The sequence below is a fragment of the Acomys minous genome (assembly GCF_964271855.1).
Source record: "Acomys minous genome assembly, chromosome: 5".
NCBI lineage: Eukaryota > Metazoa > Chordata > Mammalia > Rodentia > Muridae > Acomys > Acomys minous.
This window is the reverse complement of record NC_140494.1, coordinates 121,655,779-121,777,674: the sequence shown is the minus strand read 5'-3', so window position 1 is coordinate 121,777,674 and position 121,896 is coordinate 121,655,779. Positions and strand designations below refer to the sequence as shown.

Below are 121,896 nucleotides of genomic sequence, written 5' to 3'. Positions count from 1 at the left end.
GCCAAGGACCAACTGGGCTCTCTGCCTTGTCCAAGTCACTTTCCACTCCTGTCCTGTCGCTTCCTAAGTAACACGGACCACGTTGGCCTTGGGCGAGCACATCTCTGAGTACTTAGACGCAAAGGAATGCATCCAGGGGCCCTCCTGACCACACTGAACTGGTGTGGCAGCTGCAGGGTGGACTTTGAGAACCTCCAGGGGGCGACCGGACCTGGGAAGGCATCTCCGGCCGCGCGCCGCGCCCGTCCAGCGTGTGACTTCACCCAGCGCCCGGAGCCAACGCGGCACCGAAGGCCGGGTCCCCGCCCACGTCCCCGGCCGCAGGTGCCAGGAGCCCGAGGGGGCCGCGCCTGGACCCGCGGGGCTGGGGACCGCCAGGCGCCCGGACTACGCTCCCGCCTCTGCCTCCGCCTCTTCTTTGTAGCGAGTCCCCGGTCGGTCCTCCCCGCCCCCCGCGCGGCCCGCCGCCCGCCTTTCTTCCTGCCTCGCCTTCCTGCGGCGCGGCGGCCTCATCTATTATAGATGCTCGGCCGCGGCTGACATCAGCCAGCGGCCTCCCGAGCGTGCGGTCCCCAGCCCGGCCCAGCCTCCCGCTGCCGCCTGCGCCCGGCCCCGCCGCCCGCTTTCTGCATGACTGTCACAAAGGTAAGCAGAGCAGATCGTCGCTGTTCTGGGGACCCGCGGGTGCTGCAGCCCCCCGGGTCGGGGGCCGAGGGACGCAGGAAGGGATCTGGCATGCGCGCGCGCGCTCCAGCACCCAGGAGTCGCTCGGCCCCCGGGGGACTGCGGGATGCCGGGAGGGAATGCGCTTCGCAGCTGTTCTGGACAGTGTGGACCACATCCCCACGCGCCCCGGGACTGCATTTTTAACCCTTATGGAAGATGCTGCAGTTTTAACTCCCAGAGAGCTTTAGGATGGCGGGCGCACTGGGTGTCTGTCCCTCAGTGTCACGCGCTGTGAGGACTGAGGGCCCGCATGCTGATGATTCAGGGACGGGGCTGGCCATACTGGCCGGGCTCACGAGGGAAGCTGCACCCCACCTGCCTGCTTCTGCTGTGTACCCCAGAAGCCCCGGCCCCACTCCAAAGCTATCCCGTGGAGGCGCTGCCGGGATCCATGAGCAGCTGCCAATGACTTCGGCTCTACTGAATTGGGGTGGGGTGGGCAGGAGTGTGGCAGGGAAGAGAAGGGGGGCATCCTGGCAGGCCCCAGATTGGAGGAGGTTCTTGGGCTTGTCACAGCAGCTCGGGCTTGTTGAAGAACTTTTTTTGGGTATCTTCCCTGCCTTCGGAAGGAAGGATAGAGTTAAGAGGAGAGCCCGACGGGTCCGGAGGGGGGGATGAGCTCGGTGCTAAGGCAGACCTGAGCCATTCAGCTGTGGAGGGCTAGGCCTGCTTTGGGCTCCGGTTTCCTTTTGTGCCATGGAAGAGTGATAAGATGGGCCTTGGTGGTGGTGGGAAAACTAGAGAAGACTGTGAACTGTACTCTTCCCAGGTTATGTCGGTCCTAGACCTTGGCATTAGGCTTGGCTTTGGCATTGACCATGGAGTTAGCCATCCATACACCTCGGCCGGACTCCACCTTGCCCAGCTGCTCAGCTGGCTCTCAACAGCTGGCTCAGTGGAAGCCTGCTGTGGTCAGAGCCAGATGGGAAAGGCCAGGGTGTCCATTCTAGATCCTTCTAATAAGCTCCATACCCCAGTGACACGCTCACACCGCCTTCAACTCCACTTCCGACACTTTGTCATCGCCATCAGCTCTGGGACTTAGGATCCTGAGTTCTGAGAGTATACACTAGTATAAACTGGAGGCCTGAGCATGTGTGTACCTGGGCTTGGGTACTCTGTCAAGCTTGCTATGTCAAATGGCAGGGTGCTTAGTGTTTTCAAATGAGCACAAATACCATTAGGCCGAGGGATGGTTGTTATTGAGGTTGTAAATGCCAAAGCTTCTGAGCAGGAGGGGGCAGAAAAGTAATTCACAGGCCCAGTGGGTGAGGGTGTGTGTGTGGGGGGAGGGAATAAGCGCTAAGGCCGGTGATTATGACGCCAGAGAATTGACTCAGAAACCTCTCCTGTCTATGTACACAGGTTCAGACAACTTTTCTCCCTTGAATGTAAAGCTATTTAACCGAGGAAGAAGCGGAGGCTTAGAGAGGTGCAGTGACTCGCCTAAGGTCACATATATGGCAAGATGAGGATTTACCCTCTAGTCTGCCTCAGACTCCAGCTGGAGACTGTGCCCCATTGCTCTGTACTATTGACTGTGAGACTTCCATGGCAGAGGTACACTGTCTGGAGGCCTGGGAAGGCACAGGACAGGGAGACCATCCAAGTGGGGCCCACTTAGCCCACTTGCCCTTAAGGTACACAAGGACTCTTGCCTAACACCCTTTGACGCCTCCCTGCCCAGCCCCCCAACAAACCCTCCTTCCGTGTGTCTCTTGGTTCCTGCTCAAACCAACGGCTTAAGCCAGATCAGAGGATTAAGTAAAATCCCCACTTTAACCCTGTCTTCTCTCTCTGCACCAGCCCTGCATGGCACAACCCCATTCCTGTAAGACACAGGGAGGCCCGCTGAACAAGGCTTTTCCATTGCCCTGAGAGTTAGAATGCATGGCCTCTAGTTCAAGGTTGGCCACTAACTGGCCATATGACCTTGGACCAGTTGTTTTTCTCCCCACCCCCACCCCCACCCCCATCCTCGGGCAGGAGCTGGTTTTAGTGAGCCGTTCTGTCTTCCGCTCTGATAAGGTAGACTTGGGACTGTTTGGTGTCTGGGGTTGGTCCAGTTCCTCACTGACTAAAAAGGAGAACCCAGCAAGGAATGCGGGAGATGGAATCACTATGGGGAAGAGGGACCTGTGATGATCATCATCCTGCTCCAGGTGAAGAGTCACGGTGTCGTGCTCCGTCCTCTGACAGAGTCCTCTGGGGCCAGTGCTTGGTGGAAGCCACAGACATTGAGCTCTCAGAAGGACTTGGCAAGGTAGAGAGGACAAAAGGAGGAAGGAAGTTGCTGGAATGTGAATGGCACTTCCTTACGGAGCTAAGCCTTGCTCTCCCACTTCCTACTCTGTCTCTCAATGTTTCCCAAGCCCTTCCTCATGCGGGGCCTCCGTATCAAAAGCCTCAGTATCTGTGGAGGGACTTTGGTATTTGCTTAGTGGCAGAGCCATGCTGTGGCCTTCTAGCCTAGTAGCATGTTAGGGCATCTTTCTTATGATGTTCAACTCTATTGAACGGGCTTTGGCACGTTTCCCTAATTTCTTTATGGAATTGGTTAGGGGAGGGGGACAAAGAAGAAATACAGACAAGGGAAGGGCCAGGTGCCCCTTCCCACCCTGTAGACACCTGGTCATGGCCACACCTTGTGACTCTACAAAGCTAGCCCTCTAGGAGAGCCCAGAGACTGCTTCCTGGTGGCAGGCCCTCCAGGCCACAGCTGTGCTCAGATCTCATGCTTTCCCTTCCTAGTGTCCTGTCTAGATCCATTCCCTGACACGTGCTGTGCTGGCATTGCTATCCGCAACCTCGCAACATCTGACCCGCTGTTGGAAGATCAGAGCATAAAAAAACATCAGAACTGTGTGCAAAGTACAAGTTCATGGGCCGGAAGAAAAGCCTGTGGGCTGTATGTAGGCATCTTGACTGAGATCTTACTGGAGGTAGAGGTCCCTTACGCTGACTGGGCTTGTCTATCCTTCTACGTGCTGCGTTGAGTTAAAGCAGTAGTTCTCAACCTGTGGGTGGAGACCCCTTTGGGGTTGTATATCAGATGTTTCCACTGTGATACCTAACAGTGGTAAAAACTACGGTTATGAAGTAGCAAGGAAGATAATTGTATGCTTGCGGGGGGGCGGGGTCATCGCAACGCAAGGAACTGTGTTGAAGTGTCACAGCATTAGGAAGGTTGAGAACCACTGAGTGAGCTGGTAAAGCTGCTCAGGCTCTGAGGCTAATGTGGAGATCACAATGCACCCCGAGTGGCAGGAACCAGCTGTACATGATCAGGACCTAAGGCAGCCACCTCCTATCTGAACAGTGTCTCCAGGAAAGGGGCTACATTGTCACCACATCTATGCTCTTCTTTGTAGACCAGCCTTCTTCCTCCTGCCTTAATCACAGTAATCTGCCTGCTTACAGGAGGCTCTGGCTTCCACTGAAAGTGAAGGGGCCAAGGAAGGCATTACTCTGCCCAGGAAACAATGTTTAGCAAAGACCAGATGCCTCCTGCGGAGCCACCAGCGGAGAGCAAAATGTTAGCAACGTCAAACATCCTACGCTTTTCCTTGGAAAAGGAGCCCCGCCCCCCTCCGCCCGAGATCCTAGGAGCACAGGTCATGACCCGCCCTAGCCATTGGTCAGCCTGGGGCTAGAGGGCTGAAAGCTGGTCTTTCAGACTCTGAATGTCCTCTTTGCTGGTGCGGTTACTCTTCAAAGGGACCGCGGGCAGCCTGGATAGTAGTGGTCAGCTGGGAGTCTAGTAACCGTCCACCCTCACCTTTCCCTGTCTGCGATGCTGGGATCTGGATCCTGCTCTGCTGGACCATCTCCTTATTCAAAATGTGTGTGTGTGTGTGTGTGTGTGTGTGTGTGTGTGTGTGTGTGTCCGTGTCCAAGTGTGCATGTACAAAGGCCAAAATAATGATGGAGTCTCACTGTCAGGATGGCAGAGGAGTCCAAACCCACAGTCCAGCCTGGGTCCCAACAGCCCACCCCTAGCTCCTCTCTCTCCTCCACCTCTGACTGGTCAGCCTACAGGTCACAAGCCTGGTCCAATGACCCTAAAGTGCCAGGGAGGACCCAGCTCTCCATCCATCCCACAGCCCCTCCTGCCGCCTCCTGCCTCTTGTCCCGCTTCCAGGGGTCTGGTACTCTCGGGCAGGGAGGTGTGTGGCTCAGCCATTCAGCCTTCCCCAAGCTCTCATCTTCAGAATACCTACCTGGACCAGGCAATGGCTAGTTGCCAGGGACACAGAACACACAAGCCACGCAGACCCTGCCCTCCAGGACTTCAGAGGAGCAGCGGATGGATGGGATGAGACAGGGTTCCAGGTTAGGTCCCAGGGTGGCCTGGGTGGCAGTCAGGAGCAGTCCGTCCTGCCTGCGGGCTGCAAGCACTCAATAGATGCAGGTTCCTCCATCCCTCCATCCCTCCATCCCTCCATCCCTCCATCCCTCCACTTCTTCCTTCCATCTTCTCTGCCACCGGGTAGTAAAACCCATCCTCTAGAAAAGACAGTAAGTCCTTTTGTCCTTGCTAGGCTCAGAGGCCCTGTGTTCTCTAGTGGGAGACCTCACCCCTTGGCACGTGTGGTCACTCTTAGGAGTCGTCTGGGAAGGACCGTGAAGCCCGTGCAGACCTGCGCTTGCCAGTTAGAAGCACAGCTGCTGGCAGGGCCCCTGGCCTGGCGGCATCAGGCCTGGAGACTCATGGATGGAGTGAGTTTTTCCACTGCTCTTGGGCAGGCCAGGCAAACTGGAGCAGACACAGCCCTAGCCAGCACCACTGCGGCCCCCAATGCCAGTAGAGTTTTGGCTCCTGGCACCAGAGCAGCCAGCAGCTGATTTGCATCAGCCTGGGCCCACAGAGCTGGTAGGCTGTCCAGAAGATGAGAGAATGTGTGGAGTCCCTGTGTGCACATCCCTGCCCCTTCCCACCTCTCTAGAGTAGCTACATGGACCTACTCTGAACTTACTAGATGGCCTCTGGGGCCCAAGTCCCCAGCTCCAGAGCAGCCTGCAGCCAAGGCAGCTGGGAGCAGCTGGCACAGGGCAGGCAGGCCCTGCCAGGGCAGGGCAGATGCAAAGCCAGTGGCTGCCATGTGAGAAGGAGCTGTTTAGAAAGAGCCTCCCTTTGTGGGCCTGGAGTGGCACCAGCTGCTTGGGGGCGTGAAAGAGTGGGGGAGGGGGCTGCCACTAACCCTTCCTTCTTTCCCCCACCCCTGCAGAGGCCCCTGGAGGGACTTTGTAATCAGTCTCTGGCCGGGTCCTTCCTTCTAATTAATTAAAGGAGCACTGGGGGGCTGTGTGGTCTACTGGGGACTCCGGTTTACAGAGTTTCTTCATGAACCATAGCTCTGAATCCTTAGGCCAGCTGCACGGGGGAGAGTCCCCTCAGTTTAAGGATGAGTAAACAGAGCCTTGAGGGTGGAGAGGTCACCACACCCACATCACAGAGCTTATGTGGGTCAGAGGTGGATGCAAGCCCAAGTTCTGACTCGGGAAGCACAGCCTTTCCACTCTCCTCTTCCCAGTCCTCATCCTTCATGACCGTGGCAGTAAGTATGTGTCCTGGGCACATGTGAACAGATGCACCTGGCAGAACTGGGAAGTGTCTGGTCTGGTCTAAGGACAACAGAGGACACCTTGTCCAGCACACTGAGGATGGAAGACTTTGGTCCAGACCTGCAGCCCCATCCAGAAGCAGCCTTCCCTTCCAGACAGTTTCTGGTGAGGAGGGGGAGTCAACGGCATTGGGGAAGGCAGGTTTTGAGGTCAGATAGGTAACCCTCTCTCATTTACTTGCTCCGTGTTCTCTGGCAAACTGTCTAACCTTTCGGAATGTGCTTCCCCATCTAGTAGCTAGGATGGATGACGGGAACACTTTGAGGGATTATTACTAACTCTGGGGGTGGGGGGTGGGGGGAGCCTGTCCCTGTGAAGCACTCACCACACCCCTGGCAGTGAGTTCTAATACATCAGGAAGGAAGAAAACGGACTAGCATCCCGGGGCTGCGAAATCAGCAGTCCTGGAGGCCTGGACCAGCCTTGATTCTGCCTGATGCTTCTAGTAGGAGCTGATCCACGAAGGTTTGGGGAGTGACTTGAGCTGTGTTAAGAAGGATGAGGAGGAGGGGGTGGCAGATGAAACAGGGGTCGCCTAGGTGTGGGTGTGAGGCACAGTGAGAGGGTAAGATGAGCAAATGTCTGGAGCCGAGCTCTGATGCCCACAGTGCCTTTGCCTGGGCACCACAGGGAGGAGAGTGGAGTACGGGCATCTTCTCACTGGAGGCAAAGGATGCCCTGCTGCAGGATGCTTTTCTTATCACCGCTTTATGGATGACGAATCCATCACTCAAAAGCCAAGTGACCTGCAGAAGGTTAGAGCAGTCAGGCAGAGAGGAGGCGGACCCAAATGTGGACCTTCCTTTCCTCCCCTTGGCCCAAGAGTCGACAACAGGAGAGTTTAACCTGGCTAAGGGAGGTAGACACGGCATGGTCAGTCACCCTGGCTCTGTCTCCAGAGCTTTCAAGGAGGGTAGTGGTCACCCTGGCCCCAGGCTACAGAGTGAGGTCATTTGTTTCCAGATGAGCTCTGGAAAAAAAAGGACAAGTTGGCTCTGGCAAAGAGCTCCCTGCCTTCCGTCTCCAGGGAGCCTGGTCATAACAATTTGTGTTCTTTCGGCTTCTCTTAGTCTCTAGATTGGGCCTTGGCCTTTAAAGCGGTCCTGTAGGGAACTATATGGAGGTGTTGGAAGGCTCTGAACTGGGCATTGGCACAGCTGAAGCGTCAAGAAGGTACGAGCCAAACAAAGGCGGCACACATGCCACAGGCTTGAGCTGAACACGCCACTTATGTCACATTTAAATGCACTGGGGCCTGTGAGGATGAGGGCTCCCATCCCAGGCACTCCAGCTACACAGAGACAAAAACAAAAAGACATTCCCACTGAGGAGGTTGCCAGGGACCCCATGCTCAGGGTTAACTGCCCGAAAAACCTACGGTCGTAGGGTCAAGCTCCCTGAGCCTGTGGGCCCCAAAGCAATGTTTGAGGGTTAGGAATGGCCCTGTTGGTCTCTTCCATTTGCTTGTAAGTAGAAGCAGCCCTCAGCCTTTCACTGGGTGTAGATTCCTGTTTTCAAGGGATTCACAGAGAGGGCAGCCACAGAAGAAGAGGTAGCTACTATCCCCAAAGTGCTTAGGGTATGTCGTGTGTGTGTGTGTGTGTGTGTGTGTGTGTGTGTGTGTGTGTGTGTGTGTGAGAGAGAGAGAGAGAGAGAGAGAGAGAGAGAGAGACTAATTCGGTGACTTGGCTGACCAGCAGGGCCCAGTGACCCTCTCAGACTTCCTCCCAAGCCCTGGGATTGCAGTGTTGCCCCCACCACACTGAGATTCAATCTAAGTTGTCATGCTTACAAAACAATCATCCTACAGGCTGAATTATCACCCCCACCCCACTATAAGTATTGTAAGAGGGCCCGAGGATGTGGCTCACTGATAGAGCACTTGCCCATCATTGACCAGGCCTGGCTTCTACCCCTAGCACTGCAAAAAAAAAATAAAAATAAAAAAAATTAGTTTACATCATTAGCCTATTAATCTTTATGGAGACCTACGTGGTCTGTGCTGTTACCAATCCTCTTCCTGTAGCCGCAGAAAATGAGGCCAGTGAAGAGGAAAGATGGATAAAGACGCACAGCAAATCCTTGGCTCAGCCTGACTCCAGGGCCGTTTGTCTCACTGCCGTCAGACAAGGCAACAAGCCCAGAACGTGGCCAGAGCAAGAGAGCTTGGGGCAGAAGACGCAGGCCCTGTCTTTGCTTTTTGTTCTTCACTGTGCGGTGTTGGGCTGGGCCCCAGCGTTCTGAGTACCTGTTTCCTTACAGTGTCCACTCCCGCTTAGCATGTAAGTCACATACATGTTGGGTGCTCTGCAGATGCCATAGGAGAAGTCGATCTATGGCGCCGTTTCCTTTGTGTGTCCCCCACCTCCCCCTCACCCCCGTGCCAGCATCTCACCGTCTGCAGAGCTAGACAGTGTCTCTCAGTGGTTAGCTCACTGCTCCCTTACTGCAAACTGATTCATAATCTGTGGGTGGAGAGGAAGCTTCTTCCAAGCAGGCCGTGTTCCTGTCCCGGATAGATGAGAAGTTGATGTTCTTTCTCCTGGTTTGGTCGATTCGTGCTGTTGCAATATGCTCGGGACACACAATATGCCCGCAAAACCCCTGCATTCTGGGCCTGTGGAGAGATGGCTCCGTCGGTAAAGTGGTTGCATAAGCGGGAGAACCTGAGTTGGAACACCCCCCGCCCCCTGGCACGCAGATAAAAGCCAGGTGTGGCTGCCCGTGCTGTGATCCCAGGGCTGGACAGACGGGCCAGGGGCACCTGGAGCTTGCCAGCTAGCCAGTCCAGCCTAATTGGTGAGTTTCAGGTTTGGGGAGAGGCTATCTCAAAACCGAACGTAGAGAGTGACTGAGGAAGACACCACACACACACACACACACACACACACACACACACACACTCATTCATTTTTTAATTTTTAATTTTTAAGAATTAACCAGATAAAACTCCGAACCTCTGCTGTGGCATCTTACTTCCAGACAGCTGAGTACCCCACAGAAGGTTCCAGAAGATCCCAGAGCCTGTTTCTGCCCATCACTGCAGGTCAGCATCAGATGAGCAGGACCCTGGCTGTGGCTACACCCTGACACTGCCTGCCCCCCCCCCCCCCCCGTGAGGGGCATTGGCCTGCCTTGTCTTGGGGTTCCTTGTTAACTTGAAGCTTCAGCAACGAGCCATTTAAATGCCTTGACTTTCTGAACTCACAGCTTTGGGATCTGGAAGCCGGTGAAATTTCCAGGACATGGAAAGCTTTTGGGAAAGAAAGGGACAGAAGGACACACACACACACACACACACACTCACACACACACACACACCACACATACACATTCACACTCATACATAACACACACACACACACACACACACACACACATTGACACTCCTGAGTGCTCTGTTCATGTTGCTCTGCTGACCACCCTTTGCAGAGAGCCCACCTGAGGGGTCATCTGATAATTTCGTTGTCATCCATCTGTCTTCTAAAGATCCTGTGTCTACCTTCCTGCCATAATGGTCTCTGGGAACAGGTTATTATGGGTTGAGGTTACTTTGAGGCCTGAGCTAGCCCTTTCTTTCAGGACCTTGGGGCACATTAGTTTCTCAGTCCTTGGAGCTCTGAGATGCCCAGGTGCCAGCATCCCATCCAGCAGGTAGAGCCCAACACAGGTGTTGTGTGTGCTACTGATTGTTTTTTTTTTTTTTTTAAGACATGGTTTCAAGGTTATCCTCAAACCCACTATGTAGCTAGGGATGACTTTGGACTCTTGCCTCTTCTGCCTCTACCTTCTGAGTGTCAGGACTACAGGCATCCCCTCCCACTCCTGGTTTACACAGTGCTGAGAACTGAACCCAAATCTTCGTGGTTGCTAGGCAGGTACTCTACCCACTGGCCTGCATCCCCAGCCGCATGCTGATGGTTTCTGAGGATGCTCTCTGGCTCCTTGACTTAACAGTGAGCCTGCTGGGGCTCTAGGCTTTTTCCTCCCACATCTGTTCAAGGGCCCATGCACTTTAGCAAGGGTGTATGTAGATCTCTCGAGCCCAAGATACCCAAGCTGCTGCTGCTGCTGGGGCTCAGGTCCCAGGGCCCTGTAGGAGGCAGAGAGATGTCTAGGGAGGTGCTCCACCCCCACAGCCCCTGTTTGCCAGACTGGGGCTGAGCGGGCCTGGGGAGGGTCCCTGTCCCCCAAGTTAGTGAGTTGCCGTTGAAAGGGGGGTTCTCAACTTCTTGTACCTGCCTGATACTAACAGTTCAAGGGTTGACCTAATGGTTGAGGGTGGAAAGTTTCAGAATCTTGAGGAAACTTAGAGAACTCAGCCTGAATCAGGCGGAGGGGCCCTTGAATGGAGAGGGTTGGTTCCCCAGGGGGACCAGCCAAGAGTGCAAGAGTGCCCTATCTTGAGGCCTCTTTCTTCTGGTGGTGGCAGAGAGAGGGAGAGCAGCCCCTGAGCTCTTCTCCCACCAGCAGCCTGGGATTACAGAGGTCTGCCAGGCTGTCACTGTGGCCTCTGCAGACCCTGCTGGACGCCTCTTCCTGGCACGCTGGGCTTTGGCCAGCCCTCTCTCCTTTTATCATTGAGGCCCTGGGTTGGGAGGCTGGGTTGCTAAGAGCTTTCCTCTGGCCAGCCCCTGTCACCAGGCTGAGGTTCTCAACCAAGTTATAGCTGAGGCTCTGGCTTGAGGGAGAGAAAGAGCCGATGGGGGGGTGGGGGAGGAACCAGTACTCAAGAGCAGTAAACAAAGCTACCCCTGTGGGGCCAGGGAGGAGCATCATCCTGGAGCAGCCTGGACCTGGGACTGTGTGGGCCTTGGCTTTAGGAGAAAGAGTGGGAAGGAAGGTTCTCAAAGGCCTGTCCCTCTGCTGTGCACGACATGGCCCCTATCTCATGCACCTCAAAACTCTTTTGTGACCCACATTTTTCAGTTGGGGAAACTGAGTCTTTAGGGAAGTTCCTGGCTCTCAAAGCAGAGAAAGCTAAGAACAAATTGGCTCTGGGATGTGTTGTACGGTCTCAGGCATCTATGGAAGCTTTGAGGACCATGGCCTAGCTGGGGATGGTAGACAGTGAATGGTACCCTGGCCTTTTTTGTTTTTTTTCTTGATATGTCTCTTCAAGCCTCTAGCTTAGACCCACTTTAGAGTGCAGCCTCTTTCAGACATTTGGTTTTTGTTCTTGTTTTAAGGCAGAGTTTCATGTAGCCCAGGCTAGCCTTGAATCTACTATATATCCCTAGGGTAAACTTAAACTCCTAATCCTCCTGAATTCCCATCCCCTGCACTGGGACTGTAGGTTTGCACCACCATGCTGTTTTTATGTTATCAGTATTGTTTAAATGCAGTGCCAGGCTCAACCCCAGAGCCTTGGTCACCCTGGGCAGGCACTCTATCAACTGAGCTACAGCCCCAGGCCCCTTTGAGACATTAGATGTTGTAAGTCCCTTGGAGGGGTGGGTAACCTTTCAGCAGTTGTCATTTTCTGGGCCTGGCCTTCAGAACGAAGGCCCCAGAGTACTGAAAAGTCAGGAGAGGGTCTTGAAGGGAAAGTTAGGCAGGATGAGCTCTAGTGTCCATGTTTAAGCAGTTCTGAAGAGAAGGGACGCAGCCAGCTCTACACTAAGCACCTTCCTACCCCTGCCCCTGGGCAAACACAGGGAGGCCTCGGAGTCACTCAGAACACAATTGCAGAGATTTGTGAGCTAGCTCCCCACCCCTACCCCCACCCCCCGACCCCTACCCCCTACCGGCTGCCCTGGAGATACATACAGGCTTGCGTCTCTCCAGAGAGACCAGGCCACTCAGAAGAACATGGATGCAGGGGGACTGGGGAAGAGGGTGGTGCCAGGCAGGACTCAGAGGACAGTGACAGAAGGACCTGTTCAGAATTATGGTGCTCGTAGGAGTGGGCTGAGGAGGTGGGATGGAATCCGGAGCAGGAAACCTGGCTCTGTCTTCAAGGATGCTCAGGTGAGGACAGGTGAGGGGCGAGAAAGCCGTTCCAGATGGAGAGATGTGAGCTACAGTGTGGGAAGGGTACAGATTTAGTCCACTCTGGGCCAGACAAGAGCTGGGAGCTACTGGACTGGGGGGGGGGATGCGCAGGGGGGTTGAGCCATGGCAGAGAGGCAGGGAGGGGCCATGGGACTCTGCATACTGAGCCGTACAGAGAGTTTCAGTGTAGTAAGCCATGACCCTGTTTGCACTTTTGGAGGGCCTACTTCCACCTGTGTTGCCCTGGAGACAGAAAATAAGCAGACACTCCCAGCGCCTGCCACTCCATGACACTACCCTGCCCTTTGTCCTGGACTTTAGGATGCTGGATGCAGGGAAGCTGGGTGAAATGCGTCTCCTTCCAGGAAGACATCACCAGAGCATAGAGACCAGGCCACGTGGGACCCCAGAGGCTCCTGCCTGAATGCTGCCCTCACTCCCTTCCTGTGTGACCTTGGTCCTTCCTGCCAAGACTCAGTTTCCTCAAAGTCTCAGGATAATATCCCCTGGTGCGGCTGGGTTCTGGAGTGACTTGAGCCCTGCTGCTGTCCCACTGTGGCCTTTGCTTACCCTCCTCCCCTCCTGGAGTCCCTAGCCCGTGAGCATGTCCTCCAACGTGCATACACCTCATCCTTCCTCATTTGGGAGGACGTCAGGAGACTTCAGGCAGAGGGGCAGGGTTCAAGTCCTGTCACCCACCTGCTTGTCATGGGCACCGGGCTTATTGCTGCATTTTAGGTGGCCTGGTGCAACATGACACAGGGGGAGGGGAATCTTTCCAGACAAGGACTTGCCTGGCTGCCTTCTTCTGCCTCTTTCCTTCAGCAACAGAGCTTTTCTCTGGTGGGAGTCTATCCCGTTTTCAGTGGTACCCCGGAGTGGGAGGTTGTTTTTTGTTTTTGTTTTTTTTGAGACAGGGTTTCTCTGTGTAGCCTTGGCTGTCCTGGACTCACTTTGTAGACCAGGCTGGCCTCAAACTCACAGCGATCCACCTGCCTCTGTCTCCCAAGTTGGAGTCGGAGGTCGTAATAAGAGCCCTCTGGAGTGACAGTGGTTACATGAGTGAACATGTGCAAAAACACCCACCATTTCACCACTCTGCACACCCTTGCTTCGGGCACTAGGGCATGCTACATATATTTTACATATATGTAAAGGCATAGACAGAAGAAAAGATGCTCTCTGGCTTTCATAAACCCACCCACTCTAGGATGTTGCGTTGTGTTCCAGGCAGCCCAGATATGGGAGTCGGGGACAGACCTGGGACCTTGGAAGTGCAACCCCAACTGGGGCTCCCCTGGCAGGGTCTGACCTCTGGTGCCAGCTTGTGGACCTGCACTCTGCGTTCTCCTTCACTCTCTGTTCTTCCATGACGTGACAGTCTCGAAGTTGTTCCGAGCTTTGCAAACTGTTCAGTAGTTGGTCCCTCCCTGTCTCTTGTCATTAATAGGGAGGGCTGAGGATCTCAGGGAGCTGGGGTGGGGGGTGGGGTGGCAGTGTGTTTCTTAGAGATCCTTTCCGGAACAGCTAGGTCTAGAGCTGGCACTTAGACAGCTGGTAACACAGGCGCTGCAGTTGGCTCTCTAGGGACTATGAGATGAAGGGGAAGGTCATAGGAGTGGTTCCCGGAGGGGAGTGGCCAAGAGAAGGGGAGAGGGGCAAGGCACTACAGGAAGGAGATCAAGGAAGGCTTGCTGGGAGCGACAGTGGCACTTCTGAACTAGTGGGCAAGGAGAAAAGGGGGCATCTAAGGCTTCCTGGGAGTGTGGAGAGGAGAGCCAGCCCTGTGGTTGGGATGCAGGGTGGGGCTGGACATCAGCACCGGAAGTAACCATCTGAAAATCGGAATCCTATTGGCAACAGGAGCCGGCCGACTACTCCAGGTCCAAGAATAATGCACCCTACAAACATTGGAATAAACAAACAAAGGGGGCTGGTGGGGGGTGCATTCTTGGGGAGTTTGGCTTTCCACGTAGCTCAGGGTTCCAGGTTGGGACTGCTCCTGCAGGCTCTGAAACTCTCCTATGGGTGGTACTTTTCTGTGGGGGAGCCTGGCACCCCTGCAGGGTGGTCTTGGGCAGCAGTGACTGAAATGTTCCCAAGAACAGCAGACACAGACTACGTCCTCCTGGGTGGGCGCGATGGGGAGGAATGCTTCTGACAGGGACAGAACTCTGGACTCTGGCTCACTAGGTTACACCCCTTTGAGCATCCTTGGCAGGAAGGGCGGTTTCCTGCCGTCCCCTGTCCCCCCCCCCCCACTGCTCTGGGGTCTCTGCAGTGCTGGGGGTGGGGAGTTCTGCGTGGGAGAGACACCCTGTTTCTGAGTTAGCAGTGGCAGATCAAAAGCAGGTCTGTTTGTTTGTGTTGCCTGAAATGTTTGCCTGCCGGAAGATGAGAAAGTAACTGTGTTTACTGAACATATCCTCCAGGGCAGAAGCCACAGGCAACGGCGGCAGCTTCCGGTGGGTGTCTCAGTGAGCAATAGTGGGATTGGTCTGGGTTTTAAGCCAGGCAAAGCCAGAGCATTTGGAAGGAGGAGTGAGAATTCTGAAGAGACCAGCGTGTCCTCTCCTCCTTTATGACTCCATTCAGGCTCCAGAAAGCCTTTTCTGGTAACGTCAAACAGTAACTGGACTCTCAGCCTGCCTTCTATTCTGAGCTCGGCCTCTATTATGCTGTGTGACCATGGGCAACTTACTTAACCTCTCTGAGCCTTTATTTCCAATTTCTAAAAAGGGAGGAGTTATGAGTCTAGTCCTGCCTGCTCCTTAAGAGTGTTCAGAGGGTCAGAGGATTCTGGTGTGGCCAGGCACATGGAAGAATTGTTGCCCTGTGCCAAGGTACCACGTGTAAGGTTTGAAGCCAGAGAAATTGCCGAACGGGAAGTCCACAGCCCAGGTGAGCCTGTGGCTTCAGGGCAGAGGGTGTGCCCACTTGATCCAGGCGCTTCTGTTCCTCAGTGGCTGGGACAAAGGGCCCCTTCCTTCTTTAGCTGGGCCTCAGTGTCTCTTGTCTCTGAGAACGCTGGCAGGATTTCCTCCCAGGAAGGAGATTCGGTGTCCGGTTTACATCTCCCGGGAGGGAATTGCAGGCACCAAGGAGGAAGGTAGCAATGCCTTCCAACAGAGAGGGGTGGGCAGAGAGAGTCTTCAGAGGTGGAAGCCTGGGGCTCCGTGCCACCTTGTACAGCAGAGCCAGCTCACAAGAGGGGCCCAGCACTGCCTCTGTCTGCCCTGGGGCTGCAGGAGGCGTCTCTGGGACCCTCATGGGCTGAGGTTCTATTCTCATTTCAATGACTGGCCTATGTCCCCTGGTCCCAGGGTGGATTTTGTACCTGGTACAGTGAACCTGGGCATCGCTCTGGCTCAGACGACAGGGAGGGAACAGAGTTGTCCGGCATTTAAGGAAGCAGAACGCTGGGCAGTGGGCAGGCAGACGGACTCGGGGAGGTGAATGAGGATCAGATGGAGAATCCTGATCACCAAGCGGCCCCCCAAGCCCTCTCAGGCCCTGGGGGAGGGGCAGGCACGTTCCTGAGCAAGAATACAAGTGGGGAACCCTGTGGCTGGGAAGATGGAGAGCGGGAAGTGACCTGGTCGGAGCTAGTGGCCCATCCAGCTGTGTGCTGTTCCACAGTAGGAAAGGAAAAAAAAAAAAGATGCAATCAAGCAGTCCAGTGGAGTCTCACAGTGCATTTCTCACCAAGGGTGTGTTGGACCAGCAAATACTCTAGAAAAAATGGGACCCATCTACCCTGTGATCAAAACAGAAAAGGTTCCTGCCCTTAGGACAGGCCCGGGAGGGTGGGGAGGCTGTACAGAGCACAAATAAACATCCCATCGGTTGGAAGGAAATGACATTAAGAAATACACAGGCGGGCAATGGCCAGAGTGATGGAGCAGCTCTCTTGGTAGGAGTGGAATGAGAAGAAGGGTGGGGCCATGGGAATTCTGAAGAGTTGGGCTGAATGTGGCCAGCTGGAAAGGCTGGGAAGAGCCTGCTTGCCATAGACACAACACTGTCCCTCGGGGGGGGGGGGCAGTCCCAGAAGCATGGGCCAGAAAGGGAAGCCTAGGAGGACAAGCTCCCTGCCTCTAGTTTCTGACTGACTAAGAGCTGTGGGGAAGAAGATAAGGCTGGAGGCCTGAGCTCAGCACCCATGGCGAGCTTCGAGCGTCCAAGCCTGGCCAGAGAGCTGTGGAAAGGGATGCTATCAAGAGATGCACGGACGTTGGGGGCTGAGTGGGACTACGAATGCTACCAAGTGACATGCAGGGTATCCCCCAAACATTTGAGCCCAGACTTGCTGACCTGTAGCCCAAGGGAGCCAGCTAGTAGCTTCTCCTGTGACTTCTCTCCTGAGGATTCTTCAGCCTGGGCCATGAGTTCCTGCTCAGCCACTTGCGCTCAGGTTGGCTCAGGAAAGACACCTCAGGGTAACCTTTACTCACTTGTATTTTTAAGCTGAAGTTCTCTCTTCCTCTCTTCCTCTCCCTCTCTCTCTCCCTCCCTCTCCCTTCCCTCTCTCTCCCTATGGGGAATTAGAGCTCTGGTTGGTTCAAATGGAGTAATAGCAAAGAGCAATTAAGTCACAGACTTCTCGGTCAAGGAGGAGTGAAAGGAGGAAATGGGTTGCTGCTTGCCTGGCTTTTGGGCACAGCTTTTCTGGGCTGACCTGGTTTGGGGACCCAGATGATGGAGATTCTGTGAGATTTAAATCTGTCTGGAGAGCCAGGGGTGGAGTGAGAGCCCTGGGGTTTCATTGTCTAACCCGGCCTACATGGAGCCCTCTACCCGGGTCTCCCAGCATCCTGTCCACACAGCCTGTGAACACTGTACCTCTCTTAGAGAGGGGGCACACTGAGGCTCATGGAGGGTAGGTTCCACAGCCAAGGTCACAGAGCTGACTGAGGTAGCTCGGGATTCTGTCACATGCTGTCCTCCCATCACAAAAGGAAACAAAGGAGAAACCCCTAGGAAACCCTTCTGATGCCACAGAGCTCAGAGGTGTCACCAGAGTGACTGTGGTAAACCAGGGACAGAAAGAAGAGGGCTCAGGCAAAAGTCCAGCTGTGGGTCTGTCCCCATCCCTCTGCCCAGTCTCCACAGGTGACCAGAGCTGACATTTCTCCCTCTCTCTTCTCTCTCTGCTGGGCTCATTGCCGGGTGCTCCAAGGGGGAAGCAAACAGGTCTGTGTGGAGATGAGGGAAACCCAAGAGGAGCATTTACAGAGGGAATCATCTTCCTGTGGGGGTTCGCTGGGACCTGAGATTGTGATTCCCTTCCAGAGACGCTGGAGTGGGCTGAAGTCAGTCAGGGTAGCCATGTTGTAGGTTCACCAGGAAGGGCCTGGCTGGAAGAGAGAAGGAAGTAGAGAAGGGACTTGCCTGCCAGCATCTTTCTGCCCAAACTGCTCACGGGGACACTGGATACTTTCCACGTCTGGCCATTGCACACCTCCTTAACTTCTGTTTAGATCAATCGCTGTTCTGCTTGCCAGCCCCAAGCTTAGCCTGACCATCTCTGCTCTCTTTCTGCAATCTTGTCTCCCCCCGCCCCGCGCTGAGACAGGGTCTCTTTGTGTAGCCTTAGCTGTCCCGGACTCACTCTGTAGACCAAGCTGGCCTCGAACTCACATTGAGCCTCCTGCCTCTGCCTCCCGGAAGAGCCCTCTGATTGCTTCTTCTCTGAGCTCTGGCCTCACGCCCCTGGCAGGATGAGGTGATTGTATCATAAGGCGTCTCACCTTGGCTGCCACAGAGTAAGCCCTGAGGCCAGAGGCCTGAGGCAGGGAGTGAGGGATGCCACAGGCGTGTGCCCGCTAGCCCTGGCACTGTACACAGTCAACTGGTGCAGTGGTTCTCGGGCTTAGGAATGCTGTGACCCTTTGGTACAGTTCCTCATGCCGTGGTGACTGCACCCAACCATGAAATTATTTTCCTTGCTTCTTCTTCATAACTAATTCTGCTACTGTTGTGAACCGTAATGTAAATATCTGTGTTTTCTGATGGTCTCAGGCAACCCTGTGAAAAAGACTCCTAAAGTGATCTTCTTGACCCATCAGTTGAGAACCATTAAATTTGAGACTATTGCCTGATGCACTTGTATTTCCTCATAAAAGTAAGATCATGTGCTCTGTGTGCAACAGAGCTTCAGTCACTCAGGGCACTCTGACTGGCACATTTTCTAGAGGATACAGACTCCAGCCTCTACCCTATCCCAGGAAGAGAAGCATCTAGAATAAAAGGGGTCTTATTCTTCACTCCTTTCTTGCCCAGACTGAGGCATGGCTACCCTGGAGCAATTCTAAAGGCGAAGTGCTTCCCAGGACAAGTCAGTTCTCCCATCCTAGAGAGGCGGACCCTGGTGACCCTGTGTGACTGGTGACAACAGTGTGCCCTCTTAGGCTCAGCCCTCCCCTGGGAGACTGCCATATGCCTTCCGGACATCCGGGTCTCATTATGCCACAATTCAAAAATCCATCTTGTCTAATTGTGCTCCGGGCCTGAGTGAATTCGGAGACTATTAGCCAGGCTCTGGGGGGGGGGGGGGAGCAGGTCTCCATGGCAACAGAGGATGCATCCCACTGAACTATGTCCTTGGAGACTGCTTGGGGAGGGTGGGGGTCCCTTGCCTGTTTCTTTGTGTGAATTGCTTTTACCATCCCTGCTTCTGAGATAGGTCTCCTCGAGAAGAAACACAGGGCTGGGTATAGGACACAAAGAGAAACTGCAAGTGGCCCATGGTACGTCTTTGTGCTGCCAAGAAGGAAGAATCTGATAGCTACTCCAAAGGATTTCTTCAATCTACAAACAAGCAAACAAACAAATACCTCTTCATCTAAAATGCACAAACACGCATGCCTATAAATCCCCCTTGGGGTGGCTGCCTCTCCTACTTCCAGGATAGTACTTAGCTCATTCATGCCCCAGGGCCCTTCTTGCAGCCCAGTCCCAGGACTGCACCTCAAGACACACATGCATACATGTGTGCATGCATACACATACATATTTGCACTCATATATAATACAGGTGTTCACACCCATGTGCAGGCATGCACACACATATGCATGTGTCCGCACACACAGGCACACACACAACACTCTAAATGCTAAGGGCTTAAGTACTATTTTTTTTTTCAGCAGCTTTTTTCCTAACACAAGTGTAGTTCTTTGGCTCTTGGGCACCTCCCCAGGAAGGCCCCTTGGGGTGGCTGCCTCTCCTACTTCTAGGATAATACTTGGCTAATTCGTGCCCCAGGGTCTTCTTCCAGCCCAGTCCCAGGCCTGCACCTCACAAAAGACACATTACTTCTTTGCCATAGGGTGACAGGTCGTTCCATGAGGGTCTTTCTCCCTCTGAGGGTTCGTTCAGCTGGGGAAAGGCCTTGTCAGGAATTCCTTTCCCTAAGCCTGCAGGCATGTCTGTTGATGTGGTTCCTGGGGACGCCACAGACCCTGCTGCCTCTCATGGCAGTCATGACAGTCCCCAGAGGAAAAAGTGGCCTAAAACTAGGACTCTGGAGAAGGAAGGAAGACTAAAGGAAGCCCCAGTGACCTCTATCCTGCGGGGCTCCCAGACCCATAGCCCTTGAGCTCCTCAGTCCGGTGGCAGCATAATGTAAGCTGTGAGGGAGGAGGGACAGATGCAGAGCCAGCAATTTCTCAGCTGCCACCACTCCCCCCCCCCTCACTGCCCTGCTGAGTGTGGGTTTCTAGAAAGAGAGGGAGAGTAACAAATAGGGAGGAAGCTAGCTGGCTAGGTTTTTAATTAAAAGAGACTGGACACCTCCCAGCCACCATTTGGGGCAGTGACATTCCTGGGGGTTGTGCCTCCATGAGGAGGAGCAAGGTGGCATGCAGGTGGGGGGCGGCTAGGCAGCAGAGCAGTCAGAAAGTCTTTGGGGAGAGCCGAGGTAGGGCTCTACCACTCCTCAGCATCCACTCAGCCCCTTCGCCAAGCCTGCATCAGCCCTGGCTGCATCGAAAGCGAGGCTGCTGCCCTGGCCTCGGGGCTGTTGGCAAGTGGGTTGGCATGTGGTGGGAACTCAACAGACTGGGGACCTGCCCTGGACCCCATCCATCAGCATCACCTAAGGGTTGCTTTTTGTAAATAGCTGGAGGTAAAGCATAAATGCAGGGTTGGGGGAGCAGCAAGGTTACAGTCAAGGGCCGTGTGGGAGTGAGGCTGCTGGGACAACCAGGCAACCACCACATGCTGCAGTGAGGAATGCTGGGAAGAAAGGGGAAGGTGGATAGGGTGGGGTGGGGCAGCAGAGGAAAGGAAGTTTGCTTCATGTAGTGACACTGATGGAAAGCTTTCCAAAGAGAAGAAAGAAGGCAGTGACCAGTTGACAGAGGCCGAGGAAACAGCCTCATGTGCAAAGGTCCTGAGGAGAAGAGAAGGGCTCTGAAGCAGAAAAACTGAGCGCCACCAGCACTGTGCTGTTTTGTCAGGGCTCAGCCTGTGAGAACCCTTACGGTCCCACTTGTAGGAGCCTTGGGGAACTGCTTAGTGGCCCTCCACAGGGAGTCACACCAGACTTTGGGGTTTGGTTTGGTTTGGTTTTTCTAAGACAGAGTCTCACTAATGTAGCGCAACTGACTCGGAACGTGTAATCCTCCTGCCTCAGCCTGCCCTGCCAGGTGATACAAAGACAGGTATGTGTGCAGTGGCTGACTCCAGGTTTATGTTTCAAAAGATCCTGCCTAAAGTATAAATGTGTTAATGATGAAAACACAGAACCAACCTGACATGGTGCCACAGGCCTGTAATCCCAGCATTGAGCGTCTGTGGCAGGAAGGGCTTGAGTTCTAGGCCAGCCCCCTAGGCTGTGTAACAAGATTCTGGAAAAACAAAACAAACAACAAACAAAAGCCATAGCTAAGTTTTCTTGTCTGGTCAGTGCTGTGGAAGAAAAGGAGACTTATGACGAGGTGTTCCCAGAGCTCTCGGCTTGGCTGGTGGGAGCCCCGGTTGGCTTTGTCTGCTGTGAGGATCTCCCCCTCTTTCCTGGCTCCCCTGAGGTAGGCATGGCAGGTACAGGCATGACAGGCAGGGTAAGACTAACCATGAGCAGAACAAAGCTCATACCATAGGTCCCCCGTGAGAGATCACCAAGAGCCACCGCGTTTGTCAGTGTCCTAGTGGCCACATTTCACAGAAGCGTGCCTGTCTCTCAGGCCCTGCGGACTATCTGTACTGAGTGTCACCAGCACACACTAAGCCTGTATCTTTGCAGCACCTGTGTCCTTTTATCTTCTGGGTGATTTGCCATCCTTTGTCTAGAAATGGGGAGCCACCTTGAGTCAACAGGCCTGCCCCACTTGAAGCAAGAAAGTGTCTGAGAGCCCTCTGTGCACCGAGGAGGCCCCTGGGAGGTCCGAGAGTGACTGCGGTGGGCGGGGCTTCATTAGAATGCTATGTCTTGTTCACCTGCCGGGTGAGCACATGCGAGGCTGGGACAGAAGATGCTCAGGAAACAGTTGCTAGGCTGAAAGTCTGAGTAAATGAATGAGCGAGTGAAGCAAATGAGTAAAGAGGAAGCATAGCGTAAGCAGGTGAGTGAAAGTGGCTTGCAACCTCCAAATAACCACCATCTAGTGAGAACCAAAGAGGCATGCTGTGGACAGCACTGATGTGAGGCACCGTGGTAGGACAGACAGCCTTTAAAAAAAAAAAAGTGGTGTCTTTGTTCGTATGTGAATGGGTGTGCATGTGGGGTGCCATACATGCACCTGTGTGTGCGCGTGTGCATGTGGAGGCCAGAGGCCGATCTCAGGGGAGCACAGTCACCCTCCCTTGAGACAGATTCTCTCACTGGTGTGGAGCTCCTCAGTTAGGCTAGGGTGCTGTCCAGCAAGCTCTAGAAGTATATGCCGTCTCTGGCTCCCTACTGCTGGCCTTACAAGCTCGTGTAATCGTGTAGTCATGCCTGGCAGTTTTAATGGTGCGTTCTGGAGATGGAAATCCGGTCGAGCACTCTGCTGACCGAGCCATTCTCACAGCCTTTGCCTCAGCACAAGGTCACGTGCAGATGTCGGGGAGTGTAGGGTTGCCGGGGACAGAGTTAAGGTACCATTGGCTGAACTGGACAGAATGAGCTGGTTGGCTCATATATTGAGGGTCTAACCCCCACTGCACTTGGAGATGGTGCATTTGATGAGGTAATTAGGGCTGAGTGATGTGACAAGCTGGAGACCTAACCCAGGGGGACTGGTGTCCTCCCATCCAAGCACTAACCAGGCCTGACACTGCTTAGCTTCTGAGAGCAGATAAAGTTGAGAACATCCAGGGAGCTAAGGCCTTAGGCAGGACTGGTGTCATCAGAGAGGAGGCACAGAGGAGAGGAAAGGTCACTTGAGGATGTAACACAAAGGTGGCAGTCTGCAAGCCAGGAAGGGAGGTTTCACCAGACACCAGCCTTCACGGGGCCTTGATCTTGGACTTCCGTGGTGTGAGGATGCTAGCCTAGAATGGGCAGAATAAGGAGGCAGCGGACACACTGTCCCAGAATTCGGGATAGCTGGTCTCATCCTAGCTTCAGAGGGAGAGCCAGGCTGCAGGGTGAGAGGTCCAGATTCCAATTGTGTCCCTCTCTACCCTTCTGCTCTGAGGTCCTGGACAAGCTTTTAAACCCCTGGTTCCCTTCAGCAAGTGGGAAGAGCAATAGTGGCCTTCATAGGCAGAAGTGCTATGAGTGTGCATTTTACGTGTTCAAAGCACCTGACCCGGAGCCCGGTCCTTGGCGAGCACTCTGCACACATGAGCTATCTCTTCTTACCCTTACTATGTCTGCTCAAGGTCACCATTCCCGAGCCCCCGTGACAGGGGCCCCAGCATCGCTCGGAATGTCTTGTGTTCTCTGTTCAACATTAGCCTCTAAGATTAGGAACTAGGCGTGGCTCTTTGTGGCCTGCCCAGCCTCAAAGCATCTCTCTACTATGAATGGACCAAGCTTGTGTCTGAGTGAGTCTGCATCATACCCAAGAAGAGACACCAGGCTGGGGAAGGCAAAGAAGCCTGCTCAGATGACATCCCCCGAGGGAGCCTTGCCTGTTCTCCGTGAGATTTCACACTGTTAAAGAAAGGCGATGAGATCTCTACGTGGCTAGACTGTGCACGTCTAGCTGGGAACTCTGGCAGGACCAGGCCCTTCCTATTCATAAACCGTGATTAACAACGACCTCCTCACTTCCTGGTGAATTCAGCCCAAATTTTCAGCCTAGTATTCCAACACCGGAAATTCCCACCTTCTGAGAATCCAAGGAGAGAAAGGAGGGCCCGTGGTGCTTTTGTTCTGACTGCATTCTGTACCATGCATTTATTATCTTGATAGTCAGGAGAGTGTTGCACAACTTTAAAGATGGTCTCAAAAGAGAGAAAAAGTCCATACTCCCAGCTGCCCAGCTTCATCCTGGATCCTGGGGCGATGTGGTCCAAAACTGTATAAACCATTACTAAAGGCACACAAAGTAAGGAGGTGTCTGCCTTTTGGAGAGCAATTTGGCAACATGTCCCACAAGCCATAAAAATGTCCACATCCTGTGACCCAGTAATCCCACTCCTGGGACTGTGTCCAGAGGAAGTAATCCAACACAGAGAAAGGCTCGGAGCATCAAGATGCTCATCACAGGACTGTTTATACTTCTCTAAAGTGGAAAAAAAGGGCCTGACAACAGGAGACTGGCTAAGTGCATTCAGTAGCATACATCTGATGGAACAGTCTGCAGCTGTTAAAAGTTATAATACCAGGAGCTGAAGACGTGGCTTAGTTGGTAAAGTGTGTGCTGCACAAGCATCAGGGGTGAGGTCCAAACCTCAGACCTCACTAACACACACACACACCCCAGGCTTGATGGTGCTTTGTACTCTAAGGCCTGCAAAGGAAGAAACAGGAGGATCTCTGGGGTTCCGTGGCCAGCACAGCCTACTTGTCATGTTCCAGATCAGTGAGAAGCCCTATCTCAAAAAACAAGGTAGGCGGTGTCTGAGAAATGACAGCTCTGGCCTCCACATACACATGACATGGCACACACACACACACACACACACACACACGTATGTACTTGCACACACACACAATGATAACACTGAAATACCATTATGACAGTGTGGGAAATGTTCGTGCCAAGGGGAAGCAATGGTAGGGACCAGTGAGGTGGTTCCGTGGGTAAAGGCACCTGAGTGCAACCTCTGCAACCCATGTGAAGGTGAAAAGAGGGGACCGCCTCTGTTGGCCTCTGATCTCCATATGTGCGCTGTGGCCGGCGTGCCCACACCTATGCCATAGATACACACGATCATAAACAATTTTCAAATCTAAATCTTAAGTGGAAATGCTGGGATATGAGGTTTGATGTGGGTCATGATGACAGCTGTGCAGAAGTCCATCAGGGGTTAGAGACGCTCTGAGACTGGGATGCAGAAGGAAAGTGGACTGCATCTCCTGATAGGTGGGGTGGGGTGGGGGGTGGGGGTAGGGAGTGGGGGTGGGGGGTAGGGTGGTGACTCTCCCAGGGTGTGGGGGTGGTGACTCTCCCATGTACCTGCAGTCTCAACAACAGGCCGAGTAGATTGAGGGGTCCACAGTTCAGGTTCAGGACGTTAGGTCCAAAATATCTGCAAGAAGCCGGGCGCGGTGTTGCACACCTTTGATTCCAGCACCCACAGGGCAGAGGCAGGTGGGTCTCTGTGATATTGAGGCCCGCCTGGTCTATTGATCTTTGTTATGATTCATCCTAGGCAAGGCTCTGTAGTGAGGCTGGTCCCTCAAGGAGTTAACTTGTTTATCAAACTGGCTTGTCACCTTGCAGAATAAAATTCTCTGAGGTCCCGCTGAAGAAATTCAGATTCCGTAAAGTGTAGGTTTTGGGGAAGAGGACAGTACAGCATCAGGGCCATGTCAGAGCAGAAATGGACCTGCTACTCCACCCTGCTCTTGACTCTAAAGACACATTAGCTAACAGCCAACAAGCACAGGTGGCACCTTCCCTTTCACCCCACAGAAGCAGCCGAGGAGAGTGGAAGAGAAGAAGGGCTTTGGACAATGCTGTATTTGTCTTCACAAGCGACTGGGAAGTGGTCCACGCTCTGGATGACTCGGCTGCACAGGCACTGGGTCCCGACGCTGAGCACGGCTCGTGGGAACAGCTCTCGACATAGACACACCCCTGATGTTATGCCGAGATTACCCAGATTGCGAGACACCCCCCCCCCAAAAAAAAGACCACCAGGACTCGATACCGATGCAGCAAACACAGGGTCCTGTATTACGGGCTCAGAGCTTCAGATCACAATCCTTCCTGACGCAGCAGGATAGGAGAGTGAAACCGGAGCTTCAAGGGTAATGGGTTTATAAGGAAAAACTGTAATTACAGGTGGGGGTCACAGGGAAGCAAGGACAAAAACCATAAGCGGGGGTTGTGAGTCTCAGGAATGCAGTCCTTTAGGCAGATTGGGTGGGGACTCGATCTCCAGGGAATGTTGTGAGTCTCAGGAATGCAGACCTTCCAGCAGGCTGAATCTCCAGGGAATCATTGGGTGTTAATTGTATCTTCTGGAGAGTGCTGGCAGGCTTAGTTTATGGCAGTGCGTGGTCTTTCTCAGAATGTAGGAAGTAGTGGAATCACCTGGAGGACAACTTTCTCACAGACCACGGCATGATGCTTGGGGCAAAGACATAATTCCGGATGCTCAAATAGACTCAAAGTAGCATGACCAAAACACAAGTCAGTTTCTCTGACTTATCACAATTTAGGAGTGTGCGGGCCATGCAGGTGACTCTCCTTTTCAAAGTTGTAGGAGCCCAGGTTCCCTCTCTCTCTCATTGCGCTGTCATCTAAAATGGTTCCTAGCATGACCACACTTTGTGGATAGGCAATAGAAACAACTGACTCTCCCTCCTCCTCAGATTAACAGGGGCTGCCAGTGGTAAGTATCTGATTGGCCAGAGCTTTATCATGTGACCACGTGCTAATTACAAAGGTTCTTGGGAAATGTAGTCCTTTCATCCCCAGCTAAAACCTAAGACTATAATTAGGAGAGACCAGGACAGATATTGGAGGGAAATGAGCCATCTCAGCAAAAACCAAATCTGCAAGCTCAGTGCTTTGGGACTTCAAACATCTGTGTGGTGATTGCAGCCGTTCATTAACATGGCTTAGCCAACCGACGTGTGTGTCGGAATAGATCCTCCCCCATTCTAGACCGCTCAACCTCTTTTCATGTCAGTGCGGTGAGCCTTGAAGGACCAATCTGGCCGGTAGCAAGGCCTTTTGTTTATTTGTTTTTCTTGTTAAGGTAGGTTCAACTGTCGAGCAGTATGGTCTCAAACTCTCTGGGTGGCTGAAGATGACCTTGGCCTTCTGCCCCTCCTCCCTCTACCTCCCTGGAGAGATTTGACTGCAGGCATATGATGATGTCCTGCCTGGTTTGTGTGGTGCTGGGAACCTAAGAGCTTGTGCATGCCGAACAAGAGCTCTACAAACCGAGCCGCGTCCCACCCTTCCTTCATTAGTTCCTTCAAGACCGACACACACGATTCCATACGTTTCTGTTCTTTTTATACGACTAAAGCACCCTCCTCACTTAACAGGGGTTCTCAGACCATGGCATTTATACCTTTGATTAGAACAACCCTAGAGGTTCTGGGGTCTGGGACCTGGAATCTACTAAGATATCTGCCTCTGTCCTGGCCCCTGGGCAAAGCTTCTCTGTATGTACCCGTGTTGATGACTACAGCTGCCGAGGTTTCCAGTGAGGACCCTTTGCCCCCATGCCATCTTGAGGTGGCTCGAGAGTCCAGTCGCCCCCATTTCTCCTGTTCGATCACAGGGTGCTGTGTGTTCAGCTTCAAGTTTACTGATTTAGATCCTGTAGTTTGTTTAGTTACTCTCCAGAGTATGGCCTGTTTGGAGCTCATATCACTTCCTCGCTAACCTCCGTGTGCTAAATGTGTGGTCAGTGCCTGCCTACATTGGGTTCTTTGGGCTGCTGATTAAAGTGTGGACTCTTAAGCTCCCATCCTGACCTCCTGAGTCACAAACTCAGGCCGGTTGGCCCAGGAATGAGTGTCTTTGTGCCTGGGAGAACCCATGAAATCATTCTTAATGTCCTGACAGAATGGTTCAGATGCAAGTGCGGCAGACCCCCTCCTGCTACAGCAACTGAGTGTGCGACACCCACTCCGCTCACAGAGCGACAGGCCGCCTGTGATTTCATTCTACTTAAATATCCACCGACAGAGAGGCTGTCATCATGCAAAAATGTGCACGGCTTCTTAAAAAAAAAATTTTTTTTTTTTAAGGAAGCACGTAGTGGCTGATGCGTGACATCGCTCTTGTTCTTTGTCCCTGTGTGGTTTTCCCACATATGTGTGGGCGCGGGTGGAGGAGAGAAGCCTGAAGAAACTGTGCTCCAAACAAGATGAGAAACTGCACTGTAAGACTGTAAGGAGCACCCCAGTTCCTGATGAGGCAGTAACACCTGCTTTTTTAAAAAAACACCCCAAAGAAGGAGCATATGTGGGGGGGGGGCAGAAGGAGTGCCTATCACTCCCCTCTTCACGCCCCCCCCCAGCTACAGGGAAGAGCAGTTGGTCCTTGAGGTCAGTGATGTGACTGGTGGGTCGCTGGAAGAATTTCAGGACTCTGCAGGGTCCTTGGGAGACTGGCTGTTTTCTCCATCTCCCCTCTGTGCTCTGGGGGAGGGGCCCTTTGTCCGGTTTTCAGCTGTGACTAGAAATCATTGTGTCCTGACTATGCCCCTCGCAGCCTCTTAGTGACAGGCCCGTTGTCCAAGATGCGCCCGAGGCTGGTCCAGGCCTGTGCCCATGTATTATGCAGTAATGGCTGGAACAAAGTTGCAGTGTGTGGGAGCTGGCTGTGGTGAAGGCAGCCTCCCCACTCCCCCACACCCCCCTCCCTGCCCCACAGTCCTGTTTACCAGGCACTGGGAGGAGAGAGGGCAGCATGGAGTACTGAGTGTTAAAAACAGGCTTCTCAGTGGGGTCCCTGAGAGGAGAGAGGCAAGCAGAGTCTCGGGCATGGCTGTAGACCTTGCTGGTTGACAAAAGAGTTGTCAGAGGTGTCCCTCTGCTTCCTAGGACACCCAGGCTTTTTTGATCATTAACCTCTGTCATATGTCGATTCCCCAGAATGCCTACAGTGTGTCCCGAGGGCCTTGGGCACCCAAGAGAGAAGACCCAGGGAGGTCCCTCCATCAGAGCAAGCCTCACCATTCCCTGGTCAAGGAGCCTCTTGAGTGGTTAGCCAGGGCTTGCTGCTCTCTCAGCACCTAATCAGAGCCTGCCATAGGGTGCCCACAGGGTGAGTGTGGCCTGTGTAGAAGTTTCTGTCCAGCTGCTGTGTGTCCATGGCTTCAAAAGGCAAGTGTGCTGTGTTGTGGGCATTTGCATTCTCCCTGAACATTACTGTCACTGTTGTTGTTGTCGCTGTGTGGTACCAGGAACTGAACTTGAGGCCTTGTGCATGCTAAGAAAATGTTCTATCAGGCTGGAGAGATGGCTCAAAGGTTAAGAGCACTGTCTGCTCTTTCAAAGGTCATGAGTTCAATTCCCAGCAACCACATGATGGCTCACAACCATCTATAATGAGATCTAGTACCCTCTTCTGGCTTGCAGGTATTACATGCAGGCAGAACACTGTATAAATAAATAAATAAATAAATAAATATTTAAAAAGAAAATGCTCTATCAACTGAACTATTTCTCAAGTTGCCCAGGCTGCCCCTAAATATAATAGATAGCCCAGGTTGGACTCAGAACTTGCAATCCTCCTCTCTCAGTTGCTTAAGTATCTATGATAACAGGCTTATCCTGCCATGCCTGCCTCTCCTTAATGTCTTATGTTGAAGTTTTCTTTCCCCAAGTCATGATATTAGGAAGCGGGGCCTTTAGGTGGTAGTTTTTACATCACAGGAGCAGAGCCCTTGTATGAATGGTTCATTAGTAGAGTGCCTGCCTAGCATGTGTGAAGAAGCCCTGGGTTCCATACCCAGCCTGGCATAAATGGGGCATGATGGCGCACACATGCAATCTCAGCACTTAGGAAGTGGAGGCAGGAAGATCAGAAGTTCAAAGTCATTATCCTTGGCCATGCACAGAGTTTAAGGACAGCTGGGGACATATGAGAGCCTGTCTCAAAAATGTAATTAAATAAATAAGCCCTGTCAGGCCCTTACCCTTTCCACCATGTGAGAATACAGCTAGAAGTTTCCATCCACGCACCAGAGAGTGGGCCCTCCCCAGATACCAAGACTGTTGACACCTTGACCTCAGACCCGCCCCCCCCCCTTATATATAAGCTACCCTATCTAGAACAACCAGCATTGGCTCTGAGAGACTCTGGAGCCCCACTGCTACATGGATGGACTGCTGCATGGAAGATGCACGCTTCCCCAAAGAGAGTGGAGGAAGTTGTCATGAGGGAACCAACCGGCCTGGGCCATGCGATGCAGGGCAGTTTACGTGTGAGGTTCGTGCCCTCTTCAAGTGGCCATGTCCACTTGACATCTCCTGTCCTTGGGGAAAGCCTGTCCTGACTGACCATCCTTGCTGAGGTTGGCTACATGAATTCCCGTGGCCTGATCTATAGCTGTGCTATGGGCAGCATAATGAGAGGCATAAGTTGGTCACTGATGGGGCCTCTAATCACAATGACCTCAGGTTCCTGTGTAATCCATGACCTTTGCCCCTTCTCTGCCTCCAGGGTTACCGTGTGTAGTAATGGGGGCAGAGAGAAATAAGTATCTCAGGGGCTGGGTTTCACTGCAGTATAGCAGATACCTAGCATGTGGTGGGTCCCTGGGTTCAATTGTTAGCACAAAAAAAAAAAGAAAAGAAAAGAAAAAGAAAAAAGAGAGAGAGAGAGAGAGAGAAAGAAAAAAGGAAGAAAAATCTCAAGCAGGATGCATATTGCTTGAAAAAGCTCCTCTTGTCCTAGTTTTCTTTTCAGACAGATAGTTAGCTTTTTTAAAGTCATATTTATAGACTTCAGATTTTTACCGTGCCTCCCACTGAAGAGAAAGGCCTCACTCAAGGTCATCCAGCCCCTGGTCCCTCGATGCCTGGCCTAGCTGTCTTTGTCTTGTAGCACTCCTCCAACCGGGAAGCTGTCTAAGGGACCCAGATTTAAAGATCTTCCTGGATGCTGTGAGCCATCGTCAGAGTCTTGTGGGTAAGGTCCACTCATGTGACAGGCCACGAGTGTGCTGGGCTCAGCCTGTGGAGCAGAGCATGCTTTGCCAATTCTGACCATAGCTGTCCCCAGCATGTGTGCACCTAAGGCCCGGTCCACCGAGAGCAGGGAGCTGGCTCTTGTCTGTGGAGCACTCATTTCATCATCATATGTGGGAGGCAGACAGCCCCACAGGGAGACAGACAAGAATTGGTACACTCTGTGCATAACGCACACAGCCAGACCCTCCCAACTGTGCAAAGCCGAGAAGGGATTTGGAGCGAGAATGATGTGTGGGAGCCATGGCTGAAGAGAGGGCATGAGTGTCCGTGTGTGTCCACGTGCATGTGTTCTCAGCCCGCCCCAATCTGAAGTGACAAGGGACTTGGCTGGACAAGAAGCTTGCTGAAATGAAATTATGACATCCACCTTACAAAAGACTGGGGGGAGTTGGGACATTGCAGATGTCCGCGAGCAGTCAGAGCAGTCAGAGGGGTTATATATATATTTATCTCTGAGAAATATCTGAAGTGGAAGGAAAGGATTTTTGAAGGACGATGCAGGGCAAGGGGGTGGGGGAGGCCGTAAGGGCTCACATTCTGAGTGCTCCCTAGGTGTTTAACTTGCCTCATTCAATCCTCCTAGTCAAAGCCAAGAGGAGGCAAGTCGTAATCTAGCTGCCAGAAGGGCCACCAGGCTCTGAGAGCTACAAAACGGCTGAGGGATTGTCAGGGCACAGTTGCATCCTGAGGTCCATCTGCCTCGCAGCCCTCACCTTTCATTGCATGGCTCTGCAGTCCCATGGGGAGCCAATTTGGTATGGCGGCACTGGAGCGTTGCCGCTAGGGGACCCTGGAGCCCAGAGACAAATGGAGGGGGATGGGTATGCCAGCCACTGTCCTTCCCTTCATGCGGGCAGACCCTGGAGCTAGCCGCTGACTCCTGTCTGCTTCTCAGAGGGACCTGACCTGCTTTCCTGGCCCTGCTCCATTTACGATCTAATTTGCTCTCTAGTCCCTCGAGAGACTTACAGCTGCCTCAGCTCACTGCTCAGTCTGTCCTGGGCCTCAGTTCCACGTCGGGCCTCTGTATTCCCACCTATAACGTGACGTGAGCACAAGTGTCCACCAGGAGAGCGTGTGAGTGCGGATTTACATTAGCAGCTCAGCAAGGAGAGCTGTGCCAGGCAGGCCTTTTTCTCGCTGTGTTCCCCCACTGTGCTGTCCTGGTGACTCCCACTTTCTAAGCGATGAAAGTGGGTTCCTCACGTTCTGTCTTAGGCAAGCAGGGACTAAGGCACATTGTCTTACTCACGTCCAGTAGCCTCAATCTCAAGTCCCCATGGAAGGCTTGCCACCCCAACTGTGTCTGGAGGGGCCTTAGCAGCTGTGACAGAACGCAGGGTTGATCCCGGAGCAGGCATGCCTGCAACGCGCTCTCAAATGGCTTCCTCAGGATTACCAAAGTCTCCAGCTCACTTGGAGAAGTATTGACTGAACAGCCGACATGTGTCTCTGCGAGTCCTCACCTTCTAGGAGCCCAGGATGAGTGTTGTACCGTTCAGACTTGTAAACTGTCCCAGTAAGAGAATTACTTTGTGGACCGGGAGTGGAGTTCAGTTGGTACAGCCGTTACTAACAGGGTCCTGGCTGTGGGCTCAACCACAGCACCACCTACACACAGAATAAAATACAATAAAGTAAAAGGAAGGAAGAAGGGAAGACGTAATGTATGTTATATATACAAAAAATAAGCCAAAAGCTGTGTTGTGCGCACTAGTATTTGCTATGCTTCTACTCTGCATCACTAAAACAAAAACACAAAAATTAAAACAAAAAACAAAATAACCCTACTGGCCTGTCAGGATGGCTCATCAGATAAAGACACTGGCTGCTAAGCCTGACTATCTGGGTTTGGTATGTGTGTTCACATAAAATAAATAAAATTGTAATTAAAAAAATTTTAATGCGCTTTAAAAAAAACTGGCCAAAAGGCATGTTTCTGATTGGATAAGCTGCTAGCAGGGAGCTGGCCTCCAGTATGAGAGAACAGCCAGTATTTCCTGCATTGGTGGACTGCCTTGTGTTTAATTCTATACTCTGGGAAAAGGGAGCAAGGAATGGCCTGTTTTGATTGAGAAATCAGAGGCGATCCCAGTTCAAGTGGCACTTGAACCTGGTCCAGAAGTGTGCTGGGAATTCAGTAAGCAGAGAGGGAGGCTGCGGCCAGACAGGAACAGGAACACAGGCTGCAGAAGCCAACGAGGAGGAGCTGGACGTGCAGGGAGAGGCGGAGGTGCACATGGACGCTCCTAACGCACGCGCGCGCACACACACACACACACACACACACACACACACACACACACACACACGGACTGAGGCTCGGTCGGCCATGAGGCCTCTTTGCATCTTCGTGATATGGAATAAAGATGTGAAGACTCAGAAGACTTGTGTGTCCTGCCCAGGGGTGGTAGAGCAGAATTTGAATCCAGCCATTTTGGGGTTAGTTCAAAGAAAAGTTGGAATACATGCTGTGGATTTTCAATGTCACTCTCTTGATAAGAGGAGGACATTGTTTGGTTTTTCTGATTTTTTTTTTTTTTTTGGTTTTTGTTTTTGTTTTGTTTTGTTTTTTGAGAAAGAGAAATAGCTTGATTAAAGTTTTCTTTGAGGGGACATGAGATATATACAGAAGATGGGGTCAGCGAAGGGAGGGTCCCTGTCTGGAGATCAGGGCCTTTATCATCTTCCTACCAGGGCAACAGCCTCAGAGACCGTCAGCCATCTTTACTTTGCAGTGGTTCTCAACTTTCCCCGTGCCGTGACCCATTAATACAGCTCCTCATGTTGTGGTGACCCCAACCATAAATTATTTCATTACTATTTCGTAACTGTAATTTTACTACTGTTATAAATCATAATGTAAGTATCTGAAATGCAGGGTATCTTATATGTTACCCCCCAGAAGGGGGTCACAACCTACCAGTTGAGAACCATTGTTTTAGGGCATAAGTGGGGTCATTGTTCCTATGTCACGTGCTAATGGGAGTAAAAGGAAAGCAATTCAGGTTTCCCTTTTCACTTTGACTGCTGGGAAGCTCAGAGCCCGATCTGTGATGCTGTTCCAGGGAGCAACTGAGAGCTATAATCCCTTTATGGGCTCATTCTGCTTTGCCTCAGTTCTCTACCCTCACCATCCTGTGGCCTTGATTTAATCTGTAATATGTCATTTCAGTACAGTGTCTTACAAGCTGACTTTATATAAGTCCGGCACCTGGGAGGCGGAGGCAGGTGGGTCTCTGAGTTCAAGGCCTACAGAGTGAGTTCCAGAACAGCCAGGACTACACAGAGAAACCCTGTCTCAACTACAACCCTGCAACAACAACAACAACAAAAGGGAGTAGGCTTTTTCTAAACCACATGGAAGTAATAGGCACCCCACACCCACACCCCCAGAGAAATGCCTGGAAGGATGGTGGACTTCTGGTGATTACACAGATGTGGTCCTTCTTCTACTTCTTCTTCTTCTTCTTCTTCTTCTTCTTCTTCTTCTTCTTCTTCTTCTTCTTCTTCTTCTTCTTCTTCTTCTTCTTCTTCTTCTTTTTTAAAGACAGGGTTTCTCTGTGTAGCCTTGGCTGTCCTGGACTAACTTTGTAGACCAGGCTGGCCTTGAACTCACAGCTATCCACTTGCCTCCCAAGTGCTGGGATTAAAGGCGTGCGCCACCACCACCCGTCTGTGGTCCTTCTCTTGAAGGGTCTTCCATTTCCTTGCTTCTTGAGGAATGACCAGAGACCACCGATGCCCAGTGAGATGGATTCAGAGGCCCATGAATATGCTTTGATTTAATTACCCCATATTTATTTAATCTCTATCAGTGATATCAAGTCTAAACTTGCGTAGAAGGAGGCTCAGGCAGATGCTTGAGTTTCAGAGCAAGACAATTTAAAGAAAGATCTAAGAGCTGGGGCTACAGTGCAGAGCACTTTCCCAGCACATCCGATCATTTGCATAAAAACAAACAAAGATGCTGAAATAAACATGACTTGGGCATGTGGGGGCTGGGAAGATAGCTCAGAGAGCAGAGTGTTTACCATGCAAGCGAGATTCAAGACCCAGATCCCAAGGGGAAAATCTGGATGTGGTGGCATTCCTTTGTGAACCCAGCACTGGGGAGATGGAGACGAGGGAATCTCTAGGGATCAATGGCCAGGCAGCCCAGGTACACAGTGAGCTCCGGTGAGAGACCTTATCTCAAGGTGAATAGCGACTGAGAAAGATATTGGAAGTTGGCCTCTGGCCTATATACACAAAGACAGACAGACAGACACACAGACACACAGACAGACTGACAGACAGACACACAGACAGACAGACACACAGACACACACACACATACACAGACACACAGACACACACACACACACACACACCAGTGTCCAAACAAAACGTTATTTGAATGGTTGATAGTAATGTCGAGTGTTGATAGCTATTCCATTTACACAATGGCATTTGAGAAATTCTAACTCCATTCTATCCCTCATTGGATGGATGACCAACTGTCCTGTAGGGGTAAAGGACAAATCACACGTTTGTGAGTCTTGCCGGTTGCTTTAAGCCATGGGGGTGAAGCAGGGCTTCCCCTCAACCTCACTCTACAGCCTGAGTTTAGAGATCTCCCTGCTTGTGTGTCTTACATTTGAATCTTTACATGGGGACACTGGTCCTATCCTCTTACAAGCAAGAATGACATGAGATGACAGAGGACAGAAGCCAAAGCCTGGCTGACCTCAAGTACTCAGGAGATTAATGATGACAGTGATGGCCACTGGGTGGCTGTAGGGACAGTGTGGAGTGTGTATGGAGATGCACTCAGATGCCGTTCTTTCTGGATAGAGGACGGGACACAGGATGCGTAAAGGTGACCTTCACTTGAGTGTGAACTGCTGGGCCAGGTGTGCCAGTGGCTGGGACGTAAAGTGGGTTGAGCCTGTCATTCACTGTGCGTCAAAAAGGTCTCTTGCTATCCTGCCACTTCAACAAGAACCTGTTGTTAAAAGTCCTCAGCTCTGGGTCTGGAGAGATGGCTCAGCAGTTAAGAGCACTGACTGCTCTTCCAGAGGACCCAGGTTCAATTCTCTAGCACCCACATGGCAGTTACAACTGTCTTAGAGTTACAACACTGAGTGCTGCCACTCTCACACAGACAAACATGCAGGCAAAACACCAATGCACATAAAATAAAGATAAATAAATTAATTTTAAAAAAGAGTTCCAGCCCTAACAACTTCACCAAAGGTGTCTCAATGTCTCTTTTTTCTTTTTTCTTTTTCTTATGTGTGTTATACATCACGTGTGCATGTTTATACATCTTTTTTGTTTGTTTTTTGTTTTTTGAGACAGAATTTCTCTGTGTAGTGTAACTGCTCTGGCTGTCCTGGAACTTGCTCTGTAGCCCAGGCTGGCCTCAAATTCATGGATATCCGCCTGTCTCTGTCTCACAAGTGCTGAGATTAAAGAGGTGCGCCACCACGGCCACACACCTTCGTGTGTGTGTGTGTGTGTGTGTGTGTGTGTGTGTGTGTGTGTGTGTGTGTGTGTGTATTTTATACATCTTCATGTTGGGTGCCTTCCTCAGTGACCCTCCACTCATTTTTTGAAGCAAGGTTTCCTGTGGAACCTGAAACTTACCAGGTCTGGGCTGGCTGACCAGTGGGCTGACAGACACATCCCCCTGTCTCCACTCCCCAGCACAGGGATTACAGCATGTACCACCACACCTAGATTTTTACTCGGGTGCTGGGAATCAGTTCCTCGTGCTTGCACACTTTCCTCCCTGAGCCTTCTCCTTAGCTCCGCCCCCCCCCCATTTCCTTAATGTCCTCAATGATGAGGCATTCACCTTTTCCCAACTCAGCCCTTCCTACCACTGGACACCATCAACTCCATCGGAGACTAACGGAGCTCAGCCCAGGGAGTGTCAGGAGAGACAGCCTACACTCACTCATGGACATGTTGGAAGCATCTCCGTGGGCAGCGCCTGTCCAAATTCCAGGGTACCGCAGAGGGAAAGGCAGGCCTACGCTCTGCCTAGAGGAGTTTCATCGGCATGCTGCCAGACCTGGTTTGCACACAGGCTCTGGGCATCCCAACTCACATATTTGAACACAGCAAGTACCTTACCAGCTGCGTCACCAACACCTCCTCGGCTCCCCTACTTTACTTTAAGTTATTAATCTAGTTTGTGGAGTCTTACTGGGTAGGTAGGCTGACCTCACACTCACGTTTCTCCTTCCTTATGTTCCCCACATCTGGGACTGTAGGAATGTGTCGCCACATCTGGCTTTCACACTCTGATTTTCAGATAGAGAAGCAATCTCAGAAGGGTGCTTGCTTAGGACACCACCGTGAAGCAGCAGCCTGCTCTTTTATGCCCCTCCCTGTGTTCAGGACACCTAGACTTGCTAGGTCAGCTAAGCAGAAGCCAGGCCTGCTACCAGCCCTGGGTTTTGTGTATTTCTCGCCACCCCTCCCCCACCCAGAGGCCATACAGGAATCCTGGCAGTGGGCACATGTGAGAAAACTTGACATGTGTGACCTCTATCTACTCCTCACCCCACCCAACCCATCCTAGGGGACAGCAACGGATGAGATCACCTCTCCCACCCACCCACCCATCCACCATGTGAACTGAGGCCAGTCAAGAGGACCAGGAGGCAGCTCGGGCCAGTGGGGTAGGTTCTAAGAAAAAGCCCAGGGAAGCCTTCCAGTCTGTCCAGAAACCCTGCTGGGAGCTTCATCGCAGTGTCCAGCCTGGTCTCCTGGGAATGGCAGTGGGCAGGCTGACTAGAGGGCACTGCATGCTGAATCCCAGGTCCCAGAAGGCCCCGTGCCATAGTTACTATTGTCAACTTAAGAGGGTCTAGAAACACCCAGGAGAAAAGCCTCTGGGCACACCTGTGAGGGGGTGGTTCTAGGCTAACTGAGTGTTTGAGTGTTCCACCCTAACTGTGTGTGCCACACGGATGCAGTAGGATCCTGGACCACATAAGAAGGAGAAATGAAGCTGAGCACCAGCACTTATGTCTCTCTGCGTCCTGACTGTGGCTGCAGCATGCCTCACCAGCTGCCTCAGGCTTCTGCTGCCTTGTGGCACTGGTCAAGATGAGTGCCACATGGGAAGTGGGCATGTGTGAGCCCATGCAGTTCCGAGCCTTAAACCCAGGGCTTTGCACGAACTAGGCCAGTCCTTTTCCACTATCTACATGCAGAACCAGATAGTTTTTTTAATTTCTTGTTTCATTTCATTTCTTTTCTTTTTTTTTTTTTTTTAAGACAGGGTTTCTCTGCATAGCCTTGGCTCTCCAGGAACTCACTCTGTAGAGCAGGCTGGCCTTAAACTCAGAGATCCGCCAACCTTTGTCTCCCAAGTACTGGGACTAAAGGCGTGCACCACTACTGGCCAGCCTCCAGGTAGTTTTTTTGTTTGTTTGTTGGTTTGGTTTGGTTTGGTTTTTAGTTTGGTTTTTTCGAGACAGGGTTTCTCTGTGTAGTATTGACTGTCCTGGACTCACTTGGTAGACCAGGCTGGCTTCGAACTCACAGGGATCCTCCTGCCTCTGCCTCTCCAAGTGCTGGGATTATATAGGTGTGTGCCACCACCGGCTGGCCCCCAGGTAGTTTTTTTAAAGTCAGGTTTATTAAGATGTGACTTACATGAAGTCAGAGCCATTCCATTAAGGGTTCCCCATCCACTCAGGACCCCATGCTACACTTGTCTCAAGTGCACAAAGCTATGAAACCCATCATTCTTAGGATAGAAAATGTCCCGTCCCCCCCCCCCCCCGCCCTCGGGGATGCCCTCCGGCCCTGTGGTCAGCTCTCCTCCCTCCCACACCTGCCAAGGCTCACCTGTGCTGTCGTCACAGTTCAGGCTTCACCAGGGTAACCCAGTAATGAAATTGTTCGGCTTGTGGTTCGTGGCTCTGCTCACCTAGCTCAGTGGAGTGTGCCTGGGGCTCATCCCGGAGCTGGTGGGGATCGGCAACTCAGGTCTGCACTGCTCAGCCATGTTAAAACATGGATAAGCCGTAGCTTATTTTCCCAAAACCAGCTTTCACCCGAACAACACCATCTAGCCAGAAATGTGGTTTGTCTGACTCCCACATAGATTACATTGTTCCATGTTGGCTAGGTCAAACGCCAAAAGGCTCAATCTCCCAACAATCTTAAGAAACAAAGTAAATAAATAAAAAATGAGACAATACAATACAAAAACCCCAAACCAGAGGTTGAACTTGGGTCATCATGCTTGGCGGCAGGCTCTTGCCTGTTGAGTCATCTCACCTGCCCTGGAAGAAGCTTCTGAGGAGGGCGAAGGCTTTGTCACTCCCACAGACCACCTGTATGGTCAAAGCTAGAGGAGGGAGAAATAGAGACGTAGGTTTCATTTTCTGTGAAACGTTGTAGTGTTCTATAAGCGTTTGTAATAACACCTACTAGCGTGAGAATCACACACCCAGGGCCCTCCCTGCCAAGCACCCACCAAGAACAGCAAAGCTAGTGCTTCTATGCCAACAGCTGGCGAGTGGCACACAAGGGTGTCTCTCCTGCCCTCTGTGTCCACTGCCAAGGGTTGCACTTCTCCACTCTTGGGACCCCCATCTCTCCATCCTTCCCCAGTCTTGCCTGGAGGTTGTTGCATCCAGGGAGACCCTGTTTTCCTATGGAATGTGGAGACAGAACTGCAGAGAGGGCACAGCAGAAGTGGCACTGAGGAAAGACGTTGGAGGCACACATCTGTGGTGGCCTTGCGTCTCGAGGGTGTGCCTAACCTGCAGCTCACGGATCTCCTGAGGCCCAGAGCAGCTATGAATGCAAGCCAACACAAACCCCAGAGTTACCTAAAATGTCACGAGATGTTTTATGATTTTATTTTTCTTTCTGGAACTTTGTTAAGTGGCAGCCTCTCATAGCAATGTCAGAAGGTCAGACACATCCGTAAGGAAAAGGGCCAGAACCCAGAGAGCCTGGAGGAGCCACTGCCAGAGCCACAGCCCCATGAGGGTTAGAGGTGCCCGTGGGCAGGCATGTCAGTCACCAGCCTGTGTTCAACCTTGGCCTTTCCTCCTCCAGGCTTCCGTAGTTAGAGAGCACCGGCAGGGCGAAGAGGAGAGAGGAATGGCCTCCTAAGGCTTGGCGTGGACAGGGTTCCCTGGGGAGGCCCTGTGGGGAAAGGAGTAGCAAGGGGAAGGTGACCTATTGTTTTTCCTCAGCCACCATGCTTCTGACCTCTGTGCTATGTAATGTGTGTGCCAGGCACAAGCTGTTGCGTCACCACTCCAAGGGCCTCTTCTGGGGTGGGAGGAACGTGATCCTGGAGAGGCCCTGGGTTTCCTGTGCCACCAGCAGGGGAAACACCTGCTTGGCTTTTCTTTTCTTTTCTTTTCTTTTCTTTTTGTTTTAAATTCCTTTGGTCTGCCTTATCCTTGTGCTTGCTTTTTGGTCCATATTTGTTACATCTTGGCCTCACCACAGCTGCCCCAGCTCCAGTCAAATGCAAACAAAGACAGGAAGCAGTGCCTTAGATAGTGTACTCAGAAAAGACTTTTCTTGTCTGCCTCCTTTCTTTTGCTAATAAAAGAAGATCTTTCCCAGAAGCACTCCTACCCCAACAGACTTCCTCTGTGTGTGTGTTCATGTGTATGCAGGTGTGTACACATGTGTGCACAAATATGTGTGTATGCAGGTATGTGCTCATGTGCATGTCTATACAGGTGTTTGTGTGTATGTGTGCATGTGTGTGTTCGGGTGTGTGTATATAGGTATATGTGCAGGTGTGTATAACTGTAGGTATGCAGATGTGTGTGTGCAGGTGTGGGTATGTAGGTGTGTGTGCAGGTGTATATGTGTATACCTGCATGTGTGCATAAGTGTATGCTTGCATGTGTATGCAGGTGCACTCAGGAATTACTCCTCAGGAGCTGTCTGCCTTGTTATTTGAGACAAGCTTTCTCACTAGAACTTGGGGTTCACCAACTAGGCTGGCCTCTATACCCCATAAATCCACCTGTCTCCACCTCCATAGCACTGGAATTAGAAGCACATACCACCATACCCAGATGTTTTTTTACATTGGTTCTAAAGATTGAGCATAGATCCTCATGCTTGTCTGGCAAGCACTGTACTGACTGAATCATCTTCTTGGGCCCCATGTACCCCATTTTCACAGATGAGACCATAGCCCCAAAAGTTAATGAAAGAGTACAAGGTCTGTAAGGCAGTTCTGGGGTTGGAGCTGCTATGCCTGACTTTAACATCTCTGCACAGCCTGGATGCTGACAGGCCAATGGACAGTTCTATAAAGGAGTTAAGTTCTATCAACCCCAGAGCTTAGCCAGACCTCATGGCGCATACGGTATGCCAGACAGGTTGCAGGCCAGATGCATTGCAGGGGTGAGGCCAATTTACAAACCATCAACCAGACAAGGTTCCAGCACCCTTGGGAGGCAGAGGCCTCACTGGAGTTTCCAGGAATAAGCTGCCTCTGCTAGTCCAATGTGGGCAGGCTGCTGGAGTGGCTGGGAACGGCTGGCATTGCAGTGGTCATCCCTCAGTGCCTCTGAAGTTTGCTAGAAACACACTGTGCCCACCTCCAGTCAAGAGTAGTTGAAGTGGCTGCTGGCCAGCCCTCCTGTCCCTGAGAGCAGGGCCTCTGCTGCAGAGCCAGCAAGTACTCAGAACTTCCTGGTAGTCTTGTTGGCTCAGCTGAACCTCTGAGGTAACAATGATGGCCCTGTCCTGCCCTCCTGGATCTGAGGCCCCTTCTTTATGACTCCAGGGACACCATTCACACTGTCCCTTTAAGCAGTGCGCAGTCTTCATGTCCCATATGATCAATCCATCCCAACTCCTTTATACAGATACAGATGAGCTCCTCCTGCAGGTGACCAGGATCAATACACATGTCGTTAGTGGAGCCAGCCTGAGTCCACATTTCCATGTGAAGGGTCCAGCCTTTTTGGGGTGATGTGGCTTCTGCTTGGATGTCTGCAAAGGGCAGGGCAGAGACAGTCTCAGGCTCTGTACCACCCTTAACATGTCCTGGCAGAAGACCACTGACGTAACCAGTTTGTCCTATCTTGAGCGTTCTTTTGGCATCTGCAGTTGACTAACTCCGGTTTCATTTTCCTCCTGGTTCTGTTAGCAAGATCTCTTTCTCAACAGGGGCTTTGCTAGCCTCAATGGGTCCTAATCTCAATGACCACCTTGCCCAGATCCAGGTTAGTTCCTCATAGCCTCTAATGTCACTGCCCTGTCCCCTCACACAACATCTTCCTAGTGGCCTGTGGCTCTTAGACCTCCACATTCATCCGAGGTATATGCCAAAGGGTGTGTGCTAGGCTTCCCTGGTTGTACCCCCTAGACATCTTGGTTCATCTAAGCCAAGTAATTCTCAACCAGTGGGTCTTGATCCCTTTGGGACCACCAGAAAACACAAATATTTACATTACAATTCATAAGCATAGAAAAAATACAATTATGAAGTAACAATGAAAATAATCTTATGGTTGGGGGGGGTCGCCATGAGAATTTGTATTAAAGGGTCACAGCATTGGGAATGTTGGGAACCACTGACGTAAGCCTCCGCCAGCTGTTCCAAAGTGTCCTCTTTCCCTCCAGACCCCCACCAGGAAGTCCCAGAGTCTCCTGTGCCCTCACACCTCCTCCAACTCACACAGCATTCTAAACTGTGAGACGCTGGTCCAAAGTGCTAGAAATCAAGGCACATGCTTTCAGCCTCTTTTTCTTCTTGCTTGGCAATGGCAGTCAGCCAGAGGTGGCTTTTCACTCATCTTGGTGTGATCAGAATGTCTCTGGACTAGGATGGCTTCTCTGTTGCCCCCCTTGCAGAGGCTAAAGTAGCCACGCCTTCCTGCAGTAAACCCTGCTCTGGGAGCAGTTGCATTGCTGCAGGCTCCCAGCTGCCTGTCCAAGCTGGGAGTGAACTGCTCTAACAGTCCCACCCTGCCATGCATAAGTGAACACCAGTTCTTGGGAAAGCAGTGCTCTCCTTTCATTCTGTTGCTGGGACAAGCACTGTGACCAAAAGCAGCTTAGAAGAGAAAAGGGCTTGCTTCAGCGAATGGGTTACATACAGTCCATCTCTGAGGAAGAAAGGGCAGGAGCCTACTTGCTATTCCACCCAGCATTACCTCCGAAAGAGGAATTCACTTCCCACCAGAGCACAGCAGAAGGAAGATGTGCCTCTCTGGCTCACTCAGGCTCTCGCTTAGCTAGTTTTCTTACACAGCTCGGGACCACCTGCTTAGGGGATGGTGTCGCCATCAATGGGGATGTGTGAGGACCAGAGTTTAGGTTCCCAGTACCCATATTAATACCAGGTGGATTTAGGGCTTGCCTCCTGTAATTCTAGACTTGAAAGGCAGAAACAGGGAATCCTCAGAGCAACTGGCTAGGCAAATTGGTGACCTCTCTGTTTGATTTAGAGACCCTGCTTCGTCGAATAAGGTGAAAGACTGTGGAGGATGATTTTTACTTTGGGTCTCCATGGTAAAATCACACACAGACACACACACATATACACATGCACACACTGAGACACTCATGCATGCATATACACACACATATACACAAAAAATGGAATATATATACACACACACACATTAAAAGGCAACGTTGGGTGGCTCCTGAGGAATGATTCCAGAGGTTTACCTCCGGCCTCCACACATCCATAAAGCACTCATACAAAGATGCAAGCACAAAGACACAAAGTCAGTTCCCGTTTGCGTTCCCCTCCCCTCTATCCTCCACCCTCTTCCCTTAGCTGCATCTTCTCTCTCTGCTGCCAGCCCCAGGCTCAATGTGCTTTCACTTCTGTCCTTCAAAAGGAGCAGCAGGCTAGCCCGCCATACCTAGAGTCACTCTCTCTGAGTAGCACTGTGAGCTGAAAGACCATGTGGAACACAACACAGTCACCTTGGACAAGTTTGCGTCCCTTGTGAGTTGAGAGAGCCGTGGCTCTGGTCCAGGAACTGTTGGCCAAGGATCGTGAGGATGCCCCCCTTCCTTACCCACTCAGATGCTTTCCGCAAGGCAGTGAGTGCCCAAGCAGAGGGCACCAAGCGTTACCACAGCGTTACCACACAAAGCCCCTTTTATTTTCTCAGCAACACGAAATTCAATCAGAAAGTTGCTGCTCCAATTTCAAAGCCTTCAGCTGGTGAGGCCCCTTGAAGGGTTTCTAAGGCTTAGGAGGAGATGTGACTCAACACACACACACACACACACACACACACACACACACACACCACCTACTTCCCTACCTGTGATTGACAGTGCTAAGGAGTTGGAATTATTTGGGGTGCTGAGGTATGCTTCCTCTCTCCAACAGAGACGTCACAGCTCCCATCAGCAAGTCTTCTTCCCCCACTTAGTGGTAACCCAGAAAGGTCATCTCCTGAGGAGGAGAAGGAGCAGCCAAGTCCTGTCACCAAGTTCCCCAGAGACACCTTATAAGGCCCCCTTTTTTCCACTGCCAAGTGACAAGGAGCCAAGCTCTTGGTCTTTGAGGCAGCAGTTTGAAGGCCAATTGGCTACAGGGACCAAAGTGTAGGGTCCAATGAAGCACCGTAGGGCCACAGAGAGATGACATCATCCCCTCTATCCCCTGGGCAGCACAGATGTCCCCTGCCTAGCATGCACATACCGCACGTCCTTCATTTGGAAGGTTCCCCTACCTAAGTCTGCATGACCAAAACCATGAAGCCTTGCTGTATCTTGGCCTGGAGACTCTGAGAGATTCTGATCCTTCAAGAGGAAGGACCACTTACCCTGGAGGCTCTCCCAGCGCTCGGGAGTCATAGGCAAGAGGATAAAGAGTTCCAGGTTATCCTGAGCTACATATCAAATTTGAGACCAACCTGGGCTACATGTTCTAGAATGCAATCAAGAGTCATCAGGCACATGGGCTTCTTTATCTATCACTGTACCTGAGAGCTGGGAGCTGGGGCAACAGAGAGAGGGAAAGGAGAGTGGGAGAGAGTAGAGGAAAAAAGAAAGAGGAAGTGGGGAGGCGTAAACGGTGGTGGTGATGTCAGCTGAGAGTGTATCTGAGGGCTCCCCAGGAGTATCTGGGGTAAATGTAGGTATGGGAGGCTCAGGAGAGCCTGAGGTCAGCATGCCTTGTGCTGGGCATGAGCTGGGCAGCTTGTGGCTCACTCTGCCTATGTCCTTGGAGGTGAGGGGAGACTAGCCTCCCTTCCATAAGAGCAGATTGAGGGGCCAAAGAGACATCCAGATGTTTGCCCCAAGTCACACAGCCACTCCCCGGAAGGATAGGACTTGAATGCAGGTCTGTGTAGATTCCAGTCCAGGCTTGCCACCCTTCCCCTGATGCCCCCAAGAGGCCTCCCAGTGTGGTCCCAGGACCCAGCCACTGGAGGCACTGGTGCTGGGAGGTTGTCTAAGCTATTTGCCTTCCACTGGGTTGGGCTCCCTTGAGGATGTGGGAGGGCAGGCCAGGGACTTGAAGAGGCTTCCTGGCTGCAGGGGAGGCCAGGAACTGGCTGGAGCTCAGCCCTAATGGGCTAAAGGATACACCAGGAACAGGAAGAGGTCTGAGGTCGGCTCTGAGGCTGGCCCTAAGGTTGAGCTGTGGCTGGGCAGGGGGAAAAAGAAAAGGGGGCATGGCCAACCAGAATGGCATCAACAGAAGCTGGAATGAGCAAGCACAGCACCTTCGCCATGGAACTGTGGGATCTAGAATGTTCTGCCCGGCAGGGACACATGATCCCTATAATTGCCCGCTCAGATGCCTCTCTAAGCAGGTGACAGACCCGTGCTATATTTTTCACATCATATATTTTTAATTGATATTCCTCTTCCTCTTCCTCCTCTTCCTCCTCCCCCTCCCTTTTTTTTTTTTTTCCTCATTACTACTCATTCGCAATTGTATCTTAGGCATCAAGGGTCTGGAATATGTGTTATTTTTCTAATGTAAATTAAATAAACATACCAGTGCTGAAATTAAAATTTTCATCTTCTAGTCAGGCGCCATGGCACACACTTTTAAGCCCAGCACACAGGAGGCAGAGGCTGGCAGATATCTGTAAATTCAAGGCTAGCCTATTCTACATAGTGACTTCCAGGCCAGCCAAAACTACACATTGAGACCCTGTCTCAAAAAAAAAAAAAAAAGAAAAAAGAAAAGAAAGAAAGAAAGAAAGAAAAGAAAAGAAAAAGATTTCTCTTGACATTTTGGCTAAGCTTAAGTGCAGACGCTATGAGCCAGGCATGTGGTCCTTGCACCGAGCCATTGCAGAGTACCTGCTATGCATGGCCCTGCCTAGGCTCTCTACTGCAGTGGTAAGGCTTCCCTGAAAGAGACATCATCCCACAGAAGGATGCCATGGGTCCCCCACTCATCCTCCATAAGCATCGAATGTAGAACCTGCTGATGGGTCGGAGCCTAGACTGTGGACAGAGGGCAGGTCGGCTGAGGAGAGCCTACCCTACTCTCTAGAATGGGGACTCTAAAACTTCAGGGTGCTTCTGTGTCGTTTGGGGGCAGGTAAGGAAACTGGGTTAGCTTGCTGAGTGTTGGAGCACACTCCTAAAATACTGCACTGGACTCCCTAAGGCCGGACTGGGGCCCAGGAACCGCATCTTCGAGAGATGACACAGGAACTCAGAGACCTCCTCACCATCAGTGATTCTGATATAGATGATCTTTGGGTCACACACCTTGAGGACTTCATCCCAGACTCAAAAGGACCAACACTCAGTGCCTTCCCCTAGAGCATCTTCAGTCGTGTGGCCTTGTACCAGTCGTTTAACCTCTCTTTGCCCGAGGAGGACAGTGATGGTGGTGATGGTAGCAATGATGAACTGTAGAACCAAGGGGGTCGTTGAGGGCTTGCTCATGGGGGAGAAAGTCTAGAAAGAATCAGAGGAAGAGATGATGAAATGTGCTGGCTTACTTCCTCGAGCATGAGGCATAGCCCCGGCCCGTGCCGCTGGCATTGGTCTCAGTCATTGTAGACACCCAGCGTCCTTAACCTCCAGGGCTGAGTGAAGTGAGTTTGGACAGTCAGGACACCACCACGTGCGTGGTTGGCTTGCTGTATCACGTGTCATTATCACCGGCGGTGAGGGGACCCTAGGCTCTTTCTAGAAGATTGTGGGGCACATGGGCCATACACAGGAATTGATGTGAACTTCTTTATGCCAGGCTCTGTGTCAGAGAGCCCCCCTATCTAGGCAGGCAGCGAGCGCATTATAGGCTCCATGTTCTTGGTGGCTCCATCACCTCTCATCCCTGCATGAAGGTGGGTGGGCCCGAGGGATCGCTTGCTTCCTGCATCGCTGACTCCCCAGTGTGTCCTGGTCAGCTCCTTCATGAAGCAGTGATCAGCCTAACCCTGCTCTCTTCTGCTGGTCCCTTACAGATGTCCTGGCGACCGCAGTACCGCAGTTCCAAGTTTCGGAACGTGTACGGGAAGGTGGCCAACCGGGAGCACTGCTTTGACGGGATCCCCATCACCAAGAATGTGCATGACAACCACTTCTGCGCAGTCAACGCCCGCTTCCTGGCCATAGTCACTGAGAGCGCAGGAGGTGGCTCCTTCCTCGTCATCCCCCTGGAGCAGGTAAGTGGCCCTGGTTTCCCTGAGACTCTGATGGAGAACAAGGCTGGAACCTGGGAGGCTGGGGATCTCTTTTCTGTCCATCTAGGTAGGTCCCTGCCTGGAGGACCGGATCACACCTGCCTCAGGGTCAGCTCGGGCCTCTGCCATTCTGAGAGTCCATAAACAACTGTAGTATAGAGCTGGCAGAAAGCAGAGAGAGACGGCTATGAGTAGTGCTTTGGGACCTGTGCACTTAGGGATCCGCCCTCTGCTGGGACGTTGCCCACCATCTGCCAGGCCCTGGTGCCCACTTCCTGACTGCAGGCTTTGCCGCAGGTTAAACCCACAAAGCTTACTGCTGCGATTTTGTCGATTTGGTCGCTGTGGCCATTCAGGCACAGTCCCTGGAGGCCCGTGGGAGGTCACGCGCCTCGGGCAAAGTGCTTGCTGTCGGTTTCACTTGTTTATGCCTGGGTTAATCCTGGCCTGACTCATCCCAGCTCCAGGGAGGAGGTGCTCAAAAAAAGAAACCGTAGTTTTAGAAATGCAATCAGCTGGTGGTGGGGGCAATCTCCAGGCTTTCGTCCCACCGAGGGAGCACAGCTTTAGGGACTGCATAAGGCAGATCCTCTTTCTCACCATAGGGCCAACCACAGTGGCCCTGAGGACAGAGCTAGGTCTCAGAAAGGTCTAAAGAGGGAGTGGGGACTTAAAGGCTGCTGGGGCGGACTTCCCTTCTTGCCAGCCAGATGGCCTTACGTGTGTGTGTGTGTGTGTGTGTGTGTGTGTCTGTGTGTGTGTGTGTGTGTGTGTGTGTGTGTGTGTGTGTTTGTATGTGTGTGTGTCTACAGTTCTGCATTAGCCACCTGGGCCTCACATATGAACAGACATGAGCACGGCCCAGGAGCAGCCCTGCAGAGGTGCCGCTCCCGAGCCACACAGTGGAGATGGATTGCTATTTCCTTGGCTAAGCTGTCAGCTTTGTTTATGGGCCTCTGAAATGCAGCTGACTTCCCTTTCCAAACCAAATCGCCTCAGGTCTCTGCCTCGGGGGCTAGCTGAGCCCCAAGCAGCTGTGCAGGTCTGTGGACTCCTGGGGTGGGTGAGATAAGCCCATTGCCGGCATCGTGCCATGTTCTAGTTGGTAACTCACAAGAGTCAACCCTTGGTGCCTTCCTGCGCAGCCTGAGTTCTAGATGGAATCAAGATATAAATGTGTAAATCAGGGCGGGGCTGGGGAAATGGGGAGGAGAGAGACTGGCAGGCGAGAGATTTCTATAATCCCAGAACTTGGGAGTTGAAGCAGGTGCATATGTGAGATTTTTATCAAAGAAAGGATGGGAGGGACCAGAAAAAGAATCGTCTCGAGTATGTCAGGCAGGGAAAGGAAAACATTTTAAAAGGTTTTTTAATATTAATTTTAAATTTATATTTACTACTTTGTGTGTATGTATGTGTATGTGTGGTGTGTGTGTGTGTGTGGTGTGTGGTGTGTATGTATATGTGTGGTGTGTGCAGTGTATATATGTGTGTTTGTGTGGGGTATGTATGTGTGTGTGGTGTGTATGTGTGTATGCATGTGTGGCGTGTATGTGTGTGTGCATGTGTGGTGTTTATATGTGTATATATGTATGATGTGTTATTGGTATGTGTGTGTGGCAGAGTTTGTGCCGTGGTGCATGTGTGGGTCAAAAGATGGCTTTGAGAATCCAGTTCCTTCCCTCTACCATATGGGTCCCAGGAACTGAATCATGTCACCAAAAGTTAACAGCAAGCACCTTTATCCGCTGAGCCATTTCACCGGCACCAGGAGAACTTTTTAAAAGCCTGCCGTGTGGAAAGGCTTGATATGTCAAAGCATCTCCCCAAACCATCAGGGAAACGACTGCTACAATAGAATGTATTTTTAAACAGCTAAGTTCCCGCACCACAATGAGGCGCCTAAACAAAGTTAAAAGAAAAACCGCATGCTGGAGCAGAATATTTTCAGTACAGAACAAATGGAAGGTTGTGTTTTGGAACATAGAAAGTTACAGAAAAGAAAATCAATACAAAAGGAAAGTGGACAAAAGGCCTGCATAAGGAATTTACAGAGGGCACAATATTTAACAGAGAGCGCAGAGGCTTGTGGAATACGTGAGAGCAGGCGTGCAGGCCCTTTGGTGAGATAACGTGAGTGAGGCAACCAGGAGACGCCTGTTCACACAGTCTATAGCCAGCTTCCCATCTCGGGATCTGTTGAACTGGGCTAGCCCGGGTGTATTTACAGATTAGCATGGGTGTGGGGGCCACAAGCCCGTGATCCCCAACTGAGAAAGCAGAGTTGTCCCCAGTAGCCTTTGGGCTACGTACCAAGTTCCAGGCCAGCAGGACCATAGCAAGGCCCTGTCTTCAATCAGTCAATCAATCAATCAATCGATCGATCAATCAATCAATCAGATGTCAGACATGGTAACACACATGTAGAATCCCAGTGCTCAGGAGGCTGAGGCAGGAAGATCACATCTGAGGCCTGCCTGAGCTACACTGAGGGACCCCGTCCCTAAAAGATGCATACACTCAAATGGTCGCAGCTTTTAAAATTTTTTTTTTTTTTTTTTTTGCTTGCAACAGGGTTTCATTATATATAGCTCTGGCTGGACTAGAACTCTTTATGTGGACCAGGCAGACCTTGAATTCACATTGATCTGCCTCCTGAGTACTGGGATTAAAGGTGTGTGCCACCATGCCCAGCTTGTTTACATAATTTTTAACCTCCAGGTTTATTATTATTGTTGTTGTTATTGTTGTTGTTGTTATTTTCATAAGTTTTAAAAACAAATCTTCTCTGTCAAGTTGTGTCTTAGTCACTGTTCTATTGCTAGGAAGAGACGTGAGGATCAAGGCAGCTCTTATAAAAGAAAGCATTTCATTGGGGCTGGCTTACAGTTTCAGAGATTTAGTCCATTACCATGAGGACAGGGAGCATGGCAGCTGGGAGCATGGTTAGCAGGCAGGCATGGTGCTGGAGAAGTGGCTGAGAGAGAGAAGTGGACCTGGCTTGGGCTTTTGAACCCTCAAAACCCATCCTCATTCTTCCTCCAACAAGGCCACGCCTGCTTTAATGAGGCCACACCTACTTTAACGAGGCCACGCTTTCTAATCCTCCTAATCCTATCAAAGAGTTCCAGTCCCTGAGGATTAAGCATTCAAATATATGAGCCTTTGGGCGCCATTCTTATTCAGATCACACAAGTTGCTTAAAAGCTTCTAAATTCTGTACTCTGCCCTCCCTGGAAACAGTGATACGTATGCACAGACACATACACATGCATGCACGTACACACACACACACACACACACACACACACACACACACACACATTCAACTTCCTCTGTTCACATTCCTGGAGTCCCACTCACATGGGGTGGGTATCCTGGTACAGAGGCATGATATAATAGTGAAAATTCGCATGTACCCTGCTGGCCTATTATGGAGGGAGCACCGCTCCCTTCTCCTGGGGTCTGTGCTCTTCCAGACATGGCCCTGTTCAGCATTGTCTCCAGGTTACTTTCCGCACTTCTGGACAATGAAGAATTCTAAAGGGCTTTCCTTTGCATGGACTATATCTATCATCACTTAGTGTGTTCATCACAGACATGAAATCATCTTGGACTGGGGCTGTAGCTCAGTAAGTAGGGTGCTTGCCTAGTGTGCATGAGGCCTTGGTCTCCCTCAGTACCCAGTGCTGCGTAGACCAAGTGTGGTGGCTCATGGCACAGGCTTGCAATCCCAGTTCTCAGGAGGCTGGGGAATCAGAAGTTCACGGTTATTCCCTGCTACGTTGTGAGTTTGAGGCTATCCTGGGCTAGATGAGACCCTGACTTTAAAAATAAAATCTTTGGGCTGGAGAGTTGGCTCAGTGGTTAAGAGCACTGTCTGCTCTTCCAAAGGTCTGGGGTTCAATTCCCAGCACTCACATGGCAACTCACAACTGTCTGTAACTCCAAGATCTGACACCCTCACACCAACGCACATAAATTAAAATTAATTTTAAAATATTTTTAAAATAAAATAAAATAAATAAAAATAAAATCTTTAAGATATGTGCCAATGGACTAAAATAATACTCCTAAAATCATATTTTTTATGAAAAATACTATTTTAATGAGATCTAGTATTTTCTAAAGCCAAAAAAGTTAATGAGGGCTTGGCATGCCTAGCATGTAGAAGGCTCCTGGTAGGTTCCCAGCATTGGGGGGAAAAAGTGAATGGGAAGAATGGCGTTGTTTTCTACTTTTCAAAGTCCCTCTTACTATTCCTCTGGCTTGACAGAAGACAGCTGGGCCCTCGCATCTGCTGCTGCATTCAGCCTGTGGCAGTATCGCGTGAGAAGTTGCAAAAACAGAACCATATACTCGTGAGAGATCGGACAAACAGGGATGTGGAGTTTGAGTGGTTTTGCTCTCATAAACTCCTTGAGAAGTTCTTGGTTTTTATTTACACTTTGTTTATGTGTGGGAGGGGCCTGCCAGTGCCATGGCATCCATGTGAGGGTCAAGGGACAACCTACCACACTTGGTTCTCTCCTGACACATGTGGGCCCAGAAATCAAACTCAGGTTTGGTAGCAAATGCACTGACCACTAAGATATCCAGTTGGTCCCTGGAAAGGTCTTGAAGACCCCAAAGGACCCCCAATCTCATTTTGGAAATCACCCGTGCAGAAGGGCACTAGTGAAAAAAAACTATCTGTGCTATTTTGAAAGGAAAAAAAATGCATGCTTAGTCCTATTAAAAACACCAAGGCCACTGGGTGGTGGTGGCCAACGCCTTTAATCCCAACTTCGGGAGGCAGAGGCAGGCAGATTGCTGTGAGTTTGAGGCCAACCTGGCCTACAAAAGTAGTCCAGGACAGCCAGGGCTATACAGAGAAACTCTGTCTCGAAAAACCAAAACAAAACAAAAAAAAAACAAAACAAAACAAACACCAAGGCCAGGCATGGTGGCGTATGCCTTTAATCCCATCACTCAGGAAGCAGAGGTAGGCGGATCTCTGTGAGTTCTAGGCTGGTCTAAAAATGAGTCCAGGACAGCCAGGGCTGTGTTACACAGAGAAAGCCTGTCTTAAAAAAAAATCAACCAAACAGCCAGGCATGGTGGTGCATGCCTTTAATCCCAGCACCTGGGAGGCAGAGGCTGGTGGATCGCTGAGAGTTCGAGGCCAGCCTGGTCTACAGAGTGAGTTCCAGGACAGCTAGGGCTATACAGAGGAAACTGTTTCAGAAAAACAAAAATAAAAACAAACAATACATACCACTTATGTATCTAGAAAAAAAACAAACAAACAAAAGGACATTAGTAGTGATTGGCTCTACCTTTTGAAATTTCTTTACTCCATTGTTGTTTTATAATGAACATTCAAAGCATTCTGGGTAGAAAAAAAGCATTGTGTAGGGGGAAAAATGAAAAGCAAAGAATACAACTTAGCTGGGAGAGTGTTTGCCTAGCATGCAAGAAGCCCTGGCCCATCCCCCTGGTAGTGTCGGTCTCTAAATTGTTTTTGTTTTTGTTTTTTGAGACAGGGTTTCTCTGTGTAGCCTTGGCTGTTGTGGACTTGCTTTGTAGACCAGGCTGGCCTTGAACTCACAGAGATCTGCGTACCTCTGCCTTTTGAGTGCTGGGATTAAAGGCATGTGCCACCATGCCTGGCTGCGTGTCTCTAATTCTAGCACTTGGGAGATGGAGAAGTTCAAGGTCATCTTTTGCTGTATGGCAACTTTGAGACCAGCCTGGGCTACAGGAGACCCTCTCACAGTACTGTTCTCCAGGGAAGGTAGGCCCTGTCCACAGAAACTGCAGAGAGCTGCAAAGACAGGCACGAACCCAGTCTTAGTTCATCCTCTCAGAACTCAGGGAGGTCACTCCCGTCTTCCATGTGGGAGAACTGAGGCTGCAGAGACAACAGGAGCTGGATCTGAGGTCAGCTTCCGGGCCAGGGCAGGCGCTGACCAAAGCCAGCCCTGCACCCATGCCTGGAAGGACTGTCATGCTGATGGGCGGGTCATTTGGCTCTGGATGGGCCTGGGGGAAGAGCCCAGTCTTCCTGGGCTCTCTCTCAGCCTCTGCTGTGGTGGCCAGTGCCTGATGCTTTCCTAGTTAACATGCAGCTCCCAGCTCCCACCTCTCAGGAGCAGGAATGTGAAGCTGCAGATGGGCAAGCTGTCAGCACCCTGATTGCCTGGCACAGCTGGTGGGGCCTTATGAATAGTGCAGAACCCAGGCACTGTGCCCAGCTCCTCATTAACCAGGCACCCAGTGCCCCACCCATCTTTTGCTGCACTCCCCAGGACTGAAACAAACCCCCAAGAGGACCAGGAATGGAAGCACAGGTCCCTTCCAGCCACCAAGTGGCAGCTGGCAGGAAGGAAGAATTGTACAGTAGTCACCTGCACTTTTTGAGGTCGTGATAGGCTGTGAAAATGCAGTTGTTTCCCCATTTTACAGAGGAAGAGAGAGACAGAGGCACAAAAGAAATCGACCCCTCCAGGCTGCACAGCACACAAATAGCACAGCCCAAATTCAAACCCCCAGCTCTCCCGGTCACCTCGCAGAGGGTGAGAAAGGAGCACTTTTGCAGGCCCATGCTGCCTGGCTCTACAGAGCCGCTGAGCAGGAACAAGAATTGAGTCTTTAAACTGCCCCATCTATCCCGAGAGCCAGCAGCTGGGAAAGCCAGAGGACCCTGGCCCCCACATCTGGATGCACTTTTTCATTACATCTCCGGTTTGCATAGTCTATACCAGAACAGAGGCGGTCAGTCACCCATTCCAAAATTTACTTCTGTCCCTCTAGGCAGGTCCTCACCTTTGTCTCTGAGTCTTTCTCCTTACCTCTTTTCTTCAGGTGTTTGTCTTGCTTCTAAGTCTCTGTCCTGCCTGGTGAATCCCAGCACTCTGGGAGGCAGAGGCAGCCAGATCTCTGTGAGTTCAAGGTCAGCCTAGTCAACAGAGTGAATTCTAAGACACCCAAGGCTACACAGAGAAACCCTGTCTGGGGGATTCTCTCCTTCAGTTTCCTCATTATTGTCTCTCTGTAAATCGGAGATTTCCAAATATGCAAAGCCACTGAGTCTCGTATTCCTCCTGAGCTGTTTATAGTGCATGTGTGCAGGTTCCTCCCTGCACTATGAGGTTCAGATGTTGCCTTATTGAATATAAATGTCACTGTTACTCTAGGCAGCACCCACCAGAGGCCAGGGGACCAGGTCAGGGAATGAAGCATCAGTGCCGATTGACAAGGAGAGACAGATAAGGGGTCCTGGAAAGGAAGCCAGACACATTGACTTCATTCCTTCAGCCACAGAGCAAGGACTAGGTCCTCAGCACCATGCTTGGACTCTTGGATCAACGTGCCACCAAGTCTGGTCTTCCAAAGGCCCTGTGGGTATCCCATAGGTGTATCTGGTCGGTGGGCATTAGCACGGGCCATGCATCTGACCCCAGGCATCACTCTCTATCCCGTGGGATGAGCAACCTCCATACACTGAAGCTTCTGGCTGACATATTCTCAGCTCTTATTTGTCTCTGGGTGGGGCCAGCCCCACAGCCTCACTGCCTCCTATCCATCATGCCACAGATCCACCCTGCTGAGAAGCTGGGTATCATGGAAATGCACCCCACGACCTATGGCCTGGGTCTCACTAGCCTAAGACAGCTTAGACTATGTAAACTGATGCTCCTGCCTCTATCTCCCAAGTGCTGAGATTACAGACACAGCACACTGAGCCTGGCTCCATGGCCGCCTCTTGCCTTTTCTTTGATTTCCGGAGGAAGCACAGTCCATCAGGCAGGCTGAGAAGAGCAGAGCTCTGGAGCTGGGGAGCAGTTCATGCCACTCAGGTGCTATGTGACCTCCAGCATCACTTAACCTCCCTGTGCCCTGGTTTTCCTATCCACAAATGATAACGTTGGACACGTGAGCTATAGAATGCATTGCAGCCCTTACACTGGTACTCGCTAACCCCATCTTACTCAAACATGTCCTCACCAGTGTTGCAAGTAGGTGCTATACAGTAGACGACGGTGGCTTCTCCCTCTTAAGACTCATCTCAAATGCCAGCCCTGTGAGACCTTTGTCAGCCCAATGCCCAGTACGGGCAATCTATGTCTCCCCAGCTAGAGCATTCACCATATGGTTATACCATCCACCTATGCACTCATCCACCTAAGCACCCACCCACCATCCACTTATTCACCTATCCACCCACCCATCCACCCATCCATCCACCCATCCATCCACCCATCCATCCACCCACTCATCCACCCATCCATCCACCCATCCATCCACCCATCCATCCATCCATCCATCCATCCATCCACCCATCCATCTACCCACCCATCCATCCATCCACCCACTCATCCATCCATCCATCCACCCATCCATCCACCTATCCATCCGTCCATCCACCCACCCATCCATCCATCCACCCATCCATCCGTCCATCCACCCACCCATCCATCCATCCACCCATCCATCCGTCCATCCACCCACCCATCCATCCATCCACCCATCCATCCATCCATCCATCCATCCATCCATCCACCCGTCCACCCATCCATCCATCCATCATCCATCCACCCACCCACCCATCCACCCCTCCATCTAAGATCCATTCAAACAGATGCTTACTTAGCACCCACTGTATTTCAGTCACAGCTTCTGCCCAAGCATGGTGTCACCTGCCTTTAATTCCAGCATTCAGAAGGAAGGCAGGCAGATTTCTGTGAGTCTGACGCCAGCCTGGTCTACAAAGTGAGCTCCGGCCAGCCAACTCTATATTAGTAAGACCTTGACAAAGACAAACAAAAGACCAGCTCCTACACCAGGGATGAGAGTAAAGAAGGCCAAGTCCTTATCCACCTGGAGTTCACAGTCTAGCTGCCTTGGTGGTGAAGACCTGCCTAGTTTGTGCAGTGGCAAAAGACCAGCTGCGAATGGGTTCCCACCTGGCACCTTGGACTGACCTGAGGCACAGGCCCCACCTTCCCTTACAGACTGCCTGCTGACCTAGGGAGACAAGTCTAAATAGCATTGAGCTGGGTGGCTCCAAGGCTCATAGCATGCTGAGATGCCCAGCCTGCTGCCGCGGACCGCAGTGAGATCAGCCTTCATGCTGCCCCAAACCTTCTCTCTATTCTAGGTCTTGGTTGCCTCCCCCACTATCCCCTAAAATCAGCTCCGAACTACGTCCCATTTAGACAGCCCACCCACCCACCCCATCCTCCCCGCTTCTCCCAGGGAATTCAGAGAGCCTTTCCAAATCCATTTTTTTTCCCCCATCTTTCCTCAGTCGTCCTTTGTTCTTCAAGCTGCCTTCCTTCCGCTCGGTGCAATTTGCATCTCAAAGCTTGTGACAGGCTGAGTACAGTTGAGTACAGTAGGTGACTTTGGGAGGGGGGGGACTAGGGCTGAGAGAGAGAGAGAGAGAGAGAGAGAGAGAGAGAGAGAGAGAGAGAGAGAGTCAGTCCCAACTTCACTCCATTTGTCTGAGGCCTGAGATTGACAGCCTTGCTTTGTGTTTTTTCCTTTTTTGGAAGTATAGCTGCTTATTTGGGGGGATGTGTGTGGAGGACTGAAGGCAAGCCTTTCCTCAGAGATGGAAGTGTCTCACATTCATTTTATTTCAAAATCATGCAGTGAGGTGCTCTCTGGATCTAGGGGCCCCTAAGCCAGGGATGCCGCATGGCTGGTGGGTATTGGGGTAGTCTGAGAATCCATCTGCTGAGCCAGCCTCTGCACTAAAAGGGCCTTTCCATTCCCCCACTAAGTCTAGAAGGAATAGCACCTAGTCCCAGGAACTGTGAACCCGCAGAGCTGAATCTGGACTGCGCATGCCCGCTCTGCCCAGAGCTCAGGCCTGGACCGCGAAGCCCTTTGCTTAATTGAGCTGCTTCTCATTTTCTGAGCCATTTGTGAATCGTAGCCCCCAACCCCTAGCTGTACAACCCTAGCCACTCTGCCTCAGTTTCCCTATGTGTAAAACCCTGATGGTCCTTGTTTCTCGGGGTGCTGTGATGATGAAGTAAGGTGTTGCATAAGATGCCTGACACATAGTTTGCCACTCAGGGTGTGCTCAGTAACCAGGAGCTACAGGGATGCATAGGGCTGCTCATCCCGTCTCCCGGCAATGCCATTAAGCTTTGAAGCATGCAGCCAGCAAAGGGGGAGGCCTGCCTGGAACAGTCCCCTAGGACCTCTGCCCACGAGCATGACCACGTGTTTGTCTCAAGGGGAGTTGTAGGGAGAGTGTTGAGTGCTCCAGGGTCCAGCTGCGGTGGTGGCTGGGTACTGGAAACCGAAGGTGTGAGGAACCTTGATACTGTTCCTGCAAGGTCAGCCTGCCAGCCTCTCTGAGGAGGGGCTGCCTGGCTGCCTGGCTTACATGGGGTAAGGTACAGCAGGGCTTTGTCACGGCCTCTGGAAGTGCAGTCCTCAGGCCAGAGGCTCCATTGCACTGTAAAATAAACTCCAGGTTGTTGCAAGAAAAAAGGGGTGCGGGGAGGGCCTTTCTGAACCTGGCTAGTGCCAGATGGAGGCCAACCGTCCCCGAATCTGACCTGAGTTGGAGATTCTGTCTTCTGAGCTGCTGGCCTGACACCACAGGGTCCTCCTCGTGCACCTCACAAAGCCCCGGTCCTAGGTGGAGACAGATACAGAAGTCAGAGAGGACCTTATGGTCACCTACCTAAGGACACCACAGCTGGGACCAGTTCTGACCCCCAAGAGATGTGTTGTGTCCAAGCGTGCACGGCACACCTGGGTACCCCGTGGCCCCTTTCCAGGAATTCTTCCCCTGGTCACTTCTTAGAGTCCCAAGTCCCTCCACAAAGGTGATAGAGATGACAGCAGCTTCTTCCCTCAGGGAATGTGCTGGGTTAAGGTAAGGAGCCCCGAAAGAGTTGCTGATGAAATTCCAGATGGGTGAAATGTGCCATGTGAGGCAGCCATCCCCAAGCCCCTGGGAGACGCACGCGCACGCACTCACCACCCACTCCACCTAGCGTCACCATATTCACTTCCACCTCACAGAGCTTCAGGGAACAAAAGTGACATGGGCTGTGCAAGAGTCGGGAGGGGGCTGACTGAGCATCATCCCAGGGCCTCAGCTAGACTTTTCTGTCAGCAAACAATGGCTGCCTGTGTGCCTCTCCTGAGAACCCCCAGGCCTGGGCTAGCCCGTGGGCACTTTCCATTTCTGGATGTCCCTCTGGAGGCCCCTGCCCCCACTTCCTTCTCAGGCTTTTAAAGTCATCTTGTTGGGGAGAGGAGTCGGGTCGAGGCATCCATAGCCTCTCAAAATAAACTCCTGTCTCTGCAGCATCCGATCTGTGAGCTCCTGCTTCTCCTCAGCCCCCCTCCCAGTTGTGCTCATCAAAGACCTTGATTTTAGTTGCTAAGCAACATGTGCCTAAATTTCCAAGTGAGTCTTCAGGTGAACACAGGAGGAGGAAGACAGGGGGAAGCAGTGTTTAAAACGCTGGGATTTATGTATGTGTGGAGACACCAAGGCCCTGAGAAGGCACGAGATTTGGTCAAGGTTGCACAGCTAGTTAATGTGTATGTGGGGGCAGGGGTGTATTTATGTGTGTATGTGAAGGCCAGAGGTTGATACCAGATATCTTCTTCAATTCTCTCTCTCTCTCTCTCTCTCTCTCTCTCTCTCTCTCTCTCTCTCTCTCTCTCTCTCTCTCTTTTGAGACAAAGTCTCTGACTGAACCTGCAGCTCAGGCTAGACAGGCTATCTAGCAAGCCACAGAACTCTCCTGTTTCTGCTCTCCAGCTCCAGGGTTACAGGTGCACACCACCACTTCTAGTGCTCACGTGGGCAATGGGTGTCGCACTCCAGTCCTTATGTTTTATGAACTCAGCCCCTGGCCTTTACTAAAAGAGGTACCCAGGTGTTACCAGCATTCCAGGGACCTTTCTCGTAAAGTGCCATCTGCCTCAACAGGAAGGAGGCATGTCCACTGGGAATCAGACATATAGACCCTTTGGCGTTCTGAAGGAGTTACAGATCTCCCCATAGAACAAAGCTGATAAGAGCATCAACCAAACTAACAGAAGGAAAGAAACGGGCCGTATTAAAGCAGCCCCTATATGTGTGCATGCAGGGTAGTGCTGTGACTATATAGTACATTAAAGAATTTCAGACTATCGGTGAGAGGCAGGGGCATAGCTCGGTGGTGAAGTGCTTGCCTGACGTTTGTGAGGTATCGGGTCCAGTCTCTAACACTGCCAATGAGAGAGGGGGGAGGGAGAGAGAGAGAGAGAGAGGGACAGAGAGAGACAGAGAGACAGAGACAGAGAGACAGACTAGCAGGTAGCATAAACAGTATTTTGAGGCCATAGCAGAATATGACCTAAATATCTTATGCTGCCTACTAATGAAAATGTTACAGATTAATCCCCAAAGATTTGTTCCTTATATGTATAAACAAAGACTGCATGAGACTTTAGGACCATACTTAAGAAAACATAACTTCGGTTTTCCTCAGAAAACTCACGGGACTCAATGAGGCGTGTATTGACCCACCTGAGTTAAAGGCCCCGAAACAGAATCTCAGATAGGACATCACTCGATAACACAAAGACGGACAGAGCTGCCCTAGATAAGATTGTGGGAGGGAGGGCAGCATGAATGGTCTGAGTGCCCCCATACCCTAGGGACAAGTGTCCCAAGATGCAGAACTTGACTAGGAGTCAGAAAGCCTGATGTTTCCGGCAGGTTCTTTGAAGGCGTCCCTCCTCGGTAGCGTGAGCTGTGGTGTCCTCCAGGTCTTGTCATCTCTCACATTCTGGAATCTGCATTTCTCCTTCTGAGAGACAAAGCCCAGAAGCACGGATGTGCGGGCACCCTTAACCGCTGGGTAAGAACAGCTGGGGCCAGGCTGGCTGCCTCCCAATTGTTCACGGGAGTGGAGGAGGGCTAGAGAGAGGCCTCTCCAAAGCGACAGCTGGGTGAGCCTGGCTGGGGGCCTAGGCCACGCCTGCCATCTGGGCCTCCTTCCTGGCTTCCCTGCAGGGCGGTGGGGGTGTGGACCAGGCCATGGGCCAGGCTGACTGCAGCCTGGAGGATGGGAGTGCCAGTCTGCTGGCTCTTGGATGCTAACTCTGTCCCCCTCCCCTTTCTCATCCAGGTCGCATACAATTCTGGAGAGGAAAGGACCCACAGTCCCAGGTCCAGTTAGGCCACTTGGTCAGAGGGCAGTTTGTGGCAGTTGTGGCACTCTGTGGGTGCAGGGATCTAACTAACGGCATCAGGCTCGGCTGCGAGTGCCTTTACCCTTTCTGGATCTTGCGGGCCTTTGCACTGCCCTTTCCCACTGGGATCTACACTATAGCAGCTGCACCTGGGACCCACCCGGCTACTCACCACAAGCCCTGGTTTCCAGACATCAGAACCTTCATGCAGCTTAAGTCTCAAAAGCTGAGCTATTCAGAGCTTCCATGGGGAGGCAGCTGGCACGACCAGTATCTTCCCCAAGATTTACACACACTCACACACACACATTCACACACACACATATGCACACACTCATACACACATACATATACATACACACAAACATACATACACTCACACACACATATACACAGCCACAGAGAGAGAGGAGGAGCTGGCAAGATGGCTCAGCAGGTAAAGGAGTTTGCACACACCCCCCAAGCTGAGTTCAGTCCCTGAGACCCATGAAGGTGAGAGGAGAGAGAGCTGATTCCTGAAAGCTGTCCTCTGATCTCACACTGTGGCATGGATGCCCACATCACACAAAGTAAACAAACAAATAAATTGGGGGGGGGAAGTAAAATTCTTTTTTTACTTCATACCCTCAGTAGAATCTCTCCTCGCGTTTGGAATTTTGAACGTGTGCCCTTTTTACACTGACACCTTGCTATCTCTGCGTCTCTCCGTTCTAAACTATATATCTTGGACATCATTAAATATCAATACAGTTTCCCCCTTCTGTTTTACGTGAGTTTGAGACGCCCTCTTCTACAGTGTACCCTGTGCCAGCCACATTTGCATACCGATGGGTGGTTATATTATTTCTGAGCCTCTGCCATCATGGTGTGGCAGAGAATAATGCAGACATGCCCCTTTTACTAGGCATACAGATGTTCAGATGTTCTGCCCGCATATATGTCTGTGCACCACAGTCATGCCTGGTGTTTGCTGAGGGCAGAAGAAGGTGTTGGGTACTCTGGAACTTGAGTTATAAACAGTTGTGAGCTGCCTTGTGGGTGCTGGGAATTGAACCCAGGTCCTCTGGAAGTGCCGAGCCGTCTCTCCAACCTGAGACCAAATCTTCAAGGTTGTATTGATATTGCCAGGAATATGTGCTTTCTCCTGGGAAACACACACAGAGCACATGTATTTTTAGCACTCCCATAAACAAAGAAAGATTTCTTTTTCTTTTTTCAAGACAGGGTTTCTCTGTGTAGTCCTGGCTGTCCTGGAGCTCACTATGTAGACCAGGTTGGCCTGGAACTCACAGCAATCCTCCTGCCTCTGCCTCTGCCCTGGCCACCACGCCTGGCCAAAGAAAGATTTCATAATAAGCCACAGAAAGCGGTAACCATGAAAGCAAGTGGCATGTTGAAACTTTATCAAAATGTAAACCGTTCGCATCTCAGAAGAGCTACTGAGCCGGTGAGTTGTGACGTGGCTCAGTTTGTGCAGCATGCAGGAAGCCCTGGCTTCTATCCTAGCCCTGGGAGTGGTGCCGTTGACTGTAATCGAAGCAGTTGGAAGGTGGAGGCAGGAGGATCAGAATTTCAAGATCTTCTAGGGGTGCAAGGCCAGGAGGCGAGCTGCACGCAGGGCTGATACCGTGTGAGATGGACAGCTCTTCCCGTGCGTTTCAACTCCCCTCGTTTCTCCCATGTGTGACCCATCTACGCGCTGTGACAATCCTTGTTCACCAGGAAAATGCAAATCAAGGTCCCAAGTTCCTGCTGCACACCAGCATTCTGAAAAAAAAGATTTTTTTTCTCTTTATCTGTTTATTTGGAGGTTTTATCTTGTTTTATTCTAAGACAGGATCTCAGGCAGCCCAGGCTGCCCTCAAACTCTCTATGTAGCTGAGGCTACCCTTGAACACCGTGATCCTCCTGCCTCTTTCTTCTGCTGGGATCTCAGATGTGTCCCACCATGCTTGGTTCTCTGGGTAATGGTACCGTGAGGTTATGGGAGCTCCAGAGTTTAAGTGGAGGAGAAAGATTACCATACGATGACATCTCTAGAAACAACTTGGCGTGCTGATTTCTTTTCCTTTTAGAGTATACCTCCATATATCTCTTTTGAAAATTAGTTTTTATTTAGTATGTGTGTATGTGCATGGGGGACAGGTGCACACCCCATACAAGTATAGAAGCCAGAAGAGGATGTGGGTGCCCTGCTTTTCCAGTCTTCCTGCTAGTCTCTTGAGACAGGATCTCTCCCTGAATTTGGGACTAGACTGGTAGCCAGCAATTTCCCATCATCCTCTTGTTTCCATGTACACCCACACCACTGGAGTTACAGGCCTGTGCGTGGCCACATCTGACTTTTTATATCTGGCAAATTTTATTGCCCACTGAGCCATCTCCCCTACCCTCTATACGTTGTATCCATTCCTTGTTATATGCATTGGCTACTTTGTTGTCTTTCCCTACTATATCTGCTCACTTAAGATTTCATCTTTGAAAGCCATGGGTAGAAATATGTTAATGTTATTATGTTGCTGGATTTACTAATTGTTTACAGTACTTTTCTGTGGTTTCTTTGAGTTTTCTAGGGACATTGGCACCTGCAAGAAGGGACAATTCTGCCTCTTCTTCAACTTTTCCTTTTTCCTCTTCTCTAACTTTTGTCATCTTCTTCTTTTCTGATTGCACTTCCAGCAAAGTCTTGCAGTACGGTGACAGGCAGTTCTGAACTTTCATCACAGTACACTATTTACCCTTCGGTAATAATTTACCCATTGGTCAACAATGGGATGCAGGCATGGAGTAAGGCAGTTTGGGTGAGAAAGATAGATTTGCACCCAACATTTTATCATCGACGTTTCAAGCGTACTGCAATGTCTGAGTGATTTTATAGCGAGCACCATCTAAACTCTGACTTAAACAACTTTCTATACATGACACCATTAGATGTTGATGAGTTCAGAGTGAGGTAGAATATTTTCAGTTTTTATTATTATTACATTTATGTATTTACTTGCATGGGTTTATGGGTGTGTTTCTGTACCCATGAGGAGGTCAGAGGACAGCCTGTGGGAACCAGCTCTCTCCTTCCACTACATGGATGAAGGTCGTCTCAGCTTCCCAGAGGTTAGGGTCTTAAAGACAGAAAGTTCTCTTGGGAATATTTCCTGTGGTGGACACAAGACCTGGCACACAGTAAGTCATCAGGCTACACTCAGATGTGTGGGTATCAAGTGAGGCTGTGGGGAGCTCAGTGCTTTGCTTCAAAGATGGAGGGCATGTCGTGTCAGAAGTAGAGAGGTGCCTGGATTTAGGACAAGATGAAATGAATTAATATTTAATGGGCGGGAGAAAAAGGAACCTTCCCCCTCCCTGAAGTGTCCTGAGCATCTACACAGCTGGTGGGGTGGGGGTGGGGGGTCCTGGCAGCTGGTGGGAACTTCCTTCCTTCACTTGCTTCCCTTCCCCCGCTCCTCCCCAGCTGATTCTCTTGGCAGAATCCCAAAGACAGGGAAGTGCCCTGAGAAGGTCCTTCCAGCCTCCCTGAGTGACCTCCTGGACGGCTTGTGTGAGGGGGTGCAGGCTTGTGAAGGGTGTGGGTGTTGGCGGACAAGGAAGACGGACAAGCTTTGTGCCTCTCCCAGCTCCTGTGATGGGCAAGGGGCCTCACAGTTGTCCTAACCTCTTGACACTGAGACACCCATGTTGTCATATAAAAAGCACACACTCAACAGCTGCCCAGCTGAGTTACATTAAAAAAAATAATAAAATCACACCGGGTGGTGGTGATGCATGCCTTTAATGCCAGCACTCGGGAGGCAGAGGCAGCAGGCAGATACCTGAATTTGAGACCAACCTGGTCTACAGAGGGAGTTCCAGGACAGACAAGGCTACACAGTTAAACCTTGTCTCAAAAAACAAAACAAAACAAAAAACAAAACAAAAAACCAAAGTAAATAAATAAATAATCACAAAAGATACTTTCAAAAAATTTTAAGTAAGTCTATGGTTTATGTCTGCATTCAGAGTCATTCCTGGCTGCATGGGAGTTCAGTTTGGGCACACTTCATACACTACTGCAATTACCCTAAGCAAAATTACTCAGAAAAGTTATTTTAAAAAGTATAATGTTGGGGAGATGACTCTGGGTAAAAAGCTTGTTGTGCAAGCATTGGGGCCTGAGTTCGAATGCCCGGCAGCCACGTAAACCACCAAGCATGGCCATGGCTACATATTTCCCTAGCACGTTGAGGGTGGGAGATGGGATTGCTAAGGTTTGATGACTGCCAACCTAGATACAAGTTCAGTGTGAGGCAGGAGGATCAGAAGTTCAAGGTCACCTGGGAGTGCAAGGCCAGGGTTTATTAAGTAAACAAGAAGGCAAACTGCATACAGGGCTGATATCGTATCCCCCAAATCCAAAAGTGACTAGAATCCATGATATACGATGGAGGTTTTAAATGGGCCAAAATGTTGGGGTTGGGGGAGGCTTGAACGGTCCTTGCATAAACATGGGCATCTTTCTGTCTCGTGTGTCCCCTTATTTACTGAATGTAAGGCTCCCCAGTTCAGGGAGGCTGGCTGGCTGTTACGTCCCAGGGATCCCTGTCTCTACCTCCTCAGAGCTGGGGTTTACAGGTCAGTACTGCTTGGCTTGTATGTTGGTTCTAGGGGGATCAAACTCAGATCATAATGCTTGGCTAGCAAGCATTTCACTGATGAGCCCTGCCCCCCCCCCATCTCCCCTCTCCCATCTGTCTGAGACTGAGTCTCCCTTTGTAGCCCTGCTTGCTCTGACTCTCCTGCGCCTGCCTCCGCAGTGCCAGGGTTACAGACACAAGCCACCATGTGCGACTAGTTTGTCTTTGTGTCTGCAAACCAGAAGAAAAAAAAACCTGCTACCTCGAAGGGTTTGGGGGTGGGGTGATCACTGTGACCTGTTAAGGATGCTCACGGGCCCCAGACTGTAGGAATCCAGACAGCTCTCACAAGACAGTCTCAACAACCCTAACAAGAGCCACCCTATGTCACAGGTAAGAAAACTGAGGCACAGCCAACGTGGGCCACTTAACCAGAGTCACCCAGCCGGAAAGTGACAAGGCCAGAATAGAACAGGTGGACACGAGCCAACTAGCTAGCATAGTACCTGGCACTCAGTGAGGGCCCATCTGAGAAAAGGTCTAGGCCATCTGCCACTTCAAGTGTCCATCTGCAGACACAGGCCTGACAGGGAGGAGAGGCCAGAGAACTCCAAGAGAGCAAGAGGACCTTCTGGATCTCAGCAAGCCAGTCAAAAAACAAACAAGAAAGAAAACATCTGCTATGACCATAATGGTATAGTAGAAACTGGGGGGAAGTGTGAGGTGAGTGGGTGAGGGGGGCCTCCAGAAACTTCTGACACAGAGGTGCCGGGCAGGCAACAGTATGAGCAAGAGCGTCTTAGGAAGAGAGCTATGAACCGAGGCAGGAGCCTGAGAGTTTGTCTTTCCAGCCCCTGTCTTGGGAAGGGCTGGCCTGCCTCCTGTCTGCAGCCTAGAGCAGTGCAGCCATTGCCCTCTGCTGGTGAAATCGCAGTAGTACAGCGCAGCTGTAGCCCTTCCTGGTAATTGACCCCTGGGCTTGTAAAGGAGGAATGACATCACTACTCACTTGTCTCTAGGTATTGAATGTGCACCCTCTGTCAAATCAGCCTGGGAGAGAAGGGCCAGGGAGATGGCCCAGGGGGTACAGTGCTTGCTGTGCAACTATGAGGACCCCAAGTTTGGTTTCTCAGCATCCATGTAAAGCTAGAGGGGTAAGCATGTGTCTGTAACCCCAGTGCCACTACTACAGCAGACAGGAGAATCCTGGAAGTTTGCAGGTGGGCTAGCCTGGCTTTCACACTAAAGGGGCCGGAGAGATGCCTCAATGGCTAAAATAGATAGCTCAATGGTTAAGAGTACTTGCTGCTGGCACATGTCTGTAATCTTAGCACTTGGGAGGCAGAGGCAGGTGGATCTCTATGAGTTCAAGGTAGCTTGGTCTACAATGGGAGTCCAGGACGGCCAAGGCTACACAGAGTAACCCTGTCTCAACAAAACAAAACAAAACAGAATGTTTTCTGCTTTTGCAAAGGATCTGATTTTGATTCCTAACACCATGTCAGGCAACTCAAAACCAATATATCTCCAACTCCAGGGCATCTGACAGGTACATGCAGACACACAAGTAAAAATAAATCTTAAAAACAAACAAAAAAGCACAGGTATTGTAGCACATGCTCTTAAAGAAAGTGCACCTCTGTGAGTTCCAGGCTAGCCAGAGGTATGTGGTGTGCTGGTTTGAATGAGATGACACAAATAAGTTAAAAAAAAAATCCACTTAAAATAAGCACTTAAATTATTTGGTCTCCAGTTGGTGGCTGTTTGAGGAAGATTGCTAGAGGGAGTATGTCACTGGGGGCAGGCGTGGAGGTTTCTTTTTTTGGTTTTTCAGGACAAGATTTCTCTGTATTATAGCCCTGGCTATCCAGAGCTGTTTCTTTATAGACCAGATGTCTACCTTCCTCCGCCTCCCTAGTGCTGGGATTAAAGGCTTGTGCCACCATGCCCGGCTGGCCGCCTTGGAGGTTTCAAAAGACTCTCGGCTTCTGCCATTTTGAGTGAGCTCTCTTTGCCTCTCAGAAGATGTGAGCTCTCAGCTGCGGCTGGCACCATGCCTTTGCCCCACCTTCATGGACCCCAACCTTCTAAAGCTGCAAGCCCTATTAAATGCTTTCTTTTATAAGTTGCATGGTCAGGGTGTTTTATCACAGCAATAGAAACATACACATCGTAAGACCTTGTCTCAAAACAACAACAAGCAAAACAACAAAAAGAAGAGCCCCTGTCCCAAACAACCTGGAAGGTGAAAACCGCTGACCTCCACACGCCCACTGTGACATGTGTCCACTGTGACATGTGTCCACTGTGACATGTGTCCACTGTGACATGTATACTCGGTCACTCAAGCTCTAGTCTCCTGCTGTGCCCTCCTTAGCAGCAAGGCAAAGCGCTTAAGGAATGGATCTCAGTGGTTGTGCCAGCTGACTAGAGTCCTTTTTTACAAGGCACAAGGTTACAAGAGGAGGCGATCCTGCCACCCCCCCATCCCCTCCCCCACTCCCCCCCAGCCCCCACCCCACCCCACAACCCCGGTTCATTCTGGTCTGCCCCAGGCTGAAGTGCTGGGTCGCTCTCAGCTCCCTGAGCCGTGCTGTAATTGGGAAATAGAGCAGAAGGTGATGTGGAGAAGGCAGGCATTCAGGCTAGTCTGCTGGGGCCTGGGGAGTGTGTTTCCCTCCCCCTGCAGCAAGCACTGACTTCTTCTCTAGGCATTGTTTCTAGATTCTGCCAGCCAGTCTTGGACCTCGGTGACTTAAACAAGCCCGTGCCCCCTCGCCTTTCCTTGGGGAGGTCACCAGATCTCCTTCACTTTCTCAAGCTTCTTCCTGACCAAGCAAGATTTCCCAGGATCTGGAAAGGACCTAGGGGACTTGGAGGAAGTGAAGCCACCAGATCTAGTTTTAGCTCCATCATTTACTTACGGTGTGACCTTGAGCAGGTCTCCTCACCCTTTGGAACCTTCATTCTTCTATCTCTAAAGTTAGGGAAATGACACCTTCCTGGAGGGAATGGTGAGACCCAAATAAAATGGGTATAACCTTGTTTGCACACCTTAAGTGCAAGATGGCTAGTGGGGTAATGCATAGGCCTGCTCCCCAAACACCTTGGCTTTGAATTCTGCCTCTCTCCTGTGACCTTGGGCAAGTCGTGTATAAAACAGAGAAGAGGCTAGAAAGAAAGTTCAGCACTTCACAGCGTGTGAGGCTCTTGCAAAGGATAGAGTTTGCTTTTCAGCACTCACATCAGCTCACACATGCCTGTGACTCCAGCTTCAGGGAATCTGATGCTGTCTTCTGGCCTCTGTAGGCACCTTCACTCACATACGTGCACACACACACACACACCACACACACACACTTTATATATATATATATATATATATGTATATTACATATATACATATATTTACAATTTATATGGTGTGTAGATATGTATGTATATGTGTATATATATATGTTAAAGAAATAAAATATAGATGGTAATGGATCAGGAGTTTGAAGCCCTCAGAAAATCCTAACACACATTACATGCTCTGTGAATACCAGAAGAGGGGAAATTCTCCACTATGCTTCATGAGCAACTACTATGTCCAAGACACCACTGAAGCCTGCAGTAATGAAAATACTGAGGGAAAAAAAAAAGGCCCAGCTTTCCTGGGTTCCACATTTGTACAGGAGAAGCAGATAATGAAGTAATGCACTCACAGAGCCTGAGAGAAGGGAAATAAGGCTAAGGAGAGAAATAAATTAGGGACAAGTACAGGGTGGGGTGGGGGAGGGGATTAGAACTTTGAATAGGGTGACGGGAACCTGATTGGCTCAGTTTGAGTTAAATATTCATCCTCAGCCAGTCAGCTGTGGGTACGTGTGAGAGGGTGGAAGGTGAGAGCTCAAGAAATAGGATTGGCGCAGTTTTAATTAGACGCGCTTGTTCTGACCCAGTCTCTGTGTGTGTGTGTGTGTGTGTGTGTGTGTGTGTGTGTGTGTGTGTGTCCCCGCGCGCGTGCTGACAGTGGCCCAGACTTACAAGTGGAGCACAGCTGCTATGTTCCTATAGTCTCAGCATCTAAAGTGAGGAACCAAGCTAGAACTGAGCCAGTCCTCCACTTAGCTCCCACCTCCTTCCTCTTCCTCCTTCCTTTCCTCAACTCCCTTTCCACCTTCATCTTGAGTCCGGGGACACTGGATGAAAGCAGTTCTGAAGAAGGAGGCTAAGGGTTAGCTCCAGTAGCGGGGATAGGCACCATGCATGAGCCCTGCAGGCTGGACGCCCCCAGTCGGCACCCAGCTTCTGGCTGAGTCTTCTGTTACTGCCTGTACCACACCCATCAGAGGCAGGACTGGGATCCCACACCCCGATGCCTGTGGCTGCCTCTGAGCAGGTCAGTCCACAGGAACCCTGGAGATGGCCTCAAATGCTCCTGCCCTGAGACCCACAGGCAGTAGGCATGGAGGTGGCCCCAGATGTTAAACATCTGTACCCGCAGAACCATGACATCTTTACCATAGCATCCTCTCTCCCTGGATGGATGTTGTTCACCTTATGTCCCTTACCTTTCCAGAAGGCACAGCACCCCTCACCCCCAGGAGCCCTTCAGAGGTGCCCTGCACCCCATGAGCCTGAACAGAGATCCCAGCTGAGAATGTCAAACCTCAGAAGTTACCCGGCACACGCCATTCATTCTACAGGGAGTGTAGAGGCAGTTAGGCCTCAGCAGGAGCAAAAGCCCTGGGGCTTCCCAGAAAGATGCCGAAGCCGGATCCCAAGGGCTCCAGGGATTTGCCTCAAGAGACGAAGCTTATTTGGGAACGGAAACATCTCAGTTGGTAGAAGACTTGCTTCATGGGCACAAAGCCCTGGGACCTTACCTAGCATCACATAGCCTGATGTGTGGTGCACACCTGTAATAGAACCCCCAGATGGCCACAGGGCCATGGGGCATGGGTTAAGGCAGCTAAAGAGTGAAAGTATCCTCTTAATCTGGAAGTAGGGGATTCCCGACTTCCCACATATCATAAAGATGGGTGTTTATTCCACAAAAGATGCTGGGTGTAGTGTGTGGTGAAAGCCACAATTACAGAAAGTCTGTCCCACAAGGGGTCCATGCCGACAGCTTAGAAGCCAGTTAGAGTGCTGAAGAGGCAGGCTCAGTGTTGTGCTTGCCACCAAGTCTGGAGACCTGAGTTCAATCCCCGGAACCAGCTTGGTGGAAGGAGAAAACTGACTCCTTAAAGTTGTTCCCTTATGTCTACGTGTACACCCTATGCTCACTAACTATAATGTTTATATGCATATTTATATGCATATATGTGTGTGTAATTTATATACACACACCAGCTGGAGTTCGCTTGAGCGTGTTCAGCCTTGGTGGGGATAAACTCAGCAAGGCACTGGTGGGATTGTGGTTAGGCCTCTGTGGGGCTTAGTGAGGGGCTCAGAAGCTAACAGCTCTCAGCGCTGTCTGGACCCCATGTCACCAGATTGACACTGAGACTCCGTCTCATTCACCCATGTAGATCCTGCGCCCACAGCTCTCTGGACATTAGGCTTGGTCCAGAGCCCATGAACAAATAGGAACACCTGCCGGGGAGGCAGAAGGCCCAGGCCGGTAATTTCACCCAGGCTGCCTGCCTTTTCTTTAATCCACCTTTACTCTTCACTCTGAGACCAAAAGGCAAAAATTCAGGCAGGGATACACAGCCATGGAGGCACAGGAGTGAGGTAAAAGCCGAGATCCTTGTGGGCTGCTGCTATTGTCTGAGCTGTGATAGTGGCTTTGGTGGTGCTCCTGAGCGTCAAGTGGGCTAGCCATTGACCACGCCTCAGGGGCTGAGTCTAGAGCATGGACAGGAGCGGCTTCTGGCCACCAGCCCCTCTCCTCTCCTTTTCCTGGCTCCCATGAGTTGTGGAAGATGGGGCCTATAGACTGACGTTGGCACAGAAGGCCTGGCAGGCCCCCTGAGATGCCTCTGTCCCACAGATGCCAGGCCTCACTCATGACTGACCTAGGGGGTGGCTCTCTGGTTCTCCTGCCTGGGGTCATCACACTGCATCTCTGTCTAGCTCTCTCTTACTGGAAGATTTCCTCCAGAGCAGGCACAGTGTCCAGAGGGGAAAAAAGCCAGAATGACTGAGGTCTGTACTTTATGTAGGGTTTCTATTGATGTGATTAAAAGCAAGCAAACAAACAAACAAACAAAACCCAAAAACATGGCCTAGAGAGACGGCTCAGCGGTTAAGAGCACTGTCTGCTCTTCCAGAGGTCCTGAGTTCAATTCCCAGCAACCACATCGTGGCTCACAACCACCCACAATGTGATATGATGCCCTCTTCTGGCCTGCAGGGGTAATGCAGGCAGAGCACATACATAACATAAATAAATCTTTAAAACAAACAAGCAAACAAACAAAAAACCCATGACCAAGAACAACTTGGAAAGGAAAGGATTTATTTTATCTTACAATTTTCAGGTCACACTCTGTCACTGAGGGAAGACAAGGCAGGAACTGAAGAAGAAGCCATGGAGGTGTGATTACTTCTCCTAGCTTGCTCAGCCTGCATTCTTTTTGTTGTTGTTGTTGTTGTTGTTGTTGTTGTTGTTGTTGTTTGTTTTTTATGTAGACCAGGCTGGCCTCAAACTCACATCGATCCGCCAGCCTCTGCCTGCATTCTTATGCACCCCAGGACCACCTGCCCAAGGGTGGCGCTCTCCCACAGGACAGGGCCCTCCCACATCAATCTCTAATTAAGCAAATATTCCACAGGCCAGACTGGTGGAGGCATTTTCTCAGCTGAAGTTCCCTCTTGCCAGATGACAGATGTTCAGAGCAAGAAACAAAAAGGCCCTGAGGTCTCTGGGGCTCGCTCCATGGTGGTCTGGGCCACGTCTCCAGCACTCCGTGTCTTCCTGTCAAGCCCAGCTCTGTGGCTGGTGATGACAGCCTGGAGCTGGGGCCCCATATTCCTTCTCTTTCTCTTGCCTGAGCCAGGAAGCTCCTTTCTCCTCACTGAAAACCACATAATACAAAGACTTCACCACCAGGCCTGTAGCATCGAGATGTTTGCGGCCACTTCTCAAACACTCCCAGCGCTGCAGTGTGCCGTGTACCACAGTCTGCTCTGTGTAGGGTCGGTGCCAGGGTAGAACATTGGAAACTTACCTTCCTCCTCTGTCTCCCCACCCCCATCACACTTAAGGCCTTGGATGCCAGAAAAGAAAGGTTGTGTCAGCTCAGAGCATGGGTTCTTCATGTGTAGCTTATTCTCCCGAGACCAAGTCCAAGGCGGGGCCTAGTAGCCAAGCCACCTGCTCTGTGGTGTTGTATGACCTCGAACAAGGTGGTTAGTTGTTGGCCCTGAGTCTCGGGTTTCTCTCATCTGTCACACGGGGGGGGGGGGGGGTAGGCATTAACCTCAGCTGCCTACCTGGCCTGCTGGAGAACAGGTGACAGAGGGCCCTTCCTGAAGGCTAGCTCAGTTCTGCCCAGATGGGCAGCAAGAGAAAAAGATCAGGAGATGGTCTTTCAGGTGAGCTGGCTTGGCGACATCAAATGTACCTCAGAGTTTTTCTGGGACTTCATTTCTCCATGGAGAAAGGGGGACTTGGGAAGATATGTACAGAAGTTGTCCGTGGCCTGTTGAAGAGCTCACCTACCTACCTGCCCACTCCTGCAGAAGAAACAGTGGAAATGACTACCTAAAGGGATGGGGGAGGGAGCCCCAACAGTGCTGGATAGCACAGGATGTGAAGGTGTTGGTGTTACACAAGGCCTGCTCCTGGGGTCATTTCCCCCTGCCCTCCCTTAGACCCCTGGGCTCCCCAAGAACCCATTCCCATTTTCACAGTGGTGCTTACTGCTCTCAACCTGCGCAACTCATCCCGGCTCTGTCACTGCCAGGTAGGCTAGGGACCAGTTTCCTCACTGCACAGGGCACCTGACCTCCCCTACAGGCCTTAGAGAGATGAAAGACAGGCCCCAGATGATAATGACCTCATTAATACTAGCCTCTACACACACACACACACACACACACACACACACACACACACACACAAAGTGGAGAGTACACATAGTCCATCCAATGCCTTGAGACTAAGGGACAGCCCACAGAAGAAAAGGTAGCACCTTCAGTTGTCACTCAAATCGAGGCTTAGAGCTCACAGGGGACGACCTACATGTGGCCCATCACTGGCATGGGTTTGGTCTTCCCATGTGTGGTATTGAGTTTCAGACAGGCTCATGTTCCACCATGCTTTGGGGTTGCGTTACCCCCACCTCTTAGCCCATCCCCACCCCGCCCCACATACATGGATAAGGCTGACTGCGGCATTAGCCCTGTCTCTCTGTAGGGAAGTCTCAGATGCCTTCCTGTGCGGGGAATCCGGGCCCCAAGAGGACACAGGGTATCTCAGTGGTGCTTTCCAAACATGGCGGCCCATGGGAATTTTCAAGCACACAGAAGTCCAGCCTCCCTCTTAGACATGGTGATAGCATCATTATGTTCTGTAGCTAAGTATGGGGGTTCTGGAAACTTCCCAGGGGATCCCAAAGTGTGGCAAAGGCTCAGAAGCACAAGCAAGAGGGGACACAAGGTGAGGGAGGAAGAGATGGGAGTTGTACTGTTTTTTGTTTTTTGTTTTTTGTTTTTTGTTTTTGTTTGTTTTTCTTTTGTTTTTTTGAGACAGGGTTTCTCTGTGTATCCTTGGCTGTCCTGGACTCACTTTGTAGACCAGGCTGGCCTCAAACTCACAGCAATCCACCTGCCTCTGCCTACCATCCCCATTACCCCCACCCCCATGCCCACCCCAGTGCCCGGTGTTGGGAATTCTACTAGTGCTTCACACACACACACACACACACACACACACACACACACACACACACACACACACACACCGCCATGCCTCCTCGCTACCAACAAGAACAGCAGTCAGTGCAGCAGAGGCCTGGGAGGTGACAGAGCCTCCCATTTGCCTCACCTGGGGCAAGTGTCTCTCTCGTGTTCAGTTTCTCATCCATAAAGCAGACTGTGGGGCTGGGGAGATGGCTCAGCACTTAAAACACTTTCTGTGCAAGCCTGATTAACTTCGACCTGAGTTCAATCCCTGGGCCCCCGCAGAGAGGTGGAAGGAGAGAGCCAGCTTTTGTCCTCTGACGCCACACATGCGCGTGACATACAACTACTACTAACAAAAACAATAATATATTAAACCATTAAACCAGGGTTCTGGCGAAATGATTCAACAAGTAAAGGCACTTGCCACCAAGCCTAGTGACCTAAGTTCCATCCCCAGGACCCACATGGTGGGAAGAGACAACTGACTTCTCCCACAAGTTGTCCTCTGACCTCTACACGTCCACCATGAGATGCAAGTATCCATATATATATATATATATATATATATATATATATATATATATATATATATATATATGCAGGTCCTTACAGGAGGGCTAGAAGGCCCTCATAGGGTTATTACAAGGACCACATAAAATAACGTCTGTAAATCACTTTGCCCTGATCCCTGTCCTCTTTTGCCTGCACACCACTGCTCTACCATCGTCTTTTCGACATCAGACTTGGAGATGCCCCAAACACTGGAAGCGGGCACGTGGGCTGTCAGTGCACCCTGTTCCCTGGTGGTAGAAAGGCTAGCCACAAGGAAGAAGAGAAAGGGCCGGAGGCTAGGGCTAAGCAGTCTGGCAAGCCCAGAGGGAGGGCTGTGTTCTAGGCCACCTGGCCAATAAAGGCTGCAGCCTGCGGGGAAGCCCCACCTCCGCCTGCTCAGCGCAGGACTTTTGCCTGGATGAACTGATTCTCTGGGTAGGAAGGCATTTTTGGCTCTTTGGACAAACTTCAGCTCTGCAGTATGGAGGGTTCCAGGAAGCCAGGGCTGAGGTGCAGGGTGTTTTGAAAGAACCTCACCCCACACCCCCTTCAACCCCACCCCAAGTTTGTTCATTCATTCACTTCCGTGGAATTCCGGACACAGCCCAGGGCGCTCACCTTACCTCCTGCAGCTTGTCAGATGACTGCACCCCAGAGCCACTGCGTTTCAGACCTCTCCAGAGCCTGGCTGTGACAGCCAGTGCATGCTGCACACACATTCACACTCATACTCGGCCACACACATGGACATATACATAGACGCACACAAGCACACATGGACACACACACCATTTTCAGTCAATTACACAATTTTATTCAATTCACAGGCTCTTCCTTTCTTCCAATGAATTCATAGGAAGTGAGCAAATACACCAGTGCTCCAAAAACATGGAAATCAGGTGATACCAAACTTTACCCAATTTCCATAGGACTTGTTTGTATGAAACCAGTCAATCTTTGGGCCTTTCTTTCTTTCCTTTCTGCTTTTTCTCTTTTCCCCCTTTCTTTAGTTCGTTCTTTCTTTTTCTTTCTTTTCTTTTCTTTCCTTTTTTTTTTTTTAAGCAGGGTGTCATGTAGCCCAGGTTAGCCTCAAACTCATTATATACCAAGGATGACTTTGAACTTGTGATTCCTCCTGTCTCCACCTCCTGAGTGCTAGGATTACAGGTATATGTACCCATGCCCAGTTTATGTGGTGCTGTGGAGGAACACAGGACCTGTGCCTGCTAGGCTTTCTCGCAGGCTGTTCTCGCCCAAAAGGAGGAGATCAGGAAGGAGCTCTTTATGAATTTGAAGCTTTTATTGAGCCACATAGACCTGGCCAGGGCACATACTCCTGTGACTACAAGCCTAGAGGTGGCCCTGAGCTGAGTGAGCAGGGGGTTTACAAAGGCAAAGCCCACAACATCCTGTTGACATAGCTGTGATGGCTGTTAGCATTCAAGACATAATATGAACTTTCAATAAGAGCAGGGCACAGTGTGGAACCATAGTACTTCTGTTTGATGGGGGAGCAGAAAGCCTTGCAGTTGCAGAAGCAGAACAAAGCAGATTAGCAAATTCTGTAAGTAGGTCACATGCCCAAGGGTCAGGCTGACCCCAGTTTTAGCCCAAGGTCAGGTCAGGATTGAACAAATGTTGTTCTCTCTTCACTACGTGCCAGCCCTTAGGTGGTGTTTGCTTGTTCGTTTGTTACCGCCTCCCCCTTCTTTTTAAATGTGTGTGGGTGTTTTGCCTGCATTTATGTCTGGGCACCGTGTGTGTTTGGTGCCCCAAGAGGCCAGAAGAGGGCATCTGATCGAAAGTTACAGACTTTTGTGTGTTGCCACGTGGGTGCTGGGAATCAAACCCGGGTTTTCTGAAATAACTACTGAGCCGTCTTCTCTTCAGCCCTTGGTGTTTTGTTTTCTTTTGTTTTGTTTTGTTTTGTTTTGTTTTGTTTTTTTGGTTTTTCGAGACAAGGTCTCTCTGTGTAGCCTTGGCTGTCCTGGACTCACTTTGTAGACCAGGCTGGCCTCGAACTCACAGCGATCCGCCTGCCTCTGCCTCCCGAGTGCTGGGATTAAAGGCGTGCGCCACCACGCCCGGCTTTTGTTTTGTTTTTTTAATAACAATATCCATGGAGTTAGAGCTCAGCTTGCTTGACATACACCAGGTCCTGGGTTCAATCCCCAGCACCATACCAAAATACATTTTAAAACTGAAAAAAAAAAAAAACCCAACAGGTGTATCTTTTACATTAAAATGTTAAATATTGTGGTCAAGAGTATAGCTTATCTCAACAGGATAGTACTTGCCTAGCATAGCCACATCCTTGAGTCTATCACTAAAACTAAAAACATTTTTTTAACTTTTAGTATTTTTTTTTTTAATTTTAAAGTAAGGGATAGAAAGATGGCTCAGTGGCTACCAGAGCTTACTGCTCTTACTAGTCCCTCCAGTTTGATTTCCAGAGCTCAGCTGGAGGTTTCACAATCTATTACTCCCATTCTCAGGGATCTGAGACCTTCTCCTGACACATGTGTCAGACACTCACACAGACACACAAATAAAAATACACCTTTTAAAAAAGATTTATTTATTCATTATGTATACAGTATTCTGCTTGTATGTACACCTGCAGGCCAGAAGAAGGCACCAGATCTCATTATAGATGGTTGTGAGCCACCATGTGGTTGCTGGGAATTGAACTCAGGACCTCTGGAAGAGCAGGCGGCGCTCTTAACTACTGAGCCATCTCTCCAGCCCCCGTCCCTCCTTTTTAAAAAGATTTTAAATTTAATGTTTATTATTGTCTTAGTTAGGGTTACTTGCTGTGGTGAAGCATCTGACCAAAACAACTTGGGGCAGGAAGGGCTTGTTTCACTCAGGGTTCCATATAACAGTTCATCATAAAAAGCAGTGAGGGCAGGAACCTGGAGGCAGGAGCTGATGCAGAGGCCATGGAGGGATGCTGCTTACTGGCTGCTCCCATGACTTTGCTCAGCTTTCTTATAGAACCCAGGACCACCAGCCCAGGAGTGGCCCCAGCCACGTCAATCACTAATTAAGAAAATGCCTTACTGGGTTGCTTACAGCCCCATCTTGTAGAGGCATTTTCTCTGTTGAGATTCCTTCTTCTCTGATGACTCTGGCTTGTGTCAAGTTGACAAAGACAAAAAAAACCTAGCCAACACAATTTAAAAAAGAACTAGAAGTCACTGCTAATACTCAACTGGCTAGGAATATTCATGACAAACATTACAGTGTGTTTCCTTACAGATTGCATGGTGTCTAGTAATGATCACTGTGTGGTAGAACACAGCTCTGATTTGCTAAAGGTTAAGTCTTTTGCAACCTTCATGCCGATAAGCGTTCCTGGAGTATGCTGCTGTTAAACTGACAAGCTGTGATCCCTCTATGTAGGGCTTTTGCAGGGAAGAAATAACTCAGCGGTAATGGCTTGGTGTGCCTCGCGTGGGTTACCCTGGAGTAAATTCTCAGAGTGGGACTGTTAACCGACGACCGTGAACCTGTTAAAAGTGTGGTGAGAGAGACTGGGTAGAGCGGTGGGTGCACACGCTGTCTCCACAAGCACAAAGCTCCCAGGCTCCAAGCCCAGGACCATAGGAGCCAGGCACGGTGGCACATGCCTGCTAACCCAGAACTCTGGAGGCGCAGGCAGGAAGATGAAATCAACGTTAGCTACTTAATGAGTTCAGGGCTGATCTGGTAGACTACGTGAGCCCCTGTCTGGAAAATAAAATACAGGGCCAGTAAGATGGCTCAGAGGGTAAAGGCACTTGCTGCCAAGCCTGATGACCTGAGTTTGACCCCAGGACCCAGGTGATAGAAGGCGAGAACTGACTCCTGCAAGTTTCCCCCTGACCTTCCCATGGACACCACAGCATGCTTACTCTCTCATACATGCACATGTGTGCATACGAATGCCCTTCCTCACAGGAAACAAACAAACAAACAAACTTAGATTTTTTTTTTTTAAGAATATCAAGTATTGGAATGATCTTGCCCAGGGGAGCTCCAGGAAAGACACTCCCCAACTGGAAATATCGACAGGTAGAATGGATTGCCTCGCAAACTAATCCTGGTCTATCGCCTTCCCTCCCCACAATCCCTTCCCATCCATTCTACACTAAGTCCCTGCCTGGCTCTGCGGAGACTAAAGCCCTCAGAGGCTCGGGGACCAGGTGACGTCTTACATTCCATCCCCCAAGGGAACCTACCATAGGGACAGTTCTGTGCACTGACCGTCTATCATGGCTGTCCAACCTTTTGACACTACAATATAATATCATATCTACAGATACATTGAGATGCGTTCATGGCTCTCCTGGGATGCTCACAGGCCACAGGAAATACAAGCCTGCAAGTCACTCTGATGTGTCACACTGGAAAACCCTGACCACACTGAGGAGCAATCCAAACTTGTTTCCTCGGCTGTAAATTAGAACTGTTGTGAGGTTTAAACCTGATCATATTTGTGTAAGATATATGAATAGCAGCAGTCTGGGTGAGAGTCAGCAGCAATATTGGTGAGGGACTTGTATTAAGTATGAGAAGGTGGCATTGAAGACAGTCAGCTGAGGAGATGCTCTGTTCATAGCCCCTACAGAGAGTAGCTTGGCCACTTTTTCCTTTCAGTGTATGTGTGTGTGTGTGTGTGTGTGTGTGTGTACGCGCGCGCGCACGCGCGCGCCCTCACATGCACACTTACAAGTGTACAGATAGAAGCCAGAAGTTGGCATTGTCTTCCTTAGCCACGCTACACCTTGAGGGTTTTGTTGTTGTTGTTGTTTTTCTTTTCTTTTTTTTTTTGGTTTTTCGAGATACAGGGTTTCTCTGTGTCGCCTCGGCTGTCCTGGACTCACTTTGTAGGCCTTGAGGTTTTGAGAGAAGATCTCTCACTGAACCTGGAGACTTCCAACCTCAGCCAGACTAGCTGGCCATCAACCCCCAGGAATCCAAGGTTACGGATGAATGTCACAGTACCCGGCTTTTACTGGGGGGGGGGGGGATCACAGATCCAAGCTCAGGCCCTCCAGTCTGAAAGTACTGTGCCAGCTAAGCCATCTTTCCAGACCCAAGTTTGGTTATATTAATGCATATTAGTGCTATCTGTCCACACTCGTGTCAGAGTGAGCACTATGAGAGCTGCGGGCTTAAGTATTGGAAGGAGGAATCAGATTGCAGCCTGTCACCAGGCTCAGAGACAGACAGATGAGGGTCTACTCCGTATTCACAGCTCCTCTGGGGAATGGATGCCTTTGTTTGTTTGTTCATTTATTTATTTGTGGGGCAGATTCTATCTATAGAGCCCCAGGTTGGCCTCAAACTTAGATCCTCCTGCCTCTGTCTTCCAGGTAGGGTGTGTGTGTGTGTGTGTGTGTGTGTGTGTGTGTGTGTGTGTGTGTGTGTGTGTGTGTGTGTGGTGTAATTTCCGAATGTCTGTCAAGGTATTTGACTTGTTTTTTTCATCTTTATGTCAAAGATGCAAATGAGCAGAACTCGTACAAGTACTAGGAGTGGTGTGTTGTGTCAATGTGTGCTGTCTACAAGAGCCCACGGCTAAGTTTCTAGGAATTTCTAAAGCCAATTGTTAAGTGCAGCCTTTATTAAAAATTAAATTGCATTAACTTACAATTAAATAAACTATTTTAAAAAGCCGAGGTACAGAGTATTAAAAATTCATCACACCTTAACTGTTTCACCATGTATACAAAGCCATTTGTGTCTTTACATCTGCCCAACTGTGTCCTACTATGAGTCTTTTGGGCCTGGGGATGTGGCTCAGTTGGTAGGGTGTTCTCCTGGTATGCACGCAGCCCTGCTTCCCATCCACCACACCGTATAAACCCACGTGTGGTGACGCACACCTGCAATCCCAGGACTCAGGAGCTGGAAGCACGAAGAAGTTCAAGGTTAGCCATGGGTATCAAGTTTGATGCCAGCCTGAGCTATGTGAGATTCTGACTTTAAGACAAATGAGTCTTTTTAAAAATCAGTAAAATGGCTCAGCAGGTATAGGTGCTTGCCACATACCAGAAGCCCGATGATTTGAGGTCTAGACCCAGAATTCATTTAGAAGTAAAACTCCACATAATTGTCCTCTGACCTCCATATGCCTACTGTGGGATGCACACCCAAAATCACACACACACATACACGCACGCATGCGCGCGCGCGCGCACACACACACACACACATTTAAAAAATAAGTAAAAATCTTGTTTCATCCCCAGAGCATGGCTCCCATCTCTACTCACTCCACACAGGGCCCAGAGATGTGGCACACCTCTCCATCCAGGACCAGCACACCCCCACGGGCTCCTAATTCCGCATTCCCGATGGCCCAGCTACTGACTAACTGCCTTGGTGCTTCTTAGAGTGGGCTGGGCTGGGTGCCAGAAACTTAATGCAGACAGCTTTGCTCAGCAAATACTCAAGCTTTGAGATGACTGTGAGGAGGGCCTACGGGAGAAAGAGTGAGGACACTGAGGGCACAAGATCCTGCTGCCAAGTTGAGGGGAACGGGGGAGGGGCACCAGCTGAAAGCAACAAGGTTCAAAGGGCTTGCCTTGAGGAATCACACTGTTGGGAAATCCCAGCCTCACTTTCAGCTGCTTGGTTGGGGGCCACTAATCAGCCTTTCCGGGCCTTCCTTTCCTCACGTTTAATTCACAGTTTGTTGTGAGAGCTAATGATAAAATGCCTAGCCTTAGTAGATTCTGGGGTTATATATAGCTCAGCTTAAAAATTATAGACAAGGCTGGGCCCATAGATTAGTTGGAAGAGTGCCTGGATTGCACAAAGCACTGGGTCCCACCTACCAAATAAACTGGATATAATCCCAGCCCTTGGAAGACTGTTAGAAGGAGCGCCAGGAATTCTGGGCCATCTGGGGCTACAGAGTAAGCTCTTTTGAGTTAAAAAGTGAGAGCTTGCCTTGATAAAGCAAAAGGTGCTGGAGAGATGGCTCAATGTTAGGAGCACAGGCTGCTCTTCCGAAGGACCCATGTTCGACTCCCAGAACCTATGTGGTGGTTCACAACTGCCTCTAACCCCAGTTCCAGGGGGATCTGACACACTCCTCCGGCTTCCACGGACACACATGTGACATACAGACAAACATATAAAATAAAAATAAGCTAAAACAAAAGATGACATTAAGGGGGCTATTGAGATGACTCAATTCAGTAAAAAGTGTTTCCTGGGCAAGCCTGAAAGCCTGAGTTTAATCCCCAGAGCCCACATGAAAGACAGGAGCACAGTAGCACACGCTCACGACCCGAGAGGCTAGGGAAACAGTTATCAGAGGGTCCCTGGAGGTAGTCGGCCTGCAGATCTAGCTCAGTTGGTGAGCCCCATGTCACAGTGAGAGACCACACACACACACTTAAAAATAGCATAATTCCCACCAGAAAGCACCCCCCAAAATATCCCCCAGACACCTGGGATTCTAAGGAAAAATAGACTGCAAGTGACATGGCTCAAACATTGATCATGTTGACTTACTGAGGACTATAGCCAGCCTTGAAGTGCTCACCTCCCCTGAGTGAGGGGGTTGGGTGGAGCCTACGTGAGGGTTTAAGGAGTTTGGGCTCAGGGCTGGAGGAGGCAGGGTTTCTTACTCTCCTCTTTTGGGTAACAGCCTTTATCAGAGCCACTCTAAGTGGGAACACCAAGTTAATGCTTTTTTCTCTTCCTTGCAGACAGGCCGAATCGAGCCAAACTACCCCAAGGTATGTGGTCATCAAGGCAATGTGCTGGACATCAAATGGAACCCCTTCATTGACAACATCATCGCCTCATGCTCCGAGGACACGTCGGTGAGCTGAGCAGCGGGTGCTCCCTAGGGATGATGACCCTGAGCACACACCTCCCACTTCCCCTAAAGAGCCTCTGTCCACACACTACCCTCCCTCTCCTCTCCCCATATTCTCCCTCCTTCTCCAGCCTGTCCTGGAAGAGAGAGGACAGGGGTGGGGAAGGGACTGAGGGAGAGCACCTGTGCTACACACATCCTGTGCTTCAGTGCTTGCCTGAGATTGGAAGTGTCACACTGTAGGTGAGAACTGGAACCAAAAGATTTAGAGTGTGATTCAGCCCGGGCCTGTGCTCTGTGACACCGCTGGGCAGAAGGGGAAGGAAAGTGGGGAGGAGAAGGAAGGAAAGGGAGAGGCAAGGGGAAGAGGGCTCCTGGGCCTTGGGGCTCATGTGGTAAATGTCCCGTAGTTTTTCCTCTGGGAGCTGTGCCTTCAAGGACAGTGGTGACAAAAATCACCCTGGGGGCATAGACTTCCAACTTTCTACATCCTAGCCCTTGTGCAAAGAGAGAATAAATACAAGAGAGCAAGACAGAGGAGACAGAGGATGGGTGGAGAGCAGGTAGAGATGGTGGAAGGGAAGAGACAGAACTGGTGATGCTGCTCACGTTGGTAAAGCGCTCGCTGCACAAGCATGAAGATCTAAGTTCAGTCCCCAGAGACGGAAGTAGAAAGGGGAGGAAAGCTCCAGGGACACTGACATCAACACAGCTTTGTGTCCACTTCTTCCTCGGTGTGGCTTCCTCAGAGGGGCAGTGGGACAGAGTAGGATCCAAAGTGTCAGCCAAGCGAAGGTGGCTCTGCTTTTCAGCCAGGCCGCTGTGGCTACCTAGTGCTCGCTGGCATAGTCTGAGGACAGGCCATGAGCCCATGGTATTAGAACTAGAAACAACTTCAGAGCTGTGTCTCTGTCTTCCTCAGGCTGGACTGGGAGCCCCAGAGGAAAGGGGGTGTGGCCTATTTGGCTCAGAATTCCCGGCATGTAACATAGGACCTTGTACCTTTTAAAAACAAAACAAAACAAAACAACAACAACAACAAAAAACCCAGACATGTAGATGGATGCTTGCATGGATGATTCATGGACTGACAGAGAGGTGGTTGAGTGGATGGATATATGGTTGGATGATAGATAGATAGATAGATAGATAGATAGATAATAAATGAGTGAAAAATAAGATGGAAAAGGAGATATTGACAGTAGCATCTCTATGAATTCATAGAGTTGAGGGTGAGATCAGCAGGCTCAGAACTCACAGGGTAGAGAGGTGGAGGGGGTAGGAACGCAGAAAGGGCTTGGCTGGCTGCAGAGATCCCTGAGGGTGGCGGTTGTGAAGAAAGCACCTGTGGGGCCCATGAATGGAGGTGGCAAAGGAAGTCTGTCGGTTTTGTTACTTTCTTTAGCAGCTTCAGGGCTCAAGTGACCAGGGGACAGCTATCAGGGGCCAGGACACAGGAAGACTAGAGCCGTGCAGACATGTGGACAGGAGGTGGTGGAGCCAGGAAAGGCCACGGGAAGGAAAATCAAGCCTATCTCGGTATGGAGGGGAGCAGATCTGGCCCCAGCTCTTGGGACTACTGCCTCCCTCAGGTCACAACTTCCTTCATCACCGACGGACCTGCCTGTGCTAGCTCGGCATCTCCTTCCATCTGCTGCTGCTTCATACTCCTGGATGCAGCCAAGCTCAAGGCTCAGCCAAATAAATGATTGGTACCCACAGATTGACAAGCTGGGCCTGATGGCTGAGGTCCAAAGAGAACTCGACCGTGGAATGTGGTGGCCTTGGAATAAGACCTTGGTGCCACTGCTTAGCTGGGTGCCGAGGGCATATGGCTTCGCCTTTCTGGGCCATGGCTCTGCTCGTGTCAGAGGTAGCAATGACAGGACGCTCCTCAGCACAGCAATGAGGCTATGAAGAAGCTCCTAACCCTGTGCCTGACACCTCACAGATGCCTCAGATGTCTCAGTTCTGCTCTACCAGCAGCCCTAGCAGGAAGGCAGGGCCCACCAGCTAGAGAAAAAAAAAAAAAAAAAGCAGGCACAATGCGGATGAGTCAGGCTACACTGAAGTTCCACAGATGTGTGGGCACAGACAAGAGAGAAGAGCTAATGATGACCCAGATATGGCAAGAGGGGACTTGGGAGGGCTGGACCTGGGAGACTTGGGATTTGTTTGTTAGGGTGAGAGCCTGGGTCACCCGTCTTCAATAGGCCAATTCAACAGACAATATAATAATGAAACGCAGAGAAAGGAGATTTATTTGGTAAAGTGTTTATTCAGAAGGCACTCCTGGTGACATATGGCCCTGTTCATCAATGGGAGTCTCCAGCCTCTTCTTCAAGGTGGTCAAACAAGCTGTCGAGATTATTATATGAAATCTCTTTCTTTGAGATAAGCTCCCCGACCTGGCTGGTACCAGGATTCAGCCTTCTGCTCCTCCCAGCATGAGATTCCTATGGGAACTCACATTTACTGGGGGCATTGTCTCAGCCATCTAATAGTCTAATAACCGGAAGGAAGGCACAAGTTCTTTGAGATAGCTTCACTTCTGCCAATATGGTTACACTTTGACCAGGAGAGAAAGGGTTAAAGGGAACCCAAGAAGAGCCCTGGCTCATGCCCAAGGCCTGGTGGGAGCATACAGGGTACCTAAGCAAAGGAGGGTGGCTCTAAGCCTGGTTGGAGCTGTGGGTGATGTCACTAGGGGAGTGAGCAGGTGAGAAGGCTGTGAAGAGAGGTTGTGACAACAGATAAGGCATGAAAGGCAAGGTGAGAAGCTTAGCTCTGCCGCCTGAGCTTCTCAGGCCAGCTGAGCATCCTCGGAGCTCTGAGGAAGGGGGGTGGGGAGCCTGAAGGGGTCACAGCCAGCTTTTTGGAGGACAGGAGGCTCCAGCCAGCTGGATGGAGGCTGCACACTGTGTGGATGAGCAGGGAGAAGGCGCGCGCACGCGCGCGCACACACACACACACACACACACACACACACACACACACACACAAACACACACGGGAGGAATAGGGAAAGAGGGAGGGAGAGGGAGAGAGGGAGGGAAGGGGAGAGAGAGGGAGGGAAGGGGAGAGAGAGAGGGAGAGAGAGAGAGAGAGAGAGAGAGAGAGAGAGAGAGAGAGAGAGAGAGAAGGAGAGCTTCAGCCCTGAAGAGGAAGGAGAAGAGGAGAAAAAGCTGGGCACAGCAGGAAATAGAACTACCCCCTGCCCCCAGGCTGCTGATCTAGACAGGTGGTTAAGTCTGAGATCAGGGTAAACCTAAGCTTTCCAGCAGCTGCCAGGCCAGCTGCTCCAGAAGCTGGACTCAGAGCCCCACCTTTAGCCCTGGGGTTCCTGCCCACACCTATCCAGTGCTTAGGACCTTAGCCTTGGCATCCACAGGCCCCGAGTGATGCTTAGCCGCTCCCGGAGAACCGGAACCTGAAGGCGAGGTTTCTATCAGGAGTCCATACCAAACACCTCCACAGACTTCAGTCCTGCTACCTCACCAAGGCTCTTTCTACAGGGGAGAAAGCGGAGGCTCGGAACTGTGGCTGACAGTCTGGACCCATTGCACACTCTGTATCTGTGTCCTCTCTGTGTGTCTTGTGCTGGGCATGGAGCACTCACTCACTCAAGAGAGTCCTCCCCGCTTGGGCCTGGATGCCAGTGTGTAAGGCTCCTCTGGCTGGCCTTCCTGCCCCGAGTTCTCCTGGACTTCCTCGGTCAACCCATTCCAGTCTGAAGGGTCAACTTACCATGCATCATATATGCAGAGGCCGGTCTAAGAGGTCCACAGGTCTGCCAGACACAGTGGCCCCTGCCAGGGCTGGAAACGCCATCCTGAAGGACCGCAGAAAGAAGCCTTTGCTGCGAGTCTGGTCCTTTCTCCTGAAAGTATGTGCTCATCCCTTCCTAACCCCATTGTTCTCTGGTCCCAAAACATTCAGAGGATGCTAAAGGGATACAGGGAGACTCCAGCAGTTCCTCCCCATCCCTCGCCCCAGGGAAGTCTTTAGCACAGTCAAGATGCTGTGTCCCTTGAGATCAATTCCCCCGCCTTGCCTTCGAGGCACGAGAGAGTCTTTTGTAGCCTATCCCCTACATGCCTGCAGGATTCAGGGAGCCTGCCCAAGCTCTCCCCCTGAGGCCTCATCCTGGGGGAGGGAAGGGACCATAACTCTGCCTGGCATCTGGCAGAATCCAGTTCTTTCCGCCAGCCTGCTGGGTGATGTCACCTATTGTTGAAGGGCTGTGCTTTTTATAGCTTCTGCTGCAGCTAGGGAGGGCAGCTGGCTGGCAGGCATTGGGGAAGGGCAGTGTGGCTTCCTTTACAAGGCTGGAGCTCCTGGCCCTTTGCTGGGTACACCCCCTATTCACAGGGAGATGAGAGAGAGAGAGAGAGAGAGAGAGAGAGAGAGAGAGAGAGAGAGAGAGAGAGACAGACAGACAGACAGACAGACAGACAGACAGACAGACAGATAGACAGACAGACACACGGACAGACAGACAGACAGAGACAGACAGACAGACAGAGACAGAGAGAGAGACAGAGACAGAGAAAGACAGAGACAGTAACAGAGACAGAGACAGACAGACACAGAGACAGAGAGACAGAGACAGACAGGCAGGCAGGCAGGCAGACAGACAGTGTTTAAGGAAAGGAGAGAAGATTCCCAGGAGAAAGGAAGGGTGGCAGGAGGGTAGTCCCTCTGCCTGGTGAGCCGAGCTCAGCATCTTTCTCTTACCTTCCTGTCAAGCTCCACCACTGCGTCTGCTCTCTACAACCCACAAATTACACCCCGCCTGGGGAGCACAGGGGGAGAGAACTTACAGACTCAAGGCTTTGGGTTCAATCCCCATTACAAGGAAGGAAGGAAGGGAGAGAGGGAGGGAGGTGGTCAGAGGCAGGTGGATCGCTATGAGTTCGAGGCCATCCTGGTCTACAAAGTGAGTCCGGGACAGCCAAGGCTGCACAGAGAAACCAGGTCTGGGGTGGGGGTTGGGGGCGGGATGGGGGAAGAGTCACATCTAAAGTTTGGCCTATAGAAAAGTTGCATTACTCAAGTAGGTATTGTAACTCCATGTTACGGTTTCTATTGCTGTGATGAATCACCATGACAAAAAAAACAAAAAAAAACTTGGGGAGCAAAGGGTTTATTTCTAATATGCTTCCATATCACAGTCCACCATTCAAGGCTGTCAGGACAGGAACTCAAGCAGGGCAGGAACCTAGAGGTGAGAGGTGAGAGCTGAGGCAGAGGCCATGGAGGGATGCTGCTTACTGGCTTGCTCGCTATGGCTTGCTCAGCCTGCTTTCTTTTTGTTTTGTTTTGTTTTGTTTTGTTTTGTTTTGTTTTGTTTTGTTTTGTTTTGAGACAGGGTTTCTCTGTGTAGCCTTGGCTGTCCTGGACTCACTTTGTAGACCAGGCTGGCCTCGAACTCACAGCGATCTGCCTGCTTCTGCCTCCCAAGTGCTGGGATTAAAGGCGTGCGCCACCACGCCCGGCTCAGCCTGCTTTCTTATAGCACCCAGGACCAGCAGCCCAGGAGTGGCTCCACCCACAGTGGGTTGTGCTCTCCCACATCAATCATCAATCATCAATCAAGGAAAATGCACCACAGGCCAATCTAGTGGAGGCATTTTCTCAACTGTGGTTCCCTCTTCCAGAAGGAGTCTAGCTGTGTCAGGCTGACATAAAACTAGCCAACAGTCATCTTCCTGGAAGGGTACTTACTCAGTTTTTCTTTAATCTTCGTGGCAATTGTGTGACACGGGTAGAGTTACCCCCTCAGCTGAGAAAATGTGTTCAGAAAATCTAAGAGACTTGGCCACAGGCTCACAGTGACTGAGGTCAGAGCCTGGGTTTGCAGGGAGCTTGTAAGAGCTCAAGACCCAGCTAGCTTTGTTGGCTAGCTGCCCTGTCCCCTCCTATGCAGATACTGGCTTGGAGGCCCTATATACTATCCTTAATGCTATGATTTTGCCCACACTTGTCTGCGCATGTCTCTCTGAGCTCCAGGAAGCCAGGACCCCACCTCCTCTCCCCTTTTCCAACGGATTAAATGTGACTGAGTGTGACAGAACCCTGGCTCCAGGCTGGAAGAGGACCAGTCCGGGCACAGCTGGCTTGCTGGAGAAGCGCTCTCCGCACTGGTCCCCACCCCTTCCTTCCCCAAATCCTACTTGGCAGATTCTTGGGTTTCCTGTGTTGTTGAAGTAAGCTCCCAGCACACGCTCTGTGCAGAACCACAGCGCTCCTCCCAATCCCAGATACACTTTGTTTCCAGCAAATTCCACGCATTCTAAGGGACCAGAGTTCTCTCCTGGGTGTTTTAAGTCCACTGTGAACTGCAGCTCCTTTTCGGAGCCCCTTTAAGAATCTGGTGCCACCTTTTTGCTGTGGGTCAAGCTGGGAGTGATGTCTTCCCACTCAGCAATGTCAGAGAAGCTTAGGAGACCGACTAATTCACCTCAAGATATAGAGGAGAAAGCTGGGCCCATGGCGGGGACAGGAATCAAATAAGAGATACCTCTCCTTAGGGTATTTATTCTCCCAGGTTCCCCAAACCCCTGCTTGGGATCCTACGTCTAATAATCACTAGCATCTGCCTGTACTTCTCTCTCTCTCTCTCTCTCTCTCTCTCTCTCTCTCTCTCTCTCTCTCTCTCTCTCTCCCCTTCCCCCCTCTATGTGTGTATGTGTCTGTCTGTCTGTCTGTCTCTGTGTGTGTCTCTCTCTCTTTGTGTCTCTGTTTCTCTGTGTCATTGTGTTTGTCTGTCTCTCTTTTTCTCTGTGTCTCTTTCTCTTTCTCTGTCTCTCTGTCTCTGTCTCTCTGTTTCTCTCTCCTCTTCTTGCCCTCCCCCCAGCTCCCCACCCCTGCCCCAAGCTTAATTTCTTCCCAAGGGCTAGAGCTGGGATCCCACCGCCCTGTGTGCCCTGCCCAGCCCAGCTCTCACAATCAGGTCACATGACTCTATGCCCAGCTGGATTTAACCCACAAACCTCTGCAAGGCTCATGGGTCACTTTATTTTCTAGACCAAGAGCCAGAACCTCAGATGGGTTAATGGTTCATCCAGTGTCACTCAGCTAGTGAGTGGAGTTGGGCACTGGGCAGAGGCCATGCCTCAGCTTTGGCCTCAATATATACCTGTGCGCGGATGCGTGCACACACACACACACACACACACACACACACACACACACACACACACACACGGGGGTGGGGGAGTCCCACATCTCATCATAATTCTGAAACTCTACACAGGACCTCAACATCCCCCATAACACATACACACACTATCTTACAAATGGCATAGCTTGGATGGAGCCATACACGCTCGCAGGGCAAGAATGAGTAACCAAGGTCTCTCTGGGGTTCAAAGCCTCTCTCTGGAGCTGTGCTCTTCTCTGAAGCTCTCCACCTGGACCATTCTTGGCCCGTCCTTCTCTCCATAGACCATCTTTTTTTTTTTTTTTTTTTTTTTTTTTTTGCTTCTTTGCATCCACAAGTCTGCAAACAGCAACACCATCATCCAGGCTCTGTGTGGGCTCTCACCTCAGGCCTGACCTCTAGACTAATGCTCTGCCCTTGAACCCACTATCTTCTAGCACAATCAGAGCCTCCCTCTGCCCAGAGCTCCATCCAGGTCAGGGACAGTGCAAGAGACCCACCATGAAGGACAGATTTTCTTAGGAGGTTTTTTGGGGAAAGCAAAGGTAGCTTTGTGTGTGTGTGTGTGTGTGTGTGTGTGTTTCGAGACAGGGTCTCTCTGTGTAGCCTTGACTGTCCTGGACTCACTTTGTAGACCAGGCTGGCCTCAGACTCACAGAGATCCACCTGCCTCTGCCTCCTGAGGCCTGAGATTAAAGGCGTGTGCCTCCACCACACAGCTGAAAGGTAGATTTTTAATTTGGTGCTTGCTAAAAGCCACCATGACAGCTTGAGCTTGGCGGGAGAACAGCATGCTGGGGAGCTGGAGGGTGTGACTCAGTTGGTAGAGTACTCATCTGGCATGCATAAAAGCCTGAATTCAGTCCTCAGCACCCCGTAAGACAGATGCACTAAAACTAGGTATGGTTGGACTCTCCTATAAACTCAACACTCTCCAGGCGGAGGCAGGTTCATAAGTTTCAGGTTATCTTGAGATACACGGTAAGACCAACCTGAGGTACATAGATCCTATCCAAAACAAATAAACAAAAATACAAAACAAAACAAAGAACTGAAAATCCTGACCTTGGTCAGGATACATGGCAGAGAACACCTGAGGCCAAGGACAGAAGCTCTCTAACACAAAGGCCTCCCCAGATCTCTGCCGGTTGTCCTGAACCAGCAAGGTAGTTTCCTCAATGCAGCCTAGGAACAGGGCCATCTGTGGCACTCCCTCCCGCTGCCTGTCCAGCTAAAAGTCTGGACTCTTCCCTCCGCAGGTGCGCATCTGGGAGATCCCGGAGGGCGGGCTAAAGCGGAACATGACGGAAGCTCTCCTGGAGCTCCACGGACACAGCCGGCGCGTGGGACTCGTTGAGTGGCATCCCACGACCAACAACATTCTGTTCAGTGCAGGTTATGACTACAAGGTGTGTGGCCCAGGTGTGGGGCAGTGGGGCGGGATCGGGGAGATGGGGGCGTGGTCTAAGCATGTTGACTGACATGGGCTCAAGACTGAGCATCTCCTGAGCACAAATTTTTCCTGGGGATCCTGGGGGCTAAAGGCATCTTTCCTGTCTTCTCTGGGGTTTTGTGGACCAGAAGACAGTGCCTGAATCAGGGGTACAGGGGAAATTAGAGACTAAAACCTATCATGCCAGCCATCTGGGACTAGTTATAGGATATCTTTTTACGGGAGATGGTTGGGGGATTTTCTTTTCTTTTCTTTTCCTTTCTTTTCTTTTTTGGAGACAGGGTCTCTCTGTGTAGCTTTGGCTGTCCTGGACTCACTTTGTACACCAGGCTGGCCTCGAACTCACAGTGATCCACCTGCCTCTGCCTCCCGAGTGCTGGGATTAAAGGCGTGCGCCACCACACAGGGCTTCTCCTTATTTCTTATTGAAACCAAGTCAAGACTGGTGCTGGGCCCTGTCAGAGGCTATCCAAGGATGTGGGTATTGGCTACTTTCCTGGCTGTGGTGACCAAACACCTGAACCAAGTCAAGACTGGTGCTGTGCCCTGTCAGAGGCTATCCAAGGATGTGAGCATTGGCTACTTTCCTGGCTGTGGTGACCAAACACCTGACAAGAAGCCCTTTAAAGAAGGGATTTATTTTTTTGGAGGGGGAGGGGCTCACAGTTGGAAGGTATAGTCGGCCATGATGGCAGGATCCTGGGACAGCGGGTCACACTGCATCTGTGGTCAGGAAGAAGAGAGAATAATACTGGTGCTCAGCTAGCTCTCTCCTTTTTAATCCAGTCACACCCCATGGGGCGTCGCCACCCACGTTTAGGGGGTGGGTCTCCCCACCTCATTTATCGGAGTCTAAAACCTCCATCACAGACGTGCCCAGACCTTTGTCTTCTAAGTGACTTTAGCTCCTGTCAGGGCGACAGTCAGCAGGAACACCATCCGCCATTCTGTGCAGAACCCTGGGCAGTGTGCCTGCATCCCAGGGTCTGTCGGTGTGGACGGAGGACAGACACCCAGGACCGCAGCAGCTGCTCACCTTAGCTCCTGCACATCTGCCTTCACAGGTCCTCATCTGGAACCTGGACATAGGCGAGCCAGTGAAAATGATTGACTGTCACACGGATGTGATTCTCTGCATGTCCTTCAATACAGACGGCAGCCTGCTCACCACCACTTGCAAGGACAAGAAGCTACGCGTGATTGAACCCCGCTCCGGCCGCGTCCTACAGGTGGAAGAGCCCTACGTTTTGTTGAGGGGGGGGAGGTGGTGTTGGAGTCTATAGAGGAAACTTGTGCACACACATGTATTTACATGTACACATACCTGTGAATACCAGAGGCTGACGGCAGGTGTCTTCAATTGTTCTCCACTTTATTTATTTATTTATTTATTGTGTGTGGTTTTTTATTTTGTTTTTGTTTGTTTCTTTTTGAGACAGGGTTTCTCTGTGTCATAGCTCTGGCTGTCCTGGGACTGTTTTTAGACTAGGCTGGCCTCAAATTCACAGAGATTCCCCCTGCCTCTGCCTGGGATTAAAGCTGTGCACCACCACGCCCGGCTTTCCACCTTATTTTCTGAGGCAGGGTCTCTCACTGAACTGGCCCTCTACGGCTCACCTAGGAAAGCTGGCCAGCAAGCCCCAGGATTTCCTTGTGTCTGTCTCCCAGTGCTGGAATTACAGGCTCCGCAACTCACCTTCTTAACCTTTGGAAGTACTTTACGTTTATCAATTATATCTGTGTTGGGGGAGGTTCGGGGACAACTCAAGGACATTGGTTCTCTTCTTCTACCATGTAGGTTCCTGGGATCTGACTCAGGCTCTGAGGCAAGTGCCTTTACAAGCTGAGCCATTAAAAACAAAACAAAACAAAACAAAGCAGGGTCTGGAGTGATGGCTCAGTGGTTAAGAGCACTGGCTGCTCTTCCAGAAATCCTGAGTTCAATTCCCGGCACCCATATGGTGGCTCACAACCATCTGTAGTGTGATCTGATGCCTTCTTCTGGCGTGTAGATGTACATGCAAAAAGAGCACTCATATACATTAAATAAATAAATATAAAAACAAAGGAAAATAGACAAACAAACAAAAAACATAATTTTGCAAAGATTATATAGCAAGCACTTTATCAGTGGAACCATCTCCTGAATCCTTGCTTTGTTTTCTTGAAGGAGGGTCTCACTGTGGAGCTCTGTTGTCTATGCTGGCCTGGATCCTCCTGCCTCAACTCACCACATGCTAGATTCCAGGCTTATTCTTGCCTCTTCTAGCTTGTGGGGGGCTGCTGGCTGACCCCACTCCAGTCTCTGCCTCCATGGTTGTGTCACACTTCTCCCCCACACAGTGTATAACCTGGCCTCTCCCTTACAAGGACGCTAGTGATGGCATTTAGAGTCCACCTGTGAAAATCATAGTAGTCTCTCTGTCTCAGGATTCTTAGCCAAATCACATATGCAAGGTTGTTGTTGTTGTTTTTAATCTAAATCGGGGCATTCACAACACCCTCTAATTAGGACATGAGTTTCTTGGGGAACCTCCACCGCCTTCAACTCTCTACAGAACCACATGTTGAGGACCCTGGCTCACCTACGGTTTCTGTCCCCTCCAGGAGGCAAACTGCAAAAACCACAGAGTGAATCGGGTGGTGTTCCTGGGCAACATGAAGCGGCTCCTCACCACAGGGGTCTCCAGGTGGAACACGAGGCAGATCGCCCTCTGGGACCAGGTCAGCGCTGGGATGCCCGCAGCGGGGCAGGGAGGAGCAGACTGCCTAGATCTGAGCTCCTGGGGTCTGAGATTCACAGAGACGGCAAGAGAAGAGTGAGGTCCGTGGTCTGGGTGCCTGCGGCTTCCACATAAGTCAGAGAGAGAACACACTAGAAAAGGAAAGTGCTGGAATAAGACCCATGTAATATTGGAGGGAGGGGCAAGAAGTGGTGCCTTCAAAGGTCCCCAGGCCTGGCTTATCTTGTGTGGACAGTGGGCCAGACAGGGCCACCTCAGGTGGTGCTCACAAACCCACATGGACACAGGCATACATTTAAATTTGTACCAGCTCTGGAGGGTCCCCAAGGCCCCCATGCAACTGAGTCATTTTCACATTACAAACAGGAGCTCAGCTTGGCTCCACTGCCCGAGCTCCTGCCCACTGGCATGTATCTATGCCCGTACTCCAGCTGCATCTCCAGCAGGCCTGGCTGGTCTCCTGATGGGTCTGTAGGGTGGTGGGCACCCCTGGGCAGTCGCCTTTCCTGTCCTCTCACCCACCTCCTCCTCCTCCACCAGAGCAGCAGTGTGGGCCAGAGGCCAGGCCCTCAAGGTCAGCAGCCAGTGCTGAAGTGAATGCTAAGCCCTTTCTTTATGTGGCTTGAGGACAAACCTAGTTTCTGTCCTCAGCTACACAAAGGACAGAAAACCATTTACTGGGTCCTTCTAGCCGCATACTGGCTGTGTTCTGAGGAGAGCTGCTGATGGCTCAGACAGAAGGCTGTAAGGCAGGGAGCAGGAGCGGCCAGCTGGGGTTGAGCTAAAGAAGGCACTTCCTCAGAAAGCCAGGTCCCTGTTGGCACAGCCAGCTTCTAATGGCATCACCAGTGAGGATTGAACAGGGACCTCAGGAGATGAAACCTGGGACCAGAAAATCTTCCGAAAATCTGCAAGATGGTTGCAGTCTTTCCCCCCAGTCCGTGTCTTTTTTGGCATCCTGGGCACTCTTCAGAAAGCGGGGGTTATAGCTCCGGTAGCTGTGCCGGATTTGGGAAGGAGGGAGACACGCCTTCCTCTTAGCTGCAGACTGACCCAACCATCCTCCCCACAGGAGGATCTGTCCATGCCCATGATCGAGGAAGAAATCGATGGACTCTCAGGCCTCCTGTTCCCGTTCTATGATGCCGACACCCACATGCTCTACCTGGCTGGAAAGGTAGTGGGGTGAGGGAGGGACTGTCAGCTAGCGGGAGGTCCCAGCTCCCATTAGAACTTTATTCTAAGAAAGCCAACTGAATCTCTGTGGCTTCCCACAAACCAGCCCAGCCCCTGGCTCTCGCCACTTCCACCCACACCTCTCTCGTTCTCACTGACGTGTCAGTGACTAAGAGCTCCACAGCACACACATCACACCAAACACTCCACTGCAATGTACACATGTGCATACCATACATACTGAGTGTATCATACATACACACCACATAGACCATACATACATACCACATTGCATATATACCACACACTACACCACACATATATGTCACATCCCACTTTATACATATATGTCACGCAAACTATACATACATCCCACATTGCACACATACCACAATCTACACCATACATACATATCACAGCCTAAACATGTATACCACAATGCATACAAAATACATACCACATACACACATATATATACCACACACACAACACACATACCAAGTACACACACAATATCACACACACATCCCACACATCACACATTATACATCACAGAACATACACACTGTACAATCATACCACACTGCACACGTGCCATACACATACACACTGCACAGACATCACACAAGTCTCACACACCGTACAGACACACACCGCGAGCACACATACACACATATCACATCAACACCATCTCCATTCTGTCCCCTCATAGATAGAGCTACCGAGGCCTAAAGTACAGGTCTCCTTGGTCTCCTGGCCACCTCTGAGGCACAAGAATACCTCTTTTCTACTGTCCCCCCCGGGCTCAGGTCTTCTGGACTCTGCCCTCCATCCTCATTGCCTCTCTGCTCTCCTCAGGGGGACGGAAACATCCGGTACTATGAGATCAGCACGGAGAAGCCCTACCTGAGCTACCTCATGGAGTTCCGCTCCCCAGCCCCACAGAAAGGCCTAGGTAAGGAGCCAGAGGCTGCAGGGCTGCTCTGTGCAGGACAGGAGACAGTGTTGGCTTGCACATCAGTCCCTTTTACACAGTAGTTAGACTCCAAAGCCACAGTCAGTGGGCACATGGGCATCGGACCCCCTGGGTGCTACCTTTGGCGGGTCAGCTGCCCCTGAAGGCAGCTTGCCACTCATGGCTCTAGCTTGGCCATCTCTGCCTAGCAGCAGCCTGCAGGATACAGGCTGTGCCTTCTTCCTCAACTGTGGACGGAGAGACTCACTCCACGGTGTGGCTCACGTGGTAGGTGGTGGTTCCGTGGTTCTGAAGCCAGGACTCCAGTCCCCAGGGCAGCCCTGGCCTGGCCCAGGAGAGCAGGCAGAAGCTCCACCATTGTCCATGGATCCCAGCACTCAGAGAGGGAAGCAGAGGCTTGTGAGTTTGAGTGCAGCCCAGGGGTTATGCAGTGAGAGCCTGTCTCAATAGAGAAAGAGAGAGAGGAGAGAGAGGTGGAAAGGAGAGCATTCTAGAATTCTGTTTGGAAGAGCAGCTTCCATCCCAGTGGGAGAGATATAGAACCCCTACTCACACTACAGGAAAGACACGTGTTCTGTCTGTGTGTGGCTAAGCCCTTAGCACCATGCTGTCCCGCCTTGGAGTAACTGTTCTGTTCAGGAGACAAAGCTGCTAGGCGCATTATGGCTAGTGAACCACAGATAACACACGCAAGGACTGTTGGTCCTAGAAGATAAACAACAGAAGCCCTCCTTCTCTTGGGCTGCATTGAAACCATTGGGTGAGTGGGGAATGGCTTTGCTCTTCCCTTTGTTCTCTGAAGATGGAGACACAGAGACTTAGGAAAGATGGAACATGCCAGAATGTGCTGAGCCCTACAGCCTTCTATAATTCTGTATCTTGAGTTTGAGGTCAGCCTGGCATACATGACCTTGACCTTGACCTCCTCATCCCCCACCCCCACCCCAAAAAGAAGTGACTGTCTAGAGCCAAGACATCATGGCTACCCTCTGTCCTCTGGGTGGGTCGTTGCATCCGAACTGCAGCCTGCCTTCTGTCTGAGAACATCAGGCAGTGAGCAAGGCCCCAGAGATCCCCCATAAAGCCACGCGTCTCTCACAGGTGTCATGCCCAAGCATGGGTTGGATGTGTCTGCCTGCGAGGTCTTCCGCTTCTACAAGCTGGTGACACTCAAGGGCCTGATTGAACCTATCTCCATGATTGTGCCCCGGAGGGTGAGTGGGGCTAGGCTGGGCTGCAAAGGGCCCCATGGTAAATCTTACCAACCAGAGAAACCCAGAGGGACTCAGATAATAAAAGAGGTGTCATGGGGTAGGTGGAGGACACTCGGTGGGGATGGCTGAAGGGGGTAGTTCTAGATGCGGAGCTCGGGAGGGCAATGACTTAAAGGTGGGGGTGCAGGAGTGTGCTCAGCTAAATGGCCAGGGCTTTCGCAGAGGTTCCCAGATGTCCTTTTCTCTTCTTCCTCCTCCATGCAGTCAGATTCCTACCAGGAAGACATTTACCCCATGACGCCAGGCACGGAGCCAGCACTGACCCCAGATGAATGGCTGGGAGGCATCAACCGAGGTACCTCAGAATGAGGGCACTGCAGAAGAGCTTAAGAGCCCGCAAGCTTTGCCAGTCCGTAGTTCAGCTGGCTCCCTCCACTCGATCCCCTGGTCCAGATGTCCCCTCCCTTCCACACAGCCAGCAAGCTCAGCAAAATGACAGCCTCGCTCTGCAGTCCAGCCTGTTATATGACACTATCTCCTTTGCCTTCCTAGATCCTGTGCTGATGTCCTTGAAGGAAGGCTATAAAAAGTCCTCAAAAGTGGTATTCAAGGCCCCCATCAGAGAAAAGAAGAGTGTTGTCGTGAACGGCATAGATTTATTAGAAAATGTCCCACCCAGGACAGAGAATGAGGTAAGGCTGCAGGGTCTCTCCCACAGCTTAGGAAGGGCCAGCCTCTTATAATGACACTGTGAGCTCCAGGTTTGGAGGCCAGCTCTATTTTGGGACATTTTTCTTTTTCTTTTCTTTTCTTTTTTTTTTCTTTTCTTTCTTTCTTTCTTTTTCCAGCCAGGGTTTCTTGGTGTAGCCTTGGATGTTACTTTGTAGATCAGGCTGGCCTCGAACACACAGCAGTCTGCCTGTCTCTATCTCCTGAATGCTGAGATTAAAGGTGTGTGCCTCTGGGACATTTTTCTTTCAGAGACAAATTGTGTAAGTAGCTCGTGGTTGTCTCTCTTTGCCTCTGACCTCAATGAATCTGGAGGCTGGGATGTCAGAGAGGTCTGCCCCCACTCCAACCTCAGATTCACTGACACAGGCGTTGAGCACCTCGTCATGAATCCACCACAGAGTATTACTGTCTGGTGCTGTTACAGAGATTGTAAATTACCAGCAGGATCCAGTCTGGCCTCATTGTCACAGCCCACCTTGCCTTCCTGCTTGATGGTCTGCCATGTTTCCTGCAGGCCTCAGTTGGAAGAGGCTGGCTACCTATGAAAGGTTCTTTGTGCCACCTTGAAGGAGTGAAAGCTCATGCTGGGACAACCAGAGCTGAGCTGCTCTTGCCCATGCCCTCTGAAATTATCTCCTTTCAGCCTGTACCCCCCGCTCCACATGCCAAGACAGCTCAGCTGAGCTGGCCTTCATAGGATGCCTCCTGTGTGTGCCAGGCCCTTGCTCTGAGGCAGCTGGAAGAGTGATTGGTTGTAAGAGCCCATCTGTGTGCAGATACTGTCTATGCTATCCTGGCTGGGACTGAGTGGGTTTCCTGACTTTTCCAACTGCTATGACACTAAATAGATGGTGGCAAGTAGTCTTTCACGGCTCATGGTAAGGGCTCAAAGAGGTTGTTGGTGTTAGATCTCTATTCCCATGTTTTCCCCAGGGCATTTTAACTTTGCCCCAAATATTAATTATTTTCTCATTGTTGTGACTAAAATACCTGAAGGAGCAAGCAGAGAGGGGTTATTTAGTTGGGCTTACAGTTGGAAGGGATACAGTACTTTATGGTAGGGAAATCATGGCAGCATTAGTGGGAGGCATCTATCTGGTTGCATCGCCTCCACAGTCAGGACGCAGAAAGTGAACAGGAAGTGGGGTGAGGCAGGGCTACAAAATGTCTAAACATCATCTAGGGAGGCGTTGCTTCCTAAAGGTTCCGCAAACTTCCAAGACAGCACCACCAGTTGGGAACCAAAACCAAGTGTTCAAACACATGAGCCTCTGGGAGGGCATCCCACCCTCAAAGCACAACACCTCAGAAAGGCTTACCAGCTTGCAGCGTCTATGGATGCCTGTGGTTCAAGTCACTCGTGAAAGTGCAGTTATATCAGCTGGGGCCACAGTCACAGTCCAGGTCCTTGGGAAGGGAGGACTCGCTTGGATATTCATTCACATGGTGGCTGTCACACTAAGGGCCTCAATTCCTCACTGTCCTTGCCATATGGATTTCACCAAATGGCAGCTGTCACCACGGCAGCCAGCTTCCCGCAGAGCAAGAGAGCAGTCCAAGATGGAAGCCAACGTAGTTCTGTAATCTAATCTGCCGAAGACGCATCCTCGCCCCTGCTGGGCTTGACACAAGCTGTTAGGTTCAGGCCCATCTCCTAGGGCGAGAATGGCAAGTACCATCTTCTTCGACTAGGCTGTTGGTCCACAAATGTCACCATCATTAGTAAAACTCACTGCACTTGACCTCGGGGGTCTGCCATAAAAGAGAACTTGACAGGCAGCTTGGTCACTGGCACGAAATGTGTTTATGTGGGCGGGGGATGTGGTTCGGTGGGCAAAACGCTTGTCTAGCCCACTGAAGGGCCTGGGTTGGATAGGCAGTACCACATAAAGTGGGCGTGGTGGTAGACACCATCCCAGCACTCCTGAGGTCAGTCCAGCTTGAGCTAGACACCTGGGAGAGGGAGGGGAAGGGATGTGGGGCTGTGTGCCACTGTATAAAGATGCTTGCATTTCTAGAATGGATGGAGTCTTGTGATAAACAGGGTTCTTTTCGAAATAACCCCAGGAGGAGGGCGGCACTGGCAGGGGCAGCAGAGTTGGAACCAGAGTGAGGCTGGGTGACAGGCACTAGGGAGCTCCCAGTACCATTTTTCCTACTTTTGTTTATATTTATCATTTTCCATTTCTAAAATGTCTTTTTAAGTACCGTGTCCTTTTGGAGGTAGAAACATGGTTGCTGAGATTGCCCAAGTCAGCAGCACTCAAGAAGCTGAGGCAGGAGGATTGACATGAGTTTAAGGCCATCAGGGGTTACATAGTGAGTTCAGGCCAGAGCAGACTACAGAATAAGACTCTATCTCAAAAACCAAACAATAACAACAAAAACAGAAAGGGGGCGGGGAGGGAAGTTATATGGTTGGACATCTCAGTAACTTTACTGAAAATCACTGAATTATACATTTAAAGTGTGTGAATACTATGGTCTGTGGATTAGACCTCAAAGAGCCATGTTTTGAAATGGGCATAATGGTGCAAGCACATAATGCCAGCAGCTAGGAAGCAGAGGTAGTCGGACCACCAGGAATTCAAAGTTTGCCTGGGTTACAAGCCTGTAACCCTAGCACTCAAGAGGTTTAGGCAGGAGCAGCTCAAATCCCTGGCTATATATAATGGAACCCTGTCTCAGCATACATACCCCTAATAATAATGTTAATTAATTAATAATTAGTTTTAGAACAAAGAAAATGAAAGGCAGGAATCATAAAAAACGAGGCATTTTTTAAACCACTGAATTTTGCTTGAAACCTAAAATGCATGCCTTCGTTCAGTACTTCAGAGAAGAGAGTTGAAACTGGATCTCCCTGTACAACTCAGGTCAGCCTCAAACTCTCCATCCTCCTGCCTCAGCCAGCACTGGATTACAGGCCTGTGCCCTGGACCCAGTTCATTCAGCGGACTTTGGTAGCTGCAAGTAAGCTGCATCCCAGCACCAGGCCTGTGACTTTTGACAAGAGCATGTAATTGGAAGGCCACTGTAACCAGTCTCCATGGTTACACTGCCCGGAACGGATTCTGCCACAACTGTTTAAGCATCACCTTTAGCAACAGTCTCTGCTTACATTTTTAAAAATGAAAGTGGCCAACTCTACATACCCTTCTCATCAACGTATATTATCTGTAATTAAGTTATAAACGTATATACAATATCAAATGTAATCATGCCGGGACCTGACAACACAGTGACGGCGAGTGTCCCGGATGGCTTTCTATTGCTGTGGTAAGCTACTGTGTGCAAAAGCAAGTTGAAGATGAATGAGTTTCTCTGACTTACTCTCCCATATCACAGTCCACCACTGAGGGAAGTCAGGGCAGAAGCTCACGGCAGGAACCTGGAGGCAGGAACGGAAGCAGAGACCGTGGAAGAATGTGGCCTACTGGCTTACTCAGGTGCAGAGGCCTTCCAGTGGTCTACTTCTCCTCTCAGTGCTTGGTGCTTTGGCATCTGTTAGCATCTTTCACAGAAGCAAGGAGAATCTGGTGGATCCAGGGAGTCCTCTGTATGCAGGTCTGCCAAGGCAGCAATGCTTTGCCATGTTCACCGGGAACTGAACCACCGCCTAGACTTTGGCAGTTCAGTAACAAGTCTTGAATTTTAAACAAGATTCTAGGACTAGAGCAACAGCTCAGTGGTAGAGCACATTCTCAGAATGCCCAGGGTGTTCTGTACACACACACACACACACACACACACACACACACACACACACACACCAACCACAAAGACTAAGTACCATTCTGCACCCTCAGTTTCCTCAAGGACAGACGAGAGTCTGAGTACACAGCACTGTAGCACTGTTGGCAGAGTGCATACTTGAACCTGGTTTTGATTCCCTACACTTGCAACTGTAAAATCTGAGAGCAATGACTCATGCTTATAATCCTAGTACCTAAGAGGAAGAGACAGGAAGATCCTCAGTTCAAGGTCATGCTCAGCTACTTAGTGTGTATGAGGCCAGCATGGGCTATGTGACACCTTGTCTCAAAAAGAAGAGTCTTACAGTGGTGGCACACGCCTTTAATCCCAGCACTCGAGAGGCAGAGGCAGGTGGATCGCTGTGAGTTCGAGGCCAGTCTGGTCTACAGAGTGAGTCCAGGATAGCCAAAGCTACACAGAGAAAACCTGTCTCGAAAAACAAACAAACAAAAAGGGCTGGAGAGATGGCTTAGTGGTTGAGAGCGCCACCTCTTTTTCCAGGGGTCCTGAGTTCGGTTCCCGGCAACTGCATGGTGGTTCACAACCATCTGTAGTGTGGTCTGGTGCCCTCTTCTAGTGTGCAGGTGCACATGAAGGCAGAGCACTGTAGACATAATAATAAATAAATAAATCTTTAAAGAAAAACCAAAAAGAAGAAGAAGAAGAAGAAGAAGAAGAAGAAGAAGAAGAAGAAGAAGAAGAAGGAAAGAAAGAAAGAAAAGAAAAGAAAAAGAAAAGTCTTAGAATTCTATATAGGATGGTTTTTAAAAAAAGTCCTGAGGAGCTGGGTGGCATACCTCTATAATCCCAGCACTCTGGAGGCAGAGGCAGGAGTACTGGAGTGCAAGCTTGGCATGAAGGTAGCCAACATGAGCTACAGGCAAAAAGAAAAGGAATGGGAGAAGAAGGGGAGGGAGGAAAAAGAGAGAAGACAGAAAAGAGGGGTTCAAAGCTAGTGTCCGCTACACAACAGAGTTCGAGGCCAGAGTGAGACCCTACCTTTAGATTTAGCCCCATAAAGGGGCCAGCTTGGGACACTGGGACCTGGCCTCCCTCCAGCAGGTCAGCCCTGCCACCCAGGCTTCCCAGTCTCCCTTCAGAGCTAGGTAGGAGGCCTGGAGGGCTGAGCCTGGAGAATCATTGCCGGGAGCACTGGAGGCCTGGGAAAGGTGATCAGGCAGGGCAGGTCTGGGTGAGGTGGGGTGGGGTGTCTGAGAATCCCGGTCCCCTCCCTAAATCCTCCTCACTGCTCTCTCCCCTGCACCCCTTGCTGCCCCCCAGCTTCTCAGGATGTTCTTCAGGCAGCAGGATGAGATCCGGAGGTTGAAGGAGGAGCTGGCACAGAAGGACATCCGACTCCGTCAGCTGCAGCTGGAACTGAAAAACCTGCGCAACAACCCCAAGAACTGTTAGCCCCTTCCGGTGGGGGGGGGGGGGCTGTTTTCCAAGCCAATCTCTCCGTTGTTTCGACTGGTCCCTAAACTGCCCCTTATCTGTTGAGCCCAGAGACAGGGCTTGGACTGGAGCTGGGGACCAGCTGGTAGACCTTACCTACCTACCACCTCAAGAACTGGAAGCTGACCTTTGACCTCCTGACTTCCCGCTAACGTCAGTCCCCCAGCCTCTCCTGGAGAACTCACCCCTGACTGGCAGCCCTTCCCCCCACCCCCACCCCCAGACACACACACCCGCAGCCACAGGAGCCGGTGTTCCCCTTGGCTCCTTGCAGGTGTCCTCCAAGGGACAGGGAAAGCAGGATTACAGCCTGGCTCAGAACTTGAATTTGTCCCTTGCAGAGGCGCTGCCAGGACCTGTCTCCCAGTGCCAGCATCACTTCTGAAGCACAGTGAGGGCTAGACTGAGGCTAGAGCGCCCTGCCCACCTCTCGCCTCCTTCTGCTCCCAGCTGCCCTGCAAGCCTAGCTCAGCTCACCCAACAGGGAGCACCTGGCAGCCCGCCCTTTTCCTTCTGACCTCTCCCCGCCACCCCCCTTGTCTTCAGGGAATGAAGAGGACACTCTCCAAGGCCATAACTACCCCTTGCCTTCCCCGTGGTTCTCTTCAAAGCTCTTTTACAACCCCCTTCCGTTTAATTTGTGAAGCAGGCAGGGTAGAGATTAGTGTCCCTACCTGTCAAAGGATTGCAATCAGGAAGCAACTTACAAAGTCCCCCTGAGGGTCAGCAGCAGACCACGCATGTCCACGTCCCTTGGCATCCAGACCCCACAGCCAAGGCCCTTCCTGCTGTGGCTGTGATGAGATGCCAATGCTCTGCGGACTTCCTCAGAATGAGACCCGGAAGCCCCTTCTACTGTCTGCCCAACACCAGTAGTGCCAACACGTTATACTGCCTGGGTGAGGCTCTCACACTCAATGCGCCCCTGGTCCCTCCTGGCCTGCAGTCCTTGCTCTCACTTCCCACGGCGGGGATGGGGGTGGGGTGGGAGAGGGGGGGCTCCATCTGAGATGAGACCTCTTCCTGAGAAAGAGTAGAGCTTGGCCCTAGGGCAGTCAGAGCAAAGGATCTGATGGCTCCCAGGGAGGTTCTGCCTGTGTCCCTCCAGCCTCCCTTTCCCACTTCCAACCCTGCTATCTCAGCCACTGTCAGCCTTACACACCGCAGGATGACCACAGCCACTCCATCCACACAGCACTTTAAAGTCTACCCGGTTTCCCCCCCCCCCCCCCCCCGCCCCAACACACACACAGATCTCACTCCTGCATCTGCCCTACTCTACATTGAAGGAAACGGGGAAGTGGCCCTCGGGCACACAGCTCTGAGATGCCATATGTCCTTTGGTCTTCTACACCGCTTGCTTTATTCCCTCTTCTCTGCCTCTTTCCATTCCCCACCTACCACATGGAGCTCGAAAGCACTGGTGTCACCGCCATTTGGGCAGAGCCGCCGTGGGGGAATCTCTGTCGTTGGCTGGGATCTGCTGCGTATAGGACACTTCTTGCCTGCCCTTCCTGTGACCACCCCACAAAACTTCCCAAGTGCAGAGGCCCTCCTGGGGGGCTGTGGGTGGGCTGGGAGGTGAGATTCCCCCAGACCCGGGGCCTCTCCTCTCCAACCAGTGATGGCCCCCTGCTCCCAGCGTGCTGAAGCCACTCCTCTGGCACTACCACAGCTAGACTGTCAGCTCTCATCTCCTCCTCCACACTTCTAGAGCTTTCTTTCTCTCCATTGACCATTGTGGTCTTCTGTGATTATTTATGCTGCCTCCCAAGGATAGAATTGAAATAAAAAGTTTTCAACTTATCAGGCCAAGGCGCGGCCATGTCATTCAGTCCCAGCTGTCAACTGCACACTCAACAGCTCCTTTGTCTTTCTGGAATGACAGCCACCTCTCTACAGCTCTCCTGCCATGTTCGGCTCATCTGACATATTTGGTATGGTGAGGCTAACAGTGCTTTGCTGTGGGAGTTGTCCTGCACCCTGTACACTTGTCAGTGTCCCTGGCCTAATTGTATCAGTTGTCACAGCAACCTCCACCTAGTTTTGACAGGCAAAAACGCGCCTGTATATTGCTCAACGTCTCTAGAGGTAGCAGAGTCATCCCCAATTTAGAACTAGTGTTCTGGGGCTGATGAGATGGCTCAGCAGGAAAAGTGACACCACCAGTCCCCACCCCCGCACCAAACTTGACAACCTGAGTCGTAGGAGAAGAGAACCGACACCTTTGACACGGCGCTCTTGTGCAGTTGTACAAGGGCGTACACACACACACACACACACACACACACACACACACACAAATATTACAAAAATTTTGATTATGTGTGTGCAGTACCAAGAGTGGCCAGAAGGGGACATCGGGTCTCCTGGTGCTGGAGTCACATATGGTTGTGAGCCACCACGTGGGTGCCGTGAGCCAAACTGGGTCCTCTGCAAGAGCAGCCATGTGCTCTAGCCGCTGAGCTGCCTCTCCAACACCATATTACATTTTTTTTAAGTGAACTACTTCTTACAGCTATTTAAGATATATTTGATGGCTCAGTGGTTAAGAGCACTGGCTGCTCTTCCCCAGAGGTCCTGAGTTCAATTCCTGGCAACCACATGACAGCTCACAACTGTCTAAAAGTCCAGTTCCAAAGGATTTGACACCCTCTCACAGACATATACCCAGGCAAAACATCAATGCAAATAAAATAAATTCTTTCTTTACAAAGATATATTTGTGCCGGGCATGGTAGTGCACGCCTTTAATTCCAGCACTCACGAGGCAGAGGCAGGTGGATAGCTGTGAGTTCAAGGCCAGCCTGGTCTACAAAGCGAGTCTAGGACAACCAAGGCTACACAGAGAAACCCTGTCTCAAAACAAAAGACAAAACCAAAAAAGATATATTTGCTATGGCCAAGTATAGTGGCTCATACTTATAATTCCATTACTCAGAGGCCGAAGCAGGAGGATTATCAAGAGTTCCAGCCCGGCTTGGGATACACAGCAAGACCCTGTCTCAAAAGGAGGAGAGACACACTAAGGGAATACCTCAGCTGGCAGGGTGCTTACCTAGAACAGAAGCTCCGAATCTGATCTCAAGCATGACAGATCCAGGGATGTAGCATATATCTGCAATCCTAGCACTTAGGAAGTGGGTGCAAGAAGATCAGAAGTTCAAATTTAACCTTGCCTACATAGGGAATTCAAGGCCAGCCCAGGCTGTATAAGACCATGTCTGTTCTGGATCCAATCCTGTGTTAGGGTCTGGGAAGACTAGCATCTTATATTGGAATGGCACTTTACAGTCTGCAAGGTTCCGGTCCGTGGAGCTGACTCCCTAGGTTAATAGCACTGTGCTGGTAGACAGTGATGAGCCCAAGGTCACTGAGCCAGTGTGAGTTTCTGGGTCTAAGGACAGAAGAGCTGAGGGGAGCCTGCTCCCGGAGGATGCTGGGAGTCCATTATGAGACCATAGATGGTAGACACCAGTACTCCCTCACCAAGCCAGGCCTGTCTGAGAAGAGGGTTATCGGTGTGCCAAGGGGAAGCCACAGGTTACTTAAGGGAGTGAGATGAATTAGCACAGGCTTAGGTGGGGAGCATCGGGGAACTGTGCACAGGACACTGGACAGGTGAGGGTTGGGATCCTGCACATCACTTTTCTGCACCAGGCATTATTCCCCCTATCTGTACAATAAGTGGTGGGAACAACTCCTAGGGTCCCTTTCTGGTCAAACACCTGAGGTTTCCATGATGCCAGTTGCTGGAGACGATGAACAAATTCCCAAAACCACCCATTGCCTGGCACAAGCGATACAAACAAGCTCCCCAGGGAAAAAAGGAAGCAGTAAAGAGGTTCACTGTGAGGCCTGAAGGCAGCATTGCTGACCATGGGTTTGAACAATCTACTGGAGTTTCTGCCTCTAGATCAAATCGCAAAGCCCAGGAATTCTGAATTCATTCAGAGGTTGGTCCATGGAAGTTCCTTCTCATCAGATGTCAGGGAACACAGGGCTGCCACCTGGCTGAGACTCACCTGCCTGGGCCCAGGGGAGCAGGTAAATGCGTGAACCCATTGATCTGGCTTCTCCTCCGGCCCACCTGTTCTGAGCCCAGCCAAACAACCCTTCAGCCATTGCTCATAACGGTAAATTACCTCTGCCCCACGGTGGCCCATTTCCCACACTGTGTCTGTTAAGTGATTATCTTCCCATTGGTTACTTAGGTGTCCTTAAATTCTTCATATGCTGTGCTGGGGATGTAGCTCAGCAGACGGCTTGCTTAGAATGCTGAAAGCCTCCAGTTCCACCTCCATCACTAAAGCAGGCACGATAGCCTATGCCTGTAATCTCTGCGCTTGGGAGCTGGAGGTGTGAGGCCCGGGAGTTTGAGAATATCTTTGACTATATTCTGAGTTCCAGGCCAGCCTGAGCCACATGAGACCTTGTCAAAAACAAACAAACAAACAAAAAACAAAAAAACTTATGCTACGATATCTTCTGCTTCTAGTCTTTTATGCTGGTCTCTCTGGCAATGATAACTCAACCCCTCAACCCACCACATAGCTTTAAGACAGAGAGGGGAGAAAGGCCTTCATGGCCTTTTGAGACATCTCCATGGACATGTTTCCCACAAGGTGTTGTTCTTGCTTTTTTCCCAGGTTAAGGGTGTCTTGGGCTAGAAAAGTTCAGATCTTTCTCTTCTATGAATAGGGCTGCCGTGATGTCTCTCCAGGCAAGGGAGCCTCTCCTGGTTCTAACTCCTGCCCTTTCCCTGAAACCTCACTGGATTTCCAACTTGGTTTAGTGCACACCAAGAAGCTGGATGACCAAGTGCCTGTCCTGTGCCTCTGGGACGCCAGTCATGTCTATGTCATCCAACTACTGGCAGGACACGGCGCCTTGAACCTGGAGTGACTTCACGCTGGCATGGGTTCAAGGCGGAGCGATCATCAGGGTAGGGAGGTTGCCGGCTCGAGGCCTGTCTCCCCAGCCAGTCTCCTGAGATCTCAAGATGGGTTCAGGCATTTTTAGAACTCCCAGCCCCGGGCAGGCGTCCAAGATTGTCAGTGGACCCATGCAGAACCTGGCTGCTTCTTCACTGTAGGAAATGATTTCATACTGAAAACAGCCCAACCCTACCCTGTCCTGCCTGCCAGCTTGCGAGGACTAGGATGCCATGGCAGGGGCATGTAGCACTGGCAGACACCTCACCTTGGCCAGAAAGAATGACGAGATCAGCTGTGGTGCAGAGGGAGGAAAAGTGTGGTGTGGTCCTGTGTGCACGTGCGTGTGCGTGTGCGTGTGCGTGTGCGTGTGTGTGTGTGTGTGTCCTACCCCTACCCCTGCTGTAAAGCTCTGGTTGTGGGGAAGGTTTTCTATTTTGAAATCCCCTGCAGCTTGCTGTTTCAATTCAGTAACAAGCACAGTGTTAGTTAGCCTTATTCTAACCCCTTTCCTGACACCTGGGTCCTTAGGTGGTCACTGCTTGGCAGCACTGTACCTTTAGGTTAGCTATTGACCACACACACACACACACACACACACACACACAGACGATGTTAACCAAAAGGGTCTGAGGATGAGAGAAGGGAGCAGAAGAGACAGATCTTAAATTTCAGGGTCATAGTGATGACCCAAAAAAATCCAAAGACCAGGAAGAATTTGCTAGAAACTTGAACCTAGCCAGCAGGTGGCAGATTACAGCCTTCCTATGAGACTGCTCGGAGCTAGATGCCTTCTGCCATCTCCCATCTCACCCCTGAATGAGTGGACCCAAGCACAGACCATGGGACCTCCTGGCTAGCCAGGATCTGAACTACCCAGACATGGGTGAGAGGGGGCTCTCTAGGGGTTTGCAGGCCCCTAGCCCTGGAGGACAGCGTTCTTAGAACGGCCAGTGGAGGGCGCTCGCCTCTCCCTTCCGCAGATTCCGCTGTCATTAGGGGCTGCACGCCTGCTTGCCTGGGAGCTGGAAGGAGGCTGAGGCTGGCTTCCCGTCCCAGCACGGATCTGACCTGCTCTGTGACCTTGAGCCAAGTTCCCACAAGGACAGTGACAGGTAGAGGACCTTTCTGCCCAGAGAGTCCGCAGTTCCTCGGGGTTTTGGGGCAGAGCAGGAAAGAGAAGAGGAGAGCAGAAAGGACCTGGAAGGAGGAACCAGGGGTCCAGGGCAGACCCTGGCAGCTGGAGGTCACCGCCCAGCCCAGCCCTGGAGCTTGCCAGCTGCAGCCTACGCAATCTCCAGGAAGCTGCTGGTCAGAGAAACAGAAGCTGTCCTCCCCAGCTCTCTGCCTCCCGCCCCGGAAAACACAGGGCCAGAGGTGAAGATGGAGCCAGCCAAAGAGGTTGTACTCCTCTCGGGTGAGAAGCGGATGAAGGGCCAGGAGTGAATCTATGCTAGGCTCACTGCTTCAACCGGAGGGCATTAAAGTCAAGCAGTATACCTGGTTCAGCTGGGGGGGTGGGAGGGCGCGGGGGCTTTGAGGAGCAGGAGGGGGGGGAAGAGGGGTACGGTTGGTAACTTAGTGGCCTGGATAACGGTGAGAGAGTGTGCTGAGCTATGAAATTGACCTTGACTGAGGGAGAGAGAGGGCACAGGGACGGCTTAGGAAAACGCTGGGGAGTGTAGCTAGAGATGAGATGACCCCTACTATCAAAGGGGACACACCTTGGAGCTTAGCAAATGCCCTTGAGAGACCCAAAGGAGAAAGAGACAGTCTTAGAAAATCGCAGACTGCTTCTCTCTGCCTTTTAGATCAGATGTAAAATATTTGCCAAGCACTTTTCTTTTTCCCTCTCTTCTTCTGAGAGACAGAGGGGCAGGGTTTCTTGGAGCCCAAGGTGACCTTGAACTCAGATGTTTGCTGAAGATCACTTTGAACTGCTGATTTGTGCTGCCACCTCCCTTAGCGCTGAGGTCATAAACATGAGCCACCACCCCCCGGCTTCTGTCCCGCTGGAGCTCCACTCCCGGCCTCCACGCTGGACAAGCAATCAAGGGAACTAGCTGCATCCAAACCCGGCTGACTGCATCCATCACTGAAAGACCCGGCCTGTCCCTTGAAGCTTCCAAGAAGTGTCCCCTTCCTTAACGTTACCCCCCACCCCCCATAGACTTAGGAGGCCTGAAATCACAGTTCCCCACAAAATCACCTGCAAAAAATAATAACTTTCTTTTTTTTTTTTTTTTTGCCTACTGGAGTTTGGAGAATTTTTTTCATTAAAAATCTATTTAGTCAGATGCTGCTCAGATGTCCCCCCCCCCCCTGCACCCTAAACTCTCCTGCGTGTGGGAACTGAGGAATAAGGGAGGCTCTAGTCTTGATCTAAAAGAGAGAGTGCAGTGTGGTGTATAATTCAGCTAGACACTGGAGTCTGGCTTATAACGTACGTGTACGCAGAGTGTGTGTGCAAGGACTAAGAGAAGAGGGCTATCTCAGTAGAAGGGAGGACAGACTGCTCCTTTGAGTCTGGAGAGGTGGCTCAGTGGCCAGTGCTCTTCGAAAGGATTCCAGAGCCATCCCTAGCATCCTTGCATCCCTGCATCCCTGTTTCGAGGCTCACGACTGGCTCTAACTCCAGCTCTGAGGAATCTGACATCTTCTGGCACATACAGACACACACACACACACACACACACACACTATGCACTTACATAGATATACACACACTTTTTTTTTTTTTTTTGGTTTTTCTAGACAGGGTTTCTCTACGTAGCTCTGGCTGTCCTGGAACTCTCTCTGTAGACCAGGCTGCCCTCGAACTCACAGAGCTCCTCCTGCCTCTGCCTCCCAAGTGCTGGGATTAAAGGCATGTGCCACCACCGCCTGGCTACACATTTTTGTTTTAAACAAAAATCTGCATTTTTCTACAGCACACAATTGTCGTCCACAGGAAAGGGGGGTTGATCTGTCTTGCTGTCTGTTATTTAAGACAGTGTCTCATGGCCCAGGCTGACCTTGAATTTACTACATAACTCAGACTGTTCGTGAACTCCTGATCCTCCCGCCTCTACCTCCCATACCTAATTCTTGGTCCTTGGTTTTTTGAGACAAGATCTTCCTAAGTAGCCCAGGCTAGTCTGCAGACTCCTTTGGGAGCTCCCAAGTGTTGGGATCACAGGTTTGTACCACCACACCTGGAGTGGCCTGGATTTCTCTCTCTCTCTCTCTCTCTCTCTCTCTCTCTCTCTCTCTCTCTCTCTCTCTCTCTCTCTCTCACACACACACACACACACACACACACACACCTTTCTGAAGGTATGGCTATATACCACAAGACTATGGTGCCCAAGGAGGCCAGAAGATGGTGTCAGATCTCCTTGAACTGGGCTTACAGATGGTTGTGAGCCACCAAGTGGGTATTGGGAACTGAATCTGGGTCCTCTGGAAGAGCAGCCATCCTCCACCTTCTCTGGGTCTTCTTGAGGTGCACTGCCTTGCTTGATGGCCTTAGCCTGTCCCACCCACCAACCCGCTCCCTCTCTTGTCTTTAGAGGGTGGAGCACTGACTGTATCTACCACCCCCCTGGCCCACTGCTTATAGCATAAACCCTGTCACCTCCCTTTCCTGGCAATGAGCCCTTTTCTTCAAGTCAAAGGCTGTGTCTATTTAACGTCTATTGCATCTTGTCTCAGCCATGAATTTGTTTTTGTTTTCACTTTTGAGACTGTCTCCAGTAGCTCAAGCTGGCCTCACACTCACCAAATAGCCAGAGATGGCGCTCTTCCTAGCCCTGTTGCCTCCACCGTTTGAGTGCTGAGATTATAGGCTTGCTCCCCACCCCCAACTGCCAGCCATGGACTTCTGAAATAAAACTGTTCAGACAACTAAGAATTGAATATTGACTATTTGTTTATCTGTTCCTTCCAGCTGCGCCAGGCCTGGTGGGATGTGTGTACCTCAGTTGGTGAAGTGCTTGCCAGCATCATGAAGGCCTGGGCATTGCATAACCTGGACAGTAATGCTCATCTGTCTGAGAGAGAGAGAGAGAGAGAGAGAGAGAGAGAGAGAGAGAGAGAGAAAGGGCCCAGCATGATGACACACACCTTTAATCCTAGCACTCAGGAGGCAGAGGCAGGCAGATTACTGTGACTTTGCAGCCAGCCTGGTCTACAAAGCGAGTCAGGACAACCAGGGCTACAAGAGAAACCCTCTCTCGGGGGAAAAAAAAAATTTTTTTTTTTTAGAGAGAAAGAGAGGAAGCTAGGTGTATTTGTTGATTCATTGGGAGCAAAGTGCCTGAGGAACTATGGAACCAACAATTATGATTATTTTCAGAGCCCACACTCACCACCCCCTCTCGCCATACGTACACAAGTGGCCCATTAAAATGGGCAAAGAGATTAAGACCATATGGAATGGGGGGAGTTAACTACTGATGTGGTAGCTTGAATTAAAAGGCCCCCATAGGCTTACAGGGAGGATCAGAACAAATGGCCTTGTTGGGATATATAGGTATAGCCTGTGTCACTAGGGGTGGCCTTTGAGGTTTCAGAAGCTTGAGCCAGACCCAGTGGCTCACTCAGTCTTCCTGAGGTCTGCTGCCCCAGACGTAAAGCTTTCAGCTCCTCTCCAGCACCATATCTGCCTGCCTGCTTGCCCCTATGCTTCCTGCCACGCCGCTGTCATGAACTAACCCCCTGAACTGTATGGCAACCCCAATTAAATGTTTTCCTTTATAAGAGCTGCTGTGGTCATGGTGTCTCTCCACAGCATTAGAAACCCTAGCTAAGATAAATGCTGATACAAAACTACAGAACAACCGTTCTTTTGCTAATTTTCAGTTAGCATCTGCTGGACAACCGTTCTGTGGTAGCTGCAGGTGACAGGGAACAGACTAAAAAGCCAGGCTTAGTGACACATGGCTGTAATCCCAGCTACAGACAAGAGGACCAGCAGGGTTTTGTTTTTGTTTTTGTTTTTTAAGATTTATTTATTATTATGTATACAATATTCTGCCTGCATATACACCTGCAGGCCAGAAGAGGGCACAAGATCTCATTACAGATGGTTGTGAGCCACCATGTGGTTGCTGGGAATTGAACTCAGGACCTCTGGATGAGCAGGCAGTGCTCTGAACCTCTGAGCCATCTCTCCAGCCCAGGACCAACAGTTTTAAGGTGACCCTCAGCTTTTTTAGTTGATTTGAGACCAACCTGGGACAATGAGACCCTGTCCCACGTGGGGAAGAGAAGGAGACTGGGACACTGCCATGACTGGCTGAGCAAGAGATGCAGGTAAGCAGGTCCGGAAGTGAGCGCACTCTGTTCAGTGAGTGTGCACCAGAGTGGGCATGCTGCAGACGGCAAAGGACGGCTCTCCTCGAGGAAGAAAAAGGAAGGCCTTGGGAACACAGCACGTCCAAAGTCCCTGGAAGGACAACAGCCAGCACAAAGTGAGCCAGGAACTGCTGGAGTCAAGGGGAATGCTGGCAAAGCTGCTGGGAAACTACTCTACAGGCCCGGAGATGCTAGGGGGTTTCACTCCAGGCTAGCTGGCCAGAGAGCTTGCAGGAGTCCCCTGTTGAGCCCCAACCTGGCCAAAGTCAGGCAGGGATTACAGACACACGCCACCGTGACCAACCCTTACATGGCTCCCATGGACCCAAACTCCAGTCCATCAGGCTCGCCCCACAAACACTTTCACCCACGGAGCCAGGGCTCCTCCGTGCAACCCTGGGAAGTTTCAGTGCATCCACATGAGCAGGTGAGATCAGAAATACTTTTTATAGTGTGTGTCTTAAGATAGATGAGGCGGGAGATAAGGGGGCAGGATACGTTTCACAATCAACAGGGTTTGGTAGCCTAGAAGAGGCTAACAGTGCCAAGCAGAGAGGAATTGTCACAAGGTTTCCAGGAGACTGCCACCATGCCTGACGTCAGGGATGGCTTCCCAGGACAGCAGTGCTAGTAGAAACTAGGCCTTGAAGAGGCTCAGGCATGAAGGAAGCTGATAGAAAAGTAAGACAGAAGCCAGGCGTGGTGGCACACACCTTTAATCCCAGCACTCGGGAGGCAGAGGCAGAGGCAGATCGCTGTGAGTTTGAGGCCAGCCTGGTCTACAAAATGAGTCCAGGACAGCCAAGGCTACACAGAAAGACCCTATCTCAGAAAAGAAGAAGAAGAAGAAGAAGAAGAAGAAGAAGAAGAAGAAGAAGAAGAAGAAGAAGAAGAAGAAGAGAAAAAAAAGAAAGAAAGAAAGAAAGGAAAAGTAGACAGGGCTGAGAGGAAACCTTGGGAGGCTACAGCCCTGGCTCCATGCAGTGGTATACAGAGTCCTCAGGGCTGGAGAGATGGCTCAGTAGTTAAGAGCACTGCCTGCTCTTCCAGAAGTCCTGGGTTCAACTCCCAGCACCCACATAGCGGCTCACAGCTGTTTGTAACTCCAAGACCTGACACCCTTGCCTGCAGGCAGGCTCCCTCCCCAGCTGTCCACTCCTAACAGGCCAAGATGGCTATCTTCGGGAGATAACATTCCACACTGGGAGAAAAAGAAGCCGGCTCTGCTGACAGCTCTGTCTTTTCCTTGTGCACTTGTGTAAAAGCTGTCCGCCAATTAGCCCCTATCTCCTCGGACCTTCCTTATAGGGACAGCACGTTCACCCTCAAAAACACTGGCTTGACCAGCAAGGGATAGTTAGTTTCCTTTTCCTAACAACTCTCCAAGTGAAACAACTGAATGCGCTGAGATCCGGGTTTGGATTCTATCTCTTCATAAAGTGAGCTATAGTGTTGCGTAAACAGGCATGGTAAAAACAAAACAAAACAAAACAAAAAACAGTCATGGTAGCAGAAGCCTGTGATCCAAGCCCTTGGGAGACAGAAGCACAGATACTGGAAGTTCAAGGTTAGCCTCGGCTACATACTGAGTTTGAGGCCTTTTTAAGCTACTTGAGACCCTAAATCAAAAATAGCAAAGGAAAGATAGAAAAACAAAACAAACAACCAACAACAAAAGCAGTGATGGGTCCTGTAATCCCAGGACTGGGGAGGCCAAGGCACGTGTATTACTATGAATGCAAGGCCAGCCAGGAAATTATTTTTATTTTTTTTGTTTGTTTTTTGTTCTTTGGAGACAGGGTTTCTCTGTGTATCCTTGGCTGTCCTGGAGTCACTTTGTAGACTAGGCTGGCCTCAAATTCACAGCGATCCACCTGCCTCTGCCACCCGAGTGCTGAGATTAAAGGCATGCACCACTACACCCAGCCAGGAAACTAAAAAATAAGCAATAAAGCAACATGTGTTAGTCAGAGTTATACCCAGCCTTCCTGAATGTGAGAGCTCCACTGAGATGGCTGCTAAGCAAAGCCACCAGGAGTGTCATTCTAACCACTGGCCAGCAGTCCCAGGAAAGTCAGAGGGCCAGAGAGTAATTACAATTTGGCAACCTCATTGCAGATGGGAGAGATAAGAGGAGTTACTATTTTATCAGCTGACACCAGAGTTCCTTTTAAGGAAGGAAGTGTCTTTATTTAGGAAAAATTCCTTGATAATAGGTAAGGGTGAAAACAGAGATTGGGAGGAAAAAACAAAAGATATCGAAAGACTCTGAGGAATAAGCAGGGATTTAGGACGAGGAAGACCATGTAGCTAAGAGAGAGAAAACAACATGTAGTTAAGGACCACTGAGACAGACACCATGGCTTCAGCACTGGAAAGGCTGAGGCAGGAAGATCATCAGTAGGAGGCCAGCCTGGGCTATATAGTAAAAGTTCAATTAAAGACAAAATAAAAACAATGGAACAAGGTGCTAAAGAGGTGGCTCAGTGGTTAAGAACACTGACTGCTCTTCCAAATTGAGCCAGGTTCAGTTCCCAGCACCCAGCATCCACATGGCAGTTTACATGCAGGCAAAACATCAATGTACATTTAAAAAAAAAAACCAACAACAATAAAAACAAACAAACAGAAACAAATCCTACCTAACACTAGGGGCTGGCAAGATGGTTTCTGGTTCTTGCAGAAGACCTAGCAGCCACATAGAGGCTCACACTACCTGTATCCCTAGTTCCAGGGAGTCCAGCGCCCTCTTCTGGTCTCCTGGGGGCACTTCAGACATGTGGTGCACATAAGCTCATGCAAGAAAATACACATACATATAAATTGATTACTTTAAAAATACAAGTTAAAGGCCGGGCACTGGTGGGGCATCTTTAATCCCAGCACTCGGGAGGCAGACACAGGTGGATCACTGTGAGTTCAAGGCCAGCCTGGTCTACAAAGCGAGTCCAGGACAGCCAAGGCTACACAAAGAAACCCTGTTTCAAAAAACTAAAAGAACAAAACAAAACAAGTTAAAGCCAGGCATGGTGGTGTACCCCTGTAATCCCAGGACTCAAAGAGACAGGGACAGGAGAATTGCTATGAGTTCGAGGCCAGTCTGGTCTACAAAGCAAGTTTAGGACAGCCAAGGCTACACAGAGAAACCCTGTCTCTAAAAACAAAACAAAAATACAAGTAAAAAAAAAAAAGGAAAGAGACACAAAAGCTTTCATAGGTGGAATATTGTAGAAGCTCCCTTTTTATTTTATTATATTCATTTACTTATTTTATGTGTATGAGTATTTTGCCTGAATGTATATGTATGTACCTGGCTCCCACAGAAGTCAGAAGAAGGCACTGGATTCCCGCAACTGGAGTTAAGAAAGAATGGTTGTGAACCACTGTATAGATGCTGGGAACCCAACCCTGGCCCCCTGGAAAAGCAACAAGTGCTCCTAACCACTGAGCCACCTCTGCAGGAAGCTCTTTAAGAACAAGTGTAAAATCCAGATGATGGTGGCGCAAGCCTTTAATCCCAGCACTCAGGAGGCAGAGGCAGGCGGATCGCTGTGAGTTCAAGGCCAGCCTGGTCTACAAAGTGAGTCCAGGACAGCCAAGACTAAACAGAGAGACCTTGTCTCGAAAAACCAAACAAACAAACAAAAAAACAACTCCCCCCAAAAAACAGTTGTAAGATTTAACCTAACCTTTTTTTTCCAACATAATAATACACATTTCCAAATTGCCAATAAATGCTATACCAGCCCACTAGCAGCAAAGGAACAGGGAGTAGAGGAGAAAGGGATGTGTTCACTTGGAGGATATTATGGGATACAGATGAAGGTGTGCCCATAAGACAGCCACAAGGGAGCTTTAGACACCTGAGCTAGGGAGTTCTCGGAGCTGGTGGCAGCCATGAAGCTTTCCCTGCATTGCCACACATGTAGCCACTGTACTAGGCTCAGCCCAGCAGACATCTCCAAGTGTGCGGACCACAGTCCTTGCCTTTTATCTGGGTAAACATTTCCTCTAGGCTTCTCTGGGTCTGAGGTCAGTCATGTTGACAGTGATGGCTGAACTTCAGCCCTGACTTTGGAATCAACCAGATAAGAGATTACGGCTTCTTGCTTCCCTTTTCTGACGGCCTGGGGCCACTGCAGCCTCTGGGCAGTGCTTATCTGGAGTCTTCAGTGATAACAGCCTGCTGTGCCTGCCTGCAGGTAAAACCTCTCCGCTTTCTCCTCTTGTTGAATCCTGGGTGGTCAGAAAGCCCCGAAGGACAGAAAGGCAACAAAGAGACAGAAGCGCAAAGGTTCAGAACTTAAATGTGGATTAGACATAAATCGTAAGCTCTAAAGAGACAAGAGAAAAAAATGATGAGCACCATTAAAGAAGTGAAAAGAATCTGGGCAGTGGTGGCGCATGCTTTTAATCCCAGCACTCGGGAGGCAGAGGCAGGCGGATCTCTGTGAGTTCGAGGCCAGCCTGGCCTACAAAGCGAGTCCGGGACAGCCAAGGCTACAGAGAGAAACCCTGCTTTGGGGGGAAAAATACTAAAAAAGAATTACAAAAACACGTGGATAGGCTTGGTGGTATGTGTCCATAATCTCAAAAATCAGAGGTAAAATATGGAAGATCAGGAGGTCAAGGCCATTTTCAGATACCTAGTGAGTTTGGAAGCCAGCCTAGACTCCATAAAACCCCTGTTTTAAAGGCTGCAGAGACGGCTCAGTGGTTAAGGGCACCGACTACTACTCATGCAGAGGTCCTGAGTTCAATTCCCAGCAACTATATGGCGGCTCACAACCATCTATAATGTGATCTGATGCCCTCTTCTGGCTTGCAGGGGTACGTGCAGCTAGAGCACTGCATACATAATAAATAAACAAAAACAACAACAAAAACCTGTCTTATACAGGCTCTGAGGAGAAGCCACAGGAATTGAATGAGCTGGCCTGAGGTCCTCCAGCACAGTGTTCAGCAGGTCCTGTTGTTGGAGACGACGTGTTTCATTGGCAGACTACAATAACGGGGCCAAGTGACAGCCCCTATCAATTCATTTCCCCACAGATTACCCCTTCAAACCACCTGAGGTTGCATTTACAACAAGGATTTATCATCCGAGTGTTAACCGTAATGGCAGCATCTGTCTTGATGTTCTGGGGTCACCGTGGTCTCCAGCACTAACTAGTTCAAAAGCACTTTTGTCCATCTGGTTTCTGTTGTGTGACCCCAATCCTGATGACCCCCTAGTGCCTGAGATCGCTCAGCTCTACAAAACAGAGAGAGAAAAGCACAACATGACAGCTCGGGAACAGATTCAGAAGTATGTGATGTACTTAAAGGAATTATTGGATAACCTCTACAAGTAAAGCCAGGGGAACTCTGAAGGACAAAGTCCCTTTGATTTCCACTTGACTGCCTTCTGTGAGCCCAAGCCTCACCTTCCTGTTTACCTGACACAGCAGGGCTGCGTGTTGTACATACTTGGGGTTGTTTGTTTGTTTGTTTGTTTGTTTTAGAGACAAGGTTTCTCTGTCTCTGTCTGTCCTGGATTCTCTTTGTCGATCAGGCTGGCCTCGAACTCACAGAGATCCGCCTGCCTCCACCTCCGGAGTGCTGGGATTGCAGGCGTGTGCCACCACACCCTGATTTTTTGTACACACTTGGAACAACCAACTGGAAATACTGTACTTCTGTACCAACATTGCCTCCTAGCAGAAAAGTGTGCGTGTGTGAGAAGCCAGTTCTCTGGATGTAACCTAGGTGTGAGACTAAAAGCTTCCCTTAATGACTTACGTTTGGATAATGTGAGGGGTAGTGAGCACACAGTGTGTGTGGTCTTGAATGGGAGGAAAACACCTGTAAGAGAGTGTTCTTAAGTGGAATCCACCTAATCTCAAACAGTCATAAAAAGCAAGGTGAGGGCCGGGCATAGTGGTGCACTCTTTTAATCCCAGCACTCGGGAGGCAGAGGCAGGCAGATCGCTGTGAGTTCGAGGCCAGCCTGGTCTACAAAGCGAGTCCAGGACATCCAAGGCTACACAGAGAGACCCTGTCTCAAAAAAAAAAAAAAAAAAAAAAGCAAGTTGAAGAAGGCTGTTTCTGTATTCATTTGAATAACCTACAACTTAGGTAAAAATTAGGACCAAACATTAAATTATACCTTCATGCTGTATTTTAAGGTCTAGATTTGTCTGCTTGGTTTTTTTTTTTTATCTAATTTTATTTTATGTGCATTGGTGTGTGGGTGTCAGATCCCTTGGAACTGGAATTACAGACAGTTATGAGCTGCCATTTGGGAATTGAACCCAGGTCCTTTGGAAGAGCAGACAGTGTTCCTAACCACTGAGCCATCTCTCCAGCCTTTACGGTCTAGGTTTAACTATCAACATTTAAGTGGACTGGAGCTGTTAGTACATAAAGGGCTTGGTTCCCAGCACTTTCCCATCTCCCTGCCCTTCCAGCTTCCTCCTGTTAGCTCCTTTCCATGCTTTCTCAGTTAACACATAGCGCATAGTGTTTATTTTTCTTACATTTTTAAAACTGCCTTAGGCCTATTTCGATGTAAGGGTGAAAGTTCATTTGATGGAAATACTTGTGTTTATTTAAAGACCCAGTTGCTCCTCTGGAGCTTGTACATTCAGGAATGATTAATCTGTGTAATAAACTGATCACTACAGTTAAAAAAAAAAAAACTAGCCAAGAGTGGCAGCACCTGTAATCCCAGCACTTCGGGAGGCAGAGGCAGGTGGATCTCTGTGAGTTCGAAGCCAGCCTGGTCTACAAAGCAAGTCCAGGACAGCCAAAGCTACACAGAAAAACCCTGTCTCGGAAAAAAAGAAAAATCCAAAGCGTTAAGGTGTTGGCACACTCTTTTCTTTAATCCCAACAGAGGCAGATGGATCCCCATAAGTTCCAGTCTACAGAGCGAGTTCCAGCCAGGGCTACGCAGAGAAACCCTGCCTGGTGAAATGGCTTGGTGGTCAGAGCACTCAATGCAGAAACCTGACATCCTGAGATTGAGCCCTGCAGCCCTCAGTGCAAGGAATTCCTGAAAGTGGTCTGTGGAATTCCACACGTGGCTGTGGCATCGGTACACTTGCAAGTGCTCTCATGCTCTGTGTGCGTGTGCACACTCGTGTGCACATGTGTCTCTCACCCACACACCAAACATATATACAATTCTATAAATGAAAGCAGATTTGACAAACCCTATACAGGTACTTTTAAGACTGCTGGGGCTATAAGCAAGTCAGTAGAGTGCTCACTCACACGCACGAAGGCCTGGGTTCAGCCAGCAACTCTGCAGAAACCTAGAATCCATGGCACCTGCCTGTAAAGCCAGCACTCAGGGGGTGAGAGCAGGAGGATCAGAAGTGTAAGACCTTCTTTGGCTAACTAGTAAGCTCAAGGCCACTTTATCATGACAAGGCTAGCCTGGGGAATGCCTGCTTCTCTGAATCTGCTCCTCGGCTTAAGCGCCCCACTCTAGCCAGTTCGATGGGCCACCGTGCAGTGCACCTCAGCAGCAGCAAGCAGCACACAGTGCCCTCTTGACACTCGTGGGAGCCAAGCACTGAAGACTATCACGTGCCAGAGCCAGTCCTCTGAAGGCATTGCCATAGGGAGATTGGGAGGCAGGGGTGTCTCTGCAGGTGCCAGGCCGGGAAACAAACCGTGAAGGAAAACTCAGTTCAGGTTGACTCCGTCAACCTGGATCAAACCTTGGGGAGTCTGACCCCAGGCAGTTTATTGTCAGGATATTTCAAGCAGAGCACAACTTGGGGGAAAGTTTCCAGGCAACAATCATTCTGATTCCAGGTGCAAAAATAAAGCTTAAGGTGTGACTACATAAAAACTCCTTTGCAAAGTACTTGTGACCATGAAGTCTGGTTCCATAGCTAAAAGGCCTGGAATCTAGTGTGGTCTCTGACCAAAATTAACATAGAGGTCAACAGGCCATAAAGCACCTGTGACAGTTCCTCTTTAAAAAAAAAAAAAAAAAAAAGCTGGGCATGGTTGTGCAGGCCTGTAATCCCTGCACTTGGGAGGCAGGGGAAGAAGGATCTCTGTGAGTTCGAGGCCAGCCTGGTCTACAAAGTGAGTACAGGACAGCCAGGCTACACAGAGAAACCCTGCTCAACAAACAAACAAAAAACATAAAAAAAAAATGTGAGTTGCAGATAATGGTGTAGAGAGGGAGTCTGGGGTAATCCTTCTGGGGGCTGTGGCTGAGGTCTGCCTCCACAGATAGCAAAAAGTCACTAGCTCTTTAACCATCTTCACTCCCAGCCTTCTGGGCAGGAAAACAGGTATTTCCTCCTTTGAGGAACACCCCTGTGTGATGAACATTTCTGGTTTCCCTAGTGATCTAAGGGATCACCAACAGAAGGTGTTCTCTCCCTTCTAAGAACTCTTAAATATGCCAGGTGTCATGGCACACGTCTTTAATCCCAGCACTTGGAAGGCAGAGGCAGGCGGATCTCTGTGAGTTCAAGGCCAGCCTGGACAGCCAGGGCTGTCACACAGAGAAACTCTGTCTGGAAAAACAAAAACAAACAAACAAACAAAAAGTTGACTTTTCAGGGGCCTGAGAGATGGCTCAACAATTATGAGAGACCAGAATTCACATCCCCGCACCCACATCGGACGGCTTACAACGCATATAAGACCAGCTTCCGGGGCTTTTT

General features: G+C 50.6%; 1 protein-coding gene and 1 pseudogene across 2 annotated transcripts; both read left to right on the top strand.

Moving 5' to 3' along the window:
• Positions 1–283: 283 nt before the first annotated feature.
• Positions 284–104,756, top strand: CORO2B (coronin 2B). The gene is made up of 12 exons (XM_084781168.1): positions 284–645; positions 47,018–47,218; positions 82,167–82,283; positions 90,704–90,853; positions 91,962–92,126; positions 93,505–93,621; positions 94,714–94,818; positions 95,676–95,772; positions 96,895–97,007; positions 97,272–97,362; positions 97,560–97,699; positions 102,777–104,756. Exons 1-12 carry the CDS (start codon positions 631–633, stop codon positions 102,906–102,908), a joined length of 1,443 nt encoding a protein of 480 aa, XP_084637294.1. The 5' UTR covers positions 284–630; the 3' UTR covers positions 102,909–104,756.
• A 13,075-nt stretch (positions 104,757–117,831) lies between these two features.
• LOC311598456 (ubiquitin-conjugating enzyme E2 D2-like) lies at positions 117,832–118,575 on the top strand (annotated as a pseudogene). Its single transcript has 2 exons — positions 117,832–117,870; positions 118,122–118,575. The product of its transcript is annotated as a ubiquitin-conjugating enzyme E2 D2-like (transcript).
• Positions 118,576–121,896: the final 3,321 nt, after the last annotated feature.

What these genes read in the sequence shown, in the direction of transcription:
- CORO2B (XM_084781168.1), top strand. An exon ending in CATGCTCCGAGGACACGTCG is followed by an intron (nt 82,284 to 90,703) that starts GTGAGCTGAGCA and finishes TTCCCTCCGCAG; the next exon opens with GTGCGCATCTGGGAGATCCC. An exon ending in CACCCAGGACAGAGAATGAG is followed by an intron (nt 97,700 to 102,776) that starts GTAAGGCTGCAG and finishes GCTGCCCCCCAG; the next exon opens with CTTCTCAGGATGTTCTTCAG.